Source organism: Calliopsis andreniformis, unplaced genomic scaffold (genome assembly GCF_051401765.1).
Source record: "Calliopsis andreniformis isolate RMS-2024a unplaced genomic scaffold, iyCalAndr_principal scaffold0018, whole genome shotgun sequence".
Lineage (NCBI taxonomy): Eukaryota > Metazoa > Arthropoda > Insecta > Hymenoptera > Andrenidae > Calliopsis > Calliopsis andreniformis.
In genome coordinates this window covers 10,174,727-10,318,905 of record NW_027480430.1, presented here as the reverse complement: position 1 = coordinate 10,318,905, position 144,179 = coordinate 10,174,727, and positions in this window count along the sequence as shown.

The window sequence follows — 144,179 nt, the reverse complement described above, 5'->3', positions numbered from 1 at the left end:
CAATAAAAATACAACAGTTTTTCCATCGTATAACAGGAATAATTGCAACCAGTGTGAAGGTGATGGTCATTTCTACGTTCCGGGCATCGTAGGCTTCACTCTAGGGCGTTGGTCCACCAGATCCAACGGTTAGGGCGTAAGAAATCAACGCCAGAAGCACCAACTACAAAATAAATACAACAGTTTTTCTATCGTATAAAACGAATAATTACAACCAGTGTGAAAGTTACGATCATTTCGACGGTTCGGGCATCCTAGATTTAACTCTGAGGCATTGCACCACCAGATCGAAGACTTAGGGCCTTAGATGTCAACGCCCGAAGCATAAAATACAATAGAAATACAACAGTTTTTCCATCGTATAACAGGAATAATTGTAACCAGTGTGAAAGTGATGATCATTTCTACGTTCCGGGCTTCCCAGGCTTCACACTAGGGCGTTGTTCCACCAGATCGAATAGTTAGGGCCTCAGAAGTCAACGCCCGAGGCATAAAATACAAAATAAATAGAACAGTTTTTCCTTTGTCTAAAACGAATTATTGCAACCAGTGTGAAACTTATGGTCATTTCTACGTTCCGTGCAACCTAGGCATCACCCTAGGGCGTTGCTCCAACAGATCGAATAGTTAGGGCCTTAGAAGTCAGCGCCCGAAGCATAAAATACAATAAAGATACAACAGTTTTTCCATCGTATAACAGGAGTAATTGCAACCAGTGTGAAAGGGATGGTCATTTCTACGTTCCGGGCAACCTAGGCTTCACTCTATGGCGTTGTGCCACCAGATCGAATTGTTAGGGCCGTTGAAGTCAACGCCAGAAATATAAAATACAAAACAAATACAACAGTTTTTCCATCGTATAAAAGGAATAATTGCAAACAGTGTGAAAGTTATGGTCACTTCTATTTTCCGGGCAGCCTAGGCTTCACTATAGGGCGTTGCTCCACCACATCGAATAGCTACGGCCTTAGAAGCCAACGTCAGAAGCATAAAATACAATAAAGAGACAACAGATTTTCAATCGTATGACAGGAGTAATTGCAGCCAGCGTGAAGGTTATGGTCATTTCTGCGTTCCGGGCATCCTAGGTTTCACTATAGGGCGTTGGTCCAACAGATCGAATAGTTAGGGCCTTAGAAGTCAACGCCCGAAGCATAAAATACAATATAAATACAACAGCTTTTCCAGCGTATAAATTGAATAATTGCAAACAGTGTGAAAGTAACGTTCATTTCTACGGTCCGGGAAACTTGGGCTTGACTCTACTGCGTTGCTCCACCAGATCGAATAGTTAGAGCTTCAGAAGTCAACGCCAGAAGCATAAAATACAATATAAATACAACAGTTTATCCATCGTATAAAACGAATATTTGCGTCCGACGTGAAATTAACGGCCATTTCTACGCTCCGGGCAACCTAGGCTTCACTCTAGGGCGTTGCTCCACCAGATCGAATAGTTTGGGCCTAAGACGTCAACGCCAGAGGCATAAAATACAATATAAATACAACAGTTTTTCCATCGTATAAAACGAATAATTGCATCCAGGGTGAAAGCAATGGCCATTTCTACGTTCCGGGCAACCTAGGCGTCACTCTAGTACGTTGCTCCAACAGATCGAATAGCTAGGGCATTGGAAGTCAACGCCCGAAGCATGAAATACAATATAAATACAACAGCTTTACAAGCGAATAAATTGAATAATTGCAAACGGTGTGAAAGTAAGGTTCATTTCTACGGTTCGGGAAACTTAGGCTTGACTCTAGGGCGTTGCTCCACCAGATCGAATAGTTAGAGCTTCAGAAGTCAACGCCAGAAGCATAAAATACAATATAAATACAACAGTTTATCCATCGTATAAAACGAATAATTGCATCCGATGTGAAAGTAATGGCCATTTCTACGTTGCGGGCAACCTAGGCTTCACTCTAGGGCGTTGCTCCAACAGATCGAATACTTAGGGCCTTAGAAGTCAACGCCCGAAGCATAAAATACAATAAAGGTACAACAGACTTTCAATCGTATGACAGGAGTAATTGCAGCCAGCGTGAAGGTTATGGTCATTTCTACGTTCCGGGCAACCTAGGCTTCACTCTAGGGCGTTGCTCCACCAGATCGAAGAGTTAGGGCCTAAGAAGTCAACGCCAGAAGCATAAAATACAATATAAATACAACAGTTTTTCCATCGTATAAAACGAATAATTGCATCCAGTGCGAAAGTAATGGCCGTTTCTACGTTCCGGGTAACCTAGGCTACACTCTAGGGCGTTGCTTCACCAGATCGAATAGTTAGGGCCTAAGACGACAACGCCAGAAGCATAGAACACAATATAAATACAACAGCTTTTCCAGCGTATAAATTGAATAGTTGCAAACAGTGTGAAAGTAACGTTCATTTCTACGTTCCGGGCAACTTAGGCTTGACTCTAGGGCGTTGCTCCACCAGATCGAATAGTTAGGGCTTTAGAAGTCAATGCCAGAAGCATAAAATACAATAAAAATGCAACAGTTTTTCCAACCGTATAACAGGAATAATTGCAAACAGTGTGAAGGTACTGGTCATTTTACGCTCCGGTCAACCTAGGCTTCACTCTAGGGCGTTGCTCCACCAGATCGAAGAGTTAGGGCCTTAGAAGACAACGCCCGAAGCAAAAAATACAAAGTAAATAGAACAGTTTTTCCATCGTTTAAAACGGATAATTGCAGCCAGTGTGAAAGTTGTGGTTATTTCTACATTCCGTGCAACCTAGGCTTCACTCTGGGGCGTTGCTCCACCAGATCGAATAGTTAGGGCCTAAGAAGTGAACGCCAGAACCATAAAATACAATAAAAATGCAACAGTTTTTCCATCGTATAGAACGAATGATTGCATCAACTGTGAAGGTAATGGCCATTTCTACGTTCCGGGCATCCTAGGCTTCACTCTGGGGCGTTGCTCCACCAGATCGAATAGTTAGGGCCTAAGAAGTCAACGCCAGAACCATAAAATACAATAAAAATACAACAGTTTTTCCATCGTATAGAACGAATGATTGCATCAACTGTGAAGGTAATGGTCATTTCTACGTTCCGGGCAACCTAGGCTTCACTCCAGGGCGTTGCTCCATCTGATCGCATAGTTAGGGCCTAAGGAGTCAACGCCAGAAGCATAAAATACAATATAAATACAACAGCTTTTCCATCGTATAAAATGAATAATTGCAATCAGTGTGAATGTAATGGTCATTTGTACGTACCGGGAAACCTAGGCTTCACCCTAGGACGTGGCTCCACCATATCGAATAGTTAGGGCCTTAGAAGTCAACGCCCGAAGCATAAAATACAATAAAAATACAACATTATTTCCATCGTATAACAGGAATAATTGCAAACAGTGTGAAGGTAATGGTCATTTCTACGCTCCGGTCAACCTAGGCTTCACTCTAGGGCGTTGCTCCACCAGATCGAGGAGTCAGGGCCTTAGAAGACATGGCCTGAAGCATAGAATACAATAAAAATACAACAGTTTTTCCATCGTATAACAGGAATAATTGCAACCAGTGTGAAAGTGATGGTCATTTCTACGTTCCGGGCATCCTAGGCTTCACTCTAGGGCGTTGGTCCACCAGATCCAACGGTTAGGGTGTAAGAAATCAACGCCAGAAACTCCAACTACAAAATAAATACAACAGTTTTTCTATCGTATAAAACGAATAATTACAACCAGTGTGAAAGTTATGATCATTTCGACGTTCGGGCATCCTAGATTTAACTCTGAGGCATTGCTCCACCAGATCGAAGGCTTAGGGCCTTAGATGTCAACGCCAGAAGCATAAAATACAATATAAATACAACAGTTTTTCCATCGTATAACAGGAATAATTGCAACCAGTGTGAAAGTGATGGTCATTTCTACTTTCCGGGCATCCTCGGCTTCACTCTAGGGCGTTGGTCCACCAGATCGAATAGTTAGGGCCTCAGAAGTCAAAGCCCGAGGCATAAAATACAAAATAAATAGAACAGCTTTTCCTTTGTATAAAACGAATTATTGCAACCAGTGTGCAACTTATGGTCATTTCTACGTTCCGTGCAACCTAGGATCCACTCTAGGGCGTTGCTCGACCAGATCGAATGGGTAGGGCCTTAGAAGTCAACGTCAGAAGCATAAAGTACAATAAAAATCCAACAGATTTTCCATCGTATAACAGGAATAATTGCATCCAATGTGAAAGTGATGGTCATTTCTACGTTCCGGGCAACCTAGGCTTCACCCCAGGGCGTTGCTCCACCATATCGAATATTTAGGGCCTAAGAAGTCAACGCCCGAAGCATAAAATACAATAAAAATACAACAGTTTTTCGATCGAATAACAGGAATAATTGCATCCAGTGTGAAGGTGATGGTCATTTCTACGTTCCGGGCATCCTAGGCTTCACTCTAGGCTGTTGCTCCATCACATCGAATAGCTACGGCCTTAGAAGTCAACGCCTGAAGCATAAAATACAATAAAAATACATCTGTTTTTCCATCGCATAACAGGAATAATTGAACAAGCGTCAAGGTAATGGCCATTTCTACGTCCCGGGCAATCTAGGCTTCACTCTATGCCGTTCCTCCACCAGATCGAATAGTTAGGGCCTAAGAAGTCAACGCCAGAAGCATAAAATACGATAAAAATACAACAGTTTTTCCATCGTATAACAGGAGTAATTGCAACCACTGTAAAAGTAATGGTCATTTCTACGTTCCGGGTAACCTAGGCTTCACTGTAGGGCGTTGCTCCACCAGATCGAATAGATAGGTCCTTAGAAGTCAACACCAGAAGCATAAAATACAATATAAATACAACAGTCTTTCCATCGTATAACAGGAATCATTGCAACCAGTGTGAAAGATATGGTCATATCTACGTTCCGGGCAACCTAGGCTTCACTCTTGGACGTGGCCCCACCAGATCGAATAGCTAGGACCTTAGAAGTCAAAGCCCGAAGCATAAAGTACAATAAAAAATCAACATTTTTTCCATCGTATAGCAGGAATAATAGCAACCAGATTGAGAGTGATGGTCATTTCTACGTTCCGGGCAACCTAGGCTTCACTCTGGGCTGTTGCTCCACCACATCGAATAGCTACGGCCTTAGAAGTCAACGCCTGAAGCATAAAATACAATAAAAATGCTACAGTCTTTCCATCGTATAAAACGAATAATTGCAGCCAGTGTGAAAGCGATGGTCACTTCTACTTCCCGGGCAACCTAGCCTTCACTCTAGGGCGTTGTTCCACCAGATCGAATAGTTAGGTCCTGTGAAGTCAACGCCTGAAGCAAAAAATACAATAAAAATACAACAGTTTTTACATCGTATAACTGGAATAATTGCACCCAGTGTGAAAGTTATGGACCTTTCTACGTTCCGGGCAGCCTAGGCTTCACTCTAGGGCGTTACTCCACCACATCGAATAGCTACGGCCGTAGAAGTCAACGCCAGAAGAATAAAATACAACACAAATACAACAGTTTTTCCATGGTATAAAATGAATAATTGCAACCAGTGTAAAAGTAATGGTCATTTCTACGTTCCGGGCAACCTAGGCTTCACTCTACGGCGTTGTTCCACCAGGTCGAATAGTTAGGGCCTACGAAGTCAACGCCTGAAGCATAAAATACAATAAAAATACCACAGTCTTTCCATCGTATAACAGGAATAATTGCAACCAGTGTGAAAGTAATGGCCATCTCTACGTTTCGGGCATCCTAGACTTAACTCTGAGGCATTGCACCACCAGATCGAATACGTAGGGCCTTAGAAGTCACCGCCAGAAGCATAAAATACAATGTTAATACAACAGCTTTTCCATTGTACAAAACGAATAATTGCAACCAGTGTGAAAGTTATGGTCATTTCTACGTTCCGGGCAGCCTACGCTTCACTCTAGGGCGTTACTCCACCGCATCGAATAGCTAGGGCCTTAGATGTCAACGACAGATGCATAAACTACAAAATAAATACAACAGCCTTCCCATAGTATAAAACGAATAATTGCAAACAGTTTGAAAGTAATGGTCATTTCTACGCTCCGGGCAACCTAGGCTTCACTTCAGTGCGTTGCTCCACCAGATCGAATAGTTAGGGCCTAAGAAGTCATCGCCAGAAGCATAAAATACAATAAAGATACAACAGCTTTTCCATCGTATAACAGGAATGATTGCAACCAGTGTGAAAGTGATGGTTATTACCACGTTCCAGTCAACCTAGGCTACACTCTAGGGCGCTGCTCCACCACATCGAATAGTTAGGGCCTTAGAAGTCAACGCCACAGGAATAAAATAGAATATAAATAGAACAGTTTTTCCGTTGTATAAAACGAATAATTGCAACCAGTATGAACGTTATGGTCATTTCTACGTACCGAGGAACCTAGGCTTCACTCTAGGGCGTTGCTCCACCAGAAGAATAGATAGGGCCTAAGAAGTCAACGCTAGAAGCATAAAATACAATATAAATACAACAGATTTTCCATTGTATAAAATGAATAATAGCAACCAGTGTGAAAGTTATGGTCATTTCTACGGTTCGGGCCTCCTAGGCTTCACTCTAGGGCGTGCTCCGCCTGATCGAATAGTTAGGGCCTCAGAGGGCAACGCCAGAAGCATAAAATACAATATAAATACAACAGTTTTTCCATGGTGTAAAACGGATAATAACAACCAGTGTGAAAGTAATGATCATTTCGACGTTTCGGGCATCCTAGACTTAACTCTGAGGCATTGCTGCACCAGATCGAAGACTTAGGGCCTTAGAAGTCTACGCCAGAAGCATAAAATACAAAATAAATTCAACAGCTTTTCCATCGTATAAAACGAATAATTGCAATCAGTGTGAAAGTTATAGTCATTTCTACGTTCCGTGCAACCTAGGCTTCACTCTAGGGCGTTGGTCCACCAGATCGAATATATAGGGCCTAAGAAGTCAACGCCAGAAGCATAAAATACAATATAAGTACAACAGTTTTTCCATTGTATATAACGAATAATTGCAACCAGTATGAACGTTATGCTCATTTCTACGTACCGGGCAACCAAGGCCTCACCCTAGGACGTGGCTCCACCATATCGAATAGGTAGGGCCTTAGAAGTCAACGCCCGAAGCATAAAATACAACAAAAATACAACAGTTTTTCCATCGTATAACAGGAATAATTGCAAACAGTGTGAAGGTAATGGTCATTTCTACGCTCCGGTCAACCTAGGCTTCACTCTAGGGCGTTGCTCCACCAGATCGAAGAGTTAGGGCCTTAGAAGACAAGGCCCGAAGCATAAAGTACAATAAAAATACAACAGTTTTTCCATCGTGTAACAGGAATAATTGCAACCAGTGTGAAGGTGATCGACATTCCTACGTTCCGGGCATTCTAGGCTTCACTCTATGGCGTTGGTCCACCAGATCCAACGGTTAGGGCGTAAGAAATCAACGCCAGAAACACCAACTACAAAATAAATACAAAAGTTTTTCTATCGTATAAAACGAATAATTACAACCAGTGTGAAAGTTATGATCATTTCGACGTTTCGGGCATTCTAGATTTAAGTCTGAGGCATTGCTCCACCAGATCGAAGACTTAGGGCCTTAGATGTCAACGCCAGAAGCATAAAATACAATATAAATACAACACCTTTTCCATTGTATAAAACGAAAAATTGCAGCCAGTCTGAACGTTATGGTCATTTCTACGCTCCGGGCAACCTAGGCTTCACCCTAGGATGTGGCTCCATCATATCGAACAGTTAGGGCCTTAGAAGTCAACGCCCGAAGCATAAAATATAATAAAAATATAACAGTTTTTCCACCGTATAACAGGAATAATTGCAAACAGTGTGAAGGTAATGGTCATTTTACGCTCCGGTCAACCTAGGCTTCACTCTAGGGCGTTGCTCCACCAGATCGAATAGTTATGGCCTAAGAAGTCAACGCTAGAAGCATAAAATATAATAAAAATACAACAGCTTTTCCATCGTATAATATGAATAATTGCAATCAGTGTGAATGTAATGGTCATTTCTACGCTCCAGTCAACCTAGGTTTCACTCCAGGGCGTTAATCCACCAGATCGAATAGTTAGGGCCTTAGATGTCAACGCCCGAAGCATAAAATACAATAAAAATACAACAGTCTTTCCATCGTATAAAACGAATAATTGCAACCAGTGTAAAGGTAATGGCCATTTCTTCGTTGCGGGCAAGCTAGGCTTCGCTCTAGCGCGTTCCTCCACCAAATCGAGTAGCTAGAGACTTAGAAGTCAACGCCAGAAGCATAAAATACAATAAACATACAACAGCTTTTCCATCGTATAACAGGAATGATTGCAACCAGTGTGAAAGTGATGGTTATTACCACGTTCCAGTCAACCTAGGCTACACTCTAGGGCGCTGCTCCACCACATCGAATAGTTAGGGCCTTAGAAGTCAACGCCACAGGAATAAAATATAATATAAATAGAACAGTTTTTCCATCGTATACAATGAATAATTGCAAACCGTGTGAAAGTAATGGCCATTTCTACGTTCCGGGCAACCTAGGCATCACTCTAGGGCGTTGCTCCACCAGATCGAAAAGTTAGGGCCTAAGAAGTCAACGCCAGAAGCATAAAATACAATATAGATACAACAGCTTTTCCATTGTTTAAAACGGATAATTGCAACCAGTGTGAAAGTACTGGTCATTTCTACGTATTGGGCAACCTAGGATTCGCACCAGCGCATTCGTCCACCAAATCGAATAGCTAGTGACTTAGAAGTCAACGCCAGAAGCATAAAATACAATAAAGATAAAACAGCTTTTCCATCGCATAACAGGAATAATTGCAACCAGTGTGAAGGTAATGGTCATTTCTACGCTCCGGTCAACCTAGGCTTCACTCTAGGGCGTTGCTCCACCAGATCGATTTGTTATGGCCTAAGAAGTCAACGCTAGAAGCATAAAATATAATAAAAATACAACAGCTTTTCCATCGTATAAAATGAATAATTGCAATCAGTGTGAATGTAATGGTCATTTCTACGCTCCGGTCAACCTAGGTTTCACTCTAGGGCGTTGCTCCACCAGAGCGACGGGTTAAGGCCTGAGAAGACATCGCCCGAAGTATAAAATACAAAATAAATAGAACAGTCTTTCCATCGTATAAAACGAATAATTGCAGCCAGTTTGAAAGTTATGGTCATTTCTACGTTCCGTGCAATCTAGGCTTCAATCTAGGGCGTTGCTCCACCAGATCGAATCGTTATGGCCTAAGAACACAACGCCAGAAGCATAAAATACAATATAAATACAACAGTTTTTCCATTGTATAAAACAAATAATTGCAACGGGTATGAACGTTATGGTCATTTCTACGTACCGGGAAACCTAGGCTTCACCCTAGGACGTGGCTCCACCATATCGAATAGTTAGGGCCTTAGAAGTCAACGCCCGAAGCATAAAATACAATATAAATACAGCAGTTTTTCCATCGTATAGCAGGAATAATTGCAAACAGTGTGAAGGTAATGGTCATTTCTACGCTCCGGTCAACCTAGGCTTCACTCTAGGGCGTTGCTCCACCAGATCGAAGAGTTAGGGCCTTAGAAGACAAGGCCCGAAGCATAAAATACAATAAAAATACAACAGTTTTTCCATCGTATAACAGGAATAATTGCAACCAGTGTGAAGGTGATGGTCATTTCTACGTTCCGGGCATCCTAGGCTTCACTCTAGGGCGTTGGTCCACCAGATCCAACAGTTAGGGCGTAAGAAATCAACGCCAGATGCACCAACTACAAAATAAATACAACAGTTTTTCTATCGTATAAAACGAATAATTACAACCAGTGTGAAAGTTATGATCATTTCGACGTTTCGGGCATCCTGGATTTAACTCTGAGGCATTGCTCCACCAGATCGAAGACTTAGGGCCTTAGATGTCAACGCCAGAAGCATAAAATACAATATAAATACTACAGTTTTTCCATCGTATAACAGGAATAATTGCAACCAGTGTGAAAGTGATGGTCATTTCTACTTTCCGGGCATCCTAGGCTTCACTCTAGGGCGTTGGTCCACCAGATCGAATAGTTAGGGCCTCAGAAGTCAACGCCCGAGGCATACAATACAAAATAAATCGAACAGTTTTTCCTTTGTATAAAACGAATTATTGCAACCAGTGTGTAACTTATGGTCATTTCTACGTTCCGTGCAACCTAGGCTTCACTCTAGGTCGTTGCTCGACCAGTTCGAATGGGTAGGGCCTTAGAAGTCAACGCCAGAAGCATAAAGTACAATAAAAATCCAACAGATTTTCCATCGTATAACAGGAATAATTGCATCCAATGTGAAAGTGATGGTCATTTATACGTTCCGGGCAACCTAGGCTTCACCCCAGGTCGTTGCTCCACCATATCGAATAGTTAGGGCCTAAGAAGTCAACGCCAGAAGCATAAAATACAAAATAAATTCAACAGTTTTTCCATCGTATAAAACGAGTAATTGCAACCAGTGTGAAAGCGATGGTCATTTCTACGTTTCGGGCGGCCTAGGCTTCACTCTAGGGCGTTGCTCCACCAGAAGAATAGATAGGGCCTAAGAAGTCAACGCTAGAAGCATAAAATACAATATAAATACAACAGATTTTCCATTGTATAAAATGAATAATAGCAACCAGTGTGAAAGTTATGGTCATTTCTACGGTTCGGGCCTCCTAGGCTTCACCCTAGGGCGTGCTCCGCCTGATCGAATAGTTAGGGCCTCAGAGGGCAACGCCAGAAGCATAAAATACAATATAAATACAACAGTTTTTCCATGGTGTAAAACGGATAATAACAACCAGTGTGAAAGTAATGATCATTTCGACGTTTCGGGCATCCTAGACTTAACTCTGAGGCATTGCTGCACCAGATCAAAGACTTAGGGCCTTAGAAGTCTACGCCAGAAGCATAAAATACAAAATAAATTCTACAGCTTTTCCATCGTATAACAGGAATAATTGCAACCAGTGTGAAGGTGATGGTCATTTCTACGTTCCGGGCATCCTAGGCTTCACTCTAGGGCGTTGGCCCACCAGATCCAACGGTTAGGGCGTAAGAAATCAACGCCAGAAGCACCAACTACAAAATAAATACAACAGTTTTTCTATCGTATAAAACGAATAATTACAACCAGTGTGAAAGTTACGATCATTTCGACGTTTCGGGCATCCTAGATTTAACTCTGAGGCATTGCTCCACCAGATCGAAGACTTAGGGCCTTAGATGTCAACGCCCGAAGCATAAAATACAATAAAAATACAACAGTTTTTCCATCGTATAACAGGAATAATTGTAACCAGTGTGAAAGTGATGATCATTTCTACGTTCCGGGCTTCCCAGGCTTCACTCTAGGGCGTTGTTCCACCAGATCGAATAGTTAGGGCCTCAGAAGTCAACGCCCGAGGCATAAAGTACAAAATAAATAGAACAGTTTTTCCTTTGTCTAAAACGAATTATTGCAACCAGTGTGAAACTTATGGTCACTTCTACGTTCCGTGCAACCTAGGCATCACTCTAGGGCGTTGCTGGACGAGACCGAATGGGTAGGGCCTTAGAAGTCAACGCCAGAAGCATAAAGTACAATAAAAATCCAACAGTTTTTCCATCGTATAACAGGAATAATTGCAACCAATGTGAAAGTGATGGTCATTTCTACGTTCCGGGCAACCTAGGCTTCACTCTAGGGCGTTTGTCCACCAGATCGAATAGGTACGACCTTAGAAGTCAACGACAAAAGCAAAAAATACAATATAAACACAACAGCTTTTCCATCGCATAAAATGAATAATTGCAATCAGTGTGAATGTAATGGTCATTTCTACGCTCCGTTCAACCTAGGCTTCACTCCAGGGCGTTGCTCCACCAGATCGAATAGTTAGGGCCTCAGAAGTCAACGCCCGAGGCACAAAATACAAAATTAATACAACAGCTTTTCCATCGTATAAAATGAATAATTGCAATCAGTGTGAATGTAATGGTCATTTCTACGCTCCGGACAACCTAGGCTTCACTCTAGGGCGTTGCTCCACCAGAGCGAAGAGTTAGGGCCTTAGAAGACAACGCCCGAAGCATAAAATACAGAATAAATAGAACAGTCTTTCCATCGTATAAAACGGATAATTGCAGCCAGTGTGAAAGTTATGGTCTTTTCTACGTTCCGTGCAACCTAGGCTTCAATTTAGGGCGTTGCTCCACCAGATCGAATCGTTATGGCCTAAGAAGTCAACGCCAGAAGCATAAAATACAATATAAATACAACAGCTTTTCCATTGTATAAAACGAATAATTGCAGCCAGTATGAACGTTATGGTCATTTCTACGCTCCGGGCAACCTAGGCTTCACCCTAGGATGTGGCTCCATCATATCGAATAGTTAGGGCCTTATAAGTCAACGCCCGAAGCTTAAAATATAATAAAAATACAACAGTTTTTCCACCGTATAACAGGAACAATTGCAAACACTGTGAAGGTGATGGTCATTTTACGCTCCGGTCAACCTAGGCTTCACTCTAGGGTGTTGCTCCACCAGATCGAATAGTTATGGCCTAAGAAGTCAACGCTAGAAGCATAAAATATAATAAAAATACAACAGCTTTTACGTCGTATAAAATGAATAATTGCAATCAGTGTGAATGTAATGGTCATTTTACGCTCCGGTCAACCTAGGCTTCACTCTAGGCTGTTGCTCCACCAGATCGAATCGTTATGGCCTAAGGAGTCAACGCTAGAAGCATAAAATATAATAAAAATACAACAGCTTTTCCATCGTATAAAATGAATAATTGCAATCAGTGTGAATGTAATGGTCATTTCTACGTTCCGTGCAACCTAGGCTTCAATCTAGGGCGTTGCTCCAGCAGATCGAATCGTTATGGCCTAAGAAGACAACGCCAGAAGCATAAAATACAATATAAATACAACAGTTTTTCCATTGTATAAAACAAATAATTGCAACCAGTATGAACGTTATGGTCATTTCTACGTACCGGGAAACCTAGGCTTCACCCTAGGACGTGGCTCCACCATATCGAATTGTTAGGGCCTTAGAAGTCAACGCCCGAAGCATAAAATACAATATAAATACAACAGTTTATCCATCGTATAAAACGAATAATTGCATCCCATGTGAAAGTAATGGCCATTTCTACGTACCGGGCAACCTATGCTTCACTCTAGGGCGTTGCTCCACCAGATCGAATAGTTATGGCCTAAGAAGTCAACGCTAGAAGCATAAAATATAATAAAAATACAACAGCTTTTCCATCGTATAATATGAATAATTGCAATCAGTGTGAATGTAATGGTCATTTCTACGCTCCAGTCAACCTAGGTTTCACTCCAGGGCGTTAATCCACCAGATCGAATAGTTAGGGCCTTAGATGTCAACGCCCGAAGCATAAAATACAATAAAAATACAACAGTCTTTCCATCGTATAAAACGAATAATTGCAACCAGTGTAAAGGTAATGGCCATTTCTTCGTTGCGGGCAAGCTAGGCTTCGCTCTAGCGCGTTCCTCCACCAAATCGAGTAGCTAGAGACTTAGAAGTCAACGCCAGAAGCATAAAATACAATAAAGATACAACAGCTTTTCCATCGTATAACAGGAATGATTGCAACCAGTGTGAAAGTGATGGTTATTACCACGTTCCAGTCAACCTAGGCTACACTCTAGGGCGCTGCTCCACCACATCGAATAGTTAGGGCCTTAGAAGTCAACGCCACAGGAATAAAATATAATATAAATAGAACAGTTTTTCCATCGTATACAATGAATAATTGCAAACCGTGTGAAAGTAATGGCCATTTCTACGTTCCGGGCAACCTAGGCATCACTCTAGGGCGTTGCTCCACCAGATCGAAAAGTTAGGGCCTAAGAAGTCAACGCCAGAAGCATAAAATACAATATAGATACAACAGCTTTTCCATTGTTTAAAACGGATAATTGCAACCAGTGTGAAAGTACTGGTCATTTCTACGTATTGGGCAACCTAGGATTCGCACCAGCGCATTCGTCCACCAAATCGAATAGCTAGTGACTTAGAAGTCAACGCCAGAAGCATAAAATACAATAAAGATAAAACAGCTTTTCCATCGCATAACAGGAATAATTGCAACCAGTGTGAAGGTAATGGTCAGTTCTACGCTCCGGTCAACCTAGGCTTCACTCTAGGGCGTTGCTCCACCAGATCGATTTGTTATGGCCTAAGAAGTCAACGCTAGAAGCATAAAATATAATAAAAATACAACAGCTTTTCCATCGTATAAAATGAATAATTGCAATCAGTGTGAATGTAATGGTCATTTCTACGCTCCGGTCAACCTAGGTTTCACTCTAGGGCGTTGCTCCACCAGAGCGACGGGTTAGGGCCTGAGAAGACATCGCCCGAAGTATAAAATACAAAATAAATAGAACAGTCTTTCCATCGTATAAAACGAATAATTGCAGCCAGTTTGAAAGTTATGGTCATTTCTACGTTCCGTGCAATCTAGGCTTCAATCTAGGGCGTTGCTCCACCAGATCGAATCGTTATGGCCTAAGAACACAACGCCAGAAGCATAAAATACAATATAAATACAACAGTTTTTCCATTGTATAAAACAAATAATTGCAACGGGTATGAACGTTATGGTCATTTCTACGTACCGGGAAACCTAGGCTTCACCCTAGGACGTGGCTCCACCATATCGAATAGTTAGGGCCTTAGAAGTCAACGCCCGAAGCATAAAATACAATATAAATACAGCAGTTTTTCCATCGTATAGCAGGAATAATTGCAAACAGTGTGAAGGTAATGGTCATTTCTACGCTCCGGTCAACCTAGGCTTCACTCTAGGGCGTTGCTCCACCAGATCGAAGAGTTAGGGCCTTAGAAGACAAGGCCCGAAGCATAAAATACAATAAAAATACAACAGTTTTTCCATCGTATAACAGGAATAATTGCAACCAGTGTGAAGGTGATGGTCATTTCTACGTTCCGGGCATCCTAGGCTTCACTCTAGGGCGTTGGTCCACCAGATCCAACAGTTAGGGCGTAAGAAATCAACGCCAGATGCACCAACTACAAAATAAATACAACAGTTTTTCTATCGTATAAAACGAATAATTACAACCAGTGTGAAAGTTATGATCATTTCGACGTTTCGGGCATCCTAGATTTAACTCTGAGGCATTGCTCCACCAGATCGAAGACTTAGGGCCTTAGATGTCAACGCCAGAAGCATAAAATACAATATAAATACTACAGTTTTTCCATCGTATAACAGGAATAATTGCAACCAGTGTGAAAGTGATGGTCATTTCTACTTTCCGGGCATCCTAGGCTTCACTCTAGGGCGTTGGTCCACCAGATCGAATAGTTAGGGCCTCAGAAGTCAACGCCCGAGGCATACAATACAAAATAAATAGAACAGTTTTTCCTTTGTATAAAACGAATTATTGCAACCAGTGTGTAACTTATGGTCATTTCTACGTTCCGTGCAACCTAGGCTTCACTCTAGGGCGTTGCTCGACCAGTTCGAATGGGTAGGGCCTTAGAAGTCAACGCCAGAAGCATAAAGTACAATAAAAATCCAACAGATTTTCCATCGTATAACAGGAATAATTGCATCCAATGTGAAAGTGATGGTCATTTATACGTTCCGGGCAACCTAGGCTTCACCCCAGGTCGTTGCTCCACCATATCGAATAGTTAGGGCCTAAGAAGTCAACGCCAGAAGCATAAAATACACAATAAATTCAACAGTTTTTCCATCGTATAAAACGAGTAATTGCAACCAGTGTGAAAGCGATGGTCATTTCTACGTTTCGGGCGGCCTGGGCTTCACTCTAGGGCGTTGCTCCACCAGAAGAATAGATAGGGCCTAAGAAGTCAACGCTAGAAGCATAAAATACAATATAAATACAACAGATTTTCCATTGTATAAAATGAATAATAGCAACCAGTGTGAAAGTTATGGTCATTTCTACGGTTCGGGCCTCCTAGGCTTCACCCTAGGGCGTGCTCCGCCTGATCGAATAGTTAGGGCCTCAGAGGGCAACGCCAGAAGCATAAAATACAATATAAATACAACAGTTTTTCCATGGTGTAAAACGGATAATAACAACCAGTGTGAAAGTAATGATCATTTCGACGTTTCGGGCATCCTAGACTTAACTCTGAGGCATTGCTGCACCAGATCAAAGACTTAGGGCCTTAGAAGTCTACGCCAGAAGCATAAAATACAAAATAAATTCTACAGCTTTTCCATCGTATAACAGGAATAATTGCAACCAGTGTGAAGGTGATGGTCATTTCTACGTTCCGGGCATCCTAGGCTTCACTCTAGGGCGTTGGCCCACCAGATCCAACGGTTAGGGCGTAAGAAATCAACGCCAGAAGCACCAACTACAAAATAAATACAACAGTTTTTCTATCGTATAAAACGAATAATTACAACCAGTGTGAAAGTTACGATCATTTCGACGTTTCGGGCATCCTAGATTTAACTCTGAGGCATTGCTCCACCAGATCGAAGACTTAGGGCCTTAGATGTCAACGCCCGAAGCATAAAATACAATAAAAATACAACAGTTTTTCCATCGTATAACAGGAATAATTGTAACCAGTGTGAAAGTGATGATCATTTCTACGTTCCGGGCTTCCCAGGCTTCACTCTAGGGCGTTGTTCCACCAGATCGAATAGTTAGGGCCTCAGAAGTCAACGCCCGAGGCATAAAGTACAAAATAAATAGAACAGTTTTTCCTTTGTCTAAAACGAATTATTGCAACCAGTGTGAAACTTATGGTCACTTCTACGTTCCGTGCAACCTAGGCATCACTCTAGGGCGTTGCTGGACGAGACCGAATGGGTAGGGCCTTAGAAGTCAACGCCAGAAGCATAAAGTACAATAAAAATCCAACAGTTTTTCCATCGTATAACAGGAATAATTGCAACCAATGTGAAAGTGATGGTCATTTCTACGTTCCGGGCAACCTAGGCTTCACTCTAGGGCGTTTGTCCACCAGATCGAATAGGTACGACCTTAGAAGTCAACGACAAAAGCAAAAAATACAATATAAACACAACAGCTTTTCCATCGCATAAAATGAATAATTGCAATCAGTGTGAATGTAATGGTCATTTCTACGCTCCGTTCAACCTAGGCTTCACTCCAGGGCGTTGCTCCACCAGATCGAATAGTTAGGGCCTCAGAAGTCAACGCCCGAGGCACAAAATACAAAATTAATACAACAGCTTTTCCATCGTATAAAATGAATAATTGCAATCAGTGTGAATGTAATGGTCATTTCTACGCTCCGGACAACCTAGGCTTCACTCTAGGGCGTTGCTCCACCAGAGCGAAGAGTTAGGGCCTTAGAAGACAACGCCCGAAGCATAAAATACAAAATAAATAGAACAGTCTTTCCATCGTATAAAACGGATAATTGCAGCCAGTGTGAAAGTTATGGTCATTTCTACGTTCCGTGCAACCTAGGCTTCAATCTAGGGCGTTGCTCCACCAGATCGAATCGTTATGGCCTAAGAAGTCAACGCCAGAAGCATAAAATACAATATAAATACAACAGCTTTTCCATTGTATAAAACGAATAATTGCAGCCAGTATGAACGTTATGGCCATTTCTACGCTCCGGGCAACCTAGGCTTCACCCTAGGATGTGGCTCCATCATATCGAATAGTTAGGGCCTTATAAGTCAACGCCCGAAGCTTAAAATATAATAAAAATACAACAGTTTTTCCACCGTATAACAGGAACAATTGCAAACACTGTGAAGGTGATGGTCATTTTACGCTCCGGTCAACCTAGGCTTCACTCTAGGGTGTTGCTCCACCAGATCGAATAGTTATGGCCTAAGAAGTCAACGCTAGAAGCATAAAATATAATAAAAATACAACAGCTTTTACGTCGTATAAAATGAATAATTGCAATCAGTGTGAATGTAATGGTCATTTTACGCTCCGGTCAACCTAGGCTTCACTCTAGGCTGTTGCTCCACCAGATCGAATCGTTATGGCCTAAGGAGTCAACGCTAGAAGCATAAAATATAATAAAAATACAACAGCTTTTCCATCGTATAAAATGAATAATTGCAATCAGTGTGAATGTAATGGTCATTTCTACGTTCCGTGCAACCTAGGCTTCAATCTAGGGCGTTGCTCCAGCAGATCGAATCGTTATGGCCTAAGGAGACAACGCCAGAAGCATAAAATACAATATAAATACAACAGTTTTTCCATTGTATAAAACAAATAATTGCAACCAGTATGAACGTTATGGTCATTTCTACGTACCGGGAAACCTAGGCTTGACCCTAGGACGTGGCTCCACCATATCGAATTGTTAGGGCCTTAGAAGTCAACGCCCGAAGCATAAAATACAATATAAATACAACAGTTTATCCATCGTATAAAACGAATAATTGCATCCCATGTGAAAGTAATGGCCATTTCTACGTACCGGGCAACCTAGGCTTCACTCTAGGGCGTTGCTCCACCAGATCGAATAGTTAGGGCCTAAGACGTCAATGCCAGAAGCATAAAATACAATATAAATACAACAGTTTTTCCATCGTATAAAACCAATAATTGCATCCAGTGTGAAAGCAATGGCCACTTCTACGTTCCGGGCAACCTAGGCTTCACTCTAGTGCGTTGCTCCAACAGATCGAATAGTTAGGGCCTTAGAAGTCAACGCCCGAAGCATAAAATACAATAAAGATACAACAGTTTTTCCATCGTATAACAGGAGTAATTGCAACCAGTGTAAAAGGGATGGTCATTTCTCCGTTCTGGGCATCCTAGGCTTCACTCTATGACGTTGTGCCACCACGTCGAATTGTTAGGGCCTTTGAAGTCAACGCCAGAAATATAAAATACAAAACAAATACAACAGTTTTTTCATCGTATAAAACGAATAATTGCAACCAGTGTGAAAGTAACGTTCATTTCTACGGTCCGGGAAACTTGGGCTTGACTCTACTGCGTTGCTCCACCAGATCGAATAGTTAGAGCTTCAGAAGTCAACGCCAGAAGCATAAAATACAATATAAATACAACAGTTTATCCATCGTATAAAACGAATAATTGCGTCCGACGTGAAATTAACGGCCATTTCTACGTTCCGGGCAACCTAGGCTTCACTCTAGGGCGTTGCTCCACCAGATCGAATAGTTAGGGCCTAAGACGTCAACGCCAGAGGCATAAAATACAATATAAATACAACAGTTTTTCCATCGTATAAAACGAATAATTGCATCCAGTGTGAAAGCAATGGCCATTTCTACGTTCCGGGCAACCTAGGCGTCACTCTAGTACGTTGCTCCAACAGATCGAATAGCTAGGGCCTTGGAAGTCAACGCCCGAAGCATGAAATACAATATAAATACAACAGCTTTACAAGCGAATAAATTGAATAATTGCAAACAGTGTGAAAGTAAGGTTCATTTCTACGGTTCGGGAAACTTAGGCTTGACTCTAGGGCGTTGCTCCACCAGATCGAATAGTTAGAGCTTCAGAAGTCAACGCCAGAAGCATAAAATACAATATAAATACAACAGTTTATCCATCGTATAAAACGAATAATTGCATCCGATGTGAAATTAATGGCCATTTCTACGTTCCGGGCAACCTAGGCTTCACTCTAGGGCGTTGCTCCACCAGATCGAATAGTTAGGGCCTAAGAAGTCAACGCCAGAAGCATAAAATACAATAAAAATAAAACGGTTTTTCCATCATATAAAACGAATAATTGCAACCAGTGTGAAAGTTATGTTCATTTTTGCGTTCCGGGCATCCTAGGTTTCACTATAGGGCGTTGGTCCAACAGATCGAATAGTTAGGGCCTTAGAAGTCAACGCCCGAAGCATAAAATACAATAAAGATACAACAGATTTTCAATCGTATAACAGGAGTAATTGCAGCCAGCGTGAAGATTATGGTCATTTCTACGTTCCGGGCAACCTAGGCTTCAATATAGGGAGTTGTTCCACCAGACCGAATAGCTACGGAGTTGGAAGTCAACGCCAGAAGCATAAAATACACTAAAAATACAACAGTTTTTCCATCGTATAGAACGAATAATTGCATCCAGTATGAAAGCAATAGCCATTTCTACGTCCCGGGCTACATAGGCGTCACTCTAGTGCGATGCTCCAACAGGTCGAATAGTTAGCGCCTTAGAAGTCAACGCCCGAAGCATAAAATACATAACAAATACAACAGTTTTTCCATCGTATAGCTGGAATAATTCCAACCAGTGTGAATGTGATAGTCATTTCTACGTTCCGGACATCCTAGGTTTCACTATAGGGCGTTGCTCCACCACATCGAATAGCTACGGCCTTAGAAGCCAACGTCAGAAGCATAAAATACAGTATAAATACAACAGCTTTTCCAGCGTATAAATTGAATAATTGCAAACCGTGTGAAAGTAACGTTCAATACTACGTTCTGGGCAACTTAGGCTTGACTCTAGGGCGTTGTTCCACCAGAGCGAATAGTTAGAGCTTTAGAAGTCAACGCCAGAAGCATAAAATACAATATAAATACAACAGTTTATCCATCGTATAAAACGAATAATTGCATCCGATGTGAAAGTAATGGCCATTTCTACGTACCGGGCAACCTAGGCTCCACTCTAGGGCGTTGATCCACCAGATCGAATAGTTAGGGCCTAAGACGTCAACGCCAGAAGCATAAAATACAATATAAATACAACAGTTTTTCCATCGTATAAAACGAATAATTGCATCCAGTGTGAAAGCAATGGCCATTTCTACGTTCCGGGCAACCTAGGCGTCACTCTAGTGCGATGCTCCAACAGATCGAATAGTTAGGGCCTTAGAAGTCAACGCCCGAAGCATAAAATACAATAAAGATACAACAGTTTTTCCATCGTATAAAAGGAGTAATTGCATCCAGTGTGAAAGTAATGGCCATTTCTACGTTGCGGGCAGCCTAGGCTTCACTCTAGGGCGTTGCTCCAACACATCGAATACTTAGGGCCTTAGAAGTCAACGCCCGAAGCATAAAATACAATAAAGGTACAACAGACTTTCAATCGTATGACAAGAGTAATTGCAGCCAGCGTGAAGGTTATGGTCATTTCTACGTTCCGGGCAACCTAGGCTTCAATATAGGGAGTTGTTCCACCAGACTGGATAGCTACGGAGCTAGAAGTCAACGCCAGAAGCATAAAATACAGTATAAATACAACAACTTTTCCATTGTATAAAATGAATAATTGCAAACAGTGTGAAAGTAATGGTCATTTCTACATTCCGTGCAACGTAGGCTCCACTCTAGGGCGTTGTTCCACCAGATCGAATAGTTAGGGCCTAAGAAGTCAACGCCAGAAGCATAAAATACAATATAAATACAACAGTTTTTCCATCGTATAAAACGAATAATTGCATCCAGTGTGAAAGTAATGGTCATTTCTACATTCCGTGCAACGTAGGCTCCACTCTAGGGCGTTGTTCCACCAGATCGAATAGTTAGGGCCTAAGAAGTCAACGCCAGAAGCATAAAATACAATATAAATACAACAGTTTTTCCATCGTATAAAACGAATAATTGCATCCAGTGTGAAAGCAATGGCCATTTCTACGTTCCGGGCAACCTAGGCTTCACTCTAGGGCGTTGCTCCACCAGATCGAATAGTTAGGGCCTAAGACGTCAACGCCAGAAGCAGAAAATACAATATAAATACAACAGTTTTCCCAACGTATAAAACGAGTAATTGCATCCAGTAGGAAAGTAATGGCCATTTCTACGTTCCGGGCAACCTAGGCTTCACTCTAGGGCGTTGCTCCACCAGATCGAATAGTTAGTGCCTAAGACGACAACGCCAGAAGCATAGAACACAATAAAAATACAACGGTTTTTCCAACGCATAAAACGAATAATTGCAACCAGTGTAAAGGTAATGGTCTTTTCTACGTCCGGGCAACCTAGGCTTCACTCTAGGACGTTGCTCCACCGGATCGAATAGTTAGGGCCCAAGAAGTCAACGCCAGAAGCATAAAATACACTAAAAATACAACAGTCTTTCCATCGTATGAAACGAATAATTGCATCCAGTGTGAAAGCAATGGCCATTTCTACGTTCCGAGCAACCTAGGCTTCACTCTAGTGCGTTGCTCCAACAGATCGTATAGTTAGGGCATTAGAAGTCAACGCCCGAAACATAAAATACAATAAAGATACAACAGTTTTTCCACCGTATAACAGGAGTAATTGCAACCAGTGTGAAAGGGATCGTCATTTCTACGTTCCGGGCAACCTAGGCTTCACTCTGTGGCGTTGTGCCACCAGATCGAATTGTTAGGGCCTTTGAAGTCAACCCCCGAAGCATAAAATACAATAAAAATACAACGGCTTTTCCATCGTATAAAACGAATAATTGCAACCAGTGTTAAGGTAATGGTCTTTTCTACGTTCCGGGCAACCTAGGCTTCAATCTAGGTCGGTGTTCCACCAGATCGAACATTTAGGGCCTAAGAAGTCAACGCAAGAAGCATAATATACAATATAAATACAACAGTATGTCCATCGTATAAAACGAATAATTGCATCCAGTGTGAAAGTTATGGTCATTTCTACGTTCCGTGCAACCTAGGCTCCACTCTAGGGCGTTGCTCCACCAGATCGAATAGTTAGGGCCTAAGAAGTCAACGCCAGAAGCATAAAATACAATAAAAATACAACGGTTTTTCCATCATATAAAACGAATAATTGCAACCAGTGTGAAAGTTATGGTCATTTCTGCGTTCCGGGCATCCTAGGTTTCACTATAGGGCGTTGGTCCAACAGATCGAATAGTTAGTGCCTTAGAAGTCAACGCCCGAAGCATAAAATACAATAAAGATACAACAGATTTTCAATCGTATAACAGGAGTAATTGCAGCCAGCGTGAAGATTATGGTCATTTCTACGTTCCGGGCAACCTAGGCTTCAATATAGGGAGTTGTTCCACCAGACCGAATAGCTACGGAGTTGGAAGTCAGCGCCAGAAGCATAAAATACACTAAAAATACAACAGTTCTTCCATCGTATAAAACAAATAATTGCATCCAGTATGAAAGCAATAGCCATTTCTACGTCCCGGGCTACATAGGCGTCACTCTAGTGCGATGCTCCAACAGGTCGAATAGTTAGCGCCTTAGAAGTCAACGCCCGAAGCATAAAATACATAACAAATACAACAGTTTTTCCATCGTATAGCTGGAATAATTCCAACCAGTGTGAATGTGATAGTCATTTCTACGTTCCGGACATCCTAGGTTTCACTATAGGGCGTTGCTCCACCACATCGAATAGCTACGGCCTTAGAAGCCAACGTCAGAAGCATAAAATACAGTATAAATACAACAGCTTTTCCAGCGTATAAATTGAATAATTGCAAACCGTGTGAAAGTAACGTTCAATACTACGTTCTGGGCAACTTAGGCTTGACTCTAGGGCGTTGTTCCACCAGAGCGAATAGTTAGAGCTTTAGAAGTCAACGCCAGAAGCATAAAATACAATATAAATACAACAGTTTATCCATCGTATAAAACGAATAATTGCATCCGATGTGAAAGTAATGGCCATTTCTACGTACCGGGCAACCTAGGCTCCACTCTAGGGCGTTGATCCACCAGATCGAATAGTTAGGGCCTAAGACGTCAACGCCAGAAGCATAAAATACAATATAAATACAACAGTTTTTCCATCGTATAAAACGAATAATTGCATCCAGTGTGAAAGCAATGGCCATTTCTACGTTCCGGGCAACCTAGGCGTCACTCTAGTGCGATGCTCCAACAGATCGAATAGTTAGGGCCTTAGAAGTCAACGCCCGAAGCATAAAATACAATAAAGATACAACAGTTTTTCCATCGTATAAAAGGAGTAATTGCATCCAGTGTGAAAGTAATGGCCATTTCTACGTTGCGGGCAGCCTAGGCTTCACTCTAGGGCGTTGCTCCAACACATCGAATACTTAGGGCCTTAGAAGTCAACGCCCGAAGCATAAAATACAATAAAGGTACAACAGACTTTCAATCGTATGACAAGAGTAATTGCAGCCAGCGTGAAGGTTATGGTCATTTCTACGTTCCGGGCAACCTAGGCTTCAATATAGGGAGTTGTTCCACCAGACTGGATAGCTACGGAGCTAGAAGTCAACGCCAGAAGCATAAAATACAGTATAAATACAACAACTTTTCCATTGTATAAAATGAATAATTGCAAACAGTGTGAAAGTAATGGTCATTTCTACATTCCGTGCAACGTAGGCTCCACTCTAGGGCGTTGTTCCACCAGATCGAATAGTTAGGGCCTAAGAAGTCAACGCCAGAAGCATAAAATACAATATAAATACAACAGTTTTTCCATCGTATAAAACGAATAATTGCATCCAGTGTGAAAGTAATGGTCATTTCTACATTCCGTGCAACGTAGGCTCCACTCTAGGGCGTTGTTCCACCAGATCGAATAGTTAGGGCCTAAGAAGTCAACGCCAGAAGCATAAAATACAATATAAATACAACAGTTTTTCCATCGTATAAAACGAATAATTGCATCCAGTGTGAAAGCAATGGCCATTTCTACGTTCCGGGCAACCTAGGCTTCACTCTAGGGCGTTGCTCCACCAGATCGAATAGTTAGGGCCTAAGACGTCAACGCCAGAAGCAGAAAATACAATATAAATACAACAGTTTTCCCAACGTATAAAACGAGTAATTGCATCCAGTAGGAAAGTAATGGCCATTTCTACGTTCCGGGCAACCTAGGCTTCACTCTAGGGCGTTGCTCCACCAGATCGAATAGTTAGTGCCTAAGACGACAACGCCAGAAGCATAGAACACAATAAAAATACAACGGTTTTTCCAACGCATAAAACGAATAATTGCAACCAGTGTAAAGGTAATGGTCTTTTCTACGTCCGGGCAACCTAGGCTTCACTCTAGGACGTTGCTCCACCGGATCGAATAGTTAGGGCCCAAGAAGTCAACGCCAGAAGCATAAAATACACTAAAAATACAACAGTCTTTCCATCGTATGAAACGAATAATTGCATCCAGTGTGAAAGCAATGGCCATTTCTACGTTCCGAGCAACCTAGGCTTCACTCTAGTGCGTTGCTCCAACAGATCGTATAGTTAGGGCATTAGAAGTCAACGCCCGAAACATAAAATACAATAAAGATACAACAGTTTTTCCACCGTATAACAGGAGTAATTGCAACCAGTGTGAAAGGGATCGTCATTTCTACGTTCCGGGCAACCTAGGCTTCACTCTGTGGCGTTGTGCCACCAGATCGAATTGTTAGGGCCTTTGAAGTCAACCCCCGAAGCATAAAATACAATAAAAATACAACGGCTTTTCCATCGTATAAAACGAATAATTGCAACCAGTGTTAAGGTAATGGTCTTTTCTACGTTCCGGGCAACCTAGGCTTCAATCTAGGTCGGTGTTCCACCAGATCGAACATTTAGGGCCTAAGAAGTCAACGCAAGAAGCATAATATACAATATAAATACAACAGTATGTCCATCGTATAAAACGAATAATTGCATCCAGTGTGAAAGTTATGGTCATTTCTACGTTCCGTGCAACCTAGGCTCCACTCTAGGGCGTTGCTCCACCAGATCGAATAGTTAGGGCCTAAGAAGTCAACGCCAGAAGCATAAAATACAATATAAATACAACAGTTTTTCCATCGTATAAAACGAATAATTGCATCCAGTGTGAAAGTAATGGCCATTTCTACGTTGCGGGCAACCTAGGCTTCACTCTAGGGCGTTGCTCCAACAGATCGAATACTTAGGGCCTTAGAAGTCAACGCCCGAAGCATAAGATACAATAAAGGTACAACAGACTTTCAATCGTATGACAGGAGTAATTGCAGCCAGCGTGAAGGTTATGGTCATTTCTACGTTCCGGGCAACCTAGGCTTCAATATAGGGAGTTGTTCCACCAGACTGAATAGCTACGGAGCTAGAAGTCAACGCCAGAAGCATAAAATACAATATAAATACAACAACTTTTCCATTGTATAAAATGAATAATTGCAAACAGTGTGAAAGTAATGGTCATTTCTACATTCCGTGCAACGTAGGCTCCACTCTAGGGCGTTGTTCCACCAGATCGAATAGTTAGGGCCTAAGAAGTCAACGCCAGAAGCATAAAATACAATATAAATACAACAGTTTTTCCATCGTATAAAACGAATAATTGCATCCAGTGTGAAAGCAATGGCCATTTCTACGTTCCGGGCAACCTAGGGTTCACTCTAGGGCGTTGCTCCACCAGATCGAATAGTTAAGGCCTAAGACGTCAACGCCAGAAGCATAAAATACAATATAAATACAACAACTTTTCCATTGTATAAAATGAATAATTGCAAACAGTGTGAAAGTAATGGTCATTTCTACGTTCCGGGCAACTTAGGCTTGACTCTAGGGCGTTGCTCCACCAGATCGAATAGTTAGGGCTTTAGAAGTCAGCGCCGGAAGCATAAAATACAATATAAATACAACAGTTTTTCCATTGTATAAAACGAATAATTGCAACCAGTGTGAAAGTGATGGTCATTTCTACGTTTCGGGCAGCCTAGGCTTGACTCTAGGGCGTTGTTCCACCAGAGCGAATAGTTAGAGCTTTAGAAGTCAACGCCAGAAGCATAAAATACAATATAAATACAACAGTTTTTCCATCGTATAAAACGAATAATTGCATCCAGTGTGAAAGCAATGGCCATTTCTACGTTCCGGGCAACCTAGGCGTCACTCTAGTGCGATGCTCCAACAGATCGAATAGTTAGGGCCTTAGAAGTCAACGCCCGAAGCATAAAATACAATAAAGGTACAACAGACTTTCAATCGTATGACAGGAGTAATTGCAGCCAGCGTGAAGGTTATGGTTATTTCTACGTTCCGGGCAACCTAGGCTTCAATATAGGGAGTTGTTCCACCAGACTGAATAGCTACGGAGCTAGAAGTCAACGCCAGAAGCATAAAATACAATATAAATACAACAACTTTTCCATTGTATAAAATGAATAATTGCAAACAGTGTGAAAGTAATGGTCATTTCTACATTCCGTGCAACGTAGGCTCCACTCTAGGGCGTTGTTCCACCAGATCGAATAGTTAGGGCCTAAGAAGTCAACGCCAGAAGCATAAAATACAATATAAATACAACAGTTTTTCCATCGTATAAAACGAATAATTGCATCCAGTGTGAAAGCAATGGCCATTTCTACGTTCCGGGCAACCTAGGCTTCACTCTAGGGCGTTGCTCCACCAGATCGAATAGTTAAGGCCTAAGACGTCAACGCCAGAAGCATAAAATACAATATAAATACAACAACTTTTCCATTGTATAAAATGAATAATTGCAAACAGTGTGAAAGTAATGGTCATTTCTACGTTCCGGGCAACTTAGGCTTGACTCTAGGGCGTTGCTCCACCAGATCGAATAGTTAGGGCTTTAGAAGTCAGCGCCGGAAGCATAAAATACAATATAAATACAACAGTTTTTCCATTGTATAAAACGAATAATTGCAACCAGTGTGAAAGTGATGGTCATTTCTACGTTTCGGGCAGCCTAGGCTTCACTCTAGGGCGTTGCTCCACCAGAAGAATAGATAGGGCCTAAGAAGTCAACGCTAGAAGCATAAAATACAATATAAATACAACAGATTTTCCATCGTATAAAACGAATAATAGCAACCAGTGTGAAAGTTATGGTCATTCCTACGGTCCAGGCCACCTAGGCTTCACCCTAGGGCGTTGGTCCACCAGATCTAATAGTTATGGCCGACGAAGTCAACGCCAGAAGCATAAAATACAATCCAAATACAACAGTTTTTCCAATGCATAAAACGAATAATTGCAGCCAGTATGAACGTTATGGTCATTTCTACGTTCCAGGCAACCTAGGCTTCGCCCCAGGACGTGGCACCGCCATATCGAATAGTTAGGGCCTTAGAAGTCAACGTCCGAAGCATAAAATACAGTATAAATACAACAGCTTTTCCAGCGTATAAATTGAATAATTGCAAACCTTGTGAAAGTAACGTTCAATACTACGTTCTGGGCAACTTAGGCTTGACTCTAGGGCGTTGTTCCACCAGAGCGAATAGTTAGAGCTTTAGAAGTCAACGCCAGAAGCATAAAATACAATATAAATACAACAGTTTATCCATCGTATAAAAGGAGTAATTGCAACCAGTGTGAAAGGGATGGTCATTTCTACGTTCCGGGCAACCTAGGCTTCACTCTACGGCATTGTGCCACCAGATCGAATTGTTAGGGCCTTTGAAGTCAACGTCAGAAATATAATATACAAAACAAATACAACAGTTTTTCCATCGTATAAAACGAATAATTGCAAACAGTGTGGAAGTCATGGTCATTTCTATTTTCCGGGGAGCCTAGGCTTTACTATAGGTCGTTGCTCCACCACATCGAATAGCTACGGCCTTAGAAGCCAACGTCAGAAGCATAAAATACAATATAAATACAGCTTTTCCAGCGTATAAATTGTATAATTGCATCCAGTGTGAAAGTAATGGCCATTTCTACGTTGCGGGCAACCTAGGCTTCACTCTAGGGCGTTGCTCCAACAGATCGAATACTTAGGGCCTTAGAAGTCAACGCCCGATGCATAAAATACAATAAAGGTACAACAGACTTTCAATCGTATGACAGGAGTAATTGCAGCCAGCGTGAAGGTTATGGTCATTTCTACGTTCCGGGCAACCTAGGCTTCAATATAGGGAGTTGTTCCACCAGACTGAATAGCTACGGAGCTAGAAGTCAACGCCAGATGCATAAAATGCAATATAAATACAACAACTTTTCCATTGTATAAAATGAATAATTGCAAACAGTGTGAAAGTAATGGTCATTTCTACATTCCGTGCAACGTAGGCTCCACTCTAGGGCGTTGTTCCACCAGATCGAATAGTTAGGGCCTAAGAAGTAAACGCCAGAAGCATAAAATACAATATAAATACAACAGTTTTTCCATCGTATAAAACGAATAATTGCATCCAGTGTGAAAGCAATGGCCATTTCTACGTTCCGGGCAACCTAGGCTTCACTCTAGGGCGTTGCTCCACCAGATCGAATAGTTAGGGCCTAAGACGTCAACGCCAGAAGCAGAAAATACAATATAAATACAACAGTTTTTCCAACGTATAAAACGAGTAATTGCATCCAGTAGGAAAGTAATGGCCATTTCTACGTTCCGGGCAACCTAGGCTTCACTCTAGGGCGTTGCTCCACCAGATCGAATAGTTAGTGCCTAAGACGACAACGCCAGAAGCATAGAACACAATAAAAATACAACGGTTTTTCCAACGCATAAAACGAATAATTGCAACCAGTGTAAAGGTAATGGTCTTTTCTACGTCCGGGCAACCTAGGCTTCACTCTAGGACGTTGCTCCACCGGATCGAATAGTTAGGGCCCAAGAAGTCAACGCCAGAAGCATAAAATACACTAAAAATACAACAGTCTTTCCATCGTATGAAACGAATAATTGCATCCAGTGTGAAAGCAATGGCCATTTCTACGTTCCGGGCAACCTAGGCTTCACTCTAGTGCGTTGCTCCAACAGATCGAATAGTTAGGGCATTAGAAGTCAACGCCCGAAGCATAAAATACAATAAAGATACAACAGTTTTTCCACCGTATAACAGGAGTAATTGCAACCAGTGTGAAAGGGATCGTCATTTCTACGTTCCGGGCAACCTAGGCTTCACTCTGTGGCGTTGTGCCACCAGATCGAATTGTTAGGGCCTTTGAAGTCAACTCCCGAAGCATAAAATACAATAAAAATACAACGGCTTTTCCATCGTATAAAACGAATAATTGCAACCAGTGTTAAGGTAATGGTCTTTTCTACGTTCCGGGCAACCTAGGCTTCAATCTAGGTCGGTGTTCCACCAGATCGAACATTTAGGGCCTAAGAAGTCAACGCAAGAAGCATAATATACAATATAAATACAACAGTTTTCCCATCGTATAGAACGAATAATTGCAACCAGTGTGAAAGTTATGGTCATTTCTGCGTTCCGCGCATCCTAGGTTTCACTATAGGGCGTTGCTCCACCACATCGAATATCTACGGCCTTAGAAGCCAACAGTCAGAAGCATAAAATACAATATAAATACAACAGCTTTTCCAGCGTATAAATTGAATAATTGCAAACAGTGTGAATGTAACGTTCATTTCTACGTTCCGGGCAACTTAGGCTTGACTCTATGGCGTTGCTCCACCAGGTCGAATAGTTAGGGCTTTAGAAGTCAACGCCAGAAGCATCAAATTCAATATAAATACAACAGTTTATCCATCGTATAAAACGAATAATTGCATCCGATGTGAAAGTAATGGCCATTTCTACGTTCCGGGTAACCTAGGCTTCACTCTAGGGCGTTGCTTCACAAGATCGAATAGTTAGGGCCTAGGAAGTCAACGCCAGAAGCATAAAATACAATAAAAATACATCGGTTTTTCCATCGTATAATACGAATAATTGCAACCAGTGTGAAGGTAATGGTCTTTTCTACGTACCGGGCAACCTAGGCTTCAATCTAGGTGTTTGTTCCACCAGATCGAACATTTAGGTCCTAAGAAGTCAACGCAAGATGCATAAAATACAATATAAATACAACAGTTTGTCCACCGTATAAAACGAATAATTGCAACCAGTGTGAAAGTTATGGTCATTTCTGCATTCCGGAAATCCTAGGTTTCACTATAGGGCGTTGCTGCACCACATCGAATAGCTACGGCCTTAGAAGCCAACGTCAGGAGCATAAAATACAGTATAAATACAACAGCTTCTCCAGCGTATAAATTGAATAATTGCAAACCGTGTGAAAGTAACGTTCAATACTACGTTCCTGGCAACTTAGGCTTTACTCTAGGGCGTTGTTCCACCAGAGCGAATAGTAAGAGCTTTAGAAGTCAACGCCAGAAGCATAAAATACAATATAAATACAACAGTTTATCCATCGTATAAAACGAATAATTGCATCCAGTGTGAAAGCAATGGCCACTTCTACGTTCCGGGCAACCTAGGCGTCACTCTAGTGCGTTGCTCCAACAGATCGAATAGTTAGGGCCTTAGAAGTCAACGCCCGAAGCATAAAATACAATAAACGTACAACAGACTTTCAATCGTATGACAGGAGTAATTGGAGCCAGCGTGAAGGTTATGGTCATTTCTACGTTCCGGGCAACCTAGGCTTCAATATAGAGAGTTGTTCCACCAGTACTGAATAGGTACGGAGCTAGAAGTCAACGCCAGAAGCATAAAATACAATATAAATACAACAACTTTTCCATTGTATAAAATGAATAATTGCAAACAGTGTGAAAGTAATGGTCATTTCTACATTCCGTGCAACGTAGGCTCCACTCTAGGGCGTTGTTCCACCAGAACGAATAGTTAGGGCCTAAGAAGTCAACGCCAGAAGCATAAAATACAATATAAGTACAACAGTTTTTCCATCGTATAAAACGAATAATTGCATCCAGTGTGAAAGCAATGGCCATCTCTACGTTCCGGGCAACCTAGGCTCACTCTAGGGCGTTGCTCCACCAGATCGGATAGTTAGGGCCTAAGACGTCAACGTCAGAAGCATAAAATACAATATAAATACAACAGTTTTTCCATCGTATAAAACGAATAATTGCATCCAGTGCGAAAGTAATGGCCATTTCTACGTTCCGGGCAACCTAGGCTTCACCCTAGGGCGTTGCTCCACCAGATCGGATAGTTAGGGCCTAAGACGTCAACGTCAGAAGCATAAAATACAATATAAATACAACAGTTTTTCCACCGTATAACAGGAGTAATTGCAACCAGTGTGAAAGGGATCGTCATTTCTACGTTCCGGGCAACCTAGGCTTCACTCTGTGGCGTTGTGCCACCAGATCGAATTGTTAGGGCCTTTGAAGTCAACTCCCGAAGCATAAAATACAATAAAAATACAACGGCTTTTCCATCGTATAAAACGAATAATTGCAACCAGTGTTAAGGTAATGGTCTTTTCTACGTTCCGGGCAACCTAGGCTTCAATCTAGGTCGGTGTTCCACCAGATCGAACATTTAGGGCCTAAGAAGTCAACGCAAGAAGCATAATATACAATATAAATACAACAGTTTTCCCATCGTATAGAACGAATAATTGCAACCAGTGTGAAAGTTATGGTCATTTCTGCGTTCCGCGCATCCTAGGTTTCACTATAGGGCGTTGCTCCACCACATCGAATATCTACGGCCTTAGAAGCCAACAGTCAGAAGCATAAAATACAATATAAATACAACAGCTTTTCCAGCGTATAAATTGAATAATTGCAAACAGTGTGAATGTAACGTTCATTTCTACGTTCCGGGCAACTTAGGCTTGACTCTAGGGCGTTGCTCCACCAGGTCGAATAGTTAGGGCTTTAGAAGTCAACGCCAGAAGCATCAAATTCAATATAAATACAACAGTTTATCCATCGTATAAAACGAATAATTGCATCCGATGTGAAAGTAATGGCCATTTCTACGTTCCGGGTAACCTAGGCTTCACTCTAGGGCGTTGCTTCACAAGATCGAATAGTTAGGGCCTAGGAAGTCAACGCCAGAAGCATAAAATACAATAAAAATACATCGGTTTTTCCATCGTATAATACGAATAATTGCAACCAGTGTGAAGGTAATGGTCTTTTCTACGTACCGGGCAACCTAGGCTTCAATCTAGGTGTTTGTTCCACCAGATCGAACATTTAGGTCCTAAGAAGTCAACGCAAGATGCATAAAATACAATATAAATACAACAGTTTGTCCACCGTATAAAACGAATAATTGCAACCAGTGTGAAAGTTATGGTCATTTCTGCGTTCCGGAAATCCTAGGTTTCACTATAGGGCGTTGCTGCACCACATCGAATAGCTACGGCCTTAGAAGCCAACGTCAGGAGCATAAAATACAGTATAAATACAACAGCTTCTCCAGCGTATAAATTGAATAATTGCAAACCGTGTGAAAGTAACGTTCAATACTACGTTCCTGGCAACTTAGGCTTGACTCTAGGGCGTTGTTCCACCAGAGCGAATAGTAAGAGCTTTAGAAGTCAACGCCAGAAGCATAAAATACAATATAAATACAACAGTTTATCCATCGTATAAAACGAATAATTGCATCCAGTGTGAAAGCAATGGCCACTTCTACGTTCCGGGCAACCTAGGCGTCACTCTAGTGCGTTGCTCCAACAGATCGAATAGTTAGGGCCTTAGAAGTCAACGCCCGAAGCATAAAATACAATAAACGTACAACAGACTTTCAATCGTATGACAGGAGTAATTGGAGCCAGCGTGAAGGTTATGGTCATTTCTACGTTCCGGGCAACCTAGGCTTCAATATAGAGAGTTGTTCCACCAGTACTGAATAGGTACGGAGCTAGAAGTCAACGCCAGAAGCATAAAATACAATATAAATACAACAACTTTTCCATTGTATAAAATGAATAATTGCAAACAGTGTGAAAGTAATGGTCATTTCTACATTCCGTGCAACGTAGGCTCCACTCTAGGGCGTTGTTCCACCAGAACGAATAGTTAGGGCCTAAGAAGTCAACGCCAGAAGCATAAAATACAATATAAGTACAACAGTTTTTCCATCGTATAAAACGAATAATTGCATCCAGTGTGAAAGCAATGGCCATCTCTACGTTCCGGGCAACCTAGGCTCACTCTAGGGCGTTGCTCCACCAGATCGGATAGTTAGGGCCTAAGACGTCAACGTCAGAAGCATAAAATACAATATAAATACAACAGTTTTTCCATCGTATAAAACGAATAATTGCATCCAGTGCGAAAGTAATGGCCATTTCTACGTTCCGGGCAACCTAGGCTTCACCCTAGGGCGTTGCTCCACCAGATCGGATAGTTAGGGCCTAAGACGTCAACGTCAGAAGCATAAAATACAATATAAATACAACAGTTTTTCCACCGTATAACAGGAGTAATTGCAACCAGTGTGAAAGGGATCGTCATTTCTACGTTCCGGGCAACCTAGGCTTCACTCTGTGGCGTTGTGCCACCAGATCGAATTGTTAGGGCCTTTGAAGTCAACTCCCGAAGCATAAAATACAATAAAAATACAACGGCTTTTCCATCGTATAAAACGAATAATTGCAACCAGTGTTAAGGTAATGGTCTTTTCTACGTTCCGGGCAACCTAGGCTTCAATCTAGGTCGGTGTTCCACCAGATCGAACATTTAGGGCCTAAGAAGTCAACGCAAGAAGCATAATATACAATATAAATACAACAGTTTTCCCATCGTATAGAACGAATAATTGCAACCAGTGTGAAAGTTATGGTCATTTCTGCGTTCCGCGCATCCTAGGTTTCACTATAGGGCGTTGCTCCACCACATCGAATATCTACGGCCTTAGAAGCCAACAGTCAGAAGCATAAAATACAATATAAATACAACAGCTTTTCCAGCGTATAAATTGAATAATTGCAAACAGTGTGAATGTAACGTTCATTTCTACGTTCCGGGCAACTTAGGCTTGACTCTAGGGCGTTGCTCCACCAGGTCGAATAGTTAGGGCTTTAGAAGTCAACGCCAGAAGCATCAAATTCAATATAAATACAACAGTTTATCCATCGTATAAAACGAATAATTGCATCCGATGTGAAAGTAATGGCCATTTCTACGTTCCGGGTAACCTAGGCTTCACTCTAGGGCGTTGCTTCACAAGATCGAATAGTTAGGGCCTAGGAAGTCAACGCCAGAAGCATAAAATACAATAAAAATACATCGGTTTTTCCATCGTATAATACGAATAATTGCAACCAGTGTGAAGGTAATGGTCTTTTCTACGTACCGGGCAACCTAGGCTTCAATCTAGGTGTTTGTTCCACCAGATCGAACATTTAGGTCCTAAGAAGTCAACGCAAGATGCATAAAATACAATATAAATACAACAGTTTGTCCACCGTATAAAACGAATAATTGCAACCAGTGTGAAAGTTATGGTCATTTCTGCGTTCCGGAAATCCTAGGTTTCACTATAGGGCGTTGCTGCACCACATCGAATAGCTACGGCCTTAGAAGCCAACGTCAGGAGCATAAAATACAGTATAAATACAACAGCTTCTCCAGCGTATAAATTGAATAATTGCAAACCGTGTGAAAGTAACGTTCAATACTACGTTCCTGGCAACTTAGGCTTGACTCTAGGGCGTTGTTCCACCAGAGCGAATAGTAAGAGCTTTAGAAGTCAACGCCAGAAGCATAAAATACAATATAAATACAACAGTTTATCCATCGTATAAAACGAATAATTGCATCCAGTGTGAAAGCAATGGCCACTTCTACGTTCCGGGCAACCTAGGCGTCACTCTAGTGCGTTGCTCCAACAGATCGAATAGTTAGGGCCTTAGAAGTCAACGCCCGAAGCATAAAATACAATAAACGTACAACAGACTTTCAATCGTATGACAGGAGTAATTGGAGCCAGCGTGAAGGTTATGGTCATTTCTACGTTCCGGGCAACCTAGGCTTCAATATAGAGAGTTGTTCCACCAGTACTGAATAGGTACGGAGCTAGAAGTCAACGCCAGAAGCATAAAATACAATATAAATACAACAACTTTTCCATTGTATAAAATGAATAATTGCAAACAGTGTGAAAGTAATGGTCATTTCTACATTCCGTGCAACGTAGGCTCCACTCTAGGGCGTTGTTCCACCAGAACGAATAGTTAGGGCCTAAGAAGTCAACGCCAGAAGCATAAAATACAATATAAGTACAACAGTTTTTCCATCGTATAAAACGAATAATTGCATCCAGTGTGAAAGCAATGGCCATCTCTACGTTCCGGGCAACCTAGGCTCACTCTAGGGCGTTGCTCCACCAGATCGGATAGTTAGGGCCTAAGACGTCAACGTCAGAAGCATAAAATACAATATAAATACAACAGTTTTTCCATCGTATAAAACGAATAATTGCATCCAGTGCGAAAGTAATGGCCATTTCTACGTTCCGGGCAACCTAGGCTTCACCCTAGGGCGTTGCTCCACCAGATCGGATAGTTAGGGCCTAAGACGTCAACGTCAGAAGCATAAAATACAATATAAATACAACAGTTTTTCCATCGTATAAAACGAATAATTGCATCCAGTGCGAAAGTAATGGCCATTTCTACGTTTCGGGCAGCCTAGGCATCACTCTAGGGCGTTGCTCCATCAGATCGAATAGTTAGGGCCTAAGAAGTCAACGCCAGAAGCATAAAATACAATATAGATACAACAGCTTTTCCATCGTGTAAAACGGATAATTGCAACCAGAGTGAAATTACTGCTCATTTCTACGTATTGGGCAACCTAGGCTTCGCTCTAGGGCGTTGCGCCATCAGATCGAATACCTAGAGACTTAGAAGCCAACGCCCAGAGCGTAAAATGCAATAAAGATACAACAGTTTTTCCATCGTATAACAGGAATGATTGCAACGAGTGTGAAAGTAATGGCCATTTCTACGTTCCGGGCAACCTAGGCTTCACCCTAGGGCGTTGCTCCACCAGATCGGATAGTTAGGGCCTAAGAAGTCAACGCCAGAAGCATAAAATACAATCTAAATACAACAGTTTTTCCAATGCATAAAACGAATAATTGCAGCCAGTATGAACGTTATGGTCATTTCTACGTTCCAGGCAACCTAGGCTTCGCCCCAGGACGTGGCACCGCCATATCGAATAGTTAGGGCCTTAGAAGTCAACGTCCGAAGCATAAAATACAATAAAAATACAACAGTCTTTCCATCGTATAAAACGAATAATTGCAACCAGTGTAAAAGTAATGGCCATTTCTTCGTTGCGGGCAACCTAGGCTTCGCTGTAGCGCGTTCCTCCACCAAATCGAGTAGCTAGAGACTTAGAAGTCAACGCCAGAAGCATAAAATACAATATAGATACAACAGCTTTTCCATCGTGTAAAACGGATAGTTGCAACCAGTGTGAAAGTACTGGTCATTTCTAAGTACTGGGCAACCTAGGCATCGCTCTAGGGCGTTGGTGCACCAGATCGAATACCTAGGGACTTAGAAGCCAACGCCCAGAGCATAAAATGCAATACAGATACAACAGTTTTTCCATCGTATAACAGGAATAATAGCAACCAGTGTGAAAGTAATGGCCATTTCTACGTTCCAGGCAACCTAGGATTCGCTCCAGCGCATTCCTCCAACAAATCGAATAGCTAGGGTCGTAGAAGTCAACGCCAGAATCATAAAATACAATAAAGATAAAACAGCTTTTCCATCGTATAAAAGGAATAATTGCAACCAGTGTGAAGGTGATGGTCATTTCTACGTCCCCGGCAACCTAGGCTTCACTCTAGGGCGTTGCTCCACCAGATCGAATCGTTATGGCCTAAGAAGTCAACGCTAGAAGCATAAAATATAATAAAAATACAACAGCTTTTCCATCGTATAAAATGAATAATAGCAACCAGTGAGAAAGTTATGGTCATTTCTACGTTCCGGGCAACCTAGGCTTCACTCTAGGCCGTTGCTCCACAAGGTCGAATAGCTACAGCCTGAGAAGTGAACGCCTAAAGCATAAAATCCAAAAAAATACAACGGTTTTTCCATCAAATAACAGGAGTAATTGCAACAAGTATGAAGGTAATAGTCATTTCTACGTTCCGGGCAACCTAGGCTTCACTCTAGGGCGTTGCTCAACCAGATCGGCAAGTCAGGGCATAAGAAGTCAACGCCAGAAGCATAAAATACAATCTAAATACAACAGCTTTTCCATCGTGTAAAACGAATAATTGCAAACATTGTGAAAGTAGCGGTCATTTCTACGTTCCGGGCATCCTCGGATTCACTCTAGGGCGTTGCTGCACCAGATCTAATTGTTAGGGACTAAGAATTCAACGCCAGAAGCATAAAATACAATATAAATACATCAGTTTTTCCTTCCTATAGCAGGAATAATTGCAACCAATGTGAAAGTAATGGTTATATCTGCGTACCGGGCAGCCTAGGCTTCACTCTAGGGCGTTGCTACACCAGATCGAATAGTTACGGCCTTAGAAGTCTACGCCAGAAGCATAAAATACAATATAAATACAACAGTTATTCCTTCGTATAGCTGGAATAATTGCAACCAATGTGAAAGTAATGGTCATTTCTACGTACCGGGCAAACTATGCTTCACTCTAGGGCGTTGCTCCACCACAACGAATAGATATGGCCGTAGAAGTCAACGCCAGAAGCATAAAATACAATATAATTAAACAGTCTTTCCATCGTATATAATGAATAATTGCAAACAATGTAAAAGTAACAGTCATTTCTATGTTCCCGGCAACCTAGGCTTCACTCTAGGGCATTGCTCCACCAGATCGAATAGTTAGGGCCTAAGAAGCCAACGCCAGAATCATAAAATACAATATAAATACAACAGCTTTTCCACTGTATAACATGAATATTTGCAAACAGTGTGAAAGTAATGGTGATTTCTACATTCCGGGCAAACTAGGCTTCACTCTAGGGCGCGGCTCCACCACATCCAATAGCTCCGGCCTTAGAAGTCAATGCCAGAAGCATAAAATACAATATAAATACAACAGCTTTTCCATCGTATAAAACGAATAATTGCAAACTTTGTGAAAGTTCCGCTCATTTCTACGTTCCCGGCATCCTCGGCTTCACTCTAGGGCGTTGCTGCACCAGATCGAATTGTTAGGGACTAAGAATCCAACGACAGAAGCATAAAATACAATAAAAATACAACAGTCCTTCCATCGTATAACAGGAATAAATGCAACCAGCGCGAAAGTTATGGTCATTTCTACGTCTGGGGCAACCTAGGCTTCACTCGAGGGCGTTGCTACACCAGATCGAATAGTTACGGCCTTAGAAGTCAACGCCAGAAGCATAAAATACAATATAAGTACAACAATTTTTCCATCGTATAGCAGGAATAATTGCAACCAATGTGAAAGTAATGGTCATTTCTACGCTCCGGGCAACCTAGGCTTCACTCAAGGGCATTGCTCCACCAGATCGAATAGTTAGGGCCTAAGAAGTCAACGCCAGAAGCATAAAATACAATATAAATACAACAGATTTTCCACTGTATAAAATGAATGTTTGCAAACAGTGTGAAAGTAATGGTCATTTCTACATTACGGGCAACGTAGGCTTCACTCTAGGGAGTTGCTCCACAACGTCGAATAGCTACGACCTTAGAAGACAATGCCTGAAGCATAAAATACAATAAAAATACAACAGTTTTTCCATCGTATAAAAGGAATAATTGCAACCAGTGTGAAAGACATTGAAATTTCTACGTTCCGGGCAAGCTAGGCATCAACCTAGGGCGCTGATCCACCAGATCGAATAGTTAGGGCCTAAGAAGTCAGAGCCAGTAGCATAAAATACAATATAAATACAACAGCTTTTCCATTGTATAGAACGAATAATTGTATCCAGTGTGAAAGCAATGGCGATTTCTACGTTCCGGGCAACCTAGGCTTCACTCTAGTGCGTTGCTCCAACAGATCGAATAGTTAGGGCCTTAGAAGTCAACGCCCGAAGCATAAAATACAAAACAAACACAACAGTTTTTCCATCGTATAGAACGAATAATTGCAACCAGTGCGAAAGTTATGGTCATTTCTAAGTTCCGGGCGACCTAGGCTTCACTATAGGGCGTTGCTCCACCAGGTCCAATTGTTAGGGCCTAAGAAGTCAACGCCAGAAGCATAAAATACAATATAAATACAACAGCTTTTCCACTGTATGAAATGAATATTTGCAAACAGTGTGAAGGTAATGGTCATTTCTACGTTCCGGGCAACCTAGGCTTCACTCTATAGCGTTGCTCCACCACGTCGAATAGCTACGACCTTAGAAGACAACGCCTGAAGCATAAAATGCAATAAAAATACAACAGTTTTTCCATCGTATAAAACGAATAGATGCAACCAGTGTGAAAGTAATGGTCATTTCTACGTTCCGGGCATCCTAGGCTTCACTCTAGGGCGTTGCTACACCAGATCGAATAGTTACGGCCTTAGAAGGTAACGCCTGAAGCATAAAATACAATAAAAATACAACAGTTTTTCCATCGTATAAAAGGAATAATTGCAACCAGTGTGAAAGACATTGAAATTTCTACGTTCCGGGCAACCTAGGCTTCACTCTAGGGCGTTACCCCACAAGATAGAATAGCTAGGACCTTAGAAGTCAACGTAGGAAGCATAAAATACAATATAAATACAACAGCTTTTCCATCGTATAAATTGAATAATTGCAAACAATGTGAAAGTAACGGTCATTCCTACGTTCCGTGCAAACTAGGCTCCACTCTAGGGCGTTGCTCCACCAGATCGAATAGATAGGGCCTTAGAAGTCAACGCACGAAGCATAAAATACAATAAAGATACAACAGTTTTTCCATCGTATAGCTGGAATAATTCCAACCAGTGTGAATGTGATAGTCATTTCTACGTTCCGGGCAAGCTAGGCATCAATCTAGGGCGCTGATCCACCAGATCGAATAGTTAGGGCCTAAGAAGTCAGAGCCAGTAGCATAAAATACAATATAAATACAACAGCTTTTCCATTGTATAGAACGAATAATTGTATCCAGTGTGAAAGCAATGGCGATTTCTACGTTCCGGTCAACCTAGGCTTCACTCTAGTGCGTTGCTCCGACAGATCGAATAGTTAGGGCCTTAGAAGTCAACGCCCGAAGCATAAAATACAAAACAAACACAACAGTTTTTCCACCGTATAGAACGAATAATTCCAACCAGTGTGAAACATATGGTCATTTCTACGTTCCGGGCGACCTAGGCTTCACTATAGGGCGTAGCTCCACCACATCGAATAGCTACGGCCTTAGAAGCCAACGTCAGAGTCATAAAATACAATATAAATACAACAGCTTTTTCATCGTATAAATTGAATAATTGCAAACAGTTTGAAAGTAACGTTCATTTCTACGTTCCGGGCAACTTTGGCTCGACTCTAGAGCGTTGCTCCAACAGATCGAATAGATAGCGCTTTATAAGTCAATGCCAGAAGCATAAAATACAATCTAAATACAACAGCTTTTCCATCGTGTAAAACGAATAATTGCAAACATTGTGAAAGTACCGGTCATTTCTACGTTCCGGACATCCTCGGCTTCACTCTAGGGCGTTGTTCCACCAGATCCAATTGTTAGGGCCTAAGAAGTCAACGCCAGAAGCATAAAATACAATATAAATACAACAGCTTTTCCACTGTATGAAATGAATATTTGCAAACAGTGTGAAGGTAATGGTCATTTCTACGTTCCGGGCAACCTAGGCTTCACTCTATAGCGTTGCTCCACCACGTCGAATAGCTACGACCTTAGAAGACAACGCCTGAAGCATAAAATGCAATAAAAATACAACAGTTTTTCCATCGTATAAAACGAACAGATGCAACCAGTGTGAAAGTAATGGTCATTTCTACGTTCCGGGCATCCTAGGCTTCACTCTAGGGCGTTGCTACACCAGATCGAATAGTTACGGCCTTAGAAGGCAACGCCTGAAGCATAAAATACAATATAAATACAACAGTTTATCCATCGTATAAAACGAATAATTGCATCCGATGTGAAAGTAATGGCCATTTCTACGTACCGGGCAACCTAGGCTCCACTCTAGGGCGTTGATCCACCAGATCGAATAGTTAGGGCCTAAGACGTCAACGCCAGAAGCATAAAATACAATAAAAATACAACAGTTTCAGCATCGTATAACAGAAGTGATTGCAAACAATGTGAAAGTAACGGTCATTCCTATGTTTCGGTCATCCTAGGCTTCACTCTAGGGCGTTGCTCCACCACATCGAATAGATACGGCCTTAGATGTTAACGCCAGGAGCATAAAATACAATATAAATAAAACAGTCTTTCCATCGTATAAAATGAATAATTGCAAACAATGTGAAAGTAACGGTCATTCCTACGTTCCGGGCAACCCAGTCTTCACTGTAGGGCGTTGCTACACCAGATCGAATAGTTACGGACTTAGAAATCAACGCCAGAAGCATAAAATACAATATAAATACAACAGTTTATCCATCGTATAACACGAATAATTGCAACCAGTGTGAAAGACATGGTCATTTCTACGTTCCGGGCAACCTAGGCTTCACTCTAGGGCGTTATTACACCAGACCGAATAGTTAGGGCCTAAGAAGTCATCGCCAGAAGCATAAAATACAATAAAAATACAACAGTTTTTCTATCGTATAGCAGGAATAATTGCAACCAGTGTGAAAGACACTGTCATTTCTACGTTCCGGGCAACCTAGGCTTCACCCTAGGGCGTTGCTACACCAGACCGAATAGATAGGGCCTAAGAAGTCAACGCCAGAAGCATAAAATACAATCAAAATGCAACAGCTTTTCCATCGCATAAAACGAATAATTGCAACCAATGTGAAAGTAATGGTCATTTCTACGTTCCGGGCAACCTAGGCTTCACTCTAGGGCGTTGCTCCACCACATCGAATAGATATGGCCTTAGAAGTGAACGCCAGAAGCATAAAATACAATATAAATAAAACTGTTTTTCCATCGTATAAAATGAATAATTGCAAACAATGTGAAAGTAACGGTCATTCCTACGTTCCGGGCAACCCAGGCATCTCTCTAGGGCATTGCTCCACCAGATCGAATAGTTACGGGCTTAGAAGTCAACGCGAGAAGCATAAAATACAATATAAGTACAACAATTTTTCAATCGAATAGCAGGAATAATTGCAACCAATGTGAAAGTAATGGTCATTTTTACATTCTGGGCAACCTAGGCTTCACTCTAGGGCGTTGCTCCAACACATCGAGTAGCTACGGCCTTAGACGTCAACGTCAGAAGCATAAAATACAATATAAATACAACAGTTTTTCCATCGTATAATGTGAATAATTGCAAACGATGTGATAATAACGGTCATTCCTACGTTCCGTGCAACCCAGGCCTCACTCTAAGGCATTCCTCCACCAGATAGAATAGATAGGGCCTAAAAAGTCAACGCCAGAAGCATAAAATACAATATAAATACAACAGCATTTCCACTCTATAAAATGAATATTTGCAAACAGTGTGAAAGTAATGGTCATTTCTACGTTCCGGACAACCTAGGCTTCACTCTAGGGCGTTGCCCGACCACGTCGAATAGATACGACCTTAGAAGACAACGCCTGAAGCATAAAATACAATAAAAATACAACAGTTTTTCCATCGATTAACAGGAATAATTGCAACCAGTGTGAAAGACATTGTCATTTCTACGTTCCGGGCAACCAAGGCTTCACCCAAGGGCGTTGCTACACCAGACAGAATAGTTAGGGCCTAAGAAGTCAACGCCAGAAGCATAAAATACAATAACAATGCAACAGCTTTTCCATCGTATAAAACGAATAATTGCAACCAGCGCGAAAGTTATGGTCATTTCTACGTTTCGGTCATCCTAGGCTTCACTCTAGGGCGTTGCTCCACCACATCGAATAGATACGGCCTTAGAAGTCAACGCCAGAAGCATAAAATACAATATAAATACAACAGTTTTTCCATCGTATAAAACGAATAATTGCATCCAGTGCGAAAGTAATGGCCATTTCTTCGTTCCGGGCAACCTAGGCTACACTCTAGGGCGTTGCTTCACCAGATCGAATAGCTAGGGCCTAAGACGACAACGCCAGAAGCATAGAACACAATATAAATACACCAGCTTTTCCAGCGTATAAATTGAATAATTGCAAACAGTGTGAAAGTAATGTTCCTTTCTACGTTCCGGGCAACTTAGGCTTGACTCTAGGGCGTTGCTCCACCAGATCGAATAGTTAGGGCTTTAGAAGTCAGCGCCGGAAGCATAAAATACAATATAAATACAACAGTTTTTCCATTGTATAAAACGAATAATTGCAACCAGTGTGAAAGTGATGGTCATTTCTACGTTTCGGGCGACCTAGGCTTCACTATAGAGCGTTGCTCCACCACATCGAATAGCTACGGCCTTAGAAGCCAACGTCAGAGTCATAAAATACAATATAAATACAACAGCTTTTTCATCGTATAAATTGAATAATTGCAAACAGTGTGAAAGTAACGTTCATTTCTACGTTCCGGGCAACTTAGGCTTGACTCTGGAGCGTTGCTCCAACAGATCGAATAGATAGCGCTTTAGAAGTCAATGCCAGAAGCATAAAATTCAATATAAATACAACAGTTTTTCTGTCGTATAGAACGCATAGTTGCATCCAATGTGAACGTAATGGCCACTTCTACGTTCCGGGCAACCTAGGCTTCACTCTAGGGCGTTGCTCCACCAGATCGAATAGTTAGGGCCTTAGAAGTCAAAGCTCGATGCGTAAAGTACAATAAAGATACAACAGTTTTTCAATCGCATAACAGGAGTAATTGCAGCCAGCGTGAAGGTTATGGTCATTTCTACGTTCCGTGTAATCTAGGCTTCACACTAGGGCGTTGCTCCACCAGATCGAATACCTAGGGACTTAGAAGTCAACGCCAGAAGCATAAAATACACTAAAAATACAACAGTTTTTCCATCGTATAAAACGAATAATTGCATCCAGTGTGAAACGTATGGTCATTTCTACGTTCCGGGCAACCTAGGCTTCACTCTAGGCCGTTGCTCCACAAGGTCGAATAGCTACAGCCTGAGAAGTGAACGCCTAAAGCATAAAATCCAAAAAAATACAACGGTTTTTCCATCAAATAACAGGAGTAATTGCAACAAGTATGAAGGTAATAGTCATTTCTACGTTCCGGGCAACCTAGGCTTCACTCTAGGGCGTTGCTCAACCAGATCGGCAAGTCAGGGCATAAGAAGTCAACGCCAGAAGCATAAAATACAATCTAAATACAACAGCTTTTCCATCGTGTAAAACGAATAATTGCAAACATTGTGAAAGTACCGGTCATTTCTACGTTCCGGACATCCTCGGCTTCACTCTAGGGCGTTGGACCACCAGACCGAATAGTTAGGGTCTCAGAAATCAACGCCCGAGGCATAAAATACAAAATAAATAGAACAGTTTTTCCATTGTATAAAACGAATTATTTCAACCAGTGTGAAAGTTATGGTCATTTCTATGTTTTGTGCAACCTAGGCTTCACCCTAGGGCGTTGGTCCACCAGATCGAATAGTTATGGCCTACGAAGTCAACGCCAGAAGCATAAAATACAATCTAAATACAACAGTTTTTCCAATGCATAAAACGAATAATTGCAGCCAGTATGGACGTTATGGTCATATCTAGGTTCCAGGCAACCTCGGCTTCGGCCTAGGACGTGGCACCACCATATCGAATAGTTAGGGCCTTAGATGTCAACGCCCGAAGCATAAAATAAAATAAAAATGCAACAGTCTTTCCATCGTATAAAACGAATAATTGCAGCCAGTGTAAAAGTAATGGCCATTTCTTCGTTGCGGGCAACCTAGGCTTCGCTCTAGCGCGTTCCTCCGCCAGATCGAATAGTTAGGGCCTAAGAAGTCAACGCCAGAAGCATAAAATACAATATAGATACAACAGCTTTTCCATCGTGTAAAACGGATAGTTGCAACCAGTGTGAAAGTACTGGTCATTTCTAAGTATTGGGCAACCTAGGCATCGCTCTAGGGCGTTGGTGCACCAGATCGAATACCTAGGGACTTAGAAGCCAACGCCCAGAGCATAAAATGCAATAAAGATACAACAGTTTTTCCATCGTATAACAGGAATAATAGCAACCAGTGTGAAAGTAATGGCCATTTCTACGTTCCAGGCAACCTAGGATTCGCTCCAGCGCATTCCTCCAACAAATCGAATAGCTAGGGTCGTAGAAGTCAACGCCAGAATCATAAAATACAATAAAGATAAAACAGCTTTTCCATCGTATAAAAGGAATAATTGCAACCAGTGTGAAGGTGATGGTCATTTCTACGTCCCCGGCAACCTAGGCTTCACTCTAGGGCGTTGCTCCACCAGATCGAATCGTTATGGCCTAAGAAGTCAACGCTAGAAGCATAAAATATAATAAAAATACAACAGCTTTTCCATCGTATAAAATGAATAATAGCAACCAGTGAGAAAGTTATGGTCATTTCTACGTTCCGGGCAACCGAGGCTTCACTCTAGGCCGTTGCTCCACAAGGTCGAATAGCTACAGCCTGAGAATTGAACGCCTAAAGCATAAAATCCAAAAAAATACAACGGTTTTTCCATCAAATAACAGGAATAATTGCAACCAGTGTGAAAGTGATAGTCATTTCTACATTCCGGGCAACCTACTCTTCAGTCTAGGGCGTTGATCCACCAGATCGAATAGTTAGGGCCTAGGAAGTCAACGCCAGAAGCATAAAATACAATAAAAATACAACAGTTTTAGCATCGTATAACAGAAGTGATTGCAAACAATGTGAAAGTAACGGTCATTCCTACGTTTCGGTCATCCTAGGCTTCACTCTAGGGCGTTGCTCCACCAGAAGAATAGATAGGGCCTATGAAGTCAACGCTAGAAGCATAAAATACAATATAAATACAACAGATTTTCCATCGTATAAAACGAATAATAGCAACCAGTGAGAAAGTTATGGGCATTCCTACGGTCCAGGCCACCTAGGCTTCACTCTAGGGCGTTGCTCCGACAGATCGAATAGGTAGGGCCTCATAAGGCAACGCCCGAGGCATAAAATACAAAATAAATAGAACAGTTTTTCCATTGTATAAAACGAATAATTACAACCAGTGTGAAAGTTATGGTCATTTCTACGTTCCGTGCAACCTAGGCTTCACTCTAGGGCGTTGGTCCACCAGATCGAATAGTTAGGGGTTCAGAAATCAACGCCCGAGGCATAAAATACAAAATAAATAGAGCAGTTTTTCCATTGTATAAAACGAATTATTTCAACCAGTGTGAAAGTTATGGTCATTTCTATGTTTTGTGCAACCTAGGCTTCACCCTAGGGCGTTGGTCCACCAGATCTAATAGTTATGGCCTACGAAGTCAACGCCAGAAGCATAAAATACAATCTAAATACAACAGTTTTTCCAATGCATAAAACGAATAATTGCAGCCAGTATGGACGTTATGGTCATGTCTAGGTTCCAGGCAACCTAGGCTTCGGCCTAGGACGTGGCACCACCATATCGAATAGTTAGGGCCTTAGAAGTCAACGCCCGAAGCATAAAGTAAAATAAAAATGCAACAGTCTTTCCATCGTATAAAACGAATAATTGCAACCAGTGTAAAAGTAATGGCCATTTCTTCGTTGCGGGCAACCTAGGCTTCGCTCTAGCGCGTCCCTCCGCCAGATCGAATAGTTAGGGCCTAAGAAGTCAACGCCAGAAGCATAAAATACAATATAGATACAACAGCTTTTCCATCGTGTAAAACGGATAGTTGCAACCAGTGTGAAAGTACTGGTCATTTCTAAGTATTGGGCAACCTAGGCATCGCTCTAGGGCGTTGGTGCACCAGATCGAATACCTAGGGACTTAGAAGCCAACGCCCAGAGCATAAAATGCAATAAAGGTACAACAGTTTTTCCATCGTATAACAGGAATAATAGCAACCAGTGTGAAAGTAATGGCCATTTCTACGTTCCAGGCAACCTAGGATTCGCTCCAGCGCATTCCTCCAACAAATCGAATAGCTAGGGTCGTAGAAGTCAACGCCAGAAGCATAAAATACAATAAAGATAAAACAGCGTTTCCATCGTATAACAGGAATAATTGCAACCAGTGTGAAGGTGATGGTCATTTCTACGTCCCCGGCAACCTGGGCTTCACTCTAGGGCGTTGCTCCACCAGATCGAATCGTTATGGCCTAAGAAGTCAACGCCAGAAGCATAAAATACAATATAAATACAGCAGCTTTTCCATTGTATAAAACGAATAATTGCAGCCAGTATGAACGGTATGGTCATTTCTACGCTCCGGGAAACCTAGGCTTCACCCTAGGATGTGGCTCCACCATATCGAATAGTTAGGGCCTTAGAAGTCAACGCCCGAAGCATAAAATACAATAAAAATACAACAGTTTTTCCACCATATAACAGGAATAATTGCAAACAGTGTGAAGGTAATGGTCATTTTACGCTCCGGTCAACCTAGGCTTCACTCTAGGGCGTTGCTCCACCAGATCGAATAGTTATGGCCTAAGAAGTCGACGCTAGAAGCATAAAATATAATAAAAATACAACAGCTTTTTCATCGTATAAAACGAATAATTGCAAACTTTGTGAAAGTTCCGCTCATTTCTACGTTCCCGGCATCCTCGGCTTCACTCTAGGGCGTTGCTGCACCAGATCGAATTGTTAGGGACTAAGAATCCAACGACAGAAGCATAAAATACAATAAAAATACAACAGTCCTTCCATTGTATAACAGGAATAAATGCAACCAGCGCGAAAGTTATGGTCATTTCTACGTCTGGGGCAACCTAGGCTTCACTCGAGGGCGTTGCTACACCAGATCGAATAGTTACGGCCTTAGAAGTCAACGCCAGAAGCATAAAATACAATATAAGTACAACAATTTTTACATCGTATAGCAGGAATAATTGCAACCAATGTGAAAGTAATGGTCATTTCTACGTTCCGGGCAACCTAGGCTTCACTGAAGGGCATTGCTCCACCAGATCGAATAGTTAGGGCCTAAGAAGTCAACGCCGGAAGCATAAAATACAATATAAATACAACAGCTTTTCCACTGTATAAAATGAATGTTTGCAAACAGTGTGAAAGTAATGGTCATTTCTACATTACGGGCAACGTAGGCTTCACTCTAGGGAGTTGCTCCACAACGTCGAATAGCTACGACCTTAGAAGACAATGCCTGAAGCATAAAATACAATAAAAATACAACAGTTTTTCCATCGTATAACAGGAATAATTGCAACCAGTGTGAAAGACATTGTCATTTCTACGTTCCGGGCAACCAAGGCTTCACGCTAGGGCGTTGCTACGCCAGACAGAATAGTTAGGGCCTAAGAAGTCAACGCCAGAAGCATAAAATACAATAACAATGCAACAGCTTTTCCATCGTATAAAACGAATAATTGCAACCAGCGCGAAAGTTATCGTCATTTCTACGTTTCGGTCATCCTAGGCTTCACTCTAGGGCGTTGCTCTACCACATCGAATAGATACGGCCTTAGAAGTCAACGCCAGAAGGATAAAACACAATATAAATAGAACAGTTTTTCCCTCGTATAAAATGAATAATTGCAAACAATGTGAAAGTAACGGTCATTCCTACGCTCCAGGCAACCCAGTCTTCACTCCAGGGCGTTGCTGCACCAGATCGAATAGATATGGCCTTAGAAGTCAACGCCAGAAGCATAAAATACAATATAAATAAACAGTTTTTCCATCGTATATAATTAATAATTGCAAACAATGTGAAAGTAACGGTCATTTCTACGTTCCCGGCAACCTAGGCTTCACTCTAGGGCATTGCTCCACCAGATCGAATAGTTAGCGCCTAAGAAGTCAACGCCAGAATCATAAAATACAATATAAATACAAAAGCTTTTCCATCGTATAAATCGAATAATTGCAAACATTATAAAAGTACCGGTCATTTCTACGTTCCGGGCATCCTCGGATTCACTCTAGGGCGTTGCTGCACCAGATCTAATTGTTAGGGACTAAGAATTCAACGCCAGAAGCATAAAATACAATATAAATACATCAGTTTTTCCTTCCTATAGCAGGAATAATTGCAACCAATGTGAAAGTAATGGTTATATCTACGTACCGGGCAGCCTAGGCTTCACTCTAGGGCGTTGCTACACCAGATCGAATAGTTACGGCCTTAGAAGTCTACGCCAGAAGCATAAAATACAATATAAATACAACAGTTATTCCTTCGTATAGCTGGAATAATTGCAACCAATGTGAAAGTAATGGTCATTTCTACGTACCGGGCAAACTATGCTTCACTCTAGGGCGTTGCTCCACCACAACGAATAGATATGGCCGTAGAAGTCAACGCCAGAAGCATAAAATACAATATAATTAAACAGTCTTTCCATCGTATATAATGAATAATTGCAAACAATGTAAAAGTAACAGTCATTTCTATGTTCCCGGCAACCTAGGCTTCACTCTAGGGCATTGCTCCACCAGATCGAATAGTTAGGGCCTAAGAAGTCAACGCCAGAAGCATAAAATACAATACAAATACAACAGCTTTTCCACTGTATAAAATGAATATTTGCAAACAGTGTGAAAGTAATGGTCATTTCTACATTCCGGACAACCAAGGCTTCACTCTATGGCGCGGCTCCACCACATCCAATAGCTCCGGCCTTAGAAGTCAATGCCAGAAGCATAAAATACAATATAAATACAACAGTTTTTCCATCGTATAAAATGAATATTTACAAACAGTGTGAAAGTAATGGCTATTTCTACGTTTCGGGCTACCTACGCTTCACTGTAGGGCGTTGCAACACCAGATCGAATAGTTACGGCCTTAGAAGTCAACGCCAGAAGCATAAAATACAATATAAGTACAACAGTTTTTCCATCGTGTAACAGGAATAATTGCAACCAGTGTGAAAGATATGGTCATTTCTACGTTCCGGGCAACATAAGCTTCACCCTGGGGCGTTGCTACACCAGACAGAATAGCTAGGGCCTAAGAAGTCATCGCCAGAAGCATAAAATACAATATAAATACAACAGTTTTTCCATCGTATAAAACAAATAATTGCATCCAGTATGAAAGTTAAGGTCATTTCTACGTTCCGGGTAACCTAGCATTCACTCTACGGCGTTGCTCCACCAGACCGAGTAGTTAGAGCCTAAGAAGTCAACGCCAGAAGCATAAAATACAATAACAATGCAACAGCTTTCCCATCGTATAAAACGAATAATTGCAACCAGCGCGAAAGTTATGATCATTTCTACGTTTCGGTCATCCTAGGCTTCACTCTAGGGCGTTGCTCCACCACATCGAATGGATACGGCCTTAGATGTCAACGCCAGGAGCATAAAATACAATATAAATAAAACAGTTTTTCCTTCGTATAGCAGGAATAATTGCAAACAATGTGAAAGTAACGGTCATTCCTTTGTTCCGGGCAACCCAGGCTTCACTCTAGGGCGTTGCTACACCAGATCGAATAGTTACGGCCTTAGAGGTCAACGCCAGAAGCATAAAATACAATATAAATACAACAGTTATTCCTTCGTATAGCAGGAATAATTGCAACCAACGTGAAGGTAATGGACATTTCTACGTACCGGGCAACCTAGGCTTCACTCTAGGGCGTTGCTCCACCAAATCGAATAGATATGGCCTTAGAAGTCAATGCCAGAAGCATAAAATACAATATAATTAAACAGTTTTTCCATCGTATATAATGAATAATTGCAAACAATGTAAAAGTAACGGTCATTTCTATGTTCCCGGCAACCTAGGCTTCACTCTAGGGCATTGCTCCACCAGATCGAATAGTTTAGGGCCTAAGAAGCCAACGCCAGAATCATAAAATACAATATAAATACAACAGCTTTTCCACTGTATAACATGAATATTTGCAAACAGTGTGAAAGTAATGGTGATTTCTACATTCCGGGCAAACTAGGCTTCACTCTAGGGCGCGGCTCCACCACATCCAATAGCTCCGGCCTTAGAAGTCAATGCCAGAAGCATAAAATACAATATAAATACAACAGCTTTTCCATCGTATAAAACGAATAATTGCAAACTTTGTGAAAGTTCCGCTCATTTCTACGTTCCCGGCATCCTCGGCTTCACTCTAGGGCGTTGCTGCACCAGATCGAATTGTTAGGGACTAAGAATCCAACGACAGAAGCATAAAATACAATAAAAATACAACAGTCCTTCCATCGTATAACAGGAATAAATGCAACCAGCGCGAAAGTTATGGTCATTTCTACGTCTGGGGCAACCTAGGCTTCACTCGAGGGAGTTGCTACACCAGATCGAATAGTTACGGCCTTAGAAGTCAACGCCAGAAGCATAAAATACAATATAAGTACAACAATTTTTCCATCGTATAGCAGGAATAATTGCAACCAATGTGAAAGTAATGGCCATTTCTACGTTGCGGGCAGCCTAGGCTTCACTCTAGTGCGATGCTCCAACAGATCGAATAGTTAGGGCCTTAGAAGTCAACGCCCGAAGCATAAAATACAATAAAGATACAACAGTTTTTCCATCGTATAAAACGAATAATTGCATCCAGTGTGAAAGTAATGGCCATTTCTACGTTGCGGGCAACCTAGGCTTCACTCTAGGGCGTTGCTCCAACAGATCGAATACTTAGGGCCTTAGAAGTCAACGCCCGAAGCATTAAATACAATAAAGGTACAACAGACTTTCAATCGTATGACAGGAGTAATTGCAGCCAGCGTGAAGGTTATGGTCATTTCTACGTTCCGGGCAACCTAGGCTTCAATATAGGGAGTTGTTCCACCAGACTGAATAGCTACGGAGCTAGAAGTCAACGCCAGAAGCATAAAATACAATATAAATACAACAACTTTTCCACTGTATAAAATGAATAATTGCAAACAGTGTGAAAGTAATGGTCATTTCTACATTCCGTGCAACGTAGGCTCCACTCTAGGGCGTTGTTCCACCAGATCGAATAGTTAGGGCCTAAGAAGTCAACGCCAGAAGCATAAAATACAATATAAATACAACAGTTTTTCCATCGTATAAAACGAATAATTGCATCCAGTGTGAAAGCAATGGCCATTTCTACGTTCCGGGCAACCTAGGCTTCACTCTAGGGCGATGCTCCACCAGATCGAATAGTTAGGGCCTAAGACGTCAACGCCAGAAGCATAAAATACAATATAAATACAACAACTTTTCCATTGTATAAAATGAATAATTGCAAACAGTGTGAAAGTAATGGTCATTTCTACATTCCGTGCAACGTAGGCTCCACTCTAGGGCGTTGTTCCACCAGATCGAATAGTTAGGGCCTAAGAAGTCAACGCCAGAAGCATAAAATACAATATAAATACAACAGTTTTTCCATCGTATAAAACGAATAATTGCATCCAGTGCGAAAGTAATGGCCATTTCTTCGTTCCGGGCAACCTAGGCTACACTCTAGGGCGTTGCTTCACCAGATCGAATAGCTAGGGCCTAAGACGACAACGCCAGAAGCATAGAACACAATATAAATACACCAGCTTTTCCAGCGTATAAATTGAATAATTGCAAACAGTGTGAAAGTAATGTTCCTTTCTACGTTCCGGGCAACTTAGGCTTGACTCTAGGGCGTTGCTCCACCAGATCGAATAGTTAGGGCTTTAGAAGTCAGCGCCGGAAGCATAAAATACAATATAAATACAACAGTTTTTCCATTGTATAAAACGAATAATTGCAACCAGTGTGAAAGTGATGGTCATTTCTACGTTTCGGGCAGCCTAGGCTTCACTCTAGGGCGTTGCTCCACCAGAAGAATAGATAGGGCCTAAGAAGTCAACGCTAGAAGCATAAAATACAATATAAATACAACAGATTTTCCATCGTATAAAACGAATAATAGCAACCAGTGTGAAAGTTATGGTCATTCCTACGGTCCAGGCCACCTAGGCTTCACCCTAGGGCGTTGGTCCACCAGATCTAATAGTTATGGCCGACGAAGTCAACGCCAGAAGCATAAAATACAATCTAAATACAACAGTTTTTCCAATGCATAAAACGAATAATTGCAGCCAGTATGAACGTTATGGTCATTTCTACGTTCCAGGCAACCTAGGCTTCGCCCCAGGACGTGGCACCGCCATATCGAATAGTTAGGGCCTTAGAAGTCAACGTCCGAAGCATAAAATACAGTATAAATACAACAGCTTTTCCAGCGTATAAATTGAATAATTGCAAACCGTGTGAAAGTAACGTTCAATACTACGTTCTGGGTAACTTAGGCTTGACTCTAGGGCGTTGTTCCACCAGAGCGAATAGTTAGAGCTTTAGAAGTCAACGCCAGAAGCATAAAATACAATATAAATACAACAGTTTATCCATCGTATAAAAGGAGTAATTGCAACCAGTGTGAAAGGGATGGTCATTTCTACGTTCCGGGCAACCTAGGCTTCACTCTATGGCGTTGTGCCACCAGATCGAATTGTTAGGGCCTTTGAAGTCAACTCCCTAAGCATAAAATACAATAAAAATACAACGGCTTTTCCATCGTATAAAACGAATAATTGCAACCAGTGTTAAGGTAATGGTCTTTTCTACGTTCCGGGCAACCTAGGCTTCAATCTAGGTCGGTGTTCCACCAGATCGAACATTTAGGGCCTAAGAAGTCAACGCAAGAAGCATGATATACAATATAAATACAACAGTATGTCCATCGTATAAAACGAATAATTGCATCCAGTGTGAAAGCAATGGCCATCTCTACGTTCCGGGCAACCTAGGCTCACTCTAGGGCGTTGCTCCACCAGATCGGATAGTTAGGGCCTAAGACGTCAACGTCAGAAGCATAAAATACAATATAAATACAACAGTTTTTCCATCGTATAAAACGAATAATTGCATCCAGTGCGAAAGTAATGGCCATTTCTACGTTCCGGGCAACCTAGGCTTCACCCTAGGGCGTTGCTCCACCAGATCGGATAGTTAGGGCCTAAGACGTCAACGTCAGAAGCATAAAATACAATATAAATACAACAGTTTTTCCATCGTATAAAACGAATAATTGCATCCAGTGCGAAAGTAATGGCCATTTCTACGTTTCGGGCAGCCTAGGCATCACTCTAGGGCGTTGCTCCATCAGATCGAATAGTTAGGGCCTAAGAAGTCAACGCCAGAAGCATAAAATACAATATAGATACAACAGCTTTTCCATCGTGTAAAACGGATAATTGCAACCAGAGTGAAATTACTGCTCATTTCTACGTATTGGGCAACCTAGGCTTCGCTCTAGGGCGTTGCTCCATCAGATCGAATACCTAGAGACTTAGAAGCCAACGCCCAGAGCGTAAAATGCAATAAAGATACAACAGTTTTTCCATCGTATAACAGGAATGATTGCAACCAGTGTGAAAGTAATGGCCATTTCTACGTTCCGGGCAACCTAGGCTACACTCTAGGGAGTTGCTCCACCACATCGAATAGTTAGGGCCTTAGAATTCAACGCCAGAAGCATAAAATACAATATAAATACAACAGCTTTTCCATCGTATAAAATGAATAATTGCAACCAGTGTGAATGTGATGGTCATTTCTACGCTCCGGTCAACCTAGACTTCGCTCTAGGGCGTTGCTCCAACAGATCGTATAGTTAGGGCCTTAGAAGTCAACGCCCGAAGCATAAAATACAATAAAGGTACAACACACTTTCAATCGTATGACAGCAGTAATTGCAGCCAGCGTGAAGGTTATGGTCATTTCTACGTTCGGGTCAACCTAGGCTTCAATATAGGGAGTTTTTACACCAGACTGAATAGCTGCGGAGCTAGAAGTCAACGCCAGAAGCATAAAATACAATATAAATACAACAACTTTTCCATTGTATAAAATGAATAATTGCAAACAGTGTGAAAGTAATGGTCATTTCTACATTCCGTGCAACGTAGGCTCCACTCTAGGGCGTTGTTCCACCAGATCGAATAGTTAGGGCCTAAGAAGTCAACGCCAGAAGCATAAAATACAATATAAATACAACAGTTTTTCCATCGTATAAAACGAATAATTGCATCCAGTGCGAAAGTAATGGCCATTTCTACGTTCCGGGCAACCTAGGCTACACTCTAGGGCGTTGCTTCACCAGATCGAATAGTTTGGGCCTAAGACGACAACGCCAGAAGCATAGAACACAATATAAATACACCAGCTTTTCCAGCGTATAAATTGAATAATTGCAAACAGTGTGAAAGTAATGTTCCTTTCTACGTTCCGGGCAACTTAGGCTTGACTCTAGGGCGTTGCTCCACCAGATCGAATAGTTAGGGCTTTAGAAGTCAGCGCCGGAAGCATAAAATACAATATAAATACAACAGTTTTTCCATTGTATAAAACGAATAATTGCAACCAGTGTGAAAGTGATGGTCATTTCTACGTTTCGGGCGACCTAGGCTTCACTATAGAGCGTTGCTCCACCACATCGAATAGCTACGGCCTTAGAAGGCAACGTCAGAGTCATAAAATACAATATAAATACAACAGCTTTTTCATCGTATAAATTGAATAATTGCAAACAGTGTGAAAGTAACGTTCATTTCTACGTTCCGGGCAACTTAGGCTTGACTCTGGAGCGTTGCTCCAACAGATCGAATAGATAGCGCTTTAGAAGTCAATGCCAGAAGCATAAAATTCAATATAAATACAACAGTTTTTCTGTCGTATAGAACGCATAGTTGCATCCAATGTGAACGTAATGGCCACTTCTACGTTCCGGGCAACCTAGGCTTCACTCTAGGGCGTTGCTCCACCAGATCGAATAGTTAGGGCCTTAGAAGTCAAAGCTCGATGCGTAAAGTACAATAAAGATACAACAGTTTTTCAATCGCATAACAGGAGTAATTGCAGCCAGCGTGAAGGTTATGGTCATTTCTACGTTCCGTGTAATCTAGGCTTCACACTAGGGCGTTGCTCCACCAGATCGAATACCTAGGGACTTAGAAGTCAACGCCAGAAGCATAAAATACACTAAAAATACAACAGTTTTTCCATTGTATAAAACGAATAATTGCATCCAGTGTGAAACGTATGGTCATTTCTACGTTCCGGGCAACCTAGGCTTCACTCTAGGCCGTTGCTCCACAAGGTCGAATAGCTACAGCCTGAGAAGTGAACGCCTAAAGCATAAAATCCAAAAAAATACAACGGTTTTTCCATCAAATAACAGGAGTAATTGCAACAAGTATGAAGGTAATAGTCATTTCTACGTTCCGGGCAACCTAGGCTTCACTCTAGGGCGTTGCTCAACCAGATCGGCAAGTCAGGGCATAAGAAGTCAACGCCAGAAGCATAAAATACAATCTAAATACAACAGCTTTTCCATCGTGTAAAACGAATAATTGCAAACATTGTGAAAGTACCGGTCATTTCTACGTTCCGGACATCCTCGGCTTCACTCTAGGGCGTTGGACCACCAGACCGAATAGTTAGGGTCTCAGAAATCAACGCCCGAGGCATAAAATACAAAATAAATAGAACAGTTTTTCCATTGTATAAAACGAATTATTTCAACCAGTGTGAAAGTTATGGTCATTTCTATGTTTTGTGCAACCTAGGCTTCACCCTAGGGCGTTGGTCCACCAGATCGAATAGTTATGGCCTACGAAGTCAACGCCAGAAGCATAAAATACAATCTAAATACAACAGTTTTTCCAATGCATAAAACGAATAATTGCAGCCAGTATGGACGTTATGGTCATATCTAGGTTCCAGGCAACCTCGGCTTCGGCCTAGGACGTGGCACCACCATATCGAATAGTTAGGGCCTTAGATGTCAACGCCCGAAGCATAAAATAAAATAAAAATGCAACAGTCTTTCCATCGTATAAAACGAATAATTGCAGCCAGTGTAAAAGTAATGGCCATTTCTTCGTTGCGGGCAACCTAGGCTTCGCTCTAGCGCGTTCCTCCGCCAGATCGAATAGTTAGGGCCTAAGAAGTCAACGCCAGAAGCATAAAATACAATATAGATACAACAGCTTTTCCATCGTGTAAAACGGATAGTTGCAACCAGTGTGAAAGTACTGGTCATTTCTAAGTATTGGGCAACCTAGGCATCGCTCTAGGGCGTTGGTGCACCAGATCGAATACCTAGGGACTTAGAAGCCAACGCCCAGAGCATAAAATGCAATAAAGATACAACAGTTTTTCCATCGTATAACAGGAATAATAGCAACCAGTGTGAAAGTAATGGCCATTTCTACGTTCCAGGCAACCTAGGATTCGCTCCAGCGCATTCCTCCAACAAATCGAATAGCTAGGGTCGTAGAAGTCAACGCCAGAATCATAAAATACAATAAAGATAAAACAGCTTTTCCATCGTATAAAAGGAATAATTGCAACCAGTGTGAAGGTGATGGTCATTTCTACGTCCCCGGCAACCTAGGCTTCACTCTAGGGCGTTGCTCCACCAGATCGAATCGTTATGGCCTAAGAAGTCAACGCTAGAAGCATAAAATATAATAAAAATACAACAGCTTTTCCATCGTATAAAATGAATAATAGCAACCAGTGAGAAAGTTATGGTCATTTCTACGTTCCGGGCAACCTAGGCTTCACTCTAGGCCGTTGCTCCACAAGGTCGAATAGCTACAGCCTGAGAATTGAACGCCTAAAGCATAAAATCCAAAAAAATACAACGGTTTTTCCATCAAATAACAGGAATAATTGCAACCAGTGTGAAAGTGATAGTCATTTCTACATTCCGGGCAACCTACTCTTCAGTCTAGGGCGTTGATCCACCAGATCGAATAGTTAGGGCCTAGGAAGTCAACGCCAGAAGCATAAAATACAATAAAAATACAACAGTTTTAGCATCGTATAACAGAAGTGATTGCAAACAATGTGAAAGTAACGGTCATTCCTACGTTTCGGTCATCCTAGGCTTCACTCTAGGGCGTTGCTCCACCAGAAGAATAGATAGGGCCTATGAAGTCAACGCTAGAAGCATAAAATACAATATAAATACAACAGATTTTCCATCGTATAAAACGAATAATAGCAACCAGTGAGAAAGTTATGGGCATTCCTACGGTCCAGGCCACCTAGGCTTCACTCTAGGGCGTTGCTCAGACAGATCGAATAGGTAGGGCCTCATAAGGCAACGCCCGAGGCATAAAATACAAAATAAATAGAACAGTTTTTCCATTGTATAAAACGAATAATTACAACCAGTGTGAAAGTTATGGTCATTTCTACGTTCCGTGCAACCTAGGCTTCACTCTAGGGCGTTGGTCCACCAGATCGAATAGTTAGGGGTTCAGAAATCAACGCCCGAGGCATAAAATACAAAATAAATAGAGCAGTTTTTCCATTGTATAAAACGAATTATTTCAACCAGTGTGAAAGTTATGGTCATTTCTATGTTTTGTGCAACCTAGGCTTCACCCTAGGGCGTTGGTCCACCAGATCTAATAGTTATGGCCTACGAAGTCAACGCCAGAAGCATAAAATACAATCTAAATACAACAGTTTTTCCAATGCATAAAACGAATAATTGCAGCCAGTATGGACGTTATGGTCATGTCTAGGTTCCAGGCAACCTAGGCTTCGGCCTAGGACGTGGCACCACCATATCGAATAGTTAGGGCCTTAGAAGTCAACGCCCGAAGCATAAAGTAAAATAAAAATGCAACAGTCTTTCCATCGTATAAAACGAATAATTGCAACCAGTGTAAAAGTAATGGCCATTTCTTCGTTGCGGGCAACCTAGGCTTCGCTCTAGCGCGTCCCTCCGCCAGATCGAATAGTTAGGGCCTAAGAAGTCAACGCCAGAAGCATAAAATACAATATAGATACAACAGCTTTTCCATCGTGTAAAACGGATAGTTGCAACCAGTGTGAAAGTACTGGTCATTTCTAAGTATTGGGCAACCTAGGCATCGCTCTAGGGCGTTGGTGCACCAGATCGAATACCTAGGGACTTAGAAGCCAACGCCCAGAGCATAAAATGCAATAAAGGTACAACAGTTTTTCCATCGTATAACAGGAATAATAGCAACCAGTGTGAAAGTAATGGCCATTTCTACGTTCCAGGCAACCTAGGATTCGCTCCAGCGCATTCCTCCAACAAATCGAATAGCTAGGGTCGTAGAAGTCAACGCCAGAAGCATAAAATACAATAAAGATAAAACAGCTTTTCCATCGTATAACAGGAATAATTGCAACCAGTGTGAAGGTGATGGTCATTTCTACGTCCCCGGCAACCTGGGCTTCACTCTAGGGCGTTGCTCCACCAGATCGAATCGTTATGGCCTAAGAAGTCAACGCCAGAAGCATAAAATACAATATAAATACAGCAGCTTTTCCATTGTATAAAACGAATAATTGCAGCCAGTATGAACGGTATGGTCATTTCTACGCTCCGGGAAACCTAGGCTTCACCCTAGGATGTGGCTCCACCATATCGAATAGTTAGGGCCTTAGAAGTCAACGCCCGAAGCATAAAATACAATAAAAATACAACAGTTTTTCCACCATATAACAGGAATAATTGCAAACAGTGTGAAGGTAATGGTCATTTTACGCTCCGGTCAACCTAGGCTTCACTCTAGGGCGTTGCTCCACCAGATCGAATAGTTATGGCCTAAGAAGTCGACGCTAGAAGCATAAAATATAATAAAAATACAACAGCTTTTTCATCGTATAAAACGAATAATTGCAAACTTTGTGAAAGTTCCGCTCATTTCTACGTTCCCGGCATCCTCGGCTTCACTCTAGGGCGTTGCTGCACCAGATCGAATTGTTAGGGACTAAGAATCCAACGACAGAAGCATAAAATACAATAAAAATACAACAGTCCTTCCATCGTATAACAGGAATAAATGCAACCAGCGCGAAAGTTATGGTCATTTCTACGTCTGGGGCAACCTAGGCTTCACTCGAGGGCGTTGCTACACCAGATCGAATAGTTACGGCCTTAGAAGTCAACGCCAGAAGCATAAAATACAATATAAGTACAACAATTTTTACATCGTATAGCAGGAATAATTGCAACCAATGTGAAAGTAATGGTCATTTCTACGTTCCGGGCAACCTTGGTTCCACTGAAGGGCATTGCTCCACCAGATCGAATAGTTAGGGCCTAAGAAGTCAACGCCGGAAGCATAAAATACAATATAAATACAACAGCTTTTCCACTGTATAAAATGAATGTTTGCAAACAGTGTGAAAGTAATGGTCATTTCTACATTACGGGCAACGTAGGCTTCACTCTAGGGAGTTGCTCCACAACGTCGAATAGCTACGACCTTAGAAGACAATGCCTGAAGCATAAAATACAATAAAAATACAACAGTTTTTCCATCGTATAACAGGAATAATTGCAACCAGTGTGAAAGACATTGTCATTTCTACGTTCCGGGCAACCAAGGCTTCACGCTAGGGCGTTGCTACGCCAGACAGAATAGTTAGGGCCTAAGAAGTCAACGCCAGAAGCATAAAATACAATAACAATGCAACAGCTTTTCCATCGTATAAAACGAATAATTGCAACCAGCGCGAAAGTTATCGTCATTTCTACGTTTCGGTCATCCTAGGCTTCACTCTAGGGCGTTGCTCCACCACATCGAATAGATACGGCCTTAGAAGTCAACGCCAGAAGGATAAAACACAATATAAATAGAACAGTTTTTCCCTCGTATAAAATGAATAATTGCAAACAATGTGAAAGTAACGGTCATTCCTACGCTCCAGGCAACCCAGTCTTCACTCCAGGGCGTTGCTGCACCAGATCGAATAGATATGGCCTTAGAAGTCAACGCCAGAAGCATAAAATACAATATAAATAAACAGTTTTTCCATCGTATATAATTAATAATTGCAAACAATGTGAAAGTAACGGTCATTTCTACGTTCCCGGCAACCTAGGCTTCACTCTAGGGCATTGCTCCACCAGATCGAATAGTTAGCGCCTAAGAAGTCAACGCCAGAATCATAAAATACAATATAAATACAAAAGCTTTTCCATCGTATAAATCGAATAATTGCAAACATTATAAAAGTACCGGTCATTTCTACGTTCCGGGCATCCTCGGATTCACTCTAGGGCGTTGCTGCACCAGATCTAATTGTTAGGGACTAAGAATTCAACGCCAGAAGCATAAAATACAATATAAATACATCAGTTTTTCCTTCCTATAGCAGGAATAATTGCAACCAATGTGAAAGTAATGGTTATATCTACGTACCGGGCAGCCTAGGCTTCACTCTAGGGCGTTGCTACACCAGATCGAATAGTTACGGCCTTAGAAGTCTACGCCAGAAGCATAAAATACAATATAAATACAACAGTTATTCCTTCGTATAGCTGGAATAATTGCAACCAATGTGAAAGTAATGGTCATTTCTACGTACCGGGCAAACTATGCTTCACTCTAGGGCGTTGCTCCACCACAACGAATAGATATGGCCGTAGAAGTCAACGCCAGAAGCATAAAATACAATATAATTAAACAGTCTTTCCATCGTATATAATGAATAATTGCAAACAATGTAAAAGTAACAGTCATTTCTATGTTCCCGGCAACCTAGGCTTCACTCTAGGGCATTGCTCCACCAGATCGAATAGTTAGGGCCTAAGAAGTCAACGCCAGAAGCATAAAATACAATACAAATACAACAGCTTTTCCACTGTATAAAATGAATATTTGCAAACAGTGTGAAAGTAATGGTCATTTCTACATTCCGGACAACCAAGGCTTCACTCTATGGCGCGGCTCCACCACATCCAATAGCTCCGGCCTTAGAAGTCAATGCCAGAAGCATAAAATACAATATAAATACAACAGTTTTTCCATCGTATAAAATGAATATTTACAAACAGTGTGAAAGTAATGGCTATTTCTACGTTTCGGGCTACCTACGCTTCACTGTAGGGCGTTGCAACACCAGATCGAATAGTTACGGCCTTAGAAGTCAACGCCAGAAGCATAAAATACAATATAAGTACAACAGTTTTTCCATCGTGTAACAGGAATAATTGCAACCAGTGTGAAAGATATGGTCATTTCTACGTTCCGGGCAACATAAGCTTCACCCTGGGGCGTTGCTACACCAGACAGAATAGCTAGGGCCTAAGAAGTCATCGCCAGAAGCATAAAATACAATATAAATACAACAGTTTTTCCATCGTATAAAACAAATAATTGCATCCAGTATGAAAGTTAAGGTCATTTCTACGTTCCGGGTAACCTAGCATTCACTCTACGGCGTTGCTCCACCAGACCGAGTAGTTAGAGCCTAAGAAGTCAACGCCAGAAGCATAAAATACAATAACAATGCAACAGCTTTCCCATCGTATAAAACGAATAATTGCAACCAGCGCGAAAGTTATGATCATTTCTACGTTTCGGTCATCCTAGGCTTCACTCTAGGGCGTTGCTCCACCACATCGAATGGATACGGCCTTAGATGTCAACGCCAGGAGCATAAAATACAATATAAATAAAACAGTTTTTCCTTCGTATAGCAGGAATAATTGCAAACAATGTGAAAGTAACGGTCATTCCTTTGTTCCGGGCAACCCAGGCTTCACTCTAGGGCGTTGCTACACCAGATCGAATAGTTACGGCCTTAGAGGTCAACGCCAGAAGCATAAAATACAATATAAATACAACAGTTATTCCTTCGTATAGCAGGAATAATTGCAACCAACGTGAAGGTAATGGACATTTCTACGTACCGGGCAACCTAGGCTTCACTCTAGGGCGTTGCTCCACCAAATCGAATAGATATGGCCTTAGAAGTCAATGCCAGAAGCATAAAATACAATATAATTAAACAGTTTTTCCATCGTATATAATGAATAATTGCAAACAATGTAAAAGTAACGGTCATTTCTATGTTCCCGGCAACCTAGGCTTCACTCTAGGGCATTGCTCCACCAGATCGAATAGTTTAGGGCCTAAGAAGCCAACGCCAGAATCATAAAATACAATATAAATACAACAGCTTTTCCACTGTATAACATGAATATTTGCAAACAGTGTGAAAGTAATGGTGATTTCTACATTCCGGGCAAACTAGGCTTCACTCTAGGGCGCGGCTCCACCACATCCAATAGCTCCGGCCTTAGAAGTCAATGCCAGAAGCATAAAATACAATATAAATACAACAGCTTTTCCATCGTATAAAACGAATAATTGCAAACTTTGTGAAAGTTCCGCTCATTTCTACGTTCCCGGCATCCTCGGCTTCACTCTAGGGCGTTGCTGCACCAGATCGAATTGTTAGGGACTAAGAATCCAACGACAGAAGCATAAAATACAATAAAAATACAACAGTCCTTCCATCGTATAACAGGAATAAATGCAACCAGCGCGAAAGTTATGGTCATTTCTACGTCTGGGGCAACCTAGGCTTCACTCGAGGGAGTTGCTACACCAGATCGAATAGTTACGGCCTTAGAAGTCAACGCCAGAAGCATAAAATACAATATAAGTACAACAATTTTTCCATCGTATAGCAGGAATAATTGCAACCAATGTGAAAGTAATGGTCATTTCTACGTTCCGGGCAACCTAGGCTTCACTCAAGGGCATTGCTCCACCAGATCGAATAGTTAGGGCCTAAGAAGTCAACGCCAGAAGCATAAAATACAATATAAATACAACAGCTTTTCCACTGTATAAAATGAATGTTTGCAAACAGTGTGAAAGTAATGGTCATTTCTACATTACGGGCAACGTAGGCTTCACTCTAGGGAGTTGCTCCACAACGTCGAATAGCTACGACCTTAAAAGACAATGCCTGAAGCATAAAATACAATAAAAATACAACAGTTTTTCCATCGTTTAACAGGAATAATTGCAACCAGTGTGAAAGACATTGTCATTTCTACGTTACGGGCAACCAAGGCTTCACCCTAGGGCGTTGCTACACCAGACAGAATAGTTAGGGCCTAAGAAGTCAACGCCAGAAGCATAAAATACAATAACAATGCAACAGCTTTTCCATCGTATAAAACGAATAATTGCAACCAGCGCGAAAGTTATGGTCATTTCTACGTTTCGGTCATCCTAGGCTTCACTCTAGGGCGTTGCTCCACCACATCGAATAGATACGGCCTTAGACGTCAACGCCAGAAGCATAAAACACAATATAAATAGAACAGTTTTTCCATCGTATAAAATGAATAATTGCAAACAATGTGAAAGTAACGGTCATTCCTACGCTCCAGGCAACCCAGTCTTCACTCCAGGGCGTTGCTGCACCAGATCGAATAGATATGGCCTTAGAAGTCAACGCCAGAAGCATAAAATACAATATAATTAAACAGTTTTTCCATCGTATATAATTAATAATTGCAAACAATGTGAAAGTAACGGTCATTTCTACGTTCCCGGCAACCTAGGCTTCACTCTAGGGCATTGCTCCACCAGATCGAATAGTTAGCGCCTAAGAAGTCAACGCCAGAATCATAAAATACAGTATAAATACAACAGCTTTTCCAGCGTATAAATTGAATAATTGCAAACCGTGTGAAAGTAACGTTCAATACTACGTGCTGGGCAACTTAGGCTTGACTCTAGGGCGTTGTTCCACCAGAGCGAATAGTTAGAGCTTTAGAAGTCAACGCCAGAAGCATAAAATACAATATAAATACAACAGTTTATCCATCGTATAAAACGAATAATTGCATCCGATGTGAAAGTAATGGCCATTTCTACGTACCGGGCAACCTAGGCTCCACTCTAGGGCGTTGATCCACCAGATCGAATAGTTAGGGCCTAAGACGTCAACGCCAGAAGCATAAAATACAATATAAATACAACAGTAATTCCTTCGTATAGAAGGAATAATTGCAACCAATGTGAAAGTAATGGTCATTTCTACGTACGGGGCAAACTATGCTTCACTCTAGGGCGTTGCTCCACCACAACGAATAGTTAGGGCCTAGGAAGTCAACGCCAGAAGCATAAAATACAATAAAAATACAACAGTTTCAGCATCGTATAACAGAAGTGATTGCAAACAATGTGAAAGTAACGGTCATTCCTATGTTTCGGTCATCCTAGGCTTCACTCTAGGGCGTTGCTCCACCACATCGAATAGATACGGCCTTAGATGTCAACGCCAGGAGCATAAAATACAATATAAATAAAACAGTCTTTCCATCGTATAAAATGAATAATTGCAAACAATGTGAAAGTAACGGTCATTCCTACGTTCCGGGCAACCCAGTCTTCACTGTAGGGCGTTGCTACACCAGATCGAATAGTTACGGACTTAGAAATCAACGCCAGAAGCATAAAATACAATATAAATACAACAGTTTATCCATCGTATAACAGGAATAATTGCAACCAGTGTGAAAGACATGGTCATTTCTACGTTCCGGGCAACCTAGGCTTCACTCTAGGGCGTTGCTACACCAGACCGAATAGTTAGGGCCTAAGAAGTCATCGCCAGAAGCATAAAATACAATAAAAATACAACAGTTTTTCTATCGTATAGCAGGAATAATTGCAACCAGTGTGAAAGACACTGTCATTTCTACGTTCCGGGCAACCCAGGCTTCACTCTAGGGCATTGCTCCACCAGATCGAATAGTTAGGGCCTAAGAAGTCAAAGCCAGAAGCATAAAATACAATATAAATACAACAGCCTTTCCACTGTATAAAATGAATATTTGCAAACAGTGTGAAAGTAACGGTCATTCCTACGTTCCGGGCATCCCAGGATTCACTCTAGGGCATTGCTCCACCAGGTCGAATAGTTAGGGCCTAAGAAGTCAACGCCAGAAGCATAAAATACAATATAAGTACAACAGCTTTTCCACTGTATAAAATGAATATTTGCAAACAGTGTGAGAGTAATGGTCATTTCTATGTTACGGGCAACCTAGGCTTCACTCTAGGGCGTTGCTCCACCAAATCGAATAGATATGGCCTTAGAAGTCAATGCCAGAAGCATAAAATACAATATAATTAAACAGTTTTTCCATCGTATATAATGAATAATTGCAAACAATGTAAAAGTAACGGTCATTTCTATGTTCCCGGCAACCTAGGCTTCACTCTAGGGCGTTGCTCCACCAGATCGAATAGTTAGGGGCTTAGAAGTCAACGCCAGAAGGATAAACTACAATATAAATACAACAGTTTTTCCATTATATAAAACGAATAATTGCAGACAGGGTGAAAGATATGTTCATTTCTACGTTTCGGGCAACATACGCTTCACTCTTGGACGTTGCCCCACGAGATCGAATAGCTAGTACCTTAGAAGTCAACGCCAGAAACATAAAACACAGTAAGAATGCAACAGTGTCTCCATCGTATAGCATGAATAATTGCAACCAGTGTGAAAGACATGGTCATTTCTACGTTCCGGGCAACCTAGGCTTCACTCTAGGGCGTTGCTACACCAGACCGAATAGTTAGGGCCTAAGAAGTCATCGCCAGAAACATAAAATACAATAAAAATACAACAGTTTTTCTATCGTATAGCAGGAATAATTGCAACCAGTGTGAAAGACGCTGTCATTTCTACGTTCCGGGCAACCTAGGCTTCACCCTAGGGCGTTGCTACACCAGACCGAATAGATAGGGCCTAAGAAGTCAACGCCAGAAGCATAAAATACAATCAAAATGCAACAGCTTTTCCATCGCATAAAACGAATAATTGCAACCAATGTGAAAGTAATGGTCATTTCTACGTTCCGGGCAACCTAGGCTTCACTCTAGGGCGTTGCTCCACCACATCGAATAGATATGGCCTTAGAAGTCAACGCCAGAAGCATAAAATACAATATAAATAAAACAGTTTTTCCATCGTATAGAATGAATAATTGCAAGCAATGTGAAAGTAACGGTCATTCCTACGTTCCGGGCAACCCAGGCTTCACTCTAGGGCATTGCTCCACCAGATCGAATAGTTAGGGCCTAAGAAGTCAAAGCCAGAAGCATAAAATACAATATAAATACAACAGCCTTTCCACTGTATAAAATGAATATTTGCAAACAGTGTGAAAGTAACGGTCATTCCTACGTTCCGGGCATCCCAGGATTCACTCTAGGGCATTGCTCCACCAGGTCGAATAGTTAGGGCCTAAGAAGTCAACGCCAGAAGCATAAAATACAATATAAGTACAACAGCTTTTCCACTGTATAAAATGAATATTTGCAAACAGTGTGAGAGTAATGGTCATTTCTATGTTACGGGCAACGTAGGCTTCACTCTATGGAGTTGCTCCACCACGTCGAATAGCTATGACCTTAGAAGACAATGCCTGAAGCATAAAATACAATGAAAATACAACAGTTTTTCCATCGTATAAAAGGAATAATTGCAACCAGTGTGCAAGACATTGAAATTTCTACGTTCCGGGCAACCTAGGCTTCAGTCTAGGGCGTTGCTCCACCACATCGAATAGATATGGCCTTAGAAGTGAACGCCAGAAGCATCAAATACAATATAAATAAAACTGTTTTTCCATCGTATAAAATGAATAATTGCAAACAATGTGAAAGTAACGGTCATTCCTACGTTCCGGGCAACCCAGGCATCTCTCTAGGGCATTGCTCCACCAGATCGAATAGTTACGGGCTTAGAAGTCAACGCGAGAAGCATAAAATACAATATAAGTACAACAATTTTTCAATCGAATAGAAGGAATAATTGCAACCAATGTGAAAGTAATGGTCATTTTTACATTCTGGGCAACCTAGGCTTCACTCTAGGGCGTTGCTCCACCACATCGAGTAGCTACGGCCTTAGACGTCAACGTCAGAAGCATAAAATACAATATAAATACAACAGTTTTTCCATCGTATAATGTGAATAATTGCAAACGATGTGATAATAACGGTCATTCCTACGTTCCGTGCAACCCAGGCCTCACTCTAAGGCATTCCTCCACCAGATAGAATAGATAGGGCCTAAAAAGTCAACGCCGGAAGCATAAAATACAATATAAATACAACAGCTTTTCCACTCTATAAAATGAATATTTGCAAACAGTGTGAAAGTAATGGTCATTTCTACGTTGCGGACAACCTAGGCTTCACTCTAGGGCGTTGCCCGACCACGTCGAATTGATACGACCTTAGAAGACAACGCCTGAAGCATAAAATACAATAAAAATACAACAGTTTTTCCATCGATTAACAGGAATAATTGCAACCAGTGTGAAAGACATTGTCATTTCTACGTTCCGGGCAACCAAGGCTTCACCCAAGGGCGTTGCTACACCAGACAGGATAGTTAGGGCCTAAGAAGTCAACGCCGGAAGCATAAAATACAATAACAATGCAACAGCTTTTCCATCGTATAAAACGAATAATTGCAACCAGCGCGAAAGTTATGGTCATTTCTACGTTTCGGTCATCCTAGGCTTCACTCTAGGGCGTTGCTCCACCACATCGAATAGATACGGCCTTAGAAGTCAACGCCAGAAGCATAAAATACAATATAAATAGAACAGTTTTTCCAACGTATAAAATGAATAATTGCAAACAATGTGAAAGTAACGGTCATTCCTACGCTCCAGGCAACCCAGTCTTCACTCCAGGGCGTTGCTGCACCAGATCGAATAGATATGGCCTTAGAAGTCAACGCCAGAAGCATAAAATACAATATAAGTACAACAATTTCTCCATCGTATAGCATGAATAATTGCAACCAATGTGAAAGCAATGGTCATTTCTACGTTCCGGGCAACCTAGGCTTCACTCTAGGGCGTTGCTCCACCACATCAAATAGATACGGCCTTAGAAGTCAACGCCAGAAGCATAAAATACAATATAAATACAACAGTTTTTCCATCGTATAAAATGAATATTTACAAACAGTGTGAAAGTAATGGTTATTTCTACGTTTCGGGCTACCTACGCTTCACTGTAGGGCGTTGCAACACCAGATCGAATAGTTACGGCCTTAGAAGTCAACGCCAGAAGCATAAAATACAATATAAGTACAACAGTTTTTCCATCGTGTAACAGGAATAATTGCAACCAGTGTGAAAGATATGGTCATTTCTACGTTCCGGGCAACATAAGCTTCACCCTGGGGCGTTGCTACACCAGACAGAATAGCTAGGGCCTAAGAAGTCATCGCCAGAAGCATAAAATACAATATAAATACAACAGTTTTTCCATCGTATAAAACGAATAATTGCATCCAGTATGAAAGTTAAGGTCATTTCTACGTTCCGGGTAACCTAGCCTTCACTCTACGGCGTTGCGCCACCAGACCGAGTAGTTAGGGCCTAAGAAGTCAACGCCAGAAGCATAAAATACAATAACAATGCAACAGCTTTCCCATCGTATAAAACGAATAATTGCAACCAGCGCGAAAGTTATGATCATTTCCACGTTTCGGTCATCCTAGCCTTCACTCTACGGCGTTGCTCCACCAGATCGAATAGTTACGGCCTTAGAGGTCAACGCCAGAAGCATAAAATACAATATAAATACAACAGTTATTCCTTCGTATAGCAGGAATAATTGCAACCAACGTGAAAGTAATGGTCATTTCTACGTACCGGGCAACCTAGGCTTCACTCTAGGGCGTTGCTCCACCAGATCGAATAGTTACGGCCTTAGAGGTCAACGCCAGAAGCATAAAAGACAATATAAATACAACAGTTTTTCCATCGTATAAAACAAATAATTGCATCCAGTATGAAAGTTATGATCATTTCTACGTTTCGGTCATCCTAGGCTTCACTCTAGGGCGTTGCTCCACCACATCGAATAGATTCGGCCTTAGATGTCAACGCCAGGAGCATAAAATACAATATAAATAATACAGTTTTTCCATCGTATAGAATGAATAATTGCAAACAATGTGAAAGTAACGGTCATTCCTTCGTTCCGGGCAACCCAGGCTTCACTCTAGGGCGTTGCTACACCAGATCGAATAGTTACGGCATTAGAAGTCAACGCCAGAAGGATAAAATACAATATAAATACAACAGTCTTTCCTTCGTATAGCAGGAATAATTGCGAACAATGTGAAAGTAACGGTCATTCCTACGTTCCGGGCAACCCAGGCTTCACTCTAGGGCGTTGCTACACCAGATCGAATAGTTACGGCCTTAGAGGTCAACGCCAGGAGCATAAAATACAATATAAATACAACAGTTATTCCTTCGTATAGCAGGAATAATTGCAACCAACGTGAAAGTAATGGTCATTTCTACGTACCGGGCAACCTAGGCTTCACTCTAGGGCGTTGCTCCACCAAATCGAATAGATATGGCCATAGAAGTCAATGCCAGAAGCATAAAATACAATATAATTAAACAGTTTTTCCATCGTATATAATGAATAATTGCAAACAATGTAAAAGTAACGGTCATTCCTACGTTACGGGCAACCCAAGGTTCACTCTAGGGCCTTGCTCCACAAGATCGAATAGTTAGGGCCTAAGAAGTCAACGCCAGAAGCACAAAATACAATATTAGTACAACAGCTTTTCCACTGTATAAAATGAATATTTGCAAACAGTGCGAAAGTATTGGTCATTTCTACGTCCCGGGCAACCTAGGCTTCACTCTAGGGCGTTGCTCCACCAGATCGAATAGTTAGGGCCTTAGAAGTCAACGCCAGAAGGATAAACTACAATATAAATACAACAGCTTTTCCATTATATAAAACGAATAATTGCAGACAGGGTGAAAGATATGTTCATTTCTACGTTTCGGGCAACATACGCTTCACTCTTGGACGTTGCCCCACGAGATCGAATAGCTAGGACCTTAGAAGTCAACGCCAGAAACATAAAACACAATAAGAATGCAACAGTGTCTCCATCGTATAGCATGAATAATTGCAACCAGTGTGAAAGTAATGATCATTTCGACGTTTCGGGCAACCTAGACTTAACTCTGAGGCATTGCTCCACCAGATCGAATAGTTAGGGCCTAAGAAGTCAACTCCAGAAGCACAAAATACAATATAAATACAACAGTTTATCCATCGTATAACAGGAATAATTGCAACCAGTGTGAAAGACATTGTCATTTCTACGTTCCGGGCAACCTAGGCTCCACTCTAGGGCGTTGCTCCACCACGTCGAGTAGCTGCGACCTTAGAAGGCAACGCCTGAAGCATAAAATACAATAAAAATACAACAGTTTTTCCATCGTATAACAGGAATAATTGCAACCAGTGTGAAAGACATTGTCATTTCTACGTTGCGGGCAACCTAGGCTTCACTCTAGGGCGTTGCTACACCAGACCGAATAGTTAGGGCCTAAGAAGCCATCGCTAGAAGCATAAAATACAATATAAATAAAACAGTTTTTCCATCGTATAAAACATATAATTGCATCCAGTATGAAAGTAACGGTCATTTCTACGTTCCGGGTATCCTAGGCTTCACTCTAGGGCGTTGCTACACCAGATCGAATAGTTACGGGCTTAGAAGTCAACGCGAGAAGCATAAAATACAACATAAGTACAACAATTTTTCAATCGAATAGCAGGAATAATTGCAACCAATGTGGAAGTAATGGTCATTTCTACGTTCTGGGCAACCTAGGCTTCACTCTAGGGCGTTGCTCCACCACATCGAGTAGCTACGGCCTTAGACGTCAACGTCAGAAGCATAAAATACAATATAAATAAAACAGTTTTTCCATCGTATAAAATGAATAATTGCAAACAATGTGAAAGTAACGGTCATTCCTACGTTCCAGGCAACCCAGGCTTCACTCTAGGGCATTGCTCCACCAGATCGAATAGTTAGGGCCTAAGAAGTCAACGCCAGAAGCATAAAATACAATATAAATACAACAGCTTTTCCAGTGTATGAAATGGATATTTGCAAACAGTGTGAAGGTAATGGTCATTTCTACGCTCCGGGCAACCTAGGCTTCACTCTATGGCGTTGCTCCACCACGTCGAATAGCCACGACCTTAGAAGACAACGCCTGAAGCATAAAATACAATAAAAATACAACAGTTTTTCCATCGTATAAAACGAATAAATGCAACCAGTGTGAAAGTAATGGTCATTTCTACGTTCCGGGCATGCTCGACTTAACTCTGAGGCATTGCTCCACCAGATCGAACAGATAGGGCCTCAGAAGTTATTCGCCAGAAGCATAAAGTACATTAAAAGTCCAACAGTTTTTCCATCGTATAACAGGAATAATTGCAAACACTGTGGTGGTAATGGTCATTTTTACGCTCCGGTCAGCCTAGGCTTCACTCTAGGGCGTTGGTCCCACAGATCGAATAGTTAGGGCCTTGGAAGTCAGCGCCCGAAGCATAAAACACAATTTAAATACAACAGTTTTTCCATCGTATAAAACGAGTAGATACAACCAGTGTGAAAGTAATGGTCATTTCTACGTTCTGGGCAACCTAGGCTTCACTCTAGGGCGTTGCTCCACCACATCGAGTAGCTACGGCCTTAGACGACAACGTCAGAAGCATAAAATACAATATAAATAAAACAGTTTTTCCATCGTATAAAATGAATAATTGCAACCAATGTGAAAGTAATGGTCATTTCTACGTTCTGGGCAACCTAGGCTTCACTCTAGGGCGTTGCTCCACCACATCGAATAGATACGGCCTTAGAAGTCAACGCCAAAAGCATAAAATACAATATAAATAAAACAGTTTTTCCATCGTATAAAATGAATAATTGCAAACAATGTCATAATAACGGTCATTCCTACGTTCCGGGCAACCCAGGCTTCACTCTAGGGCATTGCTCCACCAGATCGAATAGATAGGGCCTAAGAAATCAACGCCAGAATCATAAAATACAATATAAATAAAACAGTTTTTCCATCGTATAAAATGAATAATTGCATCCAGTATGAAAGCTAAGGCCATTTCAACGTTCCGGGCAACCTAGGCTTCACTCTACGGCGTTGCTCCACCAGACCGAGTAGTTAGGGCCTAAGAAGTCAACACCAGAAGCATAAAAGACAATATAAATACAACAGTTTTTCCATCGTATAAAACAAATAATTGCATCCAGTATGAAAGTTAAGGTCATTTCTACGTTCCGGGTAACCTAGGCTTCACTCTACGGCGTTGCTCCACCAGACCGAGTAGTTAGGGCCTAAGAAGTCAACGCCAGAAGCATAAAAGACAATATAAATACAACAGTTTTTCCATCGTATAAAACAAATAATTGCATCCAGTATGAAAGTTATGATCATTTCTACGTTTCGGTCATCCTAGGCTTCACTCTAGGGCGTTGCTCCACCACATCGAATAGATACGGCCTTGGATGTCAACGCCAGGAGCATAAAATACAATATAAATAAAACAGTTTTTCCATAGTATAGAATGAATAATTGCAAACAATGTGAAAGTAACGGTCATTCCTTCGTTCCGGGCAACCCAGGCTTCACTCTAGGGCGTTGCTACACCAGATCGAATAGTTACGGCCTTAGAAGTCAACGCCAGAAGCATAAAATACAATATAAATACAACAGTCTTCCCTTCGTATAGCAGGAATAATTGCGAACAATGTGAAAGTAACGGTCATTCCTACGTTACGGGCAACCCAGGCTTCACTCTAGGGCGTTGCTACACCAGATCGAATAGTTACGGCCTTAGAGGTCAACGCCAGGAGCATAAAATACAATATAAATACAACAGTTATTCCTTCGTATAGCAGGAATAATTGCAACCAACGTGAAAGTAATGGTCATTCCTACGTACCGGGCAACCTAGGCTTCACTCTAGGGCGTTGCTCCACCAAATCGAATAGATATGGCCATAGAAGTCAATGCCAGAAGCATAAAATACAATATAATTAAACAGTTTTTCCATCGTATATAATGAATAATTGCAAACAATGTAAAAGTAACGGTCATTTCTATGTTCCCGGCAACCTAGGCTTCACTCTAGGGCGTTGCTCCACCACATCGAATAGATACGGCCTTAGAAGTCAACAACAGAAGCATAAAATACAATATAAATAAAACAGTTTTTCCATCGTATAAAATGAATAATTGCAAACAACGTGAAAGTAACGGTCATTCCTACGTTACGGGCAACCCAAGGTTCACTCTAGGGCCTTGCTCCACAAGATCGAATAGTTAGGGCCTAAGAAGTCAACGCCAGAAGCACAAAATACAATATTAGTACAACAGCTTTTCCACTGTATAAAATGAATATTTGCAAACAGTGCGAAAGTATTGGTCATTTCTACGTCCCGGGCAACCTAGGCTTCACTCTAGGGCGTTGCTCCACCAGATCGAATAGTTAGGGCCTTAGAAGTCAACGCCAGAAGGATAAACTACAATATAAATACAACAGTTTTTCCATTATATAAAACGAATAATTGCAGACAGGGTGAAAGATATGTTCATTTCTACGTTTCGGGGAACATACGCTTCACTCTTGGACGTTGCCCCACGAGATCGAATAGCTAGGACCTTAGAAGTCAACGCCAGAAACATAAAACACAATAAGAATGCAACCGTGTCTCCATCGTATAGCATGAATAATTGCAACCAGTGTGAAAGTAATGATCATTTCGACGTTTCGGGCAACCTAGACTTAACTCTGAGGCATTGCTCCACCAGATCGAATAGTTAGGGCCTAAGAAGTCAACTCCAGAAGCACAAAATACAATATAAATACAACAGTTTATCCATCGTATAACAGGAATAATTGCAACCAGTGTGAAAGACATTGTCATTTCTACGTTCCGGGCAACCTAGGCTCCACTCCAGGGCGTTGCTCCACCACGTCGAGTAGCTGCGACCTTAGAAGGCAACGCCTGAAGCATAAAATACAATAAAAATACAACAGTTTTTCCATCGTATAACAGGAATAATTGCAACCAGTGTGAAAGACATTGTCATTTCTACGTTGCGGGCAACCTAGGCTTCACTCTAGGGCGTTGCTACACCAGACCGAATAGTTAGGGCCTAAGAAGTCATCGCCAGAATCATAAAATACAATATAAATGCAACAGTTTTTCCATGGTATAAAACAAACAATTGAATCCAGTATGAAAGTTAAGGTCATTTCAACGTTCCGGGCAACCTAGGCTTCACTCTACGGCGTTGCTCCACCAGACCGAGTAGTTAGGGCCTAAGAAGTCAACGTCAGAAGCATAAAAGACAATATAAATACAACAGTTTTTCCATCGTATAAAACAAATAATTGCATCCAGTATGAAAGTTAAGGTCATTTCTACGTTCCGCGTAACCTAGGCTTCACTCTACGGCGTTGCTCCACCAGACCGAGTAGTTAGGGCCTAAGAAGTCAACGCCAGAAGCATAAAAGACAATATAAATACAACAGTTTTTCCATCGTATAAAACAAATAATTGCATCCAGTATGAAAGTTATGATCATTTCTACGTTTCGGTCATCCTAGGCTTCACTCTAGGGCGTTGCTCCACCACATCGAATAGATACGGCCTTAGATGTCAACGCCAGGAGCATAAAATACAATATAAATAAAACAGTTTTTCCATCGTATGGAATGAATAATTGCAAACAATGTGAAAGTAACGGTCATTCCTTCGTTCCGGGCAACCCAGGCTTCACTCTAGGGCGTTGCTACACCAGATCGAATAGTTACGGCCTTAGATGTCAACGCCAGGAGCATAAAATACAATATAAATAAAACAGTTTTTCCATCGTATAGAATGAATAATTGCAAACAATGTGAAAGTAACGGTCATTCCTTCGTTCCGGGCAACCCAGGCTTCACTCTAGGGCGTTGCTACACCAGATCGAATAGTTACGGCCTTAGAAGTCAACGCCAGAAGCATAAAATACAATATAAATAAAACAGTTTTTCCATCGTATAAAATGAATAATTGCAAACAATGTGAAAGTAACGGTCATTCCTACGTTCCGGGCAACCCAGGCTTCACTCTAGGGCATTGCTCCACCAGATCGAATAGTTAGGGCCTAAGAAGTCAACGCCAGAAGCATAAAATACAATATAAATACAACAGCTTTTCCAGTGTATGAAATGGATATTTGCAAACAGTGTGAAGGTAATGGTCATTTCTACGCTCCGGGCAACCTAGGCTTCACTCTATGGCGTTGCTCCACCACGTCGAATAGCCACGACCTTAGAAGACAACGCCTGAAGCATAAAATACAATAAAAATACAACAGTTTTTCCATCGTATAAAACGAATAAATGCAACCAGTGTGAAAGTAATGGTCATTTCTACGTTCCGGGCATGCTCGACTTAACTCTGAGGCATTGCTCCACCAGATCGAACAGATAGGGCCTCAGAAGTTATTCGCCAGAAGCATAAAGTACATTAAAAGTCCAACAGTTTTTCCATCGTATAACAGGAATAATTGCAAACACTGTGGTGGTAATAGTCATTTTTACGCTCCGGTCAGCCTAGGCTTCACTCTAGGGCGTTGGTCCCACAGAGCGAATAGTTAGGGCCTTCGAAGTCAGCGCCCGAAGCATAAAACACAATTTAAATACAACAGTTTTTCCATCGTATAAAACGAGTAGATGCAACCAGTGTGAAAGTAATGGTCATTTCTACGTTCTGGGCAACCTAGGCTTCACTCTAGGGCGTTGCTCCACCACATCGAGTAGCTACGGCCTTAGACGACAACGTCAGAAGCATAAAATACAATATAAATAAAACAGTTTTTCCATCGTATAAAATGAATAATTGCAACCAATGTGAAAGTAATGGTCATTTCTACGTTCTGGGCAACCTAGGCTTCACTCTAGGGCGTTGCTCCACCACATCGAATAGATACGGCCTTAGAAGTCAACGCCAAAAGCATAAAATACAATATAAATAAAACAGTTTTTCCATCGTATAAAATGAATAATTGCAAACAATGTCATAATAACGGTCATTCCTACGTTCCGGGCAACCCAGGCTTCACTCTAGGGCATTGCTCCACCAGATCGAATAGATAAGGCCTAAGAAATCAACGCCAGAATCATAAAATACAATATAAATGCAACAGTTTTTCCATGGTATAAAACAAATAATTGCATCCAGTATGAAAGTTAAGGTCATTTCAACGTTCCGGGCAACCTACGCTTCACTCTACGGCGTTGCTCCACCAGACCGAGTAGTTAGGGCCTAAGAAGTCAACGCCAGAAGCATAAAAGACAATATAAATACAACAGTTTTTCCATCGTATAAAACAAATAATTGCATCCAGTATGAAAGTTAAGGTCATTTCTACGTTCCGGGTAACCTAGGCTTCACTCTACGGCGTTGCTCCACCAGACCGAGTAGTTAGGGCCTAAGAAGTCAACGCCAGAAGCATAAAAGACAATATAAATACAACAGTTTTTCCATCGTATAAAACAAATAATTGCATCCAGTATGAAAGTTATGATCATTTCTACGTTTCGGTCATCCTAGGCTTCACTCTAGGGCGTTGCTCCACCACATCGAATAGATACGGCCTTAGATGTCAACGCCAGGAGCATAAAATACAATATAAATAAAACAGTTTTTCCATCGTATAGAATGAATAATTGCAAACAATGTGAAAGTAACGGTCATTCCTTCGTTCCGGGCAACACAGGCTTCACTCTATGGCGTTGCTACACAAGATCGAATAGTTACGGCCTTAGATGTCAACGCCAGGAGCATAAAATACAATATAAATAAAACAGTTTTTCCATCGTATAGAATGAATAATTGCAAGCAATGTGAAAGTAACGGTCATTCCTTCGTTCCGGGCAACCCAGGCTTCACTCTAGGGCGTTGCTACACCAGATCGAATAGTTACGGCCTTAGAAGTCAACGCCAGAAGCATAAAATACAATATAAATACAACAGTCTTTCCTTCGTATAGCAGGAATAATTGCGAACAATGTGAAAGTAACGGTCATTCCTACGTTCCGGGCAACCCAGGCTTCACTCTAGGGCGTTGCTACACCAGATCGAATAGTTACGGCCTTAGAGGTCAACGCCAGAAGCATAAAATACAATATAAATACAACAGTTATTCCTTCGTATAGCAGGAATAATTGCAACCAACGTGAAAGTAATGGTCATTTCTACGTACCGGGCAACCTAGGCTTCACTCTAGGGCGTTGCTCCACCAAATCGAATAGATATGGCCATAGAAGTCAATGCCAGAAGCATAAAATACAATATAATTAAACAGTTTTTCCATGGTATATAATGAATAATTGCAAACAATGTAAAAGTAACGGTCATTTCTATGTTCCCGGCAACCTAGGCTTCACTCTAGGGCGTTGCTCCACCACATCGAGTAGCTACGGCCTTAGACGTCAACGTCAGAAGCATAAAATACAATATAAATAAAACAGTTTTTCCATCGTATAAAATGAATAATTGCAAACAATGTGAAAGTAACGGTCATTCCTACGTTCCGGGCAACCCAGGCTTCACTGTAGGGCATTGCTCCACCAGATCGAATAGTTAGGGCCTAAGAAGTCAACGCCAGAAGCATAAAATACAATATAAATACAACAGCTTTTCCAGTGTATGAAATAGATATTTGCAAACAGTGTGAAGGTAATGGTCATTTCTACGCTCCGGGCAACCTAGGCTTCACTCTATGGCGTTGCTCCACCACGTCGAATAGCTACGACCTTAGAAGACAACGCCTGAAGCATAAAATACAATAAAAATACAACAGTTTTTCCATCGTATAAAACGAATAAATGCAACCAGTGTGAAAGTAATGGTCATTTCTACGTTCCGGGCATGCTCGACTTAACTCTGAGGCATTGCTCTACCAGATCGAACAGATAGGGCCTCAGAAGTTATCGCCAGAAGCATAAAGTACATTAAAAGTCCAACAGTTTTTCCATCGTATAACAGGAATAATTGCAAACACTGTGGTGGTAATGGTCATTTTTACGCTCCGGTCAGCCTAGGCTACACTCTAGGGCGTTGGTCCCCCAGATCGAATAGTTAGGGCCTTGGAAGTCAGCGCCCGAAGCATAAAACACAATTTAAATACAACAGTTTTTCCATCGTATAAAACGAATAGATGCAACCAGTGTGAAAGTAATGGTCATTTCTACGTTCTGGGCAACCTAGGCTTCACTCTAGGGCGTTGCTCCACCACATCGAGTAGCTACGGCCTTAGACGTCAACGTCAGAAGCATAAAATACAATATAAATAAAACAGTTTTTCCATCGTATAAAATGAATAATTGCAAACAATGTGAAAGTAACGGTCATTCCTACGTTCCGGGCAAACCAGGCTTCACTCTAGGGCATTGCTCCACCAGATCGAATAGTTAGGGCCTAAGAAGTAAACGCCAGAAGCATAAAATGCAATATAAATACAACAGCTTTTCCAGTGTATGAAATGTATATTTGCAAACAGTGTGATGGTAATGGTCATTTCTACGCTCCGGGCAACCTAGGCTTCACTCTATGGCGTTGCTCCACCACGTCGAATAGCTACGACCTTAGAAGACAACGCCTGAAGCATAAAATACAATAAAAATACAACAGTTTTTCCATCGTATAAAACGAATAAATCCAACCAGTGTGAAAGTAATGGTCATTTCTACGTTCCGGGCATGCTCGACTTAACTCTGAGGCATTGCTCCACCAGATCGAACAGATAGGGCCTCAGAAGTTATCGCCAGAAGCATAAAGTACATTAAAAGTCCAACAGTTTTTCCATCGTATAACAGGAATAATTGCAAACACTGTGGTGGTAATGGTCATTTTTACGCTCCGGTCAGCCTAGGCTTCACTCTAGGGCGTTGGTCCCCCAGATCGAATAGTTAGGGCCTTGGAAGTCAGCGCCCGAAGCATAAAACACAATTTAAATACAACAGTTTTTCCATCGTATAAAACGAATAGATGCAACCAGTGTGAAAGTAATGGTCATTTCTACGTTCCGGGTATCCTAGGCTTCACTCTAGGGCGCTGCTACACCAGATCGAATAGTTACGGGCTTAGAAGTCAACGCAAGAAGCATAAAATACAATATAAATACAACAGTCTATCCATCGTATAAAACGAATAAGTGCATCCAGTGTGAACGTAATGGCCATTTCTACGTTCCGGGCAACCTACGCTTCACTCTAGGACGTTGCTCCACCGGATCGAATAGTTAGGGCCCAAGAAGTCAACGCCAGAAGCATAAAATACACTAAAAATACAACAGCTTTTCCATCGTATAAAACGAATAATTGCATCCAATTTGAAAGTAATGGCCATTTCTACGTTCCGGGCAACCTAGGCTTCGCTCTAGGGCGTTGCTCCACCAGATCGAATAGTTAGGGCCTTAGAAGTCAACGCCCGAAGCATAAAATATAATAAAGATACAACAGATTTTCAATCGTATAACAGGAGGAATTGCAGCCAGCGTGAATGTTATGGTCATTTCTACGTTCCGGGCAACCTGGGCTTCACTCTATGGCGTTGTGCCACCAGATCGAGTTGTTAGGGCCTTTGAAGTCAAGGCCAGAAATATAAAATACAAAACAAATACAACAGTTTTACCATCGCATAAAACGAATAATTGCAAACAGTGTGAAAGTTATGGTCATTTCTATTTTCCGGGCAACCTAGGCTGCACTATAGGTCGTTGCTCCACCACATCGAATAGCTACGGCCTTAGAAGCCAACGTCAGAAGCATAAAATACAATATAAACACAGCTTTTCCAGCGTATAAATTGAATAATTGCATCCAGTGTGAAAGTAATGGCCATTTCTACGTTCCGGGCAACCTAGGCTTCACTCTAGGACGTTGCTCCTGCGGATCAAATAGTTAAGGCCCAAGAAGTCAACGCCAGAAGCATAAAATACACTAAAAATACAACAGTTTTTCCGTCGTATAACACGAATACTTGCATCCAGTGTGAAAGCAATGGCCATTTCTACGTTCCGGGCAACCTAGGCGTCACTCTAGTGCGTTGCTCCGACAGATCGAATGGTTAGCGCCTCAGTAGTCAACGCCCGAAGCATAAAATACAATAAAGATACAACAGTTTTTCCATCGTATAACAGGAGTAATTGAAACCAGTGTGAAAGGGATGGTCACTTCTACGTTCCGGGCAGTCTAGGCTTCACTCTAGGGCGTTAGTCCACCAGATCGAATAGTTAGGGCCTAAGAAGTCAACGCCAGAAGCATAAAATACATAATAAATAAAAGAGTTTTTCCATCGTATAAAACGAATAATTGCAGCCAGTGTGAAAGTAATGATCACTTCTACGTTCCGTGCAAACTTGGCTCCACTCTAGGGAGTTGCTCCACCAGATCGAATAGTTAGGGCCTTAGAAGTCAACGCACGAAGCATAAAATACAATAAAGATACAACAGTTTTTCCATCGTATAGCTGGAATAATTCCAACCAGTGTGAATGTGATAGTCATTTCTACGTTCCGGGCAAGCTAGGTTTCAATCTAGGGCGCCGATCCACCACATCGAATAGCTACGGCCTTAGAAGCCAACGTCAGAAGCATAAAATACAATATAAATACAGCTTTTCCAGCGTATAAATTGAATAATTGCATCCAGTGTGAAAGTAATGGCCATTTCTACGTTCCGGGCAACCTAGGCTTCACTCTAGGGCGTTGCTCGAACAGATCGAATAGTTAGGGCCTTAGAAGTCAACGCCAGAAGCATAAAATACAATAAAGATACAACAGTTTTTCCATCGTATAAAACGCATAATTGCAAACAGTGTGAAAGTTATGGTCATTTCTACGTTCCGGGCAACCTAGGCTTCACTCTATGGCGTTGTGCCACCAGATCGAATTGGTAGGGCCTTTGAAGTCAAGGCCAGAAATATAAAATACAAAACAAATACAACAGTTTTTCCATCGTATTCAACGAATAATTGCAAACAGTGTGAAAGTTATGGTCATTTCTATTTTCCGGGCAGCCTAGGCTTCACTATAGGACGTTGCTCCACCACATCGAATAGCTACAGCCTTAGAAGCCAACGTCATAAGCATAAAACACAATATAAATACAACAGCTTTTCCAGCGTATAAATTGAATAATTGCAAACAGTGTGAAAGTAACGTTCAGTTCTACGTTCCGGGCAACTTAGTCTTGACTCTAGGGCGTTGCTCCATCAGATCGAATAGTTAGGGCTTTAGAAGTCAGCGCCGGAAGCATAAAATACAATATAAATACAACAGTTTATCTATCGTATAACAGGAATAATTGCAACCAGTGTGAAAAACATTGTCATTTCTACGTTCCGGGCAACCTAGGCTTCACTCTAGGGCGTTGCTCCAACACATCAAATAGATACGGCCTTAGAAGTCAACGCCAGAATCATAAAATACTATATAAATAAAACAGTTTTTCCATCGTATAAAATGAATTATTGCAAACAATGTGAAAGTAACGGTCATTCCTACGTTCCGGGCAACCCAGGCATCACTCTAGGGCATTGCTCCACCAGATCGAATAGTTAGGGCCTAAGAAGTCAACGTCAGAAGCATAAAATACAATATAAATACAACAGCTTTTCCACTGTATGACATGAATATATGCAAACAGTGTGAAGGTAGTGGTCATTTCTACGTTCCGGGCAACCTAGGCTTCACTCTATGGCGTTGCTCCACCACGTCGAATAGCTACGACCTTAGAAGACAACGCCTGAAGCATAAAATACAATATAAATAAAACAGTCTTTCCATCGTATAAAATGAATAATTGCAAACAATGTGAAAGTAACGGTCATTCCTACGTTCCGGGCAACCCAGTCTTCACTGTAGGGCGTCGCTACACCAGATCGAATAGTTACGGCCTTAGAAGTCAACGCCAGTAGCATAAAATACAATATAAATACAACAGTTTATCCATCGTATAACAGGAATAATTGCAACCAGTGTGAAAGACATTGTCATTTCTACGTTCCGGGCAACCTAGGCTTCACTCTAGGGCGCTGCTACACCAGACCGAATAGTTGGGGCCTAAGAAGTCATCGCCAGAAGCATAAAATACAATATAAATAAAACAGTTTTTCCTTCGTATAAAACATATAATTGCATCCACTATGAAAGTAACGGTCATTTCTACGTTCCGGGTATCCTAGGCTTCACTCTAGGGCGTTGCTACACTAGATCGAATAGTTACGGGCTTAGAAGTCAACGCGAGAAGCATAAAATACAATATAAATAAAACAGTTTTTCCATAGTATAAAATGAATAATTGCAAGCAATGTGAAAGTAACGGTCATTCCTACGTTCCGGGCAACCCAGGATTCACTCTAGGGCATTGCTCCACCAGATCGAATAGTTAGGGCCTAAGGAGTCAAAGCCAGAATCATAAAACACAATATAAATACAACAGCCTTTCCACTGTATAAAATGAATTTTTGCAAACAGTGTGAAAGTAACGGTCATTCCTACGTTCCGGGCATCCCAGGATTCACTCTAGGGCATTGCTCCACCATGTCGAATAGTTAGGGCCTAAGAAGTCAACGCCAGAAGCATAAAATACAATATAAGTACAACAGCTTTTCCACTGTATAAAATGTATATTTGCAAACAGTGTGAAAGTAATGGTCATTTCTACGTTACGGGCAACGTACGCTTCACTCTAGGGAGTTTCTCCACCACGTCGAATAGCTATGACCTTAGAACACAATGCCTGAAGCATAAAATACAATATAAATACAACAGTTTTTCCATCGTATAAAAGGAATAATTGCAACCAGTGTGAAAGACATTGTCATTTCTACGTTCCGTGGAACCTAGGCTTCACTCTAGGGCGTTGCTACACCAGACCGAATAGTTAGGGCCTAAGAAGTCATCGCCAGAAGCATAAAATACAATAAAAATACAACAGTTTTTCTATCGTATAGCAGGAATAATTGCAACCAGTGTGAAAGACACTGTCATTTCTACGTTCCGGGCAACCTAGGCTTCACCCTAGGGCGTCGCTACACCAGACCGAATAGATAGGGCCTAAGAAGTCAACGCCAGAAGCATAAAATACAATCAAAATGCAACAGCTTTTCCATCGCATAAAACGAATAATTGCAACCAATGTGAAAGTAATGGTCATTTCTACGTTCCGGGCAACCTAGGCTTCACTCTAGGGCGTTGCTCCACTACATCGAATAGATATGGCCTTAGAAGTCAACGCCAGAAGCATAAAATACAATATAAATAAAACAGTTTTTCCATAGTATAAAATGAATAATTGCAAGCAATGTGAAAGTAACGGTCATTCCTACGTTCCGGGCAACCCAGGATTCACTCTAGGGCATTGCTCCACCATGTCGAATAGTTAGGGCCTAAGAAGTCAACGCCAGAAGCATAAAATACAATATAAGTACAACAGCTTTTCCACTGTATAAAATGTATATTTGCAAACAGTGTGAAAGTAATGGTCATTTCTACGTTACGGGCAACGTACGCTTCACTCTAGGGAGTTGCTCCACCACGTCGAATAGCTATGACCTTAGAACACAATGCCTGAAGCATAAAATACAATAAAAATACAACAGTTTTTCCATCGTATAAAAGGAATAATTGCAACCAGTGTGAAAGACATTGAAATTTCTACGTTCCGGGCAACCTAGGCTTCACTCTAGGGCGTTGCTCCCCAACATCAAATAGATACGGCCTTAGAAGTCAACGCCAGAAGCATCAAATACAATATAAATAGAACTGTTTTTCCATCGTATAAAATGAATAATTGCAAACAATGTGAAAGTAACGGTCATTCCTACGATCCGGGCAACCCAGGCTTCTCTCTAGGGCATTGCTCCACCAGATCGAATAGATAGGGCCTAAGAAGTCAACGCCAGAAGCATAAAATACAATATAAATACAACAGATTTTCCAGTGTATAAAATGAATATATGCAAACAGTGTGAATGTAATGGTCATTTCTACGTTCCGGGCAACCTAGGCTCCACTCTAGGGCGTTGCTCCACCACGTCGAGTAGCTGCGACCTTAGAAGGCAACGCCTGAAGCATAAAATACAATAAAAATACAACAGCTTTTCCATCGTATTACAGGAATAATTGCAACCAGTGTGAAAGTGATGGTCATTTCTACATTCCGGGCAACCTACTCTTCAGTCTAGGGCGTTGATCCACCAGATCGAATAGTTAGGGCCTAGGAAGTCAACGCCAGAAGCATAAAATACAATAAAAATACAACAGTTTTAGCATCGTATAACAGGAGTGATTGCAAACAATGTGAAAGCAACGGTCATTCCTACGTTTCGGTCATCATAGGCTTCACTCTAGGGCGTTGCTCCACCACATCGAATAGCTACGGCCTTAGATGTCAACGCCAGGAGCATAAAATACAATATAAATAAAACAGTCTTTCCATCGTATAAAATGAATAATTGCAAACAATGTGAAAGTAACGGTCATTCCTACGTTCCGGGCAACCCAGTCTTCACTGTAGGGCGTTGCTACACCAGACCGAATAGTTAGGGCCTAAGAAGTCATCGCCAGAAGCATAAAATACAATAAAAATACAACAGTTTTTCTATCGTATAGCAGGAATAATTGCAACCAGTGTGAAAGACACTGTCATTTCTACGTTCCGGGCAACCTAGGCTTCACCCTAGGGCGTTGCTACACCAGACCGAATAGTTAGGGCCTAAGAAGTCATCGCCAGAAGCATAAAATACAATAAAAATACAACAGTTTTTCTATCGTATAGCAGGAATAATTGCAACCAGTGTGAAAGACACTGTCATTTCTACGTTCCGGGCAACCTAGGCTTCACCCTAGGGCGTTGCTACACCAGACCGAATAGATAGGGCCTAAGAAGTCAACGCCAGAAGCATAAAATACAATCAAAATGCAACAGCTTTTCCATCGCATAAAACGAATAATTGCAACCAATGTGAAAGTGATGGTCATTTCTACGTTCCGGGCAACCTAGGCTTCACTCTAGGGCGTTGCTCCCCAACATCAAATAGATACGGCCTTAGAAGTGAACGCCAGAAGCATCAAATACAATATAAATAAAACTGTTTTTCCATCGTATAAAATGAATAATTGCAAACAATGTGAAAGTAACGGTCATTCCTACGTTCCGGGCAACCCAGGCTTCTCTCTAGGGCATTGCTCCACCAGATCGAATAGATAGGGCCTAAGAAGTCAACGCCAGAAGCATTAAATACAATATAAATACAACAGCTTTTCCACTGTATAAAATGAATATTTGCAAACAGTGTGAAATACATTGTCATTTCTACGTTCCGGGCAACCTAGGCTCCACTCTAGGGCGTTGCTCCACCACGTCGAGTAGCTGCGACCTTAGAAGGCAACGCCTGAAGCATAAAATACAATAAAAATACAACAGTTTTTCCATCGTACAACAGGAATAATTGCAACCAGTGTGAAATACATTGTCATTTCTACGTTCCGGGCAACCTAGGCTTCACTCTAGGGAGTTGCTACACCAGGCCGAATAGTTAGGGCCTAAGAAGTCATCGCCAGAAGCATAAAATACAAAATAAATAAAACAGTTTTTCCTTCGTATAAAACATATAATTGCATCCAGTATGAAAGTAACGGCCATTTCTACGTTCCGGGTATCCTAGGCTTCACTCTAGGGCGTTGCTACACCAGATCGAATAGTTACGGGCTTAGAAGTCAACGCGAGAGGCATAAAATACAATATAAATACAACAGTTATTCCTTCGTATAGCAGGAATAATTGCAACCAGTGTGAAAGTAATGGTCATTTCTACGTTCCGGGCATCCTAGGCTTCACTCTAGGGCGTTGCTACACCAGATCGAATAGTTACGGCCTTAGAAGTCAACGCCAGAAGCATAAAATACAATATAAATACAACAGTTTATCCATCGTATAACAGGAATAAATGCAACCAGTGTGAAAGACATTGTCATTTCTACGTTCCGTGCAACCTAGGCTTCACTCTAGGGCGTTGCTACACCAGACCGAATAGTTAGGGCCTAAGAAGTCATAGCCAGAAGCATAAAATACAATAAAAATACAACAGTTTTTCTATCGTAAAGCAGGAATAATTGCAACCAGTGTGAAAGACACTGTCATTTCTACGTTCCGGGCAACCTAGGCTTCACCCTAGGGCGTCGCTACACCAGACCGAATAGATAGGTCCTAAGAAGTCAACGCCAGAAGCATAAAATACAATCAAAATGCAACAGCTTTTCCATCGCATAAAACGAATAATTGCAACCAATGTGAAAGTAATGGTCATTTCTACGTTCCGGGCAACCTAGGCTTCACTCTAGGGCGTTGCTCCACCACATCGAATAGATATGGCCTTAGAAGTCAACGCCAGAAGCATAAAATACAATATAAATAAAACAGTTTTTCCATAGTATAAAATGAATAATTGCAAGCAATGTGAAAGTAACGGTCATTCCTACGTTCCGGGCAAGCCAGGATTCACTCTAGGGCATTGCTCCACCATGTCGAATAGTTAGGGCCTAAGAAGTCAACGCCAGAAGCATAAAATACAATATAAGTACAACAGCTTTTCCACTGTATAAAATGTATATTTGCAAACAGTGTGAAAGTAATGGTCATTTCTACGTTACGGGCAACGTACGCTTCACTCTAGGGAGTTGCTCCACCACGTCGAATAGCTATGACCTTAGAACACAATGCCTGAAACATAAAATACAATAAAAATACAACAGTTTTTCCATCGTATAAAAGGAATAATTGCAACCAGTGTGAAAGACATTGAAATTTCTACGTTCCGGGCAACCTAGGCTTCACTCTAGGGCGTTGCTCCCCAACATCAAATAGATACGGCCTTAGAAGTCAACGCCAGAAGCATCAAATACAATATAAATAGAACTGTTTTTCCATCGTATAAAATGAATAATTGCAAACAATGTGAAAGTAACGGTCATTCCTACGATCCGGGCAACCCAGGCTTCTCTCTAGGGCATTGCTCCACCAGATCGAATAGATAGGGCCTAAGAAGTCAACGCCAGAAGCATAAAATACAATATAAATACAACAGATTTTCCAGTGTATAAAATGAATATATGCAAACAGTGTGAAAGTAATGGTCATTTCTACGTTCCGGGCAACCTAGGCTCCACTCTAGGGCGTTGCTCCACCACGTCGAGTAGCTGCGACCTTAGAAGGCAACGCCTGAAGCATAAAATACAATAAAAATACAACAGCTTTTCCATCGTATAACAGGAATAATTGCAACCAGTGTGAAAGTGATGGTCATTTCTACATTCCGGGCAACCTACTCTTCAGTCTAGGGCGTTGATCCACCAGATCGAATAGTTAGGGCCTAGGAAGTCAACGCCAGAAGCATAAAATACAATAAAAATACAACAGTTTTAGCATCGTATAACAGTAGTGATTGCAAACAATGTGAAAGTAACGGTCATTCCTACGTTTCGGTCATCATAGGCTTCACTCTAGGGCGTTTCTCCACCACATCGAATAGCTACGGCCTTAGATGTCAACGCCAGGAGCATAAAATACAATATAAATAAAACAGTTTTTCCATCGTATGGAATGAATAATTGCAAACAATGTGAAAGTAACGGTCATTCCTTCGTTCCGGGCAACCCAGGCTTCACTCTAGGGCGTTGCTACACCAGATCGAATAGTTACGGCCTTAGATGTCAACGCCAGGAGCATAAAATACAATATAAATAAAACAGTTTTTCCATCGTATAGAATGAATAATTGCAAACAATGTGAAAGTAACGGTCATTCCTTCGTTCCGGGCAACCCAGGCTTCACTCTAGGGCGTTGCTACACCAGATCGAATAGTTACGGCCTTAGAAGTCAACGCCAGAAGCATAAAATACAATATAAATAAAACAGTTTTTCTATCGTATAGCAGGAATAATTGCAACCAGTGTGAAAGACACTGTCATTTCTACGTTCCGGGCAACCTAGGCTTCACCCTAGGGCGTTGCTACACCAGACCGAATAGTTAGGGCCTAAGAAGTCATCGCCAGAAGCATAAAATACAATAAAAATACAACAGTTTTTCTATCGTGTAGCCGGAATAATTGCAACCAGTGTGAAAGACACTGTCATTTCTACGTTCCGGGCAACCTAGGCTTCACCCTAGGGCGTTGCTACACCAGACCGAATAGATAGGGCCTAAGAAGTCAACGCCAGAAGCATAAAATACAATCAAAATGCAACAGCTTTTCCATCGCATAAAACGAATAATTGCAACCAATGTGAAAGTGATGGTCATTTCTACGTTCCGGGCAACCTAGGCTTCACTCTAGGGCGTTGCTCCCCAACATCAAATAGATACGGCCTTAGAAGTGAACGCCAGAAGCATCAAATACAATATAAATAAAACTGTTTTTCCATCGTATAAAATGAATAATTGCAAACAATGTGAAAGTAACGGTCATTCCTACGTTCCGGGCAACCCAGGCTTCTCTCTAGGGCATTGCTCTACCAGATCGAATAGATAGGGCCTAAGAAGTCAACGCCAGAAGCATTAAATGCAATATAAATACAACAGCTTTTCCACTGTATAAAATGAATATTTGCAAACAGTGTGAAAGTAATGGTCATTTCTACGTTCCGGACAACCTAGGCTTCACTCTAGGTCGTTGCCCGACCACGTCGAATAGATACGTCCTTAGAAGACAACGCCTGAAGCATAAAATACGATAAAAATACAACAGTTTTTCCATCGTATAACAGGAATAATTGCAACCAGTGTGAAAGGCATTGTCATTTCTACGTTCCGGGCAACCAAGGCTTCACACTAGGGCGTTGCTACACCAGACAGTATAGTTAGGGCCTAAGAAGACAACGCCAGAAGCATAAAATACAATAACAATGCAACAGCTTTTCCATCGTATAAAACGAATAATTGCAACCAGCGCGAAAGTTATGGTCATTTCTACGTTTCGGTCATCCTAGGCTTCACTCTAGGGCGTTGCTCCACCACATCGAATAGATACGGCCTTAGAAGTCAACGCCAGAAGCATAAAATACAATATAAATAGAACAGTTTTTCCATCGTATAAAATGAATAATTGCAAACAATGTGAAAGTAACGGTCATTCCTACGCTCCAGGCAACCCAGTCTTCACTCCAGGGCGTTGCTGCACCAGATCGAATAGATATGGCCTTAGAAGTCAACGCCAGAAGCATAAAATACAATATAATTAAACAGTTTTTCCATCGTATATAATTAATAATTGTAAACAATGTGAAAGTAACGGTCATTTCTACGTTCCCGGCAACCTAGGCTTCACTCTAGGGCATTGCTCCACCAGATCGAACAGTTAGCGCCTAAGAAGTCAACGCCAGAATCATAAAATACAATATAAATACAAAAGCTTTTCCATAGTATAAAACGAATAATTGCAACCAGTGTGAAAGATATGGTCATTTCTACGTTCCGGGCAACCTAGACTTCACTCAAGGGCGTTGCTCCACCAGATGTAATTGTTAGGGCCTTAGAAGTCAACGCCAGAAGCATAAAAAACAATATAAATACAACAGTTTTTCTATCGTATAAAACGAGTAAATGCAACCAGTGTGAAGGTAATGGTCATTTCTACGTTCCGGGCATCCTAGGCTTCACTCAAGGGCGTTGATACTCCAGATCGAATAGTTACGGCTTTAGAAATCATTACCAGAAGCATAAAATACAATATAAAGACAACAGCTTTTCAATCGTATAACTGGAATAATTGCAACCAGTGTGAACGACATTGTCATTTCTACGTTCCGGGCAACATAAGCTTCACCCTGGGGCGTTGCTACACCAGACAGAATAGCTAGGGCCTAAGAAGTCATCGCCAGAAGCATAAAATACATTATAAATACAACAGTTTTTCCATCGTATAAAACAAATAATTGCATCCAGTATGAAAGTTAAGGTCATTTCTACGTTCCGGGTAACCTAGGCTTCACTCTACGGCGTTGCTCCACCAGACCGAGTAGTTAGGGCCTAAGAAGTCAACGCCAGAAGCATAAAATACAATAACAATGCAACAGCTTTCCCATCATATAAAACGAATAATTGCAACCAGCGCGAAAGTTATGATCATTTCTACGTTTCGGTCATCCTAGGCTTCACTCTAGGGCGTTGCTCCACCACATCGAATAGATACGGCCTTAGATGTCAACGCCAGGAGCATAAAATACAATATAAATAAAACAGTTTTTCCATCGTATAGAATGAATAATTGCAAACAATGTGAAACTAACGGTCATTCCTTTGTTCCGGGCAACCCAGGCTTCACTCTAGGGCGTTGCTACACCAGATCGAATAGTTACGGCCTTAGAAGTCAACGCCAGAAGCATAAAATACAATATAAATACAACAGTCTTTCCTTCGTATAGCAGGAATAATTGCAAACAATGTGAAAGTAACGGTCATTCCTACGTTCCGGGCAACCCAGGCTTCACTCTAGGGCGTTGCTACACCAGATCGAATAGTTACGGCCTTAGAGGTCAACGCCAGAAGCATAAAATACAATATAAATACAACAGTCTTTCCTTCGTATAGCAGGAATAATTGCAACCAATGTGAAAGTAATGGTCATTTCTACGTTCCGGGCGACCTAGGCTTCACTCTAGGGCGATGCTCCACCACAACGAATAGATACGGCCTTAGAAGTCAACGCCAAAAGCATAAAATACAATATAAATAAAACAGTTTTTCCATCGAATAAAATGAATAATTGCAAACAATGTGACAATAACGGTCATTCCTACGTTCCGGGCAACCCAGGCTTCACTCTAGGGCGTTGCTCCACCACAACGAATAGTTAGGGCCTAAGAAGTCAACGCCAGAAGCATAAAATACAATATAAATACAACAGCTTTTCCACTGTATAAAATGAATATTTGCAAACAGTGTGAAAGTAATGGTCATTTCTATGTTCCCGGCAACCTAGGCTTCACTCTAGGGCGTTGCTCCACCACAACGAATAGATACGGCCTTAGAAGTCAACGCCAAAAGCATAAAATACAATATAAATAAAACAGTTTTTCCATCGTATAAAATGAATAATTGCAAACAATGTGACAATAACGGTCATTCCTACGTTCCGGGCAACCCAGGCTTCACTCTAGGGCGTTGCTCCACCACAACGAATAGTTAGGGCCTAAGAAGTCAACGCCAGAAGCATAAAATACAATATAAATACAACAGCTTTTCCACTGTATAAAATGAATATTTGCAAACAGTGTGAAAGTAATGGTCATTTCTATGTTCCCGGCAACCTAGGCTTCACTCTAGGGCGTTGCTCCACCACGTCGAATAGCTACGACCTTAGAAGACAGCGCCTGAAGCATATAATACAATAAAAATACAACAGTTTTTCCATCGTATAGCAGGAATAATTGCAACCAGTGTGAAAGACATTGTCATTTCTACGTTACGGGCAACCCAAGGTTCACTCTAGGGCCTTGCTCCTCAAGATCGAATAGTTAGGGCCTAAGAAGTCAACGCCAGAAGCATAAAATACAATATAAGTACAACAGCTTTTCCACTGTATAAAATGAATATTTGCAAACAGTGCGAAAGTAATGATCATTTCGACGTTTCGGGCAACATACGCTTCACTCTTGGACGTTGCCCCACGAGATCAAATAGCTAGGACCTTAGAAGTCAACGCCAGAATCATAAAACACAATAAGAATGCAACAGTGTCTCCATCGTATAGCATGAATAATTGCAACCAGTGTGAAAGTAATGATCATTTCGACGTTTCGGGCAACCTAGACTTAACTCTGAGGCATTGCTCCACCAGATCGAATAGTTAGGGCCTAAGAAGTCAACTCCAGTAGCACAAAATACAATATAAATACAACAGTTTATCCATCGTATAACAGGAATAATTGCAACCAGTATGAAAGACATTGTCATTTCTACGTTCCGGGTAACCTAGGCTTCACTCTAGGGTGTTGCTACACCAGACCGAATAGTTAGGGCCTAAGAAGTCATCGCCAGATGCACAAAATACAATAAAAATACAACGGTTTTTCTATCGTATAGCAGGAATAATTGCAGCTAGTGTGAAAGACATTGTCATTTCTACGTTCCGGGCAACCTAGGCTTCACCCTAGGGCGTTGCTACACCAGACCGAATAGATAGGGCCTAAGAAGTCAACGCCAGAAGCATAAAATACAATCAAAATGCAACAGCTTTTCCATCGCATAAAACGAATAATTGCAACCAATGTGAAAGTAATGTTCATTTCTACGTTCCGGGCAACCCAGGCTTAACTCTAGGGCATTGCTCCACCAGATCGAATAGTTAGGGCCTAAGAAGTCAACACCAGAAGCATAAAATACAATATAAATACAACAGCTTTTCCACAGTATAAAATGAATATTTGCAAACAGTGTGAAAGTAACGGTCATTCCTACGTTCCGGGCAACCCAGGCTTAACTCTAGGGCATTGCTCCACCAGATCGAATAGTTAGCGCCTAAGAAGTCAACGCCAGAATCATAAAATACAATATAAATACAAAAGCTTTTCCATCGTATAAAACGAATAATTGCAACCAGTGTGAAAGATATGGTCATTTCTACGTTCCGGGCAACCTAGACTTCACTCAAGGGCGTTGCTCCACCAGATGTAATTGTTAGGGCCTTAGAAGTCAACGCCAGAAGCATAAAAAACAATATAAATACAACAGTTTTTCTATTGTATAAAACGAGTAAATGCAACCAGTGTGAAGGTAATGGTCATTTCTACGTTCCGGGCATCCTAGGCTTCACTCAAGGGCGTTGCTACTCCAGATCGAATAGTTACGGCTTTAGAAATCATCACCAGAAGCATAAAATACAATATAAAGACAACAGCTTTTCAATCGTATAACAGGAATAATTGCAACCAGTGTGAACGACATTGTCATTTCTACGTTCCGGGCAACATAAGCTTCACCCTGGGGCGTTGCTACACCAGACAGAATAGCTAGGGCCTAAGAAGTCATCGCCAGAAGCATAAAATACATTATAAATACAACAGTTTTTCCATCGTATAAAACAAATAATTGCATCCAGTATGAAAGTTAAGGTCATTTCTACGTTCCGGGTAACCTAGGCTTCACTCTACGGCGTTGCTCCACCAGACCGAGTAGTTAGGGCCTAAGAAGTCAACGCCAGAAGCATAAAATACAATAACAATGCAACAGCTTTCCCATCATATAAAACGAATAATTGCAACCAGCGCGAAAGTTATGATCATTTCTACGTTTCGGTCATCCTAGGCTTCACTCTAGGGCGTTGCTCCACCACATCGAATAGATACGGCCTTAGATGTCAACGCCAGGAGCATAAAATACAATATAAATAAAACAGTTTTTCCATCGTATAGAATGAATAATTGCAAACAATGTGAAACTAACGGTCATTCCTTTGTTCCGGGCAACCCAGGCTTCACTCTAGGGCGTTGCTACACCAGATCGAATAGTTACGGCCTTAGAAGTCAACGCCAGAAGCATAAAATACAATATAAATACAACAGTCTTTCCTTCGTATAGCAGGAATAATTGCAAACAATGTGAAAGTAACGGTCATTCCTACGTTCCGGGCAACCCAGGCTTCACTCTAGGGCGTTGCTACACCAGATCGAATAGTTACGGCCTTAGAGGTCAACGCCAGAAGCATAAAATACAATATAAATACAACAGTCTTTCCTTCGTATAGCAGGAATAATTGCAACCAATGTGAAAGTAATGGTCATTTCTACGTTCCGGGCGACCTAGGCTTCACTCTAGGGCGATGCTCCACCACAACGAATAGATACGGCCTTAGAAGTCAACGCCAAAAGCATAAAATACAATATAAATAAAACAGTTTTTCCATCGAATAAAATGAATAATTGCAAACAATGTGACAATAACGGTCATTCCTACGTTCCGGGCAACCCAGGCTTCACTCTAGGGCGTTGCTCCACCACAACGAATAGTTAGGGCCTAAGAAGTCAACGCCAGAAGCATAAAATACAATATAAATACAACAGCTTTTCCACTGTATAAAATGAATGTTTGCAAACAGTGTGAAAGTAATGGTCATTACTAAGTTCCCGGCAACCTAGGCTTCACTCTAGGGCGTTGCTCCACCACAACGAATAGATACGGCCTTAGAAGTCAACGCCAAAAGCATAAAATACAATATAAATAAAACAGTTTTTCCATCGTATAAAATGAATAATTGCAAACAATGTGACAATAACGGTCATTCCTACGTTCCGGGCAACCCAGGCTTCACTCTAGGGCGTTGCTCCACCACAACGAATAGTTAGGGCCTAAGAAGTCAACGCCAGAAGCATAAAATACAATATAAATACAACAGCTTTTCCACTGTATAAAATGAATATTTGCAAACAGTGTGAAAGTAATGGTCATTTCTATGTTCCCGGCAACCTAGGCTTCACTCTAGGGCGTTGCTCCACCACGTCGAATAGCTACGACCTTAGAAGACAGCGCCTGAAGCATATAATACAATAAAAATACAACAGTTTTTCCATCGTATAGCAGGAATAATTGCAACCAGTGTGAAAGACATTGTCATTTCTACGTTACGGGCAACCCAAGGTTCACTCTAGGGCCTTGCTCCTCAAGATCGAATAGTTAGGGCCTAAGAAGTCAACGCCAGAAGCATAAAATACAATATAAGTACAACAGCTTTTCCACTGTATAAAATGAATATTTGCAAACAGTGCGAAAGTAATGATCATTTCGACGTTTCGGGCAACATACGCTTCACTCTTGGACGTTGCCCCACGAGATCAAATAGCTAGGACCTTAGAAGTCAACGCCAGAATCATAAAACACAATAAGAATGCAACAGTGTCTCCATCGTATAGCATGAATAATTGCAACCAGTGTGAAAGTAATGATCATTTCGACGTTTCGGGCAACCTAGACTTAACTCTGAGGCATTGCTCCACCAGATCGAATAGTTAGGGCCTAAGAAGTCAACTCCAGTAGCACAAAATACAATATAAATACAACAGTTTATCCATCGTATAACAGGAATAATTGCAACCAGTATGAAAGACATTGTCATTTCTACGTTCCGGGTAACCTAGGCTTCACTCTAGGGTGTTGCTACACCAGACCGAATAGTTAGGGCCTAAGAAGTCATCGCCAGATGCACAAAATACAATAAAAATACAACGGTTTTTCTATCGTATAGCAGGAATAATTGCAGCTAGTGTGAAAGACATTGTCATTTCTACGTTCCGGGCAACCTAGGCTTCACCCTAGGGCGTTGCTACACCAGACCGAATAGATAGGGCCTAAGAAGTCAACGCCAGAAGCATAAAATACAATCAAAATGCAACAGCTTTTCCATCGCATAAAACGAATAATTGCAACCAATGTGAAAGTAATGTTCATTTCTACGTTCCGGGCAACCCAGGCTTAACTCTAGGGCATTGCTCCACCAGATCGAATAGTTAGGGCCTAAGAAGTCAACACCAGAAGCATAAAATACAATATAAATACAACAGCTTTTCCACAGTATAAAATGAATATTTGCAAACAGTGTGAAAGTAACGGTCATTCCTACGTTCCGGGCAACCCAGGCTTAACTCTAGGGCATTGCTCCACCAGATCGAATAGTTAGCGCCTAAGAAGTCAACGCCAGAATCATAAAATACAATATAAATACAAAAGCTTTTCCATCGTATAAAACGAATAATTGCAACCAGTGTGAAAGATATGGTCATTTCTACGTTCCGGGCAACCTAGACTTCACTCAAGGGCGTTGCTCCACCAGATGTAATTGTTAGGGCCTTAGAAGTCAACGCCAGAAGCATAAAAAACAATATAAATACAACAGTTTTTCTATTGTATAAAACGAGTAAATGCAACCAGTGTGAAGGTAATGGTCATTTCTACGTTCCGGGCATCCTAGGCTTAACTCAAGGGCGTTGCTACTCCAGATCGAATAGTTACGGCTTTAGAAATCATCACCAGAAGCATAAAATACAATATAAAGACAACAGCTTTTCAATCGTATAACAGGAATAATTGCAACCAGTGTGAACGACATTGTCATTTCTACGTTCCGGGCAACATAAGCTTCACCCTGGGGCGTTGCTACACCAGACAGAATAGCTAGGGCCTAAGAAGTCATCGCCAGAAGCATAAAATACATTATAAATACAACAGTTTTTCCATCGTATAAAACAAATAATTGCATCCAGTATGAAAGTTAAGGTCATTTCTACGTTCCGGGTAACCTAGGCTTCACTCTACGGCGTTGCTTCACCAGACCGAGTAGTTAGGGCCTAAGAAGTCAACGCCAGAAGCATAAAATACAATAACAATGCAACAGCTTTCCCATCATATAAAACGAATAATTGCAACCAGCGCGAAAGTTATGATCATTTCTACGTTTCGGTCATCCTAGGCTTCACTCTAGGGCGTTGCTCCACCACATCGAATAGATACGGCCTTAGATGTCAACGCCAGGAGCATAAAATACAATATAAATAAAACAGTTTTTCCATCGTATAGAATGAATAATTGCAAACAATGTGAAACTAACGGTCATTCCTTTGTTCCGGGCAACCCAGGCTTCACTCTAGGGCGTTGCTACACCAGATCGAATAGTTACGGCCTTAGAAGTCAACGCCAGAAGCATAAAATACAATATAAATACAACAGTCTTTCCTTCGTATAGCAGGAATAATTGCAAACAATGTGAAAGTAACGGTCATTCCTACGTTCCGGGCAATCCAGGCTTCACTCTAGGGCGTTGCTACACCAGATCGAATAGTTACGGCCTTAGAGGTCAACGCCAGAAGCATAAAATACAATATAAATACAACAGTCTTTCCTTCGTATAGCAGGAGCAATTGCAACCAATGTGAAAGTAATGGTCATTTCTACGTTCCGGGCGACCTAGGCTTCACTCTAGGGCGTTGCTCCACCACAACGAATAGATAGGGCCTTAGAAGTCAACGCCAAAAGCATAAAATACAATATAAATAAAACAGTCTTTCCATCGTATAAAATGAATAATTGCAAACAATGTGACAATAACGGTCATTCCTACGTTCCGGGCAACCCAGGCTTCACTCTAGGGCGTTGCTCCACCACAACGAATAGTTAGGGCCTAAGAAGTCAATGCCAGAAGCATAAAATACAATATAAATACAACAGCTTTTCCACTGTATAAAATGAATATTTGCAAACAGTGTGAAAGTAATGGTCATTTCTATGTTCCCGGCAACCTAGGCTTCACTCTAGGGCGTTGCTCCACCACAACGAATAGATACGGCCTTAGAAGTCAACGCCAAAAGCATAAAATACAATATAAATAAAACAGTTTTTCCATCGTATAAAATTAATAATTGCAAACAATGTGACAATAACGGTCATTCCTACGTTCCGGCCAACCCAGGCTTCACTCTAGGGCGTTGCTCCACCACAACGAATAGTTAGGGCCTAAGAAGTCAGCGCCAGAAGCATAAAATACAATATAAATACAACAGCTTTTCCACTGTATAAAATGAATATTTGCAAACAGTGTGAAAGTAATGGTCATTTCTATGTTCCCGGCAACCTAGGCTTCACTCTAGGGCGTTGCTCCACCACGTCGAATAGCTACGACCTTAGAAGACAACGCCTGAAGCATATAATACAATAAAACTACAACAGTTTTTCCATTGTATAGCAGGAATAATTGCAACCAGTGTGAAAGACATTGTCATTTCTACGTTACGGGCAACCCAAGGTTCACTCTAGGGCCTTGCTCCTCAAGATCGAATAGTTAGGGCCTAAGAAGTCAACGCCAGAAGCATAAAATACAATATAAGTACAACAGCTTTTCCACTGTATAAAATGAATATTTGCAAACAGTGCGAAAGTAATGATCATTTCGACGTTTCGGGCAACATACGCTTCACTCTTGGACGTTGCCCCACGAGATCGAATAGCTAGGACCTTAGAAGTCAACGCCAGAATCATAAAACACAATAAGAATGCAACAGTGTCTCCATCGTATAGAATGAATAATTGCAACCAGCGTGAAAGTAATGATCTCTTCGACGTTTCGGGCAACCTAGACTTAACTCTGAGGCATTGCTTCACCAGATCGAATAGTTAGGGCCTAAGAAGTCAACTCCAGTAGCACAAAATACAATATAAATACAACAGTTTATCCATCGTATAACAGGAATAATTGCAACCAGTATGAAAGGCATTGTCATTTCTACGTTCCGGGTAACCTAGGCTTCACTCTAGGGTGTGGCTACACCAGACCGAATAGTTAGGGCCTAAGAAGTCATCGCCAGAAGCACAAAATACAGTAAAAATACAACAGTTTTTCTATCGTATAGCAGGAATAATTGCAGCTAGTGTGAAAGACATTGTCATTTCTACGTTCCGGGCAACCTAGGCTTCACCCTAGGGCGTTGCTACACCAGACCGAATAGATAGGGCCTAAGAAGTCAACGCCAGAAGCATAAAATACAATCAAAATGCAACAGCTTTTCCATCGCATAAAACGAATAATTGCAACCAATGTGAAAGTAATGTTCATTTCTACGTTCCGGGCAACCTAGGCTTCACTCTAGGGCGTTGCTCCACCACATCGAATAGATATGGCCTTAGAAGTCAACGCCAGAAGCAGAAAATACAATATAAATGAAACAGTTTTTCCATCGTATAAAATGAATAATTGCAAGCAATGTGAAAGTAACGGTCATTCCTACGTTCCGGGCAACCCAGGCTTCACTCTAGGGCATTGCTACACCAGATCGAATAGTTACGGCCTTAGAAGTCAACGCCAGAAGCATAAAATACAATATAAATACAACAGTCTTTCATTCGTATAGCAGGAATAATTGGAAACAATGTGAAAGTAACGGTCATTCCTACGTTCCGGGCAACCCAGGCTTCAGTCTAGGGCGTTGCTACACCAGATCGAATAGTTACGGCCTTAGAGGTCAACGCCAGAAGCATAAAATACAATATAAATACAACAGTTATTCCTTCGTATAGCAGGAATAATTGCAACCAACGTGAAAGTAATGGTCATTTCTACGTACCGGGCAACCTAGGCTTCACTCTAGGGCGTTGCTCCACCAAATCGAATAGATATGGCCATAGAAGTCAATGCCAGAAGCATAAAATACAATATAATTAAACAGTTTTTCCATCGTATATAATGAATAATTGCAAACAATGTAAAAGTAACGGTCATTTCTATGTTCCCGGCAACCTAGGCTTCACTCTAGGGCATTGCTCCACCAGATCGAATAGTTTAGGGCCTAAGAAGTCAACGCCAGAATCATAAAATACAATATAAATACAACAGCTTTTCCACTGTATAAAATGAATATTTGCAAGCAACGTGAAAGTAACGGTCATTCCTACGTTCCGGGCAACCCAGGCTTAACTCTAGGGCATTGCTCCACCAGATCGAATAGTTAGGGCCTAAGAAGTCAACACCAGAAGCATAAAATACAATATAAATACAACAGCTTTTCCACAGTATAAAATGAATATTTGCAAACAGTGTGAAAGTAACGGTCATTCCTACGTTCCGGGCAACCCAGGCTTCACTCTAGGGCATTGCTTCACCAGATCGAATAGTTAGGGCCTAAGAAGTCAACGCCAGACGCAAAAAATACAATATAAATACAACAATTTTTCAATCGTATAGCAGGAATAATTGCAACCAATGTGAAAGTAATGGTCATTTCTACGTTCCGGGCGACCTAGGCTTCACTCTAGGGCGTTGCTCCACCACAACGAATAGATACGGCCTTAGAAGTCAACGCCAAAAGCATAAAATACAATATAAATAAAACAGTTTTTCCATCGTATAAAATGAATAATTGCAAACAATGTGACAATAACGGTCATTCCTACGTTCCGGGCAACCCAGGCTTCACTCTAGGGCGTTGCTCCACCACAACGAATAGATAGGGCCTAAGAAGTCAACGCCAGAAGCATAAAATACAATATAAATACAACAGCTTTTCCACTGTATAAAATGAATATTTGCAAACAGTGTGAAAGTAATGGTCATTTCTACGTTCCCGGCAACCTAGGCTTCACTCTACGGCGTTGCTCCACCAGGTCGAATAGCTACGACCTTAGAAGACAGCGCCTGAAGCATATAATACAATAAAACTACAACAGTTTTTCCATCGTATAGCAGGAATAATTGCAACCAGTGTGAAAGACATTGTCATTTCTACGTTACGGGCAACCCAAGGTTCACTCTAGGGCCTTGCTCCTCAAGATCGAATAGTTAGGGCCTAAGAAGTCAACGCCAGAAGCATAAAATACAATATAAGTACAACAGCTTTTCCACTGTATAAAATGAATATTTGCAAACAGTGCGAAAGTAATGATCATTTCGACGTTTCGGGCAACATACGCTTCACTCTTGGACGTTGCCCCACGAGATCGAATAGCTAGGACCTTAGAAGTCAACGCCAGAATCATAAAACACAATAAGAATGCAACAGTGTCTCCGTCGTATAGCATGAATAATTGCAACCAGCGTGAAAGTAATGATCTTTTCGACGTTTCGGGCAACCTAGACTTAACTCTGAGGCATTGCTTCACCAGATCGAATAGTTAGGGCCTAAGAAGTCAACTCCAGTAGCACAAAATACAATATAAATACAACAGTTTATCCATCGTATAACAGGAATAATTGCAACCAGTATGAAAGACATTGTCATTTCTACGTTCCGGGTAACCTAGGCTTCACTCTAGGGTGTGGCTACACCAGACCGAATAGTTAGGGCCTAAGAAGTCATCGCCAGAAGCACAAAATACAGTAAAAATACAACAGTTTTTCTATCGTATAGCAGGAATAATTGCAGCTAGTGTGAAAGGCATTGTCATTTCTACGTTCCGGGCAACCTAGGCTTCACCCTAGGGCGTTGCTACACCAGACCGAATAGATAGGGCCTAAGAAGTCAACGCCAGAAGCATAAAATACAATCAAAATGCAACAGCTTTTCCATCGCATAAAACGAATAATAGCAACCAATGTGAAAGTAATGTTCATTTCTACGTTCCGGGCAACCTAGGCTTCACTCTAGGGCGTTGCTCCACCACATCGAATAGATATGGCCTTAGAAGTCAACGCCAGAAGCAGAAAATACAATATAAATGAAACAGTTTTTCCATCGTATAAAATGAATAATTGCAAGCAATGTGAAAGTAACGGTCATTCCTACGTTCCGGGCAACCCAGGCTTCACTCTAGGGCATTGCTACACCAGATCGAATAGTTACGGCCTTAGAAGTCAACGCCAGAAGCATAAAATACAATATAAATACAACCGTCTTTCATTCGTATAGCAGGAATAATTGCAAACAATGTGAAAGTAACGGTCATTCCTACGTTCCGGGCAACCCAGGCTTCAGTCTAGGGCGTTGCTACACCAGATCGAATAGTTACGGCCTTAGAGGTCAACGCCAGAAGCATAAAATACAATATAAATACAACAGTTATTCCTTCATATAGCAGGAATAATTGCAACCAACGTGAAAGTAATGGTCATTTCTACGTACCGGGCAACCTAGGCTTCACTCTAGGGCGTTGCTCCACCAAATCGAATAGATATGGCCATAGAAGTCAATGCCAGAAGCATAAAATACAATATAATTGAACAGTTTTTCCATCGTATATAATGAATAATTGCAAACAATGTAAAAGTAACGGTCATTTCTATGTTCCCGGCAACCTAGGCTTCACTCTAGGGCATTGCTCCACCAGATCGAATAGTTTAGGGCCTAAGAAGTCAACGCCAGAATCATAAAATACAATATAAATACAACAGCTTTTCCACTGTATAAAATGAATATTTGCAAGCAACGTGAAAGTAACGGTCATTCCTACGTTCCGGGCAACCCAGGCTTAACTCTAGGGCATTGCTCCACCAGATCGAATAGTTAGGGCCTAAGAAGTCAACACCAGAAGCATAAAATACAATATAAATACAACAGCTTTTCCACAGTATAAAATGAATATTTGCAAACAGTGTGAAAGTAACGGTCATTCCTACGTTCCGGGCAACCCAGGCTTCACTCTAGGGCATTGCTTCACCAGATCGAATAGTTAGGGCCTAAGAAGTCAACGCCAGACGCAAAAAATACAATATAAATACAACAATTTTTCAATCGTATAGCAGGAATAATTGCAACCAATGTGAAAGTAATGGTCATTTCTACGTTCCGGGCGACCTAGGCTTCACTCTAGGGCGTTGCTCCACCACAACGAATAGATACGGCCTTAGAAGTCAACGCCAAAAGCATAAAATACAATATAAATAAAACAGTTTTTCCATCGTATAAAATGAATAATTGCAAACAATGTGACAATAACGGTCATTCCTACGTTCCGGGCAACCCAGGCTTCACTCTAGGGCGTTGCTCCACCACAACGAATAGATAGGGCCTAAGAAGTCAACGCCAGAAGCATAAAATACAATATAAATACAACAGCTTTTCCACTGTATAAAATGAATATTTGCAAACAGTGTGAAAGTAATGGTCATTTCTACGTTCCCGGCAACCTAGGCTTCACTCTACGGCGTTGCTCCACCAGGTCGAATAGCTACGACCTTAGAAGACAGCGCCTGAAGCATATAATACAATAAAAATACAACAGTTTTTCCATCGTATAGCAGGAATAATTGCAACCAGTGTGAAAGACATTGTCATTTCTACGTTCCGTGCAACCCAGGCTTCACTCTAGGGCATTGCTCCACCAGATCGAATAGTTAGGGCCTAAGAAGTCATCGCAAGAAGCATAAAATACAATATAAATACAACAGTTTTTCCACTGTATAAAATGATTATTTACAATCAGTGTGAAAGGAATGGTCATTTCTACGTTACGGGCAACCTAGGCTACACTCTAGGGAGTTGCTCCACCACGTCGAATAACTACGACCTTAGAAGCCAACGCCAGAAGCATAAAATACAATATAAATAAAACAGTTTTTCCATCGTATAAAATGAATATTTGCAAACAACGTGAAAGTAACGGTCATTCCAACGTTACGGGCAGCCCAAGGTTCACTCTAGGGCCTTGCTCCACAAGTTCGAATAGTTAGGGCCTAAGAAGTCAACGCCAGAAGCGTAAAATACAATATAAGTACAACAGTTTTTCCATCGTATAAAATGAATAATTGCAAACAGTGTGAAAGTAACGGTCATTTCTACGTTCCGGGCAACCTATGCTTCACACTAGTTCGCTGCTCCTCCAGATCGAATAGGAAGGGCATAACAAATCAGGGTCAGACGCATAAAATACAATAAAGATACAACAGTTTTTCCATTGTATAACAGGAGTAATTGCAACCAGTGTGAAGGTGATGGTCATTACTACGTTCCGGGCAACCTAGACTTCACTCTAGGGCGTTGATCCACCAGATCGAATAGTGAGTGCCTAAGAAGTCAACGCCAGAAGCATAAAATACAATATGAATATAACAGCTTTTCCATCGTATAAAACGGATAATAGCAACCAGTTTGACAGTGATGGTCATTTCTACGTTCCGGGCAACCTAGGCTTCACTCTAGGGCGTTGCTCCACCAGATCGAATAGTTAGCGCCATAGAAGTCAACGCCAGAAGCATAAAATACAATATAAATACAACAGCTTTTCCATCGTATAACAGGAATAATAGCAACCAGTGTGAAAGATATGGTCATTTCTACGTTCCGGGCAACCTAGAGTTCACCCTAGGGCGCTGGTCCACCGGATCCAATAGTTAGGGCCTAACAAGTTAACGCCAGAAGCACTGTATACAAAATAAATACAACAGTTTTTCCATCGTATAAAACGAATAATTGCAACCAGTGTGAAAGTAATGGTCATTTCTACCTTCCGGGCAACGTAGGCTTCACTCTAGGGACATGCTCCAACCGATCGAATAGGTAGGGCCATAGAAGTCAACGTCCGAAGCATAAAATACAATAAATATACAAGAGCTTTTCCACCGTATAACAGGGATAATTGCAACCAGTGTGAAGGTGATGGTCATTACTACGTTCCGGGAAACATAGGCTTCACTCTAGGTCGTTGATCCACCAGATCGAATAGTTAGGGCCTAAGAAGTCAACTCCAGAAGCATAAAATACAATAAAAATCCTACAGCTTTTCCATCGTATAACAGGAATAATTGCAACCAGAGTGAAAGTGATGGTCATTTCTAGGTTTCGGGCAACCCAGACTTCGCTCTAGGGCGGTGCTCCACCAGATCGAATAGCTAGGGCCTTAGAAGCCAACGCCAGAAGCATAAAATTAAATAAAAATACAACAGTGTTTCAATCGTATAACAGGAGAACTGCAACAAGTGTGAAGGTAATGGTCATTTCTACGTTCCGGGCAACCTAGGCTTCACCCTAGGGCGTTGCTCCACCGAATCGAATAGTTAGCGCCTTAGAAGTCAACGACAGAAGCATAAAATACAATATAAATACAGCAGCTTTTCCATCGTATAACAGGAGTAATAGCAAACAGTGTGAAAGATATGGTCATTTCTACGTTCCGGGTAACCGATGCTTCACTCAAGTTCGTTGCTGCTCCACATCGAATAGCAAGGGCATTACAAGTCAACGGCAGACGCATAAAATACAAAAAAATACAACAGTTTTTCCATCCTAGAACAGGAATGATTGCAACCAGTGTGATAGTGATGGTCATTTCTACGTTCCGGGCAACCTGGGCTTCACTCTAGGGCGTTGGACCACCAGATCGAATAGTTAGCGCCTTAGAAGTCAACGCCAGAAGCATAAAATACAATATAAATACAACAGCTTTTCCATCGTATAACAGGAATAATAGCAACCAGTGTGAAAGATATGGTCATTTCTACGTTCCGGGTAACCGATGCTTCACTCAAGTTCGTTGCTGCTCCAAGTCGAATAGCAAGGGCATTACAAGTCAACGGCAGACGCATAAAATACAAAAAAATACAACAGTTTTTCCATCCTAGAACAGGAATGATTGCAACCAGTGTGATAGTGATGGTCATTTCTACGTTCCGGGCAACCTGGGCTTCACTCTAGGGCGTTGGACCACCAGATCGAATACATAGGGCCTTAGAAGTCAACGCCAGAAGCATAAAACACAATATAAATACAATAGTTTTTCCATCGTATAACAGGAATAAATGCAACCAGTGTGAAAGATATGGTCATTTCTACGTTCCCGGCAACCTAGTCTTCACTCTAGGGCGTTGCTCCACCAGATCGAATAGTTAGCGCCTTAGAAGTCAACGCCTGAAGCATAAAATACATAATGATTATAACAGCTTTTCCATCGTATAAAACGGATAATAGCAACCAGTTTGAAAGTGATGGTCATTTCTACGTTCCGGGCAACCTAGGCTTCACTCTAGGGCGTTGCTCCACCAGATCGAATAGTTAGCGCCTTAGAAGCCAATGACAGAAGCATAAAATACAATATAAATACAGCAGCTTTTCCACTGTATAAAATGAATATTTGCAAACAGTGTGAAAGTAATGGTTATTTCTACGTTCCCGGCAACCTAGGCTTCACTCTAGGGCGTTGCTCCACCATGTCGAATAGCTACGACCTTAGAAGACAGCGCCTGAAGCATAAAATACAATATAAATACAACAGTCTTTCCTTCGTATAGCAGGAATAATTGCAAACAATGTGAAAGTAACTGTCATTCCTACGTTCCGGGCAACCCAGGCTTCACTCTAGGGCGTTGCTACACCAGATCGAATCGTTACGGCCTTAGAGGTCAACGCCAGAAGCATAAAATACAATATAAATACAACAGTTATTCCTTCGTATAGCAGGAATAATTGCAACCAACGTGAAAGTAATGGACATTTCGACGTACAGGGCAACCTAGGCTTCACTCTACGGAGTTGCTCCACCACATCGAATAGCTACGGCCTTAGAAATGAACGCCAGAACCATAAAATACAATATAAGTAAAACAGTTTTTCCATCGTATAAAATGAATGATTGCAAACAGTGCAGAGGTAACGGTCATTTCTACGTTCCGGGCAACCTATGCTTCACACTAGTTCGTTGCTCCTCCAGATCGAATAGCAAGGGCATTACAGGTCAACGCCAGACGCATAAAATACAATAAAAATTCGACAGTTTTTCCATCGTATAGTATGAATAATTGCAACCAGTGTGAAAGTAACGGTTATTTCTACGTTTCGGGCCACCTAGGATTCGCTCTAGGGCGTTGCTCTACCAGATTGAATAGCTAGGGCCTTAGAAGTCAACGCCCGAAGCATAAACTACGATAAAAATACAACAGCTTTTCCATCGTATAACAGAAACAATTGCAACCAGGGTGAAGGTGATGGTCATTTCTAGGTTTCGGGCAACCTAGACTTCACTGTAGGGCGGTGCACCACCAGATCGAATAGCTACGGCCTTAGAAGCCAACGCCAGAAGCATAAAGTTATTTAAAATACAACAGTGTTTCAATCGTATAACAGGAATAATTGCAACAAGTGTGAAGGTAATGGTCATTTCTATGTTCCGGGAAACCTAGGCTTCACCCTAGGTCGTTGCGCCACCACATCGAATAGCTATGGCCTTTTAAGTCAACGCCAGAAGCATAAAATACAATATAAATAAAACAGCTTTTCCATCGTATAAAATGCATAATTGCAAACACTGTGAAAGTAACGGTCATTACTACGTTCCGGGCAACCTATGCTTCACACTAGTTCGTTGCTCCTCCAGATCGAGTAGCAAGGGCATAACTAATCAACGCCAGACGCATAATATACAATAAAAATACAACAGTTTTTCCATCGTATAACAGGAATAATTGCAACCAGTGTGAAGGTGATGGTCATTTCTTCGTTCCGGGCAACGCAGTCTTCACTCTAGGGCGTTGGTCCACCAGATCCAATAGTTAGGGCCTAAGAAGCCAATGCCAGAAGCATCGAATACAATATAAATACAACAGTTTTTCCATCGTATGAAACGAATAATGGCAACCAGTGTGAAACTAATGGTCATTTCTACGTTCCGGGAAACATAGGATTCACTCTTCGACGTTGCTCCACCAGATCGAATACATAGGGCCTTAGAAGTCAACGCCAGAAGCCTAAAATACAATAAAAATCCTACAGCTTTTCCATCGTATAACAGGAGTAATAGCAAACAGTGTGAAAGATATGGTCATTTCTACGTTCCGGGTAACCGATGCTTCACTCAAGCTCGTTGCTGCTCCACATCGAATAGCAAGGGCATTACAAGTCAACGGCAGACGCATAAAATACAAAAAAATACAACAGTTTTTCCATCCTAGAACAGGAATGATTGCAACCAGTGTGATAGTGATGGTCATTTCTACGTTCCGGGCAACCTGGGCTTCACTCTAGGGCCTTGGACCACAAGATCGAATACATAGGGCCTTAGAAGTCAACGCCAGAAGCATAAAACACAATATAAATACAATAGTTTTTCCATCGTATAACAGGAATAATTGCAACCAGTGTGAAAGATATGGTCATTTCTACGTTCCGGGCAACCTAGTCTTCACTCCAGGGCGTTGCTCCACCAGATCGAATAGTTAGCGCCTTAGAAGTCTGCGCCAGAAGCGTAGAATACAGTATAAATACAACAACTTTTCCATCATATATAATGTACATTTGCAAACAGTGTGAAAGTAATGGTCATTTCGACGTTCAGGGCAACCTAGGCTTCACTCTAGGGCTTTGCTCCACGAGATCGAATAGTTAGGGACTTACAACTCTACGCCAGAAGCATAAAATACAATATAAATACAACAGTTTTTCCATCGTATAAAACGAATAATTGCAACCAGTGTGAAAGTTATGGTCTTTTCTACGTTCCGGGCAACCGAGGCTTCACTCTAGGGCGTTGCTCCAACAGATCGAATAGTTAGGGCCTTAGAAGTCAACGCCAGAAGCATAAAATACAATATAAATGCAACAGTTTTTCCATTGTATAAAATGAATAATTGCAAACAGTATGGAAGTAATGGTCATTTCTAAGTTGCGGGCAACCTAGGCTCCACTCTAGGGCGTCACTCCACCACATCGAATAGCTACGGCCTTCGAAGTCAACGCCTGAAGCATAAAATACAATATAAATACAACAGCCTTTAAATCGTATAAAACGAATAGTTGCAGCCGGTATGAAAGTTATGGTCATTTCTACCTTCCGGGCAACCTAGACTTCACTCTAGGGCGCTGGTCCACCAGATCCTTTAGATAGGGCTTAAAAAGTCAAGGCCAGATGCATAAAATATAATATAAATACAACAGCTTTTCCATTGTATGGAATGAATAATTGCAAACAGTGTGAAAGTTACGGTCATTTCCAAGATTCCCCGCAGCCTAGGCTTCACTCTAGGGCGTTGCTCCACCGGATCGAATAGGTAGGGACTTAGAATCCAACGACAGAAGCATAAAATACGATATATGTACAACAGTTTTTCAATTGTATAGAACTAATAATTGCAACCAGTGTGAAAGTTAGGTTCATTTCTACGTTCTAGGCAACCTAGGCTTCACTCTAGGGCGTTGTTCCAACAGCTGGAATAGTTAGGGCCTAAGAAGTCAACGCCAGGAGCATAAAATACAATATATATATAACAGGTTTTACATCGTATAAAACGAATAATTAAAACCAGTATGAAAGTTATGGTCATTTCTACGTTCCGGGCAACCTAGGCTTCACTATAGCGCGTTGTCCTACCAGATCGAGTGCTTAGGGCCTAAGAAGTCAACGCCAGAAGCATAAAACACTATATATGTACAACAGTTTTTCCATCGTGTAAAACGAATAATTGCAACCAGTATGAAAGTAATGGCCATTTCTACATTCCGGGCATCCCAGACTTAACGCTGAGGCATGGCTCCACCAGATCGAATACATAGTGCCTTAGAAGTCAACGCCAGAAGCATAAAATACAAAATAAGTCCAACAGCTTTTCCATCGTATAACAGGAATAATTGCAACCAGTGTGAAAGTAATGGACATTTCTACTTTCCGGTCATCCTTGACTTAACTCTGAGGCATTGCTCCACCAGATCGAATAGTTAGGGCCTTAGAAGTCAACGCCAGAAGCATAAAGTACAAAATAAATACAACAGCTTTTCCATCGTATATAATGTACATTTGCAAACAGTGTGAAAGTAATGGTCATTTCTACGTTCCGGGCAACCGAGGCTTCACTCTAGGGCGTTGCTCCAACAGATCGAATAGTTACGTCCTTAGAAGTCAACGCCAGGAGCATAAAATACAATATAAATGCAACAGGTTTTCCATCGTATAAAACGAATAATTACAACTAGTATGAAAGTTATGGTCATTTCTACGTTCCGGGCAACCTCGGCTTCACTCTAGGGCGTTGTGCCACCAGATCGAGCACATAGGGCCTAAGAAGTTTACGCCAGAAGCATAAAACACGATATATGTACAACAGCTTTTCCATCCTGTAAAACGTATAATTGCAACCAGTGTGAAAGTAATGGACATTTCTACATACCTGGCATCCCAGACTTAACACTGAGGCATGGCTCCACCAGATCGAATACATGGTGCCTTAGGAGTCAACGCCAGAAGCATAAAATACAAAATAAGTACAACAGTTTTTCCATCGTATAAGACGAATAATTGCATCCTGTGTGAAAGTTATAGTCATTTCTACGTTCCGTGGCATCCGAGGATTCACTCTAGGGCGTTGCTCCACAACATCTAATAGCTACGGACTTAGAAGTAAACGCCAGAAGCATAAAATACAATATAAATACAACAGCTTTTGCATCGTATAAAATGAATAATTGCAAACAGTGTGAAAGTAATGGTCTTTTATACGTTCCGGGCACCCTAGGCTTCACTCTAGCGCGTTGCTCCACCAGATCGAATAGCCAGGGACTGAGAATTCAACGCCAGAAGCATTAAATACAATAAAAATACAACAGTTTTTCCATCGTATATAATGTATATTTGCAAACAGTGTGAAGGTAATGGTCATTTCTACTTTCCGGTCATCCTAAACTTAACTCTGAGGCATTGCTCCACCATATCGAATACATAGGGCCTTAGAAGTCAACGCCAGAAGCATAAAATACAATATAAATACAACAGCTTTTCCATCGTATATAATGTACATTTGCAAACAGTGTGAATGTAATGGTCATTTCTACGTTCCGGGCAACCGAGGCTTCACTCTAGGGCGTTGCTCCAACAGATCGAATAGTTAGGTCCTTAGAAGTCAACGACAGAAGCATAAAATACAATATAAATGCAACAGTTTTTCCATCGTGTAACAGGAATAATTGCAACCAGTATGAAAGTTATGGTCATTTCTACGATCCGGGCCATCCAGGCTTCACTCTAGGGCGTTGGTTCACGAGATCGAATAGTTAGGGTCTTACAATTCTACGGCAGAAGCATAAAATGCAATAAAAATGCAACAGTTTTTCCATCGTATAAAACGAATAATTGCAACCAGTATGAAAGTTATGGTTATTTCTACGGTCCGGGCAGCCTAGGCTTCACTCTAGGGCGTTGCTCCACCGGATCGAATAGTTAGGACCTTAGAAGTCAACGGCTGAAGCATAAAATACAATATAAATACAACAGATTTTCCATCGTATAACAGGAATAATTGCAACCACTTTGAAAGTGATGGTCATTTCTACGTTCCGGGCAACCTAGACTTCACTCTAGGGCGCTGGTCCACCAGATCCAATAGATAGGGCTTAAGAAGTCAACACCACATTCATAAAATACATAATAAATACAACAGTGTTTCCATGTATAAAATGAATAATAGCAAACAGTGTGGAAGTAATGGTCATTTCTAAGATGCGGGCAACCTAGGCTCCATTCTAGGGCGTCGCTCCAACACATCGAGTAGCTAGGGACTTAGAATTCAACGCCAGAAGCATAGAGTGCAATAAAAATCCAACACTTTGTCCATCCTATAACAGGAATAATTGCAAACAGTGTGAACGTAATGGTCATTTCTGCGCTCCGGGCAACCTAGGCTTCACTCTAGGGCGTTGCTCAACCTCATCGACTAGTTAGGGCCTTACAAGTCAACACCAGAAGCATAAAATACAATATAAATACAACAGTGTTTCCATTGTATAAAATGAAAAATTGCAAACAGTGTGGAAGTAATGGCCATTTCTAAGTTGCGGGCAACCTAGGCTCCACTCTAGGGCGTCGCTCCACCACATCCAATAGCTACGGCCTTCGAAGTCAACGCCCGAAGCATCAAATACAATAAAAATACAACAGTTTTTCAATCGTATAACAGGAATAATTGCAGCCAGTGTGAAAGTGATCGTCATTTCTACGTTCCGGGCAACCTAGGCTTCACTCGAGGGCGTTGCTCCACCAGATCGAATAGGTAGGAACTTAGAATTCAACGACAGAAGCATAAAATACGATATATGTACAACAGTTTCTCCATCGTATAAAACGAATAATTGCAACCAGTGTGAAAGTAATGGTCATTTATACTTTCCGGGCATCCTAGATTTAACTCTGAGGCACTGCTCCATCAGTTCTAATACATAGGGCCTTAGAAGTCAACGCCAGAAGCATAAAATACAATGAAAATACAACAGCTTTTCCATTGTATAAAACGAATAATTGCAACCAGTATGAAAGTAATGGTTATTTCTAGGTTCCGGGCAACCTAGACTTCAATCTAGGGCGTTGTTTCACCACATCGAATACTTAGGGCCTAAGAAGTCAAAGCCAGAAGCATAAAATACAATATAAATACAACAGCTTTTCCATCGTATAAAACGAATAATTGCAACTAGGGTGAAAGTTATGGTCATTTCTACGCTCCGGGCAACCTAGGCTTCACTCTAGGGAGTTGCTCCACCAGCTGGAATAGCTAGGAACTTAGAAGTCAACGCCAGAAGCATAAAATACAATTAAGATACAACAGTTTTTCATTGTATAACACGAATAATTGCAACCAGTGTGAAAGTAATGGTCGTTTCTACGTTCCGGGCAACCTAGGCTTCACTCTAGGGCGTTGCTCCACCAGATCGAATGGCGAGGGCCTTAGAAGTCAACGCCAGAAGCATAAAACACAAATTAAATACAACAGTTTTTCCATCGTATAAAAAGAATATTTATAACCAGTGTGAAAGTAATGGTCATTTCTACGTTTCGGGCAACATAGGCTTCACTCTTGGACGTTGACCCACGAGATGGAGTAGCTAGGAACATAGAAGTCAACGCCAGAAGCATAAAATACAACAAAATACAACAGGTTTTCTCTCGTATAGCATGAATAATTGCAACCAGTCTGAAAGTAACGGTCATTTCTACGTTCCGGGCAACCTAGGCATCACTGTAGGCCGTTGGTCCACCAGATCCAATAGTTAGGGCCTAAGAACTCTACGCCAGAAGCAACAAATACAAAATAAATACAACAGTTTTTCATCGTATAAAACGAATAATTGCAACCAGGGTGAAAGTTATGGTCATTTCTACGTTCCGTACAACCTGGGCTTCACTCTAGGGCGTTGCTCCACCAGTTCGAATAGCTAGGGCCTTAGAAGTCAACGCCCGAAGCATAAAATACAAATTAAATAGAACAGCTTTCCATTGTATAAAACTAATGATTGCAACCAGTGTGAAAGTTATGGTCATTTCTACATTCTGGACAACCTAGGCTTCACTCTAGGGCATAGGTCCACCAGATCCAATAGTTAGGGCCTAAGGAGTCAACCCCAGAAGCTCCAAATACAATATAAATACATCAGTCTTTCCGTGGAAATGGTCATATGTTTCACACTGGTTGCAATCATTCGTTTTATACAATGGAAAAACTGTTGTACTTATATCGTATTTTATGCTTCTGGCGTTGACTTCTTAAGCCCTAACTATACGGTGTGGTGGAGCAACGCCCCAGAGTGAAGCCTAGGTTGCCCGGAACGTAGAAATGACCATTACTTTCACACTGTTTGCAATAATTCATTTTATACGATGGCAAAACTTTTGTATTGGTATTGTGTTTTATGCTTCTGGCGTTGACTTCTGAGGCCCTAACTATTCGATGTGGTGGAGCAACGCCCTAGAGTGAAGCCTAGGTTGCCCGGAACGTAGAAATGACCATTACCTTCACACTGGTAGCAATTACTCCTGTTATACGATGGACAAACTGTAGGACTTTTATTGTATTTTATGCTTCTGGCGTTGACTTCTTAGGCCCTAACTATACGATCTGGTGGACCAACGCAGCAGAGTGAAGCCTAGGTGGCCCGGAACGTAGAAATGAACATTGCTTTCACACTGTTTGAAATTATTCCTGCGCTACGATGAAAAACTGTTGTATTTTTATTGTATTTTATGATTCTGGCGTTGAAGTCTAAGTCCCCAACTATTCGATCTGCTGGAACAACGCCCTAGTGGAAGCCTAGGTTGCCCGGAACGTAGAAATGACCAGTACTTTCACACTGGTTGCAGTTATTCCTGTTATACGAAGGAAAAACTGATGTATTTTTATTGTACTTTTTGCTTCTGGCGTTGAATTCAAAGTCGCTAGCTATTCGATCTGGTGAACAACGCCCTAGAGTGAAGCCTAGGTTGCCCGGAACGTAGAAATGACCAATACCTTCACACTGGTTGCAGTTATTCCTGTTATACGATGAAAAAGCTGTTGTATTTATATTGTATTTTATGCTCCTGTTGTTGACTTCTAAGGTCCTAAGTATTCGATCTGGTGGATCAACGCCTCAGAGTTATATCTAGGATGCCCGCAACGTAGAAATAGCCGTCACTTTCACACTGGCTGCAATTATTCGTTTTATGCGATGGAAAAGTTGTTGTATTTATATTGTGTTTTATGCTTCTGACGTTGACTTCTTAGGCCCTAACTATTCGATCTGGTGTAGCAACGCCCTAGAGTGAAGCCTCGGTTGCCCGGAACGTAGAAATGACTACCACTTTCTCACTGGTTGCAATTATTCGTTTTATACGATGGAAAATATGTTGTATTTATTTTGTATTTTATGCTTCTGGCGTTGACTTCTAAGGCCCTAACGATTGGATCTGCTGGAACAACGCCCTAGTGGAAGCCTAGGTTGCCCGGTATGTAGAAATGACCAGTACTTTCACACTGGTTGCAGTTACTCCTGTTATACGATGGAAAAACTGTTGTACTTTTATTGTATTTTTTTTCTTCTAGCGTTGACTTCTAAGACCGTAGCTATACGATCTGGTGGAGCAACGCCCTAGAGTGAAGCCTAGCTTGCCCGGAACGTAGAAATGACCATTACTTTCACACTGTTTGCAATAATTCATTTTATACGATGGTAAAACTGTTGTATTGATATTGTGTTTTATGCTTCTGGCGTTGACTTCTGAGGCCCTAACGATTGGATCTGCTGGAACTACGCCCTAGTGGAAGCCTAGGTTGCCCGGAACGTAGAAATGACCAGTACCTTCACACTGGTTGCAGTTACTCCTGTTATACGGTGGAAAAACTGTTGTACCTTTAATGTATTTTTTTCTTCTGGCGTTGACTTCTAAGGCCGCAGCTATTCGGTCTGGTGGAGCAACACCGTAGGGTGAAGCCTAGCTTGCCCGGAACGTAGAAATGACCAGTACCTTCACACTGGTTGCAGTTATTCCTGTTATAGGATTGAAAAGCTGTTGTATTTATATTGTATTTTATGCTCCTGGTGTTGACTTCTTAGGCCCTAACTACTCGATCTGGTGGAGCAACGCCCTAGAGTTAAGCCTAGGTTGCCCGGAACGTAGAAGTGACTATCACATTCACACTGGTTGCAATTATTCCTGTTATACGATGGAAAAACTCATGTATATTTATTGTGTTTTATGTTTCGGGCCTTGACTTCTAAGGTCGTAGCTATTCGATCTGGTGGAACAACGCCCTAGAGTGAAACGTAGGTTGCCCGGAACGTAGAAATGACCAGTACCTTCACACTGGTTGCAGTTATTCCTGTTACACGATGTAAAAACTGTTTTACTTATATCGCTTTTATGCTTCTGGCGTTGACTTCTTAGGACCTAACTATTCCATCTGGTGGCACAACGCACTAGAGTGAAGCCTAGTGTGCCCGGAATGCAAAAATGACCATAACTTTCACACTGGTTGCAATTATTCCAGTTATACGATGGAAATGCTGTTGTATTTTTATTGTATTTTATGCTTCTGGCGTTGACTTCGTAGGCCCTAACTATTGCATCTGTCGGTCCAACGCCCTAGAGTTAAGTCTAGGTTGCCCGGATCGTAGAAATGACCATTACTTTCACAATGGTTGCAATTATTCCTGTTATACGTTGGAAAAGCTGTTGTATTTTTAATGTATTTTATGCTCTTGGCGTTGACCTCCAAGTCCATAGCTATTCGATCTGGTGGAGCAACGCCCTAGGGCGAAGCCTAGGTTGCCCAGAACGTAAAAATGGCCATTACCTTCACACTGGTTGCAAGTATTCGTTTAATACGATGGAAAAACTGTTGTACTTATATCGCTTTTATGCTTCTGTCGCTGACTTCTTAGGACCTAACTATTCCATCTGGTGGCACAACGCACTAGAGTGAAGCCTAGTGTGCCCGGAATGCAAAAATGACCATAACTTTCACACTGGTTGCAATTATTCCTGTTATACGATGGAACAACTGTTGTATGTTTATTATATTTTATGCTTCTGGCGTTGACTTCTTAGGACCTAGCTATTCGATCTGGTGGAGCAACGCCCTAGAGTGAAGACTAGGTTGCTCGGAACGTATAAATGACCATTACTTTCACACTGTTTGCAAATATTCATTTTATACGATGGCAAAGCTGTTGTATTTATAGTGTATTTTATGCTCCTGGCGTTGACTTCTAAGGCCGTAGTTATTATATGTGGTGGATTAACGCCCTAGAGTCGCGCCTAGGTTGCCCGGAACGTAGAAATGACCATTACGTTCACAATGTTTGAAATTATTCATTTTATACGATGGAAAAGCTGTTGTACTTATATTGTATTTTATTCTTCTGGCGTTGACTTCTTAGGACCTAACTATTCGATCTGGTGGAACAACGCCCTAGAGTGAAGGCTAGGTTGCCCGGTACGTAGAAATGATCATAACTTTCACACTGGTTGCTATTATTCATTTTATACGATGGAAATACTGTTATATTTATATGGTATTTTATGCTTCTGGCGTCGATTTCTTAGGCCCTAACTATTCGATCTGGTGGAACAACGCCCTAGAGTGAAGCCTAGGTTGCCCGGAACGTAGAAGTGACTATCACATTCACACTGGTTGCAATTATTCCTGTTATACGATGGAAAAACTCATGTATATTTATTGTGTTTTATGTTTCGGGCCTTGACTTCTAAGGTCGTAGCTATTCGATCTGGTGGAACAACGCCCTAGAGTGAAACGTAGGTTGCCCGGAACGTAGAAATGAACATTACTTTCACACTGGTTGCAATTACTCCTGTTATACGATGGAAAAGCTCTTGTATATTTATTGTATTTTATGCTTCGGACGTCGACTTCTATGGCCCTACCTATTCGATCTGTTGGAGCAACACTCTACAGTGAAGCCTAGGTTGCCCAGAACGTAGAAATGACCATAACTTTCACACTGGTAGCAATTATACATTATATACGATGGAAAAGCTGTTGTATTTATATTGTATTTAATGCTTTTGGCGTTGAATTCTAAGTCCCTAGCTATTCCCTCTTTTGGATCAACGCCCTATAGTGAAACCCATGTTGCCCGGAACGTAGAAATGATCAGTACTGTCACACTGGTTGCAGTTATACCTGTCATACGATGGAAAAACTGTTGCATCTTTACGTATTTTATGCTTCTGGTGTTGACTTCTAAGGCCCTAACTATTCGATCCGGTGGAGCAACGCCCTGGAGTGAAGCCTAGGTTGCTCTGAATGTAGAAATTCCCATAACTTTCACACTGGTTGCAATTATTCGTTTTATACGGTGGAAAAACTGTTGCATCTTTATTGTATTTTTCGCTCCTGGCGTTGACTTCTAAAGGCCTAACTATTCGATCTGGTGGACCAACGCCCTAGAGTGAAGACTAGGTTGCTCGGAACGTATAAATGACCATTACTTTCACACTGTCTATAAATATTCATTTTATATGATGGCGAAGCTGTTGTATTTATATTGTATTTTATGCTCCTGGCGTTGACTCCTAAGGTCGTAGTCATTATATGTGGTGGAGCAACGCCCTAGAGTCGCGCCTAGGTTGCCCGGAACGTAGAAATGACCATTACTTTCACAATGTTTGAAATTATTCATTTTATACGATGGAAAATCTGTTATATTTATAGGGTATTTTATGCTTCTGGCGTCGATTTCTTAGGCCCTAACTATTCGATCTGGTGGAACAACGCCCTAGAGTGAAGCCTAGGTTGCCTGGAACGTAGAAGTGACTATCACATTCACACTGGTTGCAATTATTCCTGTTATACGATGGAAAAACTCATGTATATTTATTGTGTTTTATGTTTCGGGCCTTGACTTCTAAGGTCGTAGCTATTCGATCTGGTGGAGCAACGCCCTAGAGTGAAACCTAGGTTGCCCGGAACGTAGAAATGAACATTACTTTCACACTGGTTGCAATTATTTCTGTTATACGATGAAAAAACTGTTGTATTTATATTGTGTTTTATGCTTCGGCGTTGACTTCTAAGGCCCTGTGTACTCGTCCTGGTGGGTCTACGTCCAAGGGTGAAGCCTATGTTGCCCGGAACGTAGAAATGGCCATTACTTTCACACTGGTTGCAATTATTCGTTTTATACGATGGAAATGCTGTTGCATTTATATCGTATTTTATGCATCTGGTGTTGACTTCATAGGCCCTAACTATTCTATCTGGTGGCGCAACGCCATAGAGTGAAACGTAGGGTGCCCGGAACGTAGAAATGAACATTACTTTCACACTGGTTGCAATTATTCCTGTTATACGATGGAAAAACTCTTATATTTTTATTGTGTTTTATGCTTCTGACGTTGACTTCAAGGGCCCTAACTATTCGATCTGGTGGAGCAACGCCCTAGAGTGAAGCCTACGTTGCCCGGAACGTAGAAATGACCATAACTTTCACACTGGTTGCAATTATTCGTTTTATACGATGGACAAGCTGTTGTTTTATATCGTATTTTATGCTTCTGGTGTTGACTTCTTAGGCCCTAACTATTCGATCTGGTGGAACAACGCCCTAGTGTGAAGCCTAGGTTGCCGAAACGTAGAAATGACCATAACTTTCACACTGGTTGCAATAATTCGTTTTATACGATGGAAAAGCTGATGTATTTATATTGTATTTTATGCTTCTGGTGTTGACTTCTTAGGCCCTAACTATTTGATCTGGTGGATCAACGCCTCAGAGTTGTATCTAGGATGCCCGGAACGTAGAAATGGCCGTCACTTTCACACTGGTTGCAATTATTCGTTATATAGGTTGAAAAAAGCTGTTGTATTTATAGTGTGTTTTATGATTCTGGCGTTGACTTCTTAGCCCCTAACGATTCGATCTGTCGGAGCAGCGCCCTAGAGTGAAGCCCAGGTTGCCCGGAATGTAGAAATGACCATAACTTTCACACGGGTTGCAATTATTTGTTTTATACGATGGAAAAACTGTTGTACTTATTTTGTATTTTATGCTTCTGGCGTTAACTTCTAAGGCCCTAACAATTGGATCTGGAGGAGCAACGCCCTAGAGTGAAGCCTAGGTTGTCCGGAACGTAGAAATGGCCATTACCTTCACACTGGTGGCAATTATTTCTGTTATACGATGAAAGGACTGTTGTATATATATTGTATTTTATGCTTCTGGCGTTGCCTGCTAAGTCCCTAGCAATTCGATCTGGTGGAGCAACGCCCTAGAGTGAAGCCTAGGTTTCCCGGAACGTAGGAATGACCATTATCATCACACTGGTTGCAATTATTCCTGTTATACGATGAAAAACTATTGTATTTTTATTGTATTTTATGCTTCTCGCGTTGAATTCCAAGTTGCTAGCTATTCTGTCTGGTGGAGAAGCGCCCCAGTGTGAAGCCTAGGTTGTCCGGAACGTAGAAATGACTATCACTTTCACACTGGTTGCAATTAATCATTTTTTACAATGGAAAAGCTGTTATACTTCTATTGTATTTTATGCTTCTGGCGATGACGCCTAAGGCCCTATCTATTCGATCTGGTGGAGCAATGCCTCAGAGTTAAGTCTAGGACGCCCGGAACGTAGAAATGGCAATTACTTTCACGCTGGTTGCAATTATTCATTTTATACGATGCAAAAACTGTTGTATTTATATTGTATTTTATGCTTCTGGCGTTGACTCCTAAGGCCGTAGCTTTTCGATCTGGTGGAGCAACGCCCTAGAGTGAATCCTAGGCTGACCGGAGCGTAGAAATGACCAGTACCTTCACACTGTTGCAATAATTCATTTTATACGATGGAAAAACTGTTGTATTTATATTGTATTTTATGCTTCTGGCGTAGACTTCTAAGGCCCTAACTATTCGATCTTGTGGGGCAACGCCATAGAGTGAAACGTAGGGTGCCCGGAACGTAGAAATGAACATTACTTTCACACTGGTTGCAATTATTCCTGTTATACGATGGAAAAACTCTTATATTTTTATTGTGTTTTATGCTTCTGACGTTGACTTCAAGGGCCCTAACTATTCGATCTGGTGGAGCAACGCCCTAGAGTGAAGCCTACGTTGCCCGGAACGTAGAAATGACCATAACTTTCACACTGGTTGCAATTATTCGTTTTATACGATGGACAAGCTGTTGTTTTATATCGTATTTTATGCTTCTGGTGTTGACTTCTTAGGCCCTAACTATTCGATCTGGTGGAACAACGCCCTAGTGTGAAGCCTAGGTTGCCGAAACGTAGAAATGACCATAACTTTCACACTGGTTGCAATAATTCGTTTTATACGATGGAAAAGCTGATGTATTTATATTGTATTTTATGCTTCTGGTGTTGACTTCTTAGGCCCTAACTATTTGATCTGGTGGATCAACGCCTCAGAGTTGTATCTAGGATGCCCGGAACGTAGAAATGGCCGTCACTTTCACACTGGTTGCAATTATTCGTTATATAGGTTGAAAAAAGCTGTTGTATTTATAGTGTGTTTTATGATTCTGGCGTTGACTTCTTAGCCCCTAACGATTCGATCTGTCGGAGCAGCGCCCTAGAGTGAAGCCCAGGTTGCCCGGAATGTAGAAATGACCATAACTTTCACACGGGTTGCAATTATTTGTTTTATACGATGGAAATACTGTTGTACTTATTTTGTATTTTATGCTTCTGGCGTTAACTTCTAAGGCCCTAACAATTGGATCTGGAGGAGCAACGCCCTAGAGTGAAGCCTAGGTTGTCCGGAACGTAGAAATGGCCATTACCTTCACACTGGTGGCAATTATTTCTGTTATACGATGAAAGGACTGTTGTATATATATTGTATTTTATGCTTCTGGCGTTGCCTGCTAAGTCCCTAGCAATTCGATCTGGTGGAGCAACGCCCTAGAGTGAAGCCTAGGTTTCCCGGAACGTAGGAATGACCATTATCATCACACTGGTTGCAATTATTCCTGTTATACGATGAAAAACTATTGTATTTTTATTGTATTTTATGCTTCTCGCGTTGAATTCCAAGTTGCTAGCTATTCTGTCTGGTGGAGAAGCGCCCCAGTGTGAAGCCTAGGTTGTCCGGAACGTAGAAATGACTATCACTTTCACACTGGTTGCAATTAATCATTTTTTACAATGGAAAAGCTGTTATACTTCTATTGTATTTTATGCTTCTGGCGATGACGCCTAAGGCCCTATCTATTCGATCTGGTGGAGCAATGCCTCAGAGTTAAGTCTAGGACGCCCGGAACGTAGAAATGGCAATTACTTTCACGCTGGTTGCAATTATTCATTTTATACGATGCAAAAACTGTTGTATTTATATTGTATTTTATGCTTCTGGCGTTGACTCCTAAGGCCGTAGCTTTTCGATCCGGTGGAGCAACGCCCTAGAGTGAATCCTAGGCTGACCGGAGCGTAGAAATGACCAGTACCTTCACACTGTTGCAATAATTCATTTTATACGATGGAAAAACTGTTGTATTTATATTGTATTTTATGCTTCTGGCGTAGACTTCTAAGGCCCTAACTATTCGATCTTGTGGAGCAACGCCCTAGTTTCAAGCCTAGGCTGCCCGGAACGTAGAAATGACCATTACTTTAACACTGTTTGCAATTATTCATTTTATACGATGCAAAAGCTGTTGTATTTATATTGTATTTTATGCTCCTGGTGTTGACTTCTTAGGCCCTAACTATCCGATCTGGTGGATCAAAGCCTCAGAGTTATATCTAGGTTGCCCGCGACGTAGAAATGAACATAACTTTCACACCGGTTTCAGTTATTCGTTTTATACGATGGAAAAGCTGTTGTATTTATTTTGTATTTTATGCTTCTGGAGTTGACTTCTAAGGCCCTAACTATTCAATCTGGTGGAGCAACGCCCTAGAGCGGAGCCTAGGTTGCCCGGAAAGTAGAAATGACCATTACCTTCACACTGGTTGCAATCATTCCTGTTATACAATGGAAAGACTGTTGTATTTTTATTGTATTTTATGCTTCCGGCGTTGACTTCTAAGTCCCTAGCTATTCGATCTGGTGGAGCAACGCCCTACAGTGAAGCCTAGGTTTCCCGGATCGTAGAAATGACCATTACCATCACACTGGTTGCAATTATTCATTTTATACGAAGGAAAAACTGTTGTATTTTTATTGTATTTTATACTTCTCGCGTTGAATTCCAAGTCGCTAGCTATTCTGTCTGGTGGAGAAGCGCCCCAGTGTGAAGCCTAGGTTGTCCGGAACGTAGAAATGACCAGTACCTTCACACTGGTGGCAGTTATTTCTGTTATGCGATGGAAAAGCTGTTGTATTTATATTGTATTTTATGCTCCTGGTGTTGACTTCTTAGGCCCTAACTATTCGATCTGGTGGATCAACGCCTCAGATTTATATCTAGGATGCCCGCAGCGTAGAAATGGCCGTCACTTTCACACTGGTTGCAATTATTCGTTTTATACGATGGAAAAGCTGTTGTATTTATATTGTCTTTTATGCTTCTGGCGTTGACTTCATAGGCCTTAACTATTCCATCTGGTGGAGCAACGTCTTGGAGTGAAGCCTAGGTTGCCCGGGACGTAGAAATGGCCATTACTGTCACACTGGTTGCAATTATTCCTGTTATACGATGAAAAAACTGTTGCCTCTGTATTGTGTTTTATGCTTCTGGCGTTGACTTCTAAGTCGCTAGCTATTCGGTGTGGTGGAGCAACGCCCTAGAGCGAAGCCTTAGTTGCCCGGAACGTAGAAATGATCATTATTTTCACACTGTTTGCAATTATTCATTTTATACGATGCAAAAGCTGTTGTATTTATATTGTATTTTATGCTCCTGGTGTTGACTTCTTAGGCCCTAACTATCCGATCTGGTGGATCAACGCCTCAGAGTTATATCTAGTATGCCTGCAACGTAGAAATGAACATAACCTTCTCACCGGTTTCAATTATTCGTTTTATACGATGGAAAAGCTGTTGTATTTATATTGTGTTTTATGCTTCTCGCGTTGACTTCTCAGGCCCTAACTATTGGATCTGGTGGAGCAACGCCCTAGAGCGAAGCCTAGGTTGCCCGGAACGTAGAAATCACCATTACCTTCACTCTGGTTGCAATCATTCCTGTTATACGATGGAAAGTATGTTGTATTTTTATTGTATTTTATGCTTCCGGCTTTGACTTCTAAGGCCCTAACTATTCGATCTGGTGGACCAACGCCCTAGAGTGAAGCCTAGGTTGCCCGGAACGTAGAAATAACCATTACTTTCACACTGTTTGAAATTATTCCTGTTATACGATGAAAAACTATTGTATTTTTATTGTATTTTATGCTTCTCGCGTTGAATTCCAAGTTGCTAGCTATTCTGTCTGGTGGAGAAGCGCCCCAGTGTGAAGCCTAGGTTGTCCAGAACGTAGAAATGACTATCACTTTCACACTGGTTGCAATTAATCATTTTTTACAATGGAAAAGCTGTTGTATTTCTATTGTATTTTATGCTTCTGGCGATGACGCCTAAGGCCCTATCTATTCGATCTGGTGGAGCAATGCCTCAGAGTTAAGTCTAGGACGCCCGAAACGTAGAAATGGCAATTACTTTCACGCTGGTTGCAATTATTCGTTTTATACGATGCAAAAACTGTTGTATTTATATTGTATTTTATGCTTCTGGCGTTGACTCCTAAGGCCGTAGCTTTTCGATCTGGTGGAGCAACGCCCTAGAGTGAATCCTAGGCTGACCGGAGCGTAGAAATGACCAGTACCTTCACACTGTTGCAATAATTCATTTTATACGATGGAAAAACTGTTGTATTTATATTGTATTTTATGCTTCTGGCGTAGACTTCTAAGGCCCTAACTATTCGATCTTGTGGAGCAACGCCCTAGAGCGGAGCCTAGGTTGCCCGGAAAGTAGAAATGACCATTACCTTCACACTGGTTGCAATCATTCCTGTTATACGATGGAAAGACTGTTGTATTTTTATTGTATTTTATGCTTCCGGCTTTGACTTCTAAGTCCCTAGCTATTCGATCTGGTGGAGCACCGCCACAGAGCGAAGCCCAGGTTGCCCGGAGCGTAGAAATGACCATGACATTCACACCGGTTGCAATTATTCGTTTTATACGATGGAAAAGCTGTTGTATTTATATTGTATTTTATGCTTCTGGCGTTGACTTCTTAGGCCCTAACTATGCGATCTGGTGGATCAACGCCTCAGAGTTATATCTAGGTTGCCCGCGACGTAGAAATGAACATAACTTTCTGACCGGTTTCAGTTATTCGTTTTATACGATGGAAAAGCTGTTGTATTTATTTTGTATTTTATGCTTCTGGAGTTGACTTCTAAGGCCCTAACTATTCAATCTGGTGGAGCAACGCCCTAGAGCGGAGCCTAGGTTGCCCGGAAAGTAGAAATGACCATTACCTTCACACTGGTTGCAATCATTCCTGTTATACGATGGAAAGACTGTTGTATTTTTATTGTATTTTATGCTTCCGGCTTTGACTTCTAAGTCCCTAGCTATTCGATCTGGTGGAGCACCGCCACAGAGCGAAGCCCAGGTTGCCCGGAGCGTAGAAATGACCATGACATTCACACCGGTTGCAATTATTCGTTTTATACGATGGAAAAGCTGTTGTATTTATATTGTATTTTATGCTTCTGGCGTTGACTTCTATATCCCTAGGTATTCGATCTGGTGGAGCAACGTCCTAGAGTGAAGCCTAGGTTGCCCGGAACGTAGAAGTGGCCATTACTTTCACACTGGATGCAATTATTCGTTTTATACGATGGAAAAGCTGTTGTATTTATATTGTATTTTATGCTTCTGGCATTGACTTCTTAGGCCCTGACTATTCAATCTGGTGAAGCCACGCCTCACAGTTAAGTCTAGGATCCCCGAAACGTCGAAATGATCATTACTTTCACAATGTTTGCAATTATTCATTTTATATGATGGAAATTCTGTTGTATTTATATTGTATTTTCTGCTTCTGGCGTTCACTTCTTAGGACCTAACGATTCGATCTGGTGGAACGACGCCCTAGGGTGAAGCCTAGGATGCCCGGAACGTAGAAATGACATTAACTTTCACACCGGTTGCTATTATTCGTTTTATACGATGGAAAAGCTGTTGTATTTATATTTTATTTTATGCTTCTTTCGTTGACTTCTTAGGCCCTAACTGTTCGATCTGGTGGAGTAACGCCTAAGAGTTAAGTCTAGGATGCCCAAAACGCAAAAGTGATCATTGCTTTCACACTGGTTGCAATTATTCATGCTATACTATGCAAGAACTGTTGTATTTATATCGTATTTTATTCTTCTGGCGTTGAATTCTAAGTCCCTAGGTATTCGATCTGGAGGAGCAACGCCCTCAGGTGAAGCCTACGTTGCTCGAAACGTAGAAATGACCATTACTTTCACACTGGTTGCAATTATTCTTTTTATACGATGGAAAAACTGCTGTATTTATCTTGTATTTTATGAATCTGTCGTTGACTTCTTAGGCCCTAACTATTGGATCTGGTGGAGGAACGCCCTAGAGTGAAGCCAAGGTTGGCCGGAACGTAGAAATGACCATTACTTTCACACTGTTTGCAATAATTCATTTTATAGGATGGAAGAACTGTTGTATTTGCATCGTATTTTCTGCATCTGGCGTTGACTTCTAAGGCCCTAACTATTCGATCTGGTGGAGCAACGCCACAGAGCGAAGCCCAGGTTGCCCGGAGCGTAGAAATGACCATGACATTCACACCGGTTGCAATTATTCGTTTTATACGATGGAAAAGCTGTTGTATTTATATTGTATTTTATGCTTCTGGCATTGACTTCTTAGGCCCTAACTACTCGATGTGGTGTAGCAACGCGCTAGAGTGAAGCCTCGGTTGCTCGGAACGTAGAAATGACTATCACATTCACACTGGTTGGAAGTATTCCAGTTATACGATGGAAAAACTGTTGTATTTATATTGTATTTTATGCGTCTGGCGTTGACTTCATAGGGCCAAACTATTTGATCTGGTGGAGCACCGCCCTAGAGTGTAGCCCAGGTTGCCCGGAACGTAGAAAAGACCATTACCTTCACACTGGTCGCAATTATTCGTTTTATACGATGGTAAAACTGTTGTATTTATTCTGTATTTTATGCCTCTGGCGTTGAATTCTAAGGCCCAAACAATTCGATCTGGTGGAACAACGCCATAGAGTGAATCCTAGGTTGCCCGGAACGTAGAAATGAACATCGCTTTCACACTGGTTGCAGTTATTCCTGTTATACGATGGAAAAACTGTTGTACCTTTATTGTACTTTATGCTTCGGGCGTTGACTTCTAAGGCCCTAGCTATTCGATTTGGTGGAACAACGCCCTAGAGTAAAGCCTAGGTTGCCCGAAACGTAGAAATGACCATTACTTTCACACTGGTAGCAATTATTCATGCACTAGGATGCAAGAACTGTTGTATTTATATCGCATTTTATGCTTCTGGCGTTGACTTCTAAGGCCCTAGCTATTCGATTTGGTGGAACAAAGCCCTAGAGTAAAGCCTAGGTTGCCCGAAACGTAGAAATGACCATTACTTTCACACTGGTAGCAATTATTCATGCACTAGGATGCAGGAACTGTTGTATTTATATCGTATTTTATGTTTCTGGCGTTGACTTCATAGGCGCTAACTATTCGATCTGGTGGAACAACGCCATAGAGTGAAGCCTTGCCTGCCGGAACGTAGAAATGACCTTTACCTTCACACTGGTTGCAAATATTCCTGTTATACGATGGAAAAACTGTTGTATTTTTAGTGTATTTTATGCTTCTGGCGTTGACTTCTTGGGCCCTAACTATTCGATCCGGTAGAACAACGCCCTAGAGTCAAGCCTAGGTTGCCCGGAACGTAGAAATGACCATAACTTTCACACTGGTTGGAATTATTCCAGTTATACGATGGAAAAACTGTTGGATCTTTATTGTATTTTATGCTACGTGCGTTGACTTCTGAGACCCTAGGTATTCGATATCGTTTGGGCAGCGTCAAAGAGTGAAGCGTATGTTGCCCGAAACGTAGAAATGACCATTACTTTCACACTGCTTGCAATTATTCTTTTTATACGATGTAAAAACTGTTGCATTTATATTGTATTTTATGCGTCTGGCGTTGATTTCTAAGGTCCTAACTATTCGATCTGGTGGAGCAACGCCCTAGAGTGAAGCCTAGGTTGCCCGGAACGTAGAAATGGCCATAACTTTCACACTGGATGCAATTATTCGTTTTATACGATGGAAAAGCTGTTGTATTTATATTGTATTTTATGCTTCTGGCGTAGACTTCTTAGGCCCTATCTATTCGATCTGGTGGAACAACGACCTAGATTGAAGCCTAGGTTGCCCGGAACGTAGAAATGACCATCACTTTCACACTGGTTGCAGTTATTCCTGTTATACGATGGAAAAACTGTTGTATCTTTATTGTTTTTTATGCTTCGGGAGCTGACTTCAAAGGCCCTAACTATTCGATCTGGTGGAGCAACGTCCTAGAGTGAAGCATAGGTTGCCCGGAACGTAGAAATGGCCATTACTTTCACACTGGATGCAATTATTCGTTTTATACGATGGAAAAGCTGTTGTATTTATATTGTATTTTTTGCTCCTGGCGTTGACTTCTTAGGCCCTATCTGTTCGATCTGGTGGAACAACGACCTAGATTGAAGCCTAGGTTGCCCGGAACGTAGAAATGACCATCACTTTCACACTGGTTGCAGTTATTCCTGTTATACGATGGAAAAACTGTTGTATCTTTATTGTATTTTATGCTTCGTGCGGTGACTTCTAAGGCCCTAACTATCCGATATGGTGAAGCAACGGTCTAGAGTGGAACCTAGGTTGCACGGAAGGTAGAAGTGACCATTACTTTCAGGCTGCTTGCAATTATTCCCGTTATACGATGAAAAACCGTTGTACTATTATTGCATTTTATGCTTCTGGCGTTGACTTCTATGTCCCTAGGTATTCGATCTGGTGGAGCAACGTCCTAGAGTGAAGCCTAGGTTGCCCGGAACGTAGAAGGCGCCATTACTTTCACACTGGATGCAATTATTCGTTTTATACGATGGAAAAGCTGTTGTATTTATATTGTATTTTATGCTTCTGGCGAACACTTCTAACTCCGTAGCTATTCGGTCTGGCGGAACAACCCCCTATATTGAAGCCCAGGTTGCCCGGAACGTAGAAAAGAACCATAACCTTCACGCTGGCAGCAATTACTCCTGTTATGCGATTGAAAAACTGTTGTATCATTATTGTACTTTATGCTTCGAGCTTTGACTTCTAAGGCCCTAACTATTCGATCTGGTGGAGCAACGCCCTAGAGTGAAGCCTAGGTTGCCCGGAACGTAGAAATGTACGTTACTTGCACACTGTTTGCAATTATTCAATTCATACGATGGAAAAGCTGTTGTATTTATATTGTATTTTATGCTTCTGACGTTGGCTTCTAAGGCCATAGCTATTGGATGTGCTGGAGCAACGACCTAGTGTGAAGCCTAGGTTGCCCGGAACGTAGAAGTGGCCATTACCTTCACATTGGATGTAATTATTCGTCTATACGATGGAAAAATTGTTGTATTTATATTGTATTTTATGCCTCTGGCGTTGACTTCTTAGGGCCTAACTATTTTATCTGGGGGAGCACCGCCCTAGAGTGTAGCCTTGGTTGCCCGCAACGTAGAAAAGACCATTACCTTCACACTGGTTGCAACTATTCGTTTTATACGATGGTAAAACTGTTGTATTTATTTTGTATTTTATGCTTCTGGCGTTGACTTCTAAGGCCCAAACAATTCGGTCTGGTGGAACAACGCCATAGAGTGAAGCCTAGGTTGCCCGGAACGTAGAAATGACCATCACTTTCACACTGGTTGCAGTTATTCCTGTTATACGATTGAAAAACTGTTGTACCTTTATTGTATTTTATGCTTCGGGCGTTGACTTCAAAAGGCCCTAACTAATCGATCTGGTGGAGCAACGTCCTAGAGTGAAGCCGAGGTTGCCCGGAACGTAGAAGTGGCCATTACTTTCACACTGGATGCAATTATTCGTTTTATATGATGGAAAAATTGTTGTATTTATATTGTATTTTATGCCTCTGGCGTTGACTTCTGAGGCCCTAACTATTTGATCTGGTGGAGCAACGCCCTAGAGTGGAGCCTAGGTTGCACGGAAGGTAGAAGTGACTATTACTTTCACGCTGCTTGCAATTATTGCCGTCGTACGATGAAAAACTGTTGTACTTTTATTGTACTTTATGCTTCTGGCATAGACTTCTAAGTCCCTGGGAATTCGATCTGGTGGAGCAACGCCCTAGAGTGAAGCCTAGATTGCCCGGAACGTGGAAATGACCATTACTTTCACACTGTTTGCAACTATTCATTTTATACGATGGAAAAGTTGTTGTTTTTATATTGTATTTTATGCTTCTGTCGAACACTTCTAACTCCGTAGCTATTCGGTCTGGTGGAACAACTCTCTATATTGAGGCCTAGGTTGCCCGGAACGTAGAAAAGGACCATAACCTTGACGCTGGCTGCAATTACTCCTGTTATGCGATTGAAAAGCTGTTGTATATTTATTGTACTTTATGCTTCGAGCTTTGACTTCTAAGGCCTTAACTATTCGATCTGGTGGAGCAACGCCCTAGAGTGAAGCCTAGGTTGCCCGGAACGTAGAAATGTACGTTACTTTCACACTGTTTGCAATTATTCAATTTATACGATGGAAAAGCTGTTGTATTTATATTGTATTTTATGCTTCTGACGTTGGCTTCTAAGGCCGTAGCTATTCGATGTGGTGGAGCAACGACCTAGAGTGAAGCCTAGTTTGCCCGGAACGTAGAAGTGGCCATTACGTTCTCATTGGATGCAATTATTCGTTTTATACGACGGAAAAACTGTTGTATTTATATTGTATTTTATGCTTCTGGCGTTGACTTCTTAGGCCCTAACTGTTTGATCTGGTGGAACAACGACCTAGCCTGAAGCCTAGGTTGCCCGGAACGTAGAAATGACCATCACTTTCACACTGGTTGCAGTTATTCCTGTTATACGATGGAAAAACTGTTGTATCTTTATTGTATTTTATGCTTCGGGCGTTGACTTCAAAGGCCCTAACTATTCGATCTGGTGGTGCAACGTCCTAGAGTGAAGCCTAGGTTGCCCGGAACGTAGAAATGTACGTTACTTTCAAACTGTTTGCAATTATTCAATTTATACGATGGAAAAGCTGTTGTATTTATATTGTATTTTATGCTTCTGACGTTGGCTTCTAAGGCCGTAGCTATTCGATGTGGTGGAGCAACGACCTAGAGTGAAGCCTAGTTTGCCCGGATCGTAGAAGTGGCCATTACGTTCTCATTGGATGCAATTATTCGTTTTATACGACGGAAAAACTGTTGTATTTATATTGTATTTTATGCTTCTGGCGTTGACTTCTTAGGCCCTAACTGTTCGATCTGGTGGAACAACGACCTAGAGTGAAGCCTAGGTTGCCCGGAACGTAGAAATGTACGTTACTTTCACACTGTTTGCAATTATTCAATTTATACGATGGAAAAGCTGTTGTATTTATATTGTATTTTATGCTTCTGACGTTGGCTTCTAAGGCCGTAGCTATTCGATGTGGTGGAGCAACGACCTAGAGTGAAGCCTAGTTTGCCCGGAACGTAGAAGTGGCCATTACGTTCTCATTGGATGCAATTATTCGTTTTATACGACGGAAAAACTGTTGTATTTATATTGTATTTTATGCTTCTGGCGTTGACTTCTTAGGCCCTAACTGTTTGATCTGGTGGAACAACGACCTAGCCTGAAGCCTAGGTTGCCCGGAACGTAGAAATGACCATCACTTTCACACTGGTTGCAGTTATTCCTGTTATACGATGGAAAAACTGTTGTATCTTTATTGTATTTTATGCTTCGGGCGTTGACTTCAAAGGCCCTAACTATTCGATCTGGTGGTGCAACGTCCTAGAGTGAAGCCTAGATTGCCCGGAACCTAGAAGTGGCCATTACTTTCACACTGGATGCAATTATTCGTTTTTTACGATGGAAAAACTGTTGTATTTATATTGTATTTTATGGTTCTGGCGTTGACTTCTTAGGCCCTAACTATTCTATCTGGTGTAACAGCGACCTAGTTTGAAGCCTAGGTTGCCCGGAACGTAGAAACGACTATCACATTCACACTGGTTGGAATTATTCCAGTTATACGATGGAAAAACTGTTGTATCTTTGTTGTATTTTATGCTTCGTGCGTTGACTTCTAAGGCCCTAACTATTCGATCTGATGGAGCAACGCCCTAGAGTGGAGCCTAGGTTGCCCGGAACGTAGAAATGGCAATTACTTTCACAATGGTTGCAATTATTCCTGTTGTACGATGGAAGGACTTTTGTATTTATATTGTATTTTGTGCTTCTGGCGTTCACTTCTTAGGCCCTATCTATCCGATCAGGTGGAACAACGCCCTTGGGTGAAGCCTAGGTTGCCCGGAACGTAGAACATACCATTACCTTCACACTGGTTGCAATTATTTCTGTTATACGATGGGAAATCTGTTGTATTTTTATTGTATTTTATGATTTCAGCGTTGAATTCTAAGTCCCTAGCTATTCGATCTGGTGGAGCAACGCCCTAGAGAAAAGCCTAGGTTGCCCGGAACGTAGTAATGACCCTTACGTTCACACTGTTTGCAATTATCAATTTTATACAATGGAAAAGTTGTTGTATTTATATTGTATTTTATGCTTCTGGCGTTGACTTCTAAGGCCGTACCTATTAGATGTGGTGGAGCAACGCCCTAGAGTGACGCATAGTTTGCCCGGAACGTAGAAGTGACCATTACTTTCACATTGGATGTAATTATTCGTTTATACGATGGAAAAATTGTTGTATTTATATTGTATTTTATGCCTCTGGCGTTGACTTCTTAGGGCCTAACTATTTTATCTGGGGGAGCACCGCCCTAGAGTGTAGCCTAGGTTGCCCGCAACGTAGAAAAGACCATTACCTTCACACTGGTTGCAACTATTCGTTTTATACGATGGTAAAACTGTTGTATTTATTTTGTATTTTATGCTTCTGGCGTTGACTTCTAAGGCCCAAACAATTCGATCTGGTGGAACAACGCCATAGAGTGAAGCCTAGGTTGCCCGGAACGTAGAAATGACCATCACTTTCACACTGGTTGCAGTTATTCCTGTTATACGATTGAAAAACTGTTGTACCTTTATTGTATTTTATGCTTCGGGCGTTGACTTCAAAAGGCCCTAACTAATCGATCTGGTGGAGCAACGTCCTAGAGTGAAGCCGAGGTTGCCCGGAACGTAGAAGTGGCCATTACTTTCACACTGGATGCAATTATTCGTTTTATATGATGGAAAAATTGTTGTATTTATATTGTATTTTATGCCTCTGGCGTTGACTTCTAAGGCACCAACTATTCGATCTGGTGGAGCAACGCCCTAGGGTAAAGCCTAGGTTGCCCGGAACGTAGAAATGATCATCACTTTCAAACTGGTTGCAATTATTCCTGTTATATGATGGAAAACCTGTTGTATTTTTATTGCATTTTATGCTTCGGGCGTAGACTTCTAAGGCCCTAACTATTCGATCTGGTGGAGCGACGCCCTAAAGTAAAGCCTGGATTTCCGGGAACGTAGAAATGACCATAACTTTCATACTGGTTGCAATTATCCGTTTTATACGGTGGAAAAACTGTTGTATTTATATTGTATTTTATGCTTTAGGCGTTGAATTCTAAGTCCCTAGCTATTCGATCAGGTGGAGCAACGCCCTAGAGTGAACCCTAGGTTGCCCGGAACGTAGAAATGACCATTACTTTCACAATGTTTGCAATTATTCATTTTATACGATGATGAAGCCATTGTACTTAGATTGTATTTTACCCTTCTGGCGTTGAATTCTAAGTCCCTAGCTATTCGATCTGGTGGAGCAACGCCCTAGAGTGACAACTAGGTTACACTGAACATAGAAATGACCAGTACTTTCAGACTGGTTGCAGTTATTCCCGTTATACGATGGAAAAACTGTTGCATCTTAATTGTATTTTATGCTACTGGCGTTGACTTCTATGGTCCTAACTATTCGATCTGGTGGAGCAACGCCGTAGAGTGAAGCCTAGGTTGCTCGGAATGAAGAAATGTCCATAACTTTCACACTGGTTGCTATTATTCATTTTATACGATGGAAAAGCTGTTGTATTTATATTGTATTTTATGCTTCTGGCGTTGACTTCTTAGGCCCTAACTATTCGACCTGGTGGAGCAACGCCCTAGAGTGAAACCTAAGTTGCCAGGAACGTAGAAATGACCATTACTTTCACACTGGTTGCAATTATTCCTGATATATGATGGAAAAACTGTTGTACTTATATTGTATTTCATCCTTCTGGCGTTGATTTCTAAGTCCCTAGCTATTCGATCGGGTGGAGCAACGCCCTAGAGTGAAACCTAGGTTACCCGGAACGTAGAAATGACCAGTACTTTCACAATGTTTGCAATTATTCATTTTATACGATGGAAAAACTGTTGTACTTATATTGTATTTTATTCTTCTGGCGTTGACTTCTTAGGCCCTAACTATTCGGCCTGGGGTAACAACGCCCTAGAGTGAAGCCTAGGTTGCTCGGAACGTAGAAATGGCCATTTCTTTCACAGTGGTTGCAATTACTCCTGTTATACGAAGGAAAAACAGTTGCATTTTTATTGTATTTTCTGCTTCTGGCGTTGACTTCTAAGGCCCTATGTATTCGATCTGGTGGAGCAACGCCCCAGGGTAAAGCCTAGGTTGACCGGAACGTAGAAATGACCATAACGTTCATACTGGTTGCAATAATTCGTTACGTACGTTGGAAAATCTGTTGTATTTATATTGTATTTTATTCTTCTGGCGTTGACTTCTAAGGCCGTAGCTAATCGATCTGGTGGAACAAAGCCCTAGAGTGAAGCCTATGTTGCCCGGAACGTAGAAATTTCCATTACTTTCAAAACGTTTGCAATTATTCATTTTATACGATGCAAAGACTGTTGTACTTATATTGTATTTTATTCTTCTGGCGTTGAATTCTAAGTCCCTAGCTATTCGATCGGGTGGAGCAACGCCCTAGAGTGAAACCTAGGTTACCCGGAACGTAGAGATGACCAGTACTTTCACAATGTTTGCAATTATTCATTTTATACGATAAAAAAACTGTTGTAGTTATATTGTATTTTACCCTTCTGGCGTTGAATTCTAAGTCCCTAGCTATTCGATCTGGTGGAGCAACGCCCTAGAGTGACAACTAGGTTACACTGAACATAGAAATGACCAGTACTTTCAGACTGGTTGCAGTTATTCCCGTTATACGAAGGAAAAACTGTTGCATCTTAATTGTATTTTATGCTACTGGCGTTGACTTCTAAGGTCCTAACTATTCGATCTGGTGGAGCAACGCCGTAGAGTGAAGCCTAGGGTGCTCGGAATGAAGAAATGTCCATAACTTTCACACTGGTTGCAATTATTCATTTTATACGATGGAAAAACTGTTGTACTTATATTGCATTTTATTCTTCTGGCGTTGACTTCTTAGGCCCTAACTATTCGATATGGTGGAGCAACGCCCTAGAGTGAAGCCTAGGTTGCCCGGAACGTAGAAATGACCATAACTTTCATACTGGTTGCAATTATTCCTGTTATACGATGGAAAGACTGTTGTATTTGTTTTGTATTTTATGCTTCTGGCGTTGACTTCTTAGGCCCTAGCTATTGGATCTGGTGGACCAACGCCCTAGGGTGAAGCCTAGGTTGCCCGGAACGTAGAAATAACCATAACTTTCACACTGGTTGCAATTGTTCCTGTTATACGATGGAAAAACTGTTGTATTTATAATGTATTTTATGCTTCTGGCGTTGACTTCTAAGGCCCCTACTATTCGATCTGTTGGAGCAACGCCCTAGAGTGAAGCCTGGGTTGGCCGGAACGTAGAAATGACCATAACTTTCACACTGGTTGCAATTATTCGTTTTATACGATGGAAAAACTGTTGGACTTATTTCGTATTTTATGCTTCTGGCGTTGACTTCTAAGGCACTATGTATTCGATCTGCTGGAGCCATGCCTCAGTGTTAAGTCTGGGATTCTCGGAAAGTAGAAATGGCCATTACTTTCACACTGGTTGCAATTATTCGTTTTACACGATGGAAAAACTGTTGTACATATATCGTATTTTATGCTTCTGGCGTTGACTTCTTAGGCCCTAACTGCTCGATCTGGTGGCACAACGACCTAGAGTGAAGCCTAGGTTGCCCGGAACGTAGAAATGACCATCACTTTCACACTGGTTGCAATTATTCCTGTTATACGATGGAAAAACCGTTGCATTTTTAATGTATTTTATGTTTCGGGCGTTGATTTCTACGGCCCTAACTATTCGATGTGGTGGAGCAACTCCATAGGGTGTAGCCTAGGTTGCCCGGAACGTCGGAAGGACCATAACTTTCATACTGGTGGTTATTATTCGTTTTATACGATGGAAAACCGGTTGTATTTATATTGTGTTTTATGCTTCTGGCTTGACTTCTTAGGCCCTAACTATTCGATCTGGTGGAACAACGTCCTAGAGTGAAGCCTAGGTTGCCCGGAACGTAGGAATGACCATTACTTTGACACTGGTTGCAATTATTCCTGTTACACGATGGAAAAACTGTTGTATTTATATTGTATTTTATACTTCAGGCGTTGACTTCTGAGGCTCTATCCATTCGATCTAGTGGAGCAACGCCCTCGAGTGAAGCCTAGGCTGACAGGAACGTAGAAATGATCATTACTTTCACGCTGTTTGCAAATATACATCATATACGATGGAAAAGCTGTTGTATTTATATTGTATTTTATACTACTGGCGTTGACGTCTAAGGCCCTGACCATTCGATATGTTGGAGCAACGCCCTAGAGTGACGCCTAGGTTGCCGGGAACGTGGAAATGACCATTACTTACACAATGTTTGCAATTATTCATTTTATACGGTGGAAAAACTGTTCTATTTATTTTGTATTTGGTGCTTCTGTTGTTGACTTCTTAGGCCCTAACTATTCGATCTCGTGGAGCAACGCCCTAGAGTGAAACCTAAGTTGCCCGGAACGTAGAAATGACCATACCTTTCACACTGGCTGCAATTATTCCTGCTATACGATGGAAAAACCGTTGTACTTATATTGTATTTTATGCTTCTGGCGTTGACTTCTAAGGCCCTAACTATTCGATCTGTTGGAGCAAACGCCGTGGAGTGATGCCTCGGTTGCCCGGAACGTAGAAATGACCATACCATTCACACTGGTTGCAACTGTTCGTTTTATACGATGGAGAAACTGTTGTATTTATTTTGCATTTTATGCTTCTGGCGTTGACATCTAAGGCCCTAACTATTCGATGTGGAGGAGCAACGCCCTAGAGTGAAGCCTAGCTCTCGGATCGTAGAAATGACCATGACCTTAACACTGTTTGCAATTATTCGTCTTATACAATGGAAAAACTGTTGTGTTTATATTGTATTTTATGCTCCTGGCGTTGACCTCTAAGGCCCTAACTATTCGATGTGGTGGAGCAACGCCCTAGAGTGAAGCCAAGGTTGCCTGGAACGCAGAAATGACCATATCCTTCACACTGGTTGCAATTATTCCTGTTATACGATGGAAAAACTGATGTATATATATTGTATTTTATGCTTCTGGCGTTGACTTCTAAGGGCGTAGCTTTTCGATATGTAGGACCAACGCCCTATAGTGAAGCCTAGGTTGCACGGAACGTAGAAATGACCATAACCTTCACTCTGGTTGCAATTATTCGTTTTATACAATGCAAAAGCTGTTCTATTTATTTTGTATTTTATGCTTCGGGCGTTGACTTCCAATACCCTAACTATTTGATCTGGTGGAGCATCGCCCTAGAGTGAAGCCTAGGTTGCCCGGAACATGGAAATGACCGTTACTTTCACACTGTTAGCAATTATTCATTTATACGATGGAAAAACTGTTGTACTTATATAGTATTTTATGCTTCTGGCGTTGACTTCTTAGCCCCTAACTATTGGATCTGGTGGTCCAACGCCCTAGAGTCAACCCAAGGTTTCCCGGAACGTTGAAATGACCATCACTTTCACACTGGTTGCAATTATTCGTTTTACACGATGGAAAAACTGTTGTACTTATATTGTAGTTTATGCTACTGGCGTTGACTTCTAAGGCCCTGACTATTCGATCTGGTGGAGCAACGGCCTAGAGTGAAGCCTAGGTTGCCGGGAACGTGGAAATGACCATAACTTTCACACTGGTTGCAATTATACGTTTTATACAATGGAAAAGCTGTTGTATTTACATTATATTTTATGCGTCTGGCTTTGACTTCTAAGGCCCTAACTATTCGATATGGTGGAACAACGCCCTACAGCGACGCCTAGGTTGCCCGGAACGTGGAAATGTCCATCACTTTAACAATGTTTGCAATTATTCATTTTATACGGTGGAAAAACTGTTGTATTTATATTGTATTTTATGCTTCTGGCGTTGACTTCTTAGGCCCTAACTGTTCGATCTGGTGGAACAACGCCCTAGAGTGAAACCTACGTTGCCCGGAACGTAGAAATGACCATTACTTTCACACTGTTTGCAAATATACATTATATACGATGGAAAAGCTGTTGCATTTATATGGTATTTTATGCTTCCTTCGTTGACTTCTTAGGCCCTAACTATTTGATCTGGTGGAGCACCGCCCCAGAGGGAAGCCTAGGTTGCCCGGTACATAGGACATACCAGTACCTGCACAGTGGCTGCAATTATTCCTGTTGTAAGATGGAAAAACTGTTGCATCTTTATTGTATTTTATGCTTCTGGCGTTGACTTCTAAAGCCCTAACTATTCGATCTGGTGGTGCAACGCCCCAGAGTAAAGCCTAGGTTGCCCGGAACGTAGGAATGACCATAACTTTCACACTGGTTGCAATTATTCGTTTTATACAATGGAAACCTGTTGTATTTTTATTGCATTTTATATTTCAGGCGTTGACTTCTAAGGCCGTAGCTACTCGATGTGGTGGAGGAACGCCCTAGAATGGTGCCTATGTTGCCCGGAACGTAGAAATGACCATAACTTTCACACTGGTTGCAATTATTCGTTTTATAAAATGGAAAAACTGTTGCATTTTTATTGTATTTTCTGCTTCTGGCTTTGACTTCTACGGTCCTAGCTATTCGGTCTGGTGGGGCAACGTCCAAGAGTGAAGACTATGTCGCCCGGAACGTAGAAATGGCCATTACTTTCACACTGTTTGCAATTATTCATTTTATACAATGGAAACACTGTTGTATCTACATTGTATTTTATACTTCTGGCGTTGGCTTCTAAGGACCTATGTATTCGAACTGGTGGAGCAGTGCCTCAGAGTTAAGTCTACGATGCCCGGAAAGTAGAAATGGCCATTACTTTCACACTGGTTGCAATTATTCGTTTTATACGATGGAGAAACTGTTGTACATATATCGTATTTTATGCTTCTGTCGTTGAATTCTAAGTCCCTACCTATTCGATCTGGTGGAGCAACGTCCTCGAGTGAAGCCTAGGTTGCCCGGAACGTAGAAACGACCATAACTTTCACACTGGTTGCAATTATTCCTTTTATACGATGGAAAAACTGTTGTATTTATTATGTATTTTATGCTTCTGGCGTTGACTTCTTAGGCTCTAACTATGGATCTGATGGAGCGACGCCCTAGAGTGGAGCCTAGGTTGCCCGCAACTTAGAAATGACCATTACCTATACACTGTTTGCAATTATTCATTTTATACAATGGAAACACTGTTGTATTTATATTGTATTTTATGCATCTGGTGTTGACTTGTAAGGCCCTAACTAGTCGATGTGGTGGAGCAACGCCCTAGAACGAAACATAGGCTGCCCGGAACGTAGAAATGATCATTACTTTCACACTGGTTGCAATTGTTCCTGTTATACGATGGACAAACTGTTCGATTTTTATTGTACTTTATGCTTCTGGCGTAGAATTCTAAGTCCCTAACTATTCGATATCGTGGAGCAACGCCCTCGAGTGAAGCCTATGTTGCCCCGAACGTAGAAATGACCATTACTTTCACACTGTTTGCAAATGTACATTATATACGATGTAAAAACTGTTGCATCTTTATTTTATTTTATGCTTCTGGCGTTGGCTTGTAAGGCCCTAACTATTCGATCTGGTGGAGCAACGCCATAGAGTGAAGCCTATGTTGCCCGCAACGTAGAAATGACCATTAATTTTACACTGCTTGCAATTATTCATTTTATACGATGGAAAAGCTGTTGTATTTATATTGTATATTATGCTTCTAGCGTTGACTTCTTAGGCCATAACTATTTGATCTGGTGGAGCACCGCCCTAGAGTGAAGCATATGTTGCCCGGAACGTAGAACACACTATTACCTTCACACTGGTTGCAATTATTCCTGTTATACGATGGACAAACTGTTGGATTTTTATTGTATTTTATACTTCTGGTGTTGACTTCTAAGGCCCTAACTATTCGATCTGGTGGAGCAACGCACTAGGATGAAGACTAGGTTGCCCGGAACGTTGAGATGGCCATTACTTTCACGATGTTTGCAATTATTCATTTTATACGTTGAAACAACTGTTGTACTTATATTGTATTTCATCCTTCTGTCGTTGGTTTCTAAGTCCCTAGCTATTCGATCGGGTGGAGCAACGCCCTAGAGTGAAACCTGGGTTACCCGGAACGTAGAAATGACCAGTACTTTCACAATGTTTGCCATTATTCATTTTATACGATGGAAAAACTGTTGTACTTATATTGTATTTTACCCTTCTGGCGTCGAATTCTAAGTCCCTAGCTATTCGATCTGGTGGAGCAACGCCCTAGGGTGACAACTAGGTTACACTGAACATAGAAATGACCAGTACTTTCAGACTGGTTGCAGTTATTCCCGTTATACGAAGGAAAAACTGTTGCATCTTAATTGTATTTTATGCTACTAGCGTTGACTTCTAAGGTCCTAACTATTCGATGTGGTGGAGCAACGCCATAGAGTGAAGCCTAGGTTGCTCGGAATGAAGAAATGGCCATAACTTTCACACTGGTTGCAATTATTCATTTTATACGATGGAAAAGCTGTTGTATTTATATTGTATTTTATGCTTCTGGCGTTGACTTCTTAGGCCCTAACTATTCGATCTGGTGGAGCAACGCCCTAGAGTGAAACCTAAGTTGCCAGGAACGTAGAAATGACCATTACTTTCACACTGTTTGCAATTATTTATTTTATACGATGGAAAAGCTGCTGTATTTATATTGTATTTTATGCTTCTAGCGTTGACTTCTTAGGCCATAACTATTTGATCTGGTGGAGCACCGCCCTAGAGTGAAGCATAGGTTGCCCGGAACGTAGAACATACCATTACCTTCACACTGGTTGCAATTATTCCTGTTATACGATGGACAAACTGTTGGATTTTTATTGTATTTTATACTTCTGGTGTTGACTTCTAAGGCCCTAACTATTCGATCTAGTGGAACAACGCCCTAGAGTGACGCCTAGGTTGCCCGGAACGTGGAAATGTCCATTACTTTAACAATGTTTGCAATTATTCATTTTATACGGTGGAAAAACTGTTGTATTTATTTTGTATTTGGTGCTTCTGTTGTTGACTTCTTAGGCCCTAGCTATCCGATCTGGCGGAGCAACGCCCTAGCGTGAAGCCTAGGTTGACCGGAACGTAGAAATGGCCATTACCTTCACACTGGACGCAATTATTCCTGTTATACGATGGACAAACTGTTGCACCTTTATTGTATTTTCTGCTTCTGGCTTTGACTTCTACGCCCTAGCTATTCAGTCTCGTGGGGCAACGCCCTAGAGTGAAGCCTAGGTTGCTCGGAACGTAGAAATGACCATTACTTTCACTCTGTTTGCATATATACATTACATACGATGGACAAACTGTTGGATTTTTATTGTATTTTATACTTCTGGTGTTGACTTCTAAGGCCCTAACTATTCGATCTGGTGGAGCAACGCACTAGGATGAAGCCTAGGTTGACCGGAACGTTGAGATGACCATTACTTTCACAATGTTTGCAATTATTCATTTTATACGTTGAAACAACTGTTGTACTTATATTGTATTTCATCCTTCTGGCGTTGATTTCTAAGTCCCTATCTATTCGATCGGGTGGAGCAACGCCCTAGAGTGAAACCTAGGTTGCCCGGAACGTAGAAATGACCATTACTTTCACACTGTTTGCAAATATACATTATATACGATGGAAAAGCTGTTGCATTTATATGGTATTTTATGCTTCCTTCGTTGACTTCTTAGGCCCTAACTATTTGATCTGGTGGAGCACCGCCCCAGAGGGAAGCCTAGGTTGCCCGGGACATAGGACATACCAGTACCTGCACAGTGGCTGCAATTATTCCTGTTATAAGATGGAAAAACTGTTGCATCTTTATTGTATTTTATGCTTCTGGCGTTGACTTCTAAAGCCCTAACTATTCGATCTGGTGGTGCAACGCCCTAGAGTAAAGCCTAGGTTGCCCGGAACGTAGGAATGACCATAACTTTCACACTGGTTGCAATTATTCGTTTTATACAATGGAAACCTGTTGTATTTTTATTGCATTTTATATTTCAGGCGTTGACTTCTAAGGCCGTAGCTACTCGATGTGGTGGAGGAACGCCCTAGAATGGTGCCTATGTTGCCCGGAACGTAGAAATGACCATAACTTTCACACTGGTTGCAATTATTCGTTTTATAAAATGGAAAAACTGTTGCATTTTTATTGTATTTTCTGCTTCTGGCTTTGACTTCTACGGTCCTAGCTATTCGGTCTGGTGGGGCAACGTCCAAGAGTGAAGACTATGTCGCCCGGAACGTAGAGATGGCCATTACTTTCACACTGTGTGCAATTATTCATTTTATACAATGGAAACACTGTTGTATCTACATTGTATTTTATACTTCTGGCGTTGGCTTCTAAGGACCTATGTATTCGAACTGGTGGAGCAGTGCCTCAGAGTTAAGTCTACGATGCCCGGAAAGTAGAAATGGCCATTACTTTCACACTGGTTGCAATTATTCGTTTTATACGATGGAGAAACTGTTGTACATATATCGTATTTTATGCTTCTGTCGTTGAATTCTAAGTCCCTACCTATTCGATCTGGTGGAGCAACGTGCTCGAGTGAAGCCTAGGTTGCCCGGAACGTAGAAACGACCATAACTTTCACACTGGTTGCAATTATTCCTTTTATACGATGGAAAAACTGTTGTATTTATTATGTATTTTATGCTTCTGGCGTTGACTTCTTAGGCTCTAACTATGGATCTGATGGAGCGACGCCCTAGAGTGGAGCCTAGGTTGCCCGCAACTTAGAAATGACCATTACTTATACACTGTTTGCAATTATTCATTTTATACAATGGAAACACTGTTGTATTTATATTGTATTTTATGCATCTGGTGTTGACTTGTAAGGCCCTAACTAGTCGATGTGGTGGAGCAACGCCCTAGAACGAAACATAGGCTGCCCGGAACGTAGAAATGATCATTACTTTCACACTGGTTGCAATTGTTCCTGTTATACGATGGACAAACTGTTCGATTTTTATTGTACTTTATGCTTCTGGCGTAGAATTCTAAGTCCCTATCTATTCGATATCGTGGAGCAACGCCCTCGAGTGAAGCCTATGTTGCCCTGAACGTAGAAATGACCATTACTTTCACACTGTTTGCAAATGTACATTATATACGATGTAAAAACTGTTGCATCTTTATTTTATTTTATGCTTCTGGCGTTGACTTGTAAGGCCCTAACTATTCGATCTGGTGGAGCAACGCCATAG